The sequence below is a fragment of the Pieris brassicae genome, chromosome 8 (assembly GCF_905147105.1).
Source record: "Pieris brassicae chromosome 8, ilPieBrab1.1, whole genome shotgun sequence".
In the NCBI taxonomy this organism is placed as follows: domain Eukaryota; kingdom Metazoa; phylum Arthropoda; class Insecta; order Lepidoptera; family Pieridae; genus Pieris; species Pieris brassicae.
The window spans coordinates 20145384-20289562 of NC_059672.1; the positions used below are offsets into that span (position 1 = coordinate 20145384).

General features: G+C 34.3%; 11 protein-coding genes across 14 annotated transcripts; 6 read left to right on the forward strand and 5 right to left on the reverse strand.

Moving 5' to 3' along the window:
- The first annotated feature begins 2062 nt into the window (after positions 1-2062).
- Positions 2063-3714, forward strand: LOC123713429 (collagenase-like). Its single transcript, XM_045667087.1, has 5 exons — positions 2063-2299; positions 2392-2659; positions 2908-3006; positions 3135-3322; positions 3507-3714. Exons 1-5 carry the CDS (start codon positions 2099-2101, stop codon positions 3609-3611), a joined length of 861 nt encoding a protein of 286 aa, XP_045523043.1. The 5' UTR covers positions 2063-2098; the 3' UTR covers positions 3612-3714.
- A 6490-nt stretch (positions 3715-10204) lies between these two features.
- On the forward strand, positions 10205-10899 carry LOC123713217 (c-Myc-binding protein). The gene is made up of 2 exons (XM_045666783.1): positions 10205-10399; positions 10481-10899. Exons 1-2 carry the CDS (start codon positions 10385-10387, stop codon positions 10727-10729), a joined length of 264 nt encoding a protein of 87 aa, XP_045522739.1. The 5' UTR covers positions 10205-10384; the 3' UTR covers positions 10730-10899.
- A 449-nt stretch (positions 10900-11348) lies between these two features.
- LOC123712933 (ATP synthase subunit O, mitochondrial) lies at positions 11349-13772 on the reverse strand. The gene is made up of 4 exons (XM_045666325.1): positions 13621-13772; positions 13295-13549; positions 11859-12050; positions 11349-11587 (listed from the first exon to the last, which is right to left on the reverse strand). Exons 1-4 carry the CDS (start codon positions 13645-13647, stop codon positions 11432-11434), a joined length of 630 nt encoding a protein of 209 aa, XP_045522281.1. The 5' UTR covers positions 13648-13772; the 3' UTR covers positions 11349-11431.
- Positions 13773-13831: 59 nt separating this feature from the next.
- Positions 13832-21208, forward strand: LOC123712932 (eukaryotic translation initiation factor 2 subunit 3-like). Of its 2 annotated transcripts, XM_045666324.1 has the most exons (9): positions 13832-14094; positions 14265-14439; positions 17066-17302; positions 17442-17659; positions 17896-18081; positions 18264-18446; positions 19444-19581; positions 20549-20697; positions 21088-21208. In XM_045666324.1, the coding sequence occupies exons 1-9, from the start codon at positions 14035-14037 to the stop codon at positions 21143-21145; spliced, it is 1404 nt and encodes a 467-aa protein (XP_045522280.1). In that variant the 5' UTR covers positions 13832-14034; the 3' UTR covers positions 21146-21208. The 2 variants fall into 2 exon arrangements, with proteins under 2 accessions (XP_045522280.1, XP_045522279.1); XM_045666323.1 differs by lacking the exons at positions 17066-17302; positions 17442-17659; positions 17896-18081; ... (2 more) ...; positions 20549-20697; positions 21088-21208 and adding an exon at positions 14710-16747.
- A 301-nt stretch (positions 21209-21509) lies between these two features.
- On the reverse strand, positions 21510-24392 carry LOC123713455 (cullin-5). Its single transcript, XM_045667122.1, has 4 exons — positions 24211-24392; positions 23573-24137; positions 21862-23492; positions 21510-21691 (listed from the first exon to the last, which is right to left on the reverse strand). Exons 1-4 carry the CDS (start codon positions 24217-24219, stop codon positions 21554-21556), a joined length of 2343 nt encoding a protein of 780 aa, XP_045523078.1. The 5' UTR covers positions 24220-24392; the 3' UTR covers positions 21510-21553.
- Positions 24393-24467: 75 nt separating this feature from the next.
- LOC123713719 lies at positions 24468-25889 on the forward strand. The gene is made up of 3 exons (XM_045667538.1): positions 24468-24815; positions 24895-25322; positions 25636-25889. Exons 1-3 carry the CDS (start codon positions 24727-24729, stop codon positions 25806-25808), a joined length of 690 nt encoding a protein of 229 aa, XP_045523494.1. The 5' UTR covers positions 24468-24726; the 3' UTR covers positions 25809-25889.
- Position 25890: 1 nt separating this feature from the next.
- On the reverse strand, positions 25891-34742 carry LOC123713718 (protein CREBRF homolog). Its single transcript, XM_045667536.1, has 6 exons — positions 33562-34742; positions 31908-32091; positions 31379-31583; positions 30384-30634; positions 29921-30037; positions 25891-29245 (listed from the first exon to the last, which is right to left on the reverse strand). The coding sequence occupies exons 1-6, from the start codon at positions 34282-34284 to the stop codon at positions 29151-29153; spliced, it is 1575 nt and encodes a 524-aa protein (XP_045523492.1). The 5' UTR covers positions 34285-34742; the 3' UTR covers positions 25891-29150.
- A 253-nt stretch (positions 34743-34995) lies between these two features.
- Positions 34996-38753, forward strand: LOC123713717 (peroxisomal N(1)-acetyl-spermine/spermidine oxidase). The gene is made up of 3 exons (XM_045667535.1): positions 34996-36553; positions 36917-37037; positions 37612-38753. Exons 1-3 carry the CDS (start codon positions 35226-35228, stop codon positions 37798-37800), a joined length of 1638 nt encoding a protein of 545 aa, XP_045523491.1. The 5' UTR covers positions 34996-35225; the 3' UTR covers positions 37801-38753.
- Positions 38754-38989: 236 nt separating this feature from the next.
- Positions 38990-40871, reverse strand: LOC123713703 (8-oxo-dGDP phosphatase NUDT18). Its single transcript, XM_045667522.1, has one exon. The coding sequence runs from the start codon at positions 40674-40676 to the stop codon at positions 39675-39677; it is 1002 nt and encodes a 333-aa protein (XP_045523478.1). The 5' UTR covers positions 40677-40871; the 3' UTR covers positions 38990-39674.
- Positions 40872-46777: 5906 nt separating this feature from the next.
- LOC123713566 (protein TAPT1 homolog) lies at positions 46778-54247 on the forward strand. 2 transcript variants are annotated; one of them, XM_045667291.1, is made up of 10 exons: positions 46778-47061; positions 47164-47428; positions 47585-47898; positions 48084-48181; positions 48518-48756; positions 49331-49519; positions 51139-51288; positions 52773-52872; positions 53106-53243; positions 53506-54245. In XM_045667291.1, the coding sequence occupies exons 1-10, from the start codon at positions 46944-46946 to the stop codon at positions 53656-53658; spliced, it is 1764 nt and encodes a 587-aa protein (XP_045523247.1). In that variant the 5' UTR covers positions 46778-46943; the 3' UTR covers positions 53659-54245. The 2 variants fall into 2 exon arrangements, with proteins under 2 accessions (XP_045523247.1, XP_045523248.1); XM_045667292.1 differs by lacking the exons at positions 46778-47061; positions 47164-47428 and having other exon boundaries at positions 47853-47898; positions 48094-48181; positions 53506-54247.
- A 2538-nt stretch (positions 54248-56785) lies between these two features.
- Positions 56786-98414, reverse strand: LOC123712854 (early growth response protein 3). 2 transcript variants are annotated; one of them, XM_045666179.1, is made up of 2 exons: positions 98001-98414; positions 56786-60417 (listed from the first exon to the last, which is right to left on the reverse strand). In XM_045666179.1, exons 1-2 carry the CDS (start codon positions 98269-98271, stop codon positions 59501-59503), a joined length of 1188 nt encoding a protein of 395 aa, XP_045522135.1. In that variant the 5' UTR covers positions 98272-98414; the 3' UTR covers positions 56786-59500. The 2 variants fall into 2 exon arrangements, with proteins under 2 accessions (XP_045522135.1, XP_045522136.1); XM_045666180.1 differs by lacking the exon at positions 98001-98414 and adding an exon at positions 61851-62136 and having other exon boundaries at positions 56788-60417.
- Between the last annotated feature and the right edge of the window lie 45765 nt (positions 98415-144179).

The window sequence follows — 144179 nt, forward strand, 5'->3', positions numbered from 1 at the left end:
ATTCTATTTTTGATTTATTTTGTTGTTAGGTCTGTGGGAGATATTATCTGGCCAAGGTATGTATACTCGTTAAATAATTCCAGTTCAGTAACGTTCTTAAGTTTAATAGTTTTGATGTAAATTGTCATCACCATTGTTTTAATTGTATTCATAGATAGTCCAACCTTTTTGCTGTCATGAACAAGTTGTTCAACCATGATTTTTAGAGTCCTTGGGTCCTCGCATATGGTTTAACAATACTCCATTAACCTTTATACCATACTCGTTCCATCCGAGCTGTCGGAATACATATTCTAAAGTTGCCGAGAAAAGTTTGGGTGATAAAGGGTAACCTTGTCTGACTCTCTCTCTCTCTTCTGTCTCTGTCTGTCTTTTTTTGACGTTCATAAGTGTACATTGTGTAACCTAAATTAATAAATGATTTTTGAATTTGAATCGGGAAATATTTTCCGACCTTTTCTGCGCGTATTTTGGCTTTCATATTTTCGTAAATGTTCTTAACTATACGAATGTATTTATTATGAACCCCTTGTGAGGCAAGGGCTTCCCATATTTTTATGTTCGAAATGTCCTCTGTTTTCCCTTGTGAGGTATATATTCAGTTGTTAAAATATCGTTGAATAGGACCGTCAGTGTGTCTAAAATAATTTTAGATGCTCCGATTGATGAAAACTTCGCCTTTTAGTATGTTTGTAATAGCTTCTTCAAAAACTTTCTTGTTGCTTGTAGTTGATGCTTTTTGCTCGTCGATATAAAGTTCACGGTAGAAATCGAGTGCTATTTCTAATATTAGTTTTTTTTCAATGTAGATTTTTTAGATTTGTAATGTATGACATTGCTAATCCAAGTAGTATTTTCCTGAAGTTCTTTCCACGCATCTTTGATTCCGACTGATTTGTTTATGTGAAATTGAATTGTTTCGGTTGTTCGTTTATGACTTCACATTCTTATTTCTACATTTAGTTCCTTACTTAATTGAGTTATCTTTTGCTTATTGTTTTTTTCTGTTTTCAAATATAAGTGTCTTTTGTTTAAGTAACTCCCTTGCTTTTGATCCTAATCGTTTGTCTCTTTCTAGTTGACTGTTGATGTCTTTTATTTTTTCTAGTCTTAAGTTCGTTTAGAGGTGTTAACTCGGTATTTAAAGTTTCTAAGGCATGACTTGGCAGGGGTAGAGTAATAGGTTGCTTTGTGGTTTTTATATGATTTCTTTGGCGCTGAAATGTGTAAATGACCTCGGAGGAACGAAATGTTTTTCCAAAAATTTATTCAAAATAATTTCATTTGAAAATACTAGCGGCCAATTAAAAAAATGTTTTTTAGCAATAACCGACGAGCGAACTAATCCTGCAGTCAGATCTCGTACTACACGTCTCTATGCAACGTCAAGGGATCAAGCCGCTCGAAAATGGATCCGCGCACCTCCACCTCGTGGAACCACTGAGTATTCCCGAACCAATTCGACTTCAAGGGTCCTTCAAGAAAAGAGCATACCAATTCCGTACGCACTTGCTAGGCTTCTGGCACCGTGTGTGTCCACGGGCGGCGCTATCACTTAACATCAGGTCAGCCTTCTACCCATTCCCCCCTATTCCATAAAAATAAAAAAGACACAAATTATACAAGCCGCCTGGTGATAAGATAAAAAACAAAAATAAATCAGTGGCGCTACAACCTTTTTAGGTTAACCTCAGATTTTTGTACCTGTTTCATGATCTGGTTCATCTAATAGGCAAGTAATAAGCCTGACGCACGCCGTCGACTTTTTTTTGGGTTTAAGACAAGCCGGTTTCCTCACGATGTTTTCCTTCACCGTTCGAGCGAATGTTAAATGCGCACATACAAAGATAGTTCATTGGTGCACCGCCGGGGATCAAACCTATGACGTCAGGGACAAGAGTCGCACGCTGAAGCCACTAGGCCAGCACTGCTCTGATAATAAGGTATGCTGTTGTTAAATTATCTTTTAAAAAAAAATACTTGGAATTACCAATGAGGATAACACTTTAATCAATCAGACTTACGTATAGATATTTATAAAGTGCGTTGATAAATAAGACAATATAAATAATAGACGACGTCGCATACAGATCTAAAAATGTTGTTATTGCTAGTTTTCGGTTTAGTGAACTGTGTGGTGGGCTTCCCACGGACTTACGAGTCTATCCAAGGAGACTATCATGGACAGGTGGGCATTCCGAAGGCCACGTGGATTCGCAACGCGGAGGCAGCTTCTGATTTTGATGGTGCCAGAATTGTTGGTGGATCACCGGCTCAGCTCGGTGCGCACTCTCATTTCGTGAGTCTCAATTTAATTATCTTTTTGTTCTTTGAGATTGAAATAAAAGCAGGTATAAATGAAAAGTTTAACCTTTTTTGTGGATATTTCAGGCTGGTCTGCTAGTTCAGTTGGTATCAGGAGAAGTATCCATGTGTGGAGGTTCTCTATTATCCAACACGAAATTGGTAACAGCCGCGCGTTGTTGGCAAAGTAAAGGGTACCAAGGTCGTTCCTTTATCGTTGTGCTGGGATCCATTCGTCTCTTCTCGGGGGGCGTGCGGATCAGCACAAAAAACGTCGAGATACATGCTGACTACGACATAAATAACTTGAATAATGACATTGCTATGATAACTATACCACACACCGGGTTTACCAGTAAGGATCATACTTTCCAGAAGTCTTTTGGGGGGTTTGGGGGAAACTTAGCTTATTAAGGTACACCTCCAAATGTGTGTATCTTTAGATATCGAGGAATGAGATTTGTAACAGTGCTGTTATTTCTGTGATAAATATTAAGTCATTAACTCCTAACATAAACTTATTTAATTCGAACATGCAATCTTAAAAAAATATTTTGTTTGATTTAAAAAAATAATTAATAGAAGTACAACTTTTTTTTTTAGGCAGCATCAACTCCATTGCGCTACCTTTTGGTCTATTGGAGCGTATGTTATACGCCGGTAATCGTGCTGTCGCTGTTGGTTTCGGCAGACAAAAAGATGGTAAGGGATACGAAGTTGATATATTAGTAAAACTCGTTGTTTTTCAAGTTCTACTTTTATACTATCATGTAACAAAAAATTTTGAGATCCAAGGCCTTAGGACAAGTTAGTACATATATTTTTTGCAGGAGCCTCCAAGGATGCTCTAAACGAAATATCTCTGGATGTTATAAGTAACCAGGCATGTGCCAGCACCTACGGATCGAACGTTGTCATCAATTCCACTTTATGTACAAGCGGTGCTAACGGTTTTGGCCCCTGTCTCGGAGACACTGGGGGTCCCCTCGATTATTCCTACGAAGGAGTCAGATATTTGGTAAGTTTACAAGTTTTAAAGCTCGTTCAATAAAAATGAAGTTAGTCTAAAGATTAAGTGTACTGTCAAGTAGCAGTATAATTTTATTAAAAAAAAAGTGAGTCTTCCACAATTTATATATTTTATAGTTCTTTTTTTTTTATTTTAACCTTATACTATAATTACGTAAAATGCATTTTTACAGATCGGTGTCTCATCGTTCGTTGCAGAACGTGGTTGCGAAGCAGGCTTACCAGCCGGTTTTACTCGCGTCACGTCTTTCTCCAGCTGGATACGAGTGCGACTTTAAATATTTCCGATTTAAAAAGAATATTAAATAACATATTTTATGTATCTTTCAAGACAGACATACTAGATATAGGATATATCCAATATTAAATGTCTTTAACTATTTATTATTGTTTGCCTGTGTTGGTATTTAATAAACATTTCTGAACAACAACAAAAAAATCAAAATACGTTTTTTCAGCTTATGAATGTCAAAAACGTTTACAAAATTCGTGAAAGAGAAAGACTACGCCACCGTTTCATAAACTACCAGGAGGCCTTGTTTTTACCTCCCTCTACATTACGATTATTCATAGGAAAATGTATAAACCACCAGGAAACGTCAGTTTACATTAGTAAAAAAAAATCTCTTCTGTGATTTACCACAGTACCACCAATACACACTTCAAAGATAATACTCATTAACCTTTACACTCTAATGTTTTTTTAATATGTGTTTTGAATCTGTTTAAAAGCAGCTCTTATATTCGACTAGGAATCAAAAATGTTATAGCAGCGTATACTTAGGCCTATAAATGAAGGATTCATTTTCTGCAACCTGTAAGATGGCTGGAAAAGTTTTAACTTATTTCTTGTATTCCTATTGTGAATGTCACTGTTCTTTAAAAGAGAACTAATGTTACTACGCACAAAAATGATACAGTTGTAGATATATTGGGAAGTTACCGTCAAAATATCGATTTTCTTGAATAAATTTGTAAAGTGCCTGGTTTTAAGCAATAAATTGAATTGATTGTATATTTTTTTTTTTATGTAATAGCAGGCAAACGGGCAAGAGGCTCACCTGATGTGAAGCGATACCGCCGCCCATGGACACTCACATTGCCAGAAGGCTCGCAAGTGCGTTGCCGGCCTTTCAAGAATTGGTACGCTCTTTTCTTGAAGGACCCTAAGTCGAATTGGTTCGGAAATACTTCAGTGGGCAGCTGGTGGGCACATAGTGGTGGTGCGCGGCAAAAACTGCCTTAGAAAACGCTCAGTTGTGGAACGACGGATACGGATGGTATTTTGTATTTTGCCTTGACGTCCGATAATGAAACTCAGCTGCGGGTATTAGACCGAACATCTCTTCTGAACACTCCCCATGGTAAATGCGGTAGAAGATGCAGAGGGACCCAACATCTCTACGCAACGCCAAGGGATCAAGCCGCACGGAAAGTGATTGGTCGCCGCTCTTCGTTGAATACGGTCAAGTGGAAGGAGCTGGTACTGGGGAGCTCCCGCCCAGAGGTGAGAACAGTATTCCATGTGGGGCCGAATTTGCTTTATAGAGTTGCAAGCGGTGGCCCGGAGTGAAGTACCGTCTCGCCTTGCTGAGCACACCAAGCTTTTTGGAGGCTAATTTAGCCTTCCCTTCCAAATGACCGCGAAACTGGACGTTATTCGATATGTCAACGCCCAATATTCCGATGTTAGCTGAGGCTTTAAGGAGAGTGCCTTCAAAGAGGGGAGTAGCGACAAAGGGAGTTTTTTTAGCGGAAAACGCGCATACTTGTGTCTTCTTGGGGTTAAATTGGACTAGATTTAGTCTACCCCAGTCCGAGACTCCACGTAAAAGAGTTTCGACTTCAGACACAAGTTTGTTCCGGCACTCATGAACAACAGCCCGAGAAATACGTGCCCGGCCCGTGTAAAAGGTATCCCCAGTGCTGTCGTCCGCATGCAAGCAATGAAGGTTGCTAAGTTGCAACATATCATTAATATGCAGAATAAACAGGGTCGGGGATAGGACACAGCCTAGTGGGACACCAGCATTGACGGATTTAAGGTCGGAGCATGCTCCGTCGATGACGACCTTAATGCTCCGATCAGCGAGAAAGCTGGAAATCCAGTTGCATAATTTCTCGGGGAGCCCATAGGCTGGAAGCTTCGAGAGCAGTGCTCTGTGCCACACCCGATCGAAGGCTTTCGCTATGTCCAAACTTACCGCCAGCGCCTCCCCCTTGGACTCAATTGCCTCTGCCCACCTATGTGTAAGGTATACAAGGAGGTCACCAGCTGAGCGACCACGACGAAAGCCGTACTGAGAATCGCTAATCAGCTGGCTGCCCTCTAGATACCTCAAGAGCTGGCCGTTAATAATGGTTTCCATTATTTTGGAGAACAAGGAGGTTATTGCGATTGGGCGATAGTTGGACGGATCAGAGCGATCGCCTTTTTTAGGGATCGGATGTATCAAAGCTGTCTTCCAGCACTTCGGAACAGTGTTGAGGGAGTACAGGTACCGGAAAAGGCGCGTTAGGACCGGAGCCAACTCAGGAGCACAAGTACGTAGCACAATTGGGGGGATGCCATCAGGCCCGCTCGACTTATGGATGTCCAGGGAAAATAAATGATTACGGATAGCACGTTGCCGGAATGTAACTTCAGGCATCGTAGTATCACACCGCAATAATGTCGGTGGTTCCTTCCCCTGATCATCCAAAGTTGAGTTCGACGCAAAGAGACAGCCTAGAAGATCGGCCTTCTCTTTTGCAGTATGGGCCAGTGAGTCATCCTCCCTATGCAGTGGTGGAATAGAGGGCTGACAGAAATTCCCTTGGACAGCTTTGGCAAGAGACCAGAAGGCTCGAGTTCCCGAAGGAAGGTGGGCCAATTTCTCACCAAACCTGGCAATATGCTCTGACTTTGCCTTAGCGATTTCCCGTTTGAAGGACCTAGAGGCTGAATTGTATGCTTTTTTACGTTCGCCGATAGCCGCATCACAGGATGTCGCCGCTTCTGCCCAGGCTTTATAGCATTCACGCTTACGGCGCAAAGTCTCTTTGCACGAACGCCTAAACCAAGGCTGGGACTTGCCACCGACCGGCACCGCAGAGAATGGAATAAAAAGTTCCATGCCCTGCAGGACCACATCAGCGACAGAGTCAGCGACGGCATCCGGAGTACTCAACGAAAAGCAAATGGGCCCCCAAGGGTAGGACGCAAAAAAAGACCGCATCCCGTCCCAATCTGCTGACTTATAGTGCCACACACGGCGACAACCCGCAAAGCTAGGCCGTAAAGGGCGCGTGAGCGGCACAATGCTCCGTACCACACAATGATCTGATGAACCCAATGGCGGGTCAACAGAGACTGGGTAGGTCTCCGGATGTGAAGTCAGCAGAAGGTCCAACAAAGAAGGTTTATGACCATCCACATCTGGTATTCGCGTAATCGCAGGGACCATTTGCGTCAAGTCGTAGGCTAAAGCAAAGTCGTGAAAGGATCTTCCCGCGTGATCGGTGGTTTCAGAGCCAAGCCAATCGGCATGGTGGGCGTTAAAATCGCCAAGTATGACGATTTCAGCGGTAGGAATCCTTTCGAGCAGGGAATCTGTAGCCATTTGGATGTGCTCAATGAGTCGGTCAGTTTCGGTATTTCCGCTATGGGACCTATACAGGCATGCGTAGAATCGCGGATGGTCATCGCAGTCTACGCGCAGCCAGAGGTTAGATAGGTCCCTTCCTTCAAGCGTCCCGAGGCGACGAGAACAGATATCCTCTCTGACGTACGCGCAAACTCCAGCCCGCGGCACAAATGAATGTTCCAATTTGTACCCCGGGTAGGAGAGGTAAGAAGTATCAGCCGGGGAGGAAATCTGAGTCTCGGTAAGAAAGAGCAAGGCCGGCTTCGCAGTCTCTAAATAATAGTGGACAGCGTGGATGTTGGAGTTGAGCCCCCTAATATTTGTGAAATCCACGGTGAGTGTGGATGGGGGTGCCTTTGTTGGATTGCTCCGTTTGCCCCGAGACCGATATTATTTTTTTTTAAAGAGCGCAGAATTGCCCCCCCCAGAATACGAAGGGCAGCCTGTGCGTCCACCACCGGGTGCTGAGTGTCCCGGTGGTGGACGCCCAGAGGGGGATTCTCCACCGCAAGCGCGTGTGGTACCCCTCTGGGGTAGATTCTGATTCTTCTGCACCTTCATATTTCTTGTAGAGGGGGGGGGGGCTCCGGGAATCTTTCTCACCGCACGAAACGCGAGTACAAGAAGGCGAACCTTTTGTATCACTTTACGCCGGTTTTCTGAAAGACAGTGGTACTACCCCGGTCGTGCCTGCCCGTTTGGCTGAAGCCAGGAGGCAACAGCATGGCACTCCCACTAGGAAGGGATTGACTGATTGCGCTGGTGAAATAACCTCTGACACAGGTTATTTCACCAGTGGGCGATGGGGTCGTCACGTCCCGACGCCAAAAAAATCTGCTGCTGTATATCAGCTGATTTGCCCCATAAAAGAATTACATACGACATAACGCAGTGATATTAACTAAAATATACTATTCTGGCAGTTGCCTCATCTGTGAGTTGCCTAATTTTTCTAATAGCGTATGCCACAGAACTGAGCTTGTCATAAAGTTTAGTGATATGCTGACTCTGAAAATTTTGATATTCTCAATGAAGTTATTAGTACCACACATAAATTCCTCAGACACAAAAAGTAGGAAGGCGGGAAAAAATGTTGTACTTCTTTATCTCCTTCTTCTTGCACTTCAGAAGTTTGGAGCACTATTAAACGTTTTTGATCTGCTTTCAAAGAATCTTAACCATCGTCTTCACTTCCCTCTTTTTTAATAAATGCCCTTTTTTAGACAGATTAGCTCCCATCAGCTGTTGAATCGATCTACATTCCTTTGGAATCGTTTTTGACGGATGACTCTTCCTCTTTAAGCTCTCCTTTTTCATTACATGAATTGAAAGGTTAAAGATTCATCTCCAGGTCAAGATGGTATTATTTATTCATTTTTATCTCATCTTGGGGATAGTGTAATTTATTTTTTAAATTTAATAAACTCACACATGGTCACATGGTAATATTCCTGAAACATGGAAGTCTCAAGAAGTTATAGCGATGAAAAAACCTAACAAACCTACCAATGATGTTGCCTCATATAGGCTTACTGCGCTGTCTTATGTTTTAACTAAAATTGCTGAACATCTTGTGAAGAATCGTTTGGAATGGCTTATAGAAAACAATAATTTAGTAGCCAATAGATAATACGGTTTTCGGAAGTCAAAATCTACAACGGACAATTTAGCTATATTAACCGCAGATATTTGCTAATAAAGATAAAGATATTGTAGTTGCCATTTTTCCATTCTGCCGCCTATGCTATTGTGAACATTTCTATTCTACAATGCAAATTATTACAGCTACAGGTTCCTACGTTATTAAAACATTGTATCATCAATTTACTATATACTGCAGAAACATATCATTAATTGTTCAGAAAGATGGTAATAGGCCTTCCCCAAGGTTCGGTACTTAGCCCATTTTTATAAAATGTTTTACACATATGATTTGGATTTATCTATAAATTCCCATACAATTGTGCTACAATATGCAGATGATCTTCTTGTTTAAACTGTAGATAAATCTATGGATAATGCTTCAAATTCCATGTCAAGTTCACTTAATGGTCTTAATATCTGGTTGGTTAAAAATGACTTAAATATCAATTAGTGTCCAAAACTTCAATAGTCGTATTTCCCAAAAATCGTACAACGCCTGTCAGAAATGTGACCTTCAGTGGTCAACCTTTGCCACTTCAAACAAAACTTAATTTTTTAGAAGTTATATTAGATTCAAAGTTGACTTGACTTGCCCATTAACATGTTGTTATGAAATGTGCACAGCTGCTTAATATTATGAAATGCCTCTCAGGTGTATGGTGGGGTGCTCATCCCGTTTTTTATGAAACTTGCGTATAGCGCTCTTGTAAAATCTGTTCTAGATTTGACATTACTATTAGATGTTGGAAGTGTCTTGGGTAGTAAAAAACTTGATTTCATTTAGTCAAAAGCTTTGAGAATTGTGACAGGAGTGATGAAATCTAGCCCTGCCAATGCTGCGATCCTCCTTTAAAATTAAGAAGGCAATTTCTAAGTAATCGATTCTTGTTCAAATCTGTGCAGTTTTCTGCTTGAATTGAAGAATATTATTCATACATCCCGTTACTGGCGACACAAATTACCAATTTTGTAACAATACACAGCCGTATTCATCGATCTTCATCATTACCCATATTTATGACACAATCCTAGATCCGGATATAAGATATGATATCGGCGTCAATAAGCAAGATATTCTAGAGACAAATATTCGTTTCATGTGAAATTCATGTCATATGAAATAATACGAATAAAGTTCTAAAATTGTCACTACTATCATTTCTAGAATGCGTTTAGAACATGTATGTACACCTCATCATTTAGCAAGGCTTCGTATTGTTGATAATAATATTTGTGAGTGTAGAGAAGACTTTGATGACCACGACCATATTTTCTTTTCTTATTCCCAATATGACCGCACCTCCTTTCTTACAATGACTGCATGTTCCATTTCCGACTAAAATCTCCTGGTTTGTTTGTACTGTTAAAGGAGCTGGAGACGGACATTTCATCATCAGTTAATCGCTTAACGTATACACAGAGATGACATGGTAATCACCTATTATTTGTTAACAAATATGAGATACATAATAATAACTCACCTGTCCAATAATTAATTAATTTAAGTTACAAACTTTTTTTAGTTATTTAGAATTAACAGTCTATAATTATTATAGTCTTTGAATAAACGAACAATTAACAACAAGTGGTCTGTTGTACAGTACTAGTCTGTGCAAGAAGCTGAAAAAATTATCAACAAGCAAACTATCTTCATTTTTTTGAAATATCTGTAAATAGTGCATACTATATACTAATAAAAGCAAAGCTAAAACACTACATATTTTTTTGTTTAAACACACACATTCTTCATTCCTAATAAATAGATATTGTGAAAAGTGAAAATGTCGTCGTACAAGGTAAATATTTTTTAAACTGTCTAATATAACGAAAGGTAACCAATTCCTCGTCAACCAATTAAATATTTTTAATGTTTGTAGCCAATAGATTCGAAGCGGGAAGAATTTCGCCGATATTTAGAAAGAGCTGGTGTTATGGATGCTTTGACGAAGGTTCTAGTAAGCCTTTATGAAGAACCAGATAAACCAGAGGATGCATTGGAATATGTGAGAAAGCATTTAGGCACAGATGGTGGAGATGACGAATTAGAGGCTGCCAGAGCTCGCATTGCAGAGTTAGAAGCAGAGAATGCACTTCTTAAAGGTGAAGCTGCTCCAACAGAAGGCTGAGAGAGCTAGGCAAAGATATATTATAATAAGTTTTTGATCTCAATAATTATTGATCTCGAATTGTTAATATTGCAAATATTGTTTCAAGTTACCATGAGTATGTTATGTTGATTGCGTGCAATGGGCACCTTTTTGTTTCAAAGGATTTAATTAATAAATAAGTTAAATTATATTGGGTTTTATTTCTTACTAAAATTACAATAAATAATTTGAAGAAATCTGGATCTTAGCAATTGATTCATAAAATGCAGGGCTCATTCCTATTACAACCTTAAAGTAAAATTACTTGAATTTATAAGAATGAATAGAGCTTTTATTCCAGTGTATTCAAATGACGTAAACATAATATCCTGAGCAGGCCTAAGTACCTGAGGTGTCATAGGGATTGGCGACAATAACAGTAAGTCAATCCCCACCGGTATTCAAAGCCGCGCCAAGGAACTTTGGTTACTGCATGGGTGTTGTCAAACAAACACTTGAAACACATTATCCCGTGCAGGCTTGAGTCTCTGATGTGTCGTGGAGGTTTGCATCAATAGTTAGTGTTATCAGTTATGTGCAGCTGTTTTTATACTAACAAGCTACTTGCTTGTATATTTTAAGAAAGAAACAAACAATATACATTTTATTTAGTTTACTTTCATGTATGATTTTTTACAGGAATAAATTATTTCTACATTGATTTCTTAGTTGTCTATAGTTTTAAGCAACAGTACTGATGAGTTCGGAGTACTTCTTCACTTTGCTAGCAACACTCATGTCCACATATCTGTCACCAATGGACACAACCATACCTCCAATCAAAGAGGGGTCAACAGATGCAGTTAGATGCAGAGACTCATTTCCTTTGAGGAATTTCTAAAACAATAATTAGAACATATAGTTTGAGTACTTAGAGAAAATTTTGCATGTTATTTTACAAAAAGAGCTACATAAAATATAGAATGTGTTATTATGACAAGACGAGAAATAATTTAATTCTTAATACAAGACAAGTAAATAGGTCATCCTTAAATAAATTAATGATCATATTTTTTTAATAATCAATAAAAAGAATGCTATTCCAATATATATTTAAGTGAAATGGAGAATGGTGCAGAAAAATTATAAACTAAGTGAAATGGCTTACCTTAAGTGCAGCTTCCAAGTTCTGTTTCTGACCAGCATCCAATGGTTTGGCAGTTATCACTTTGCAGGTGACCTCACCACGATGAGCGGCCATAATTACCTTAAAGGCATTGATAATAGCATCAAGTTTTCCAAGACGTCCATTCTCGGCCAGTAAACTAAGTAGGTTACCGGTGTTTGTTGACATGTTTGTCTGTAACAGAAATATAAATTTAAAAATGTAACTATCTTTTAATGGTTCTGTAATCCAGTAGAAATGTTGATGAGTTTAGGTTCCTAAATTCAATAGCATTTTTTATACCGTGTTCTAACAAAAATGTATTGGAATCGCAAGACCAAACAAAGTAATGATAACTTTGTCTGTGGTTTATATGATAGGTTCAAAATTGAACTATCAAACTTACTTCACAATAGAGGATTCTATAAAAATAAATAAAATGTAAAAAACTTTATATTTTAGATACAAGTTTTCTGATGTTATGATAGTTGACTCTACATTTTTAAATGTTATCAACAAATTTTGATAGGAGCTATCAATCAATCTTGGTGTTCACTAAGTTTCATTTTGAAATAGCTTATTATTTACTTATTATAAAAATACCTAAGTTAGTATAGAATCAAAAAAAGCAAAGTAGAATAATACAATTCATGAACATAATAAGGAAAGGTTTAATTATTATAAATACTAGTGATATAGCATTCTGATTTATTGTAAAATGAAGAACCAAGTGGTGGCTATTTTTGTAGTTTTTACCTATAATACAGAATCCTAAAGGTTTAGGTATGCTATTCATATTTTAATACATGGAATTATCACTGAAGAAGCAAGCAAGAGATTTTGGTAAAATACACAAAATCAGAATGGGGGGAAGATGGTTTAAAATAATATATGATATTGAATGGAAGTCATCTATAGCAAATTAAAAACTCAACATCTTCAAACTTGTTAGAAGGGGCTTTTCATCTTGTTTCTTAACTCAGTAGATTTTAAATAATTTATTTATTCCTAGATATTATAGATTTCCTAAACTAAAAATAACCCAAAATAAAACTCCTCAATTTACAAAATATACAAATTATAAAGTTTTTACTATATTCCACATAGTAGTTCTACACTATTATTATTTCTTTTTGATACATAAAGTAACTTTTTTTAGAATCACATACTGTCATAGTTTGAAGGGGAAACTTAAAATAGGAATAATTATTGTTGTATAATTAAGCACTGTTCAGTTTAATTATTGGTAATATTATTTATTAATAAATTTTAAAGATATTTGTTTTAAAAGTGAGTTATAAGAAGAATTAATGCAAATTTCAAATAAATCTTGACTTTAGGTAAGTACTTTATAAATAACTACATGTAGAAATTTTTAAACAGTTCAGATTTCATTGTTCACTGATTACCAGCTTACCACATAGAGGTTTTAAATTTACCTTAGAGGCCAAATGCGTAAGAGCTTCCGACTTAATACTTCTCTTTAGAACTGGGTTCAAAAGAAATTCCTTCAGTTTCGGGTCCGTCTTAATCGATTTCTGGAAATGTACAAGTTCTTTTTCGACGGTGTCCAAAGATTTGCTTTTGGAAGCGGCAGAATATAATGCTGTAGCGTATCGGCCATCAATGCCGAATACTTGTACTGGGGCCTTCACTAGCTGAGCTGCGGCCGACGATGTGCTCAGCGAGCGCACCTGATAAGATTACGTAATGTATTTTTTTAAGAATACATGAAAATTAAACAATAAAGGATCATATGATTTACCAGCATATTGGTCTTCATAAGAGACATGATAACTGTTTCCTTTTTGTGAGGAAATTTATTAAAATATAACTTCAAGAACCAATCACACTACCACAGCCAATGACACTAAAAATAAATTACACATCGACAATTGACGTTTTGTCGGTAAGACGACGTTATGACTTATGAGGTTAATTCTTTGACAATAACGTTGAAGTTTCCAATTTCCAAACGTGCCGGCGCCACGAATTCTTGTGACATTAAAGCTGGCTTAGTTTCCAATAAAAAAATATAACTGACAACGGAGTAGGGCCACGCTATATATTTTACCAGGTTATGGTTAAAAATTTAAAATTATTTATAGGATTCTTGTGTATTCTTATACAATTCTAACGAGCAATTTCAACTTTTAAAAAGTAATAAGTAAAACCTAAAATGGCTTCAAACGAAGGCCGTGTTCAATCTAACTTGCATCAGCAGGATCTATCTAAATTGGTATGTTGAGGGTCATAATATAATTAGGGCTGAAATTAATAAACAATACATTATATATTATCTTTTTATTATAAACAATAACATTGACTTAAACCGTATTTAGATATTGCATCATGTTTTGGAATTGTAACGATATCTATATGTTTTATGAATTATTCTCCCGATTTCAGGATGTCACAAAATTATCAGCATTGTCTCCTGAAGTTATATCAAGACAGGCTACAATCAATATTGGAACAATTGGGCATGTAGCTCATGGGAAGTCAACAGTTGTGAAAGCTATATCAGGAGTACAAACTGTCAGATTTAAGAATGAGCTTGAAAGAAACATTACTATTAAGTTGGGTAAGTTCGTCAATCATAAAAATTATGTTATTATAAATTAAAATATATATACTGATAAGCACACTAAACATATTCATATTTAATTATGTACTTTTAAGTAGTCTTTTAAGGAAGTAGTAGTAAATACACTTATATATCTTTCATTTTTAAGAGCAGCTTGTTTTGCAAAATACCATGTGAATTGCTTAATTTTGAATTGAATTTTCTTAATTAAAATTTCTCAATATACTTACTACAATCTTATTAATCGATACACATGGTATGTTGCAGAACGTGTATCTGACTCACTCATAAGAATGTTTTGTGAAAGAAGTGAAGAAATGGCTGAAGATATATTTCAAAGAAAATTAACTAAAGGAAAACAGAATCAGCCCATGCTTTCTGAGCCCAAAGAACCTCCTGCAAAAAAAATGAAAAAGAAAAATCAAGATCTAATAGAGTTTAACATTGAAAATATACTTGACTTTAAGTTTGAAAATGGAGTAGAATACTTCTTTATAAAATGGAGAGGCTGGCCAGATAGTGATAATACTTGGGAGCCAATTGAGAACTTAGACAAATGTCCTGATATCCTACGTTCATTTTTATTTCATCAAGAAGAAAAACATTGTAAGGTATTTGAAAAACTCAAAACTGAATTGTCATTTGACAACTTACTCAGTGAAGAGAATCTTGTTAAAAGATTAGTAGATTTTAAAGAATTTCCCTTGTTATCTTTAAAAGATAAACTTTTAATAAAACTATTAAGCTTGACAACTCTCACCCTAAAGGAAGAATGCCATGTAGCTAACTTAGTGCAAGAAACAAGAGATATCTTACAAATGTATGTTTTGGCTAGAAAAAGATGTAGACAACTTATGGGTTTAAAGGAATGGGAGGAGTTTTTGAATCAAGTGGATAAATGTGAGAGGTTAGTTGTTGAAAATGAATTTGATCTGTGTGGCCCTCCAGAGAATTTTACATACATCAATGAATGCATTCCAGGGGTGGGAGTTGTTATACCAACAGAGCCACCCATCGGTTGCGATTGTACTGCTTGCAATTGTCGATCAAAAGCCTGCTGTGGAATGCAAGCTGGTCTATTTGCCTATACAATCAAGAAAAGGTTAAGAGTGGCATCTGGCACGCCTATCTTTGAGTGTAACAAAGCATGTAAATGTTCAGATAATTGTAACAATCGTGTAGTGCAGAAAGGTAGAAATATAAAGCTCACAATATTCAGGACAAATAATGGCTGTGGTTGGGGGGTTAAAACTAGTCAAAAAATCTATCAAGGTCAGTTTATCTGTCAATATGTTGGTGAAGTCATTACTTTTGAAGAAGCAGAAAAGCGCGGTAGGGAGTATGATGCCAATGGCCTTACCTATCTATTTGATTTGGACTTTAACTCGGCTGAGAATCCTTATACCATTGATGCATGCAATCTAGGTAATGTATCACATTTTATAAATCACTCTTGTGAGCCAAATCTCGGAGTTTGGGCAGTGTGGGCAGATTGTCTTGATCCAAATTTACCCATGTTAGCACTATTTGCAACAAGAGATATCGAAGCTGGGGAAGAAATTTGCTTTGACTATCTGCATAGGTCTAATGAAGAAGAACCAACATCCCCACATAAAGTACCACAAGAAGTGAGTGATCCAGACACAAATCTGCCATCTCCTTCAGAAGGTAACACAGCCAGTTCTCCAGTATCACCAGTTAAATTGAGATATGAAGTACATCAAGAGAATAAGAGTTTGAGAAAACAAACAGAGTGTAAATGCGGAGCTGTTAAGTGTAGAAAGTATATATTTTAAGAGTGATTTACGTTTTTTTTTAGCGATTACCACAAAAATTATGACTCCAACTGTCTAACCTAGATTTTAGCGTTGATTATAATAGTATTATAAAAAGTATTTGAGTATTTTTTGGTAACTATTTTGTTTGCAAAAATATACACAAACGAATGCATATTGGGTTTAAATTTTATTGATCTAAAATTATGATGTCATAATTTTTTGTCTTCTCAGTTGAATAAGTTTAGAAAATTAATATTATATTACTTTATAATATCGGAACTTATTATGTTAATGTTATCACATAAGATTGTTCTCCGCTAGATTAAGGCTAAAAATATTGTTAGACATAAACTTTATAGTAAGTTAACTTGTAAGATGTCTGATTATATGTACATTACACATACAATTATGAAAATATCAGCTTAGCACTATTGGACCAATTGGGCGATATACTAGATATTGAACTGTTTGTCATTGTTATACAATTCTGTAAAATTGTTTTTTTTATGTAAGTTACAGTTTATAATGAAAACGATAGCAGTATAATTTTATATATTCTTTAATAAATTTACATTTATTTTACATGCTTATGCGATTTTATTTGACGTTTAATAATAAAGTTTTTTTGAATAATAAAATTTCGTAATAGTCATTTCTATTGTGCTAAACAAGTTATGGGTTCGAACAATAAAATTTGATAGAATTAATAAAAAAAATTAGCTGCTAATATTACGATGTCATTCCAGAAATAGACAAATTTGTAAAGACTAATGTTCAATCTTTTTATCCAAACACAGATTAAAAAGTAAGCCTTTGCTGAAATTTACCCAGAGATTATATTATAGGTTACGCGAACGCGAAAATCTACAAATGTGACAACCCAAAATGTCCTCGGCCCACAAGTTTTATATCGGGCGGATCCTCTAAGGACGATAGCTTTCCCTGTTTGAGGCCATCATGTTCTGGCCGTTTTCAACTCATAAGGCACGTCAGTTTCGTGGACTGTCCCGGGCACGACATTCTCATGGCCACTATGCTTAACGGAGCCGCCGTTATGGACGCCGCCTTACTTTTAATCGCTGGTAGGTAACGGGCTGATATTACATTCTTGTTCAACTTCGACGGGCTGTTCGGTGTAATTTTTTTAAAATTATTATACTTCACACACATTTTGTACGTTCGGTTGTGTTGTTGGTAGGTAAAGTAGATATATATTTCTAGGTAACGAATCCTGCCCTCAACCACAAACAAGTGAGCACTTAGCTGCCATTGAAATCATGAAGCTGAAACATATTCTCATCCTCCAAAATAAAATAGATCTGGTCAAAGAAGGCCAGGCCAAGGAACAGCATGAGCAAATCGTCAAGTTCGTTCAAGGCACAGTGGCTGATGGTGCTCCTATTATACCCATATCTGCCCAACTTAAATATAATATTGAGGTAGGTTATTGAATTATGCCGGTTCTATAATAATAATTCCAAAAGTCGAATTTAAATCTAGTTTAATAGCCCCCATCAATACGTAAAGTTTGATATTAATTATCCAGACGAAATCCAGTTAGGCAGCAGTTCTGCCTTAATAAACAGAAGATTATCACACGTCATGGGTCCATGATTTGTCTCGATCCATATTAATTAATTAATAACAGAAGTGAACATGACCAAAAATGTTTTAGGTCCTCTGTGAATATATAACGAAAAAGATCCCAGTGCCGATGCGTGATTTTACCTCTCCGCCACGTATGATTGTGATTCGGTCCTTCGATGTGAACAAGCCGGGTTGTGAGGTCGACGACCTTAGGGGCGGAGTCGCCGGTGGCTCTATTCTTCAGGGTGTTCTGACTGTCGGTATGGAGATAGAGGTGAGGCTTTTAATTTATTTTAATTAATTCCAAAAAAAAAAATATTTTATATATTGAAGTAATAAAATTTGTTGTCAATATTAAATTCCTGTTATAAAAATCATTTTTGAAGCAATCTCCTTATATTATGTGAGGTTTAATTGATTTGTATGAATTATTGTTATTAGAATGAATTTTTCCAGGTCCGTCCGGGTCTCGTAAGCAAAGACGCGGAAGGAAAGTTGACGTGTCGTCCGATATTTTCTCGAATCGTCTCTCTGTTCGCGGAACAAAACGAACTTCAGTTCGCGGCGCCCGGAGGTCTCATTGGGGTCGGAACTAAGATTGAACCCACGCTTTGTAGAGCTGATCGGCTGGTTGGACAGGTAAGAGAGATACACAGATACAGACAGGTATAAAGAACTGGGGTTCGAACGCACAATTGGTTGATGTGGATTGTTTAACATTTTATCATTTAAAATTGCTTTTTTTAAGCAGATTTCAGAATTTTGACTTAACTCCAAAAATAAAACTTTACACAGCACCCACTTTGGATTCCTTTTGCACAAACCAAAACCTTTTATTCAAAAGACAGAAACATTAATTTGACAAAAAAAATCGTACGAAATTCGACTTTACGTATTTCTACTTCCTGCTTCCTCTTGACAATCAGCTGAGCCCTTTAATGCCTTTATTTTTGATTTTTAAAATATGTAAATTAATCGTAATTTTTTCAAAATATTTTTGATTTCCTGCGCTTTCACGGTTATATATTTATGATGTTAAAAGGTATCCCTTTAATATTTTTCATTATTGGTATTGCTCGTAGCGTTTTATGGCCTATGACACGCTGGTAATGTAGCTTTAAAAAAAATATTAGTTGCAAAGTAACTTATATAAATTATTTCATTACTAACCGCAGACAAAGGCAGTTTAGGCTTAGTAGCTTCAACGTGTGTCTCTCATCCCTGAGGTCGTTGGTTCGATCCCCGGCTGTGCACCAATGGATTTCCTTTCTATGTGCGCATTTAACATTAGCTCGAACGGTGAAGGAAAACATCGTGACGAAACAGGCTTGCCTTAGACCCAAACATGTCGACGGCGTGTGTCAGGCACAGAAGACTGCCACCTTCTTGTTTTATTCGATTTACACATGATCATGAAACACATACAAAAATCTGAGGCCCAGATCTCTAAAAAGGTTGTAGCACCATTGATTTATTATTTTAACCACAGACAAAGAGTCAAGTCTATCATTTTATAGTACATAACAACTATCCTACAGACTAATACAATAAAAATTCCTTAAATCTTTTTCCTTAAACGGAAAGATCGGCAGAGTTTCGTTTGTAGGCCTAATATTACAAATATTTCGATTTCCAGGTATTAGGTGCAGTGGGAGCTCTGCCCGGTATCTTCGTGAAGCTGGAAGTGTCCTACTACCTCCTCAAGCGACTGCTCGGAGTTCGGACCGAGGGAGACAAGAAAGCAGCCAAGGTTCAGAAGTTGACTAAGAATGAGGTAATGTTTACATTTGTTGTGATACGCTATTTGACAATATTTAAAATTCAATTCAAACAATTAGTCACTATAGAACCTATACAACCTGTTATTTTTAGTTCAGTTAAGAATTTGCCTCAAAAATTCTAATTAAACATTCAAAAATTAAACATAAAGCAAAACGCTTCTCTAGGCAAGATGGCGTCGCACCAGTTCTTGTGACGCAACATGCTGGTAAACTTGGCACACAAACAAATGTAGTGTATTTCGATTAAAAACAATCTCCAACAAAATTTAACCCCAAGGTGCGAATACATGATTTACAAGCATAAACGTAATCATCTATTCAAATAATGAATGTTTACCTTAAACATGCATATGAAACAAATAACATAAATTATTAGGCAACGAGCGGTCTTATCGCTAATAAGCTATTTCTTCCTGGCAACCCCAGTATAGAAACGGATTACTCAATAACTGTTAAAAAAATATGTGTTTTGCCAACTCGCACTTGACCAGTTTTTTTTTCTGACTAAACACTGACTGCCTGGCCACTCCATGAACAGGTCAAATACCTTACATCAAATCTCAAATATGTTATAAAAAAAATATTTTTATCAGATTAAAATTAGTTTAAGAATTGCCATTTTGGAAAGTATGTTGAATATAGCATAAAAAACTTTTTACATTACAACGTAAAATTGTGTAACTCAGGAGTGATTTAACTTGGAAAATAGGACACAGAATGTAATTGGTTTAATGCAATAGTTAAAAAAATATTACTAAAATAATTAATTGCAAGTTATTTAATTGAATTACTCTATGACAATTATCTATGGTATATACAATACAGTTACATAAGATCCTCAGAGGTAATTGAACTATTAAAACTCCTTGATCTTAGCACATCTTGTCTATGCCAAAAAAGAACAGATTTTGATTCAGGTTCAGCCAATGGCATATTAATTTAACATTATTAATATTTCAGGCCCTACTAGTTAACATCGGATCTCTAAGTACGGGTGGTCGTGTGATCGCTACAAAAGCTGATTTGGCCAAAATAGCCCTAACCAGCCCTGTCTGTACCGAGGTCGGAGAAAAGGTGGCTCTCAGTCGTAGAGTGGAGAACCATTGGAGGTAACATTTCATTAATAAAAACAATTCTCTATATTCTACTTATGACAATACTAAAATATAAAAAAATAACAATTACAACAAACTATTTTATATATAATATATTAAAATAAAATTTAGGAGAGGTAAACTCAATTTATTAATATAGATACTCAGATCATCCATGATAAAATTAAATTGGAAATTTTTTGCATAATGATCTTAAAAGTTTTATAATGGCAACATTATCACGCTAAAGTCATTCTCATGTAAATTCGTTTGACGTTAGTGGGTCACGCCCGTCGTTTCAACAACCCTCTTTCGAATTGGTTTAACGCACATTACGAAGATTTTAAATATATTACAGCGCCATCTAGCGGGTCACCTACGAACCTAATTCTATTTATTTTTCAGGTTGATTGGCTGGGGACAAATTCAAGGTGGTGAGACGATCGAGCCTCTGAAGAATTAAATCCAACTCGCCACTTTTATATTGTATTTTAAATATTTAATAAAATATATTATATAGTACAAACAGGTCTTATTTTTATACCTCAAGTGTAAGAAAATTATTAATCATTTTATTTTAAAATTATATTTATATAATATGTAAGGAGAGGAAAGTACTCATCACTACAAAAATCTGTGTACTCACTTGAACTGAACCATAAAGATATATTTTTATTTCTCAAATTATCAGTAGAAATTACAGAAGATAATCATGACACTAAAATGCTAATGTTTTGAGAGAAGGAAAGAAGTTTACACATCTAAAGGAGAAGTCCTTGATAACCTGACTTACTTTAACTTAACTAAATACAGTGAAAAAACTCATAGAACAGATTAATAATTTATTCCACATTATTTTATTACACAAGGTCTAGGCCATATATATAAATGTGTTGATATCATCATCATCCCGACGCATGTACTTATGCTCAATCAACCATTCCAGCTGTTCTTTAATCATTTTCTTTGAAGGTAAGAACATATTCTTTAGAATTTCCACTAATTCACTCTGAAAAAATAGAACAAGTTAATAGTTTCTGAAGCAATTATTGTTTATTAAATTCGAAAGCGATATAGGTTTACCAGAGCTTATTTAAGTATTATCATCGCATTTATTTTGATACTGCAATAGAATATGTTAAGGGAAAGCAAATATTGTGTTAAGAAAAATAATTCTACCTGCAAAGCTGTATTTGTAATGCGCTTTCGCATTTTTAATATCTTTATTATAGCTTCTTGGGTCCTTAATATTCTGAGCTGAACAATAGAGTGGTTATCTTCAATTTGAGATCTTTCTGTGCTCAACTGAAGTCGTCCAATAAGATTAATTTTGCCTCTTCTTTGAGGCTTGCCATTTTTAACCAGAGCAAATTCTTGGTTGATCCAGAATGCTGTGTTCTCTGTAAAATCTTTAGGATTCTGCACAGAAGGTTCATAGGATAATAATTGTCTTTTCAACTTGGGAAATGCAGCCAAGGACCAAAGTGTTCTTCGTAATTCGGGATCAGGTAATTCGGTAGCTAGTCTTAAGTTTTCATAGGTTACTTTGTCTGTTGGCCTTTGATTCCATGCAAAGAGCACAGCCATTTGGAATGTTGTTACATCCAGATCAAATCTTCCCACAGAATTTGCAAATGTAATCGTTCCATTACTCATATGATGGTACCATTGCAATTTCCTTCCAGAATGCTTCTTTTTGTAAAACTCTTCAACTTCAGGAATGTAGTCCTCTAACTCAAGAGGGAGACTCACTGTAACTCTCTCAGAGCCTCTGGCCCAAGCTCCAGCATTAAGTATTTTGATATTGATTGCATCATGACGAGTTGTTTCACCACGAAACTGAGTGTTTAGATCTTCACTCACTTTAATATCTTGGAACATTCGAGCTAGCTTATTAACATAATCTGCAGGCATACCCACCTCACGTAGCCACTCAACCATATCTTCTTCTTTCTCAGAATCTGCACTAGAGTCTAATATCAACCTTCGAGTCAAATGAGCCTTATGATACCTCATAAAAACATCTTTGTTCTCAATGTACTTCAGCACTAAGAGAACATCTTTCAGTCTTGACTCTATTTGTTCACTAGTTAAGCGTTTACTTAGGGGAGTTTTTCTTAATAACATATCACAGTAATTTGCAAGCAATTCAGGGCATTTACTTTCTGGAGCTGTGCCTTTAGTTCCACGTAAGAGAGCAGATGATGGTAATTCTAATTTAAAGACTGTAGTATCATTAACAACACATTTGTATGATTTGTCTCTAGCTGTCAAAAATCTGGGGTCATCAAGAAATGCATCTCTGACTAATGAACTAAAACGCTTAAAGAGATCAAGCAATCTTTCAACATACTTTTCAGAATCAGATGTAATAATATCTGCAGATGCAACCATATCTGCTAAGCCAGCAGATACAATGTGAGCTTCCAAATCTCTTAAAATAGGAATTACACCTTCAGGTATCCTGTCTAGGAGTCGGAACATCAATTGCAGTTTTTCAGTTTCTCCAGCTTTTATTAGTGGTGCACTTTCTGCAAGAAGTGTGGGCATATGTTCACCTATCAGAACTCTTTCACAACACTGTGTTAAAGCAGCAACACTCCCACTTCCTGGCTCTAAATATCTATGGGCTCTGGCTTCTTCTTCTTTGAGTCGTAAATCTGCATATTTCATATAAGCTTGAACACCATTTGTAAGGAGATATTCATTAGCCTTTAGCTTGTAAAACTCTTCTGTTGCCTGCATATATGCAGCTTCAAAGTTTTCTCTATATATTTGAAGCTTATCAGTTGAATTTGAACATAGATTCACTAAAAAAAGTTATGCTTTTGTATAAAAAGGACAATTAAAAATAATAAAACTATATTTTTCTGTGGATAAAAGTTCTTACCGTATGATTCTCGAACTCCAATAACAAGTTGAGAATCGAATGATTCACCATTTCGTTCTGCCTGGACTAGTTTCATAGCTGAGTCTTGTAGTCTTTGCTTGATATCCATAAATATGCTTTGATTCCATGAATCTAGCATAAGTTTTCTAACCAAACTATCCTCCACATTATTGTTATTATTTTTCTTTTGAGAATTAGAAGCATTTGAGCTGGTTACCTTGCTGCTCACATTAGTTATGGCATTCTCTAATTGACGAAATGGTGTTGGTAAATAATTACACTGGGTGAAAAATTTTCCCCATTCAGCTATATATGCCTTAAGAAGTGCTTGATCTTCGCGTTGGGCAAGAACACGAGCTTGGGCTTGCTTTATATACATCATTATGTCTTGCTGCAGCGCATCTCTTAATTTATACGAACCCCTCTCATCCCAAAGGCACACGGAATGTACAGCCCCAAACAAATCTTGCCATTCTATCTGTGTTACTGCTTCTTGTTTGAGCAGCTTCAGGACAATCGGACGCATAGCGGGCCATTTGTCTTCAAAGGTGACTTGACCCTTATCCTGTAAGACATTGAACCGTAAAATGTACACAAATGTAAAATCTATAAATAAATTAATTCGCGGTAAAACTCACTTTTAACATGATTCAAATTCAGAATTCACACAATTTATACTTATGGACTATGTGCTTTTATCATAACTTAACTAGGATGTATTTTGTATTTACAATTATCGTTATGCTTTATAAAAAAATAATCAAGATTTAATAATGAAGAGATCGAAAGAAAACTTTGATTGTTCAATGACTTTCATCGACCGTTGACGTACTAATACTTTCATTTTTCTTAGTGTCAAACGTAATAAACTGACATTCGAGTTTCTACAGAGTACAGAGCACTTGATACTACTCCGACGAACTAGAATGAATCAACAGATTTTAATTATAATTACAAATTTACAAACCAAATTCAAAAATTCATGTCAGAACTCAGAGTGAGACCATCTTAATTCTATTTTGAATTCTTAAATTTATATTAATATATATATATTTATATCAATTCACTTGAGTTTTAAAGAGGTGAAGTATAAATTGAAACAAACAATTGAAATCGTATGAATTTAAACAAGTCAATCCAATAGCAAGTTTAATATGAGTGTATTTGGAGAAATTGTGGAGCCAGGGACGAGAGTTGCATGGGAAGACTGGGACGACGTGTCTCAAGGAACTGAAAATACCGAGTAATTATTCTTCGTACCTTTTAGTCTGTTTGCAAAACTTCAAAAAATTTTGACTAAATAATTCTTAAATCACTTTCAGACTTAAATGGACAAATATATTTGAAGTTCCTGATACAGTTGATCTCTTATTAATACTTGATGGTAAACATATATCAGACACAGTAAGGCTGCAGGAACAAGATTCTATAGAATTAATAAATACTGTAAAGGAGGCTAGCTTAAGTCTTTACAAAATAAAATTAAGAAATGCTTACATTTGCATTTTGAAGGATTACAACTTACTCTTGAGTAGTGAGATAGTAGAGTTACTTCGCGATTTTATAGAGAAAAGTAAAGATATAATAGTATTCTTAAATAAGCCTCTGGCGGAATATCAAACCAGTAACCTAACTTATCAGCCTTGTGTTATCAGGTGTTTAAAAACAACAAAAAACTTAACAAACCTTCATGGGCTTAACTTTCCAAAATTAGAACAGCCCAATATAATTTCTGGTGTTGCAGCAGGAGGTATGAATTAATTATTTTATTTTTTATTATTATAACATCACACATTAGAATTTACACTGCTAAATTAGGAAGTGAGGATTAGTAAATAATTGATAATTACTTATTTTGAATTAAAACTGTTCTGATCTCCTCATATATTTTGTTTTACTTCATTTTTTTTTAGTTTTAATGCACTATGAATATTTATTTTACATTTATATTATTTTAACTTAAGTAACTACACAAAGAATTCTCGAAATAAATTCAATCTTGTGTCATCTTGTTATAATTGTTTACCAACTTTAATGACTTATGTATTTCATATTTGTTTTAGTTATTACTCTAAGGGAACACTATAATTTAGGAGCAATGGCGGTTGTAATATACATGGAATATTTAGAAAATTCCCAATTGGAGGAAGTATACAGCTTATTACAAAACCTGGACATTTCTGTTTCAACAAACCAAATACCAAACAGTGTAGCTAACTCAAACCTCTATATTTAGTATAGAGTTTATTATATTATATTATTATATGAAATATTTCAAAATGTGTAATGGTATTATGATGGAATAAAAATAATAATTGTAAAATAGTTTATTTTATTTCTTAAAATTACATCAATTAACATAAATTTATTAGGAAAAACAATGAATGAAACTTAATAAAAACTATACAAATAAGCACAGCCTATTAAATCGCAGACCACTCGTGTTTGGTTTAAGATAAAAATATGTTTTGTTTAAAAACTCTTAAGTGCAAAGAAATTTAATATTTGATTTTGACCACTTACAAGGTCAACTTTGGTGTTAATAATTATCTATTAGTCTGTGCAAAAATAATGATCTTGATTATATGACAATTTTAATGTATATTATTTAAATACTATTGGACTTGTAGCAAATAAGAATTATATTATTTAACACACTCCCATGCCAGTTCTCTTCATGCACAGACTTTGACAGTGGTTACAACACAAACTAAGATTTTATATATCCTGTATTGTATATATTTATGATCCTGTTTGTGTAACAAAAAAAATGAAATCTTTTTAAAATGAATAAATTTTAATATCAAACATAACATATTGCAAGCATATTTTAAAATTAGAATATTTTGCATAAGGCAACTTAAGATTGACATATGAATACAATTTATACCACAAGCTTATCAGATCAAGTAAAAATAGCTTTATAAACATTTCAACTGTACTTTTAACTTCAGATGACTTTGAGGCCCTATAAAGTTTTAAAATTTTAATAACATGTAAATATTATCTTTTTGAACAATTGGCTGAGGGAATATATAATATATATGATATTATTAAAAAACTTAACGAATAAAAAACATTACAAACTAAACAATCATAAAGTGTTAATAGAAAAATTCGATTTTTTTAGCATTTTCCGCTTTCTAATAAACTACAAAAACATTTTATATGTTTGTATATATGACTTTATAAATAATGCAATTCAAAATATTGAAACTCTTTTACACAGTGTACACTCATATTACAAAACTAGGCCTTATATTTCAATATTATTTTTATTTCTACGCACTACACATGACAAAATAGTACATATTTTTAATATATACACATTTATTTAAACAAAAATATCATTAAACATGTAAATTATCACACACAGTAAAATTCTGTTTAAAATCCTTAATCTATATTTTACCAATTTAAATATAAAATATACTTTTTACGAGCTAAGATCTTATTCAAATGAGTGATCATTAGTATGAGATATGTATGCAGGCTAAATTAATTTAATTATTTACTAAAGGTTTTGATATGAACCCTGTTATTACAAAACAATGCAACAAAATGGTTTAATCAAATTTAAGATCAGTTGCCTATATAAATGCACTTCTTTTAAACGAAAATATATTTTGAGCCCAATTGTAACGCTTGCTAAAAAAGGGTGAAGTTTATGATAACCCATCGTCTAATTTGATTAGCACCAGAATATAAACAGCTTATCGAAATAGTCAATTGATTGAATTCGTACAGTTTTTTCGTAGACTAAATGGATACTGTTCGATGAAAATTTAGATCCAAATACGCTCACGGAACGCTGCCCATGTTAGGTTTACAAAAGTCGAGCTACGTTTCTGTTATTTTACTCATCGTTTAAGGGAAATGTCATACAACTGTCAAAACTAAATATATCCTATTTTATAAATGCAAGTATGTTTTACTTTTGTCCATTATGACTTATTAACGAAACTTAAGTCACTAGATGGCGCTACATGAGTTTAAAACTTGATAATACGGTTCATTTTTAATAATTATTGGTTGAATACCTATTTTGTTACTACCCACATAGTAGCCGCGGGTAGACAATAATATGAAGGTGAAAGTGACATAAATATACTTCTAACCCACAACACTACTATATATTTATAGGGTTACCAGACCTAGATGTACCTTAAAGTGTTACTGCAAAAAAACCTTATCTTATTTTAATCAAATAAACCTGTAAAGACATGTGATTATGAAATCTTTAGAAAATTTATAATTTTTCTTATTTTATCCTATAAAATTATTAATAATTTCCTTAACCTTTCCAGTTTTAAAATATACTTTAACCATTATAATAAGTTTTTAATTTATTTTATTTTCGTAAACAACTACATATTAGCGCCATAACGGCATTGGTTTATTGACGATCATGCAGATATCTGTGGGGATTGAGTAAGAAAATGTAGATTAAACTTGCTATTTTTCTTTTAAGAAAAAATCAAGCTCAAATTAGTGTTGAAACATCCCTACGCCTCGAGTGAGCACGTAAGATGTACTTGGGGATATAGTAACCGTATAATGCATGTAGGAATTCCTTCATACAATTTCACGAACATTTAATTTTTTGTGTAAATGTTATTATATGAAATTAAATTACGCGTATAGGTTGGACATTTATATGGGTATATGCAGTTTTATTAGCAATGAAGAAAATATATTTTACTCATAAAATAACAATAAATAAAGTTCCATATTAGTATAAAAATAAATTATATATAAATCTCAAACCTCATATCGAAAAATATATTTTGGTCTGCAAAATAATTCATTTTGGCACTTATTAGCATTTTGAAAGTAAAAGGCTGAGTTCGCCCGTTAAAAGGCCACTCACAAGAACTAGCCAAACTTTTTTTTTTGGAGTTTATGACTTGGTATCTAGACCTTTAGGCCATGCCAAACTTTTTCATCACAGTTTCTCACAGAAGATCCAAAATGTGTATTTTTATGAGTAAAATAAGCTATGCAATAAAATGTATAAACATAACTAATTTTAACCACTATTTGGTATAACAATACGCTTATATCTATATCAATACCTAGATTATGGCAAAATTGGGTCGATTGTAATAACTATATTTAAAAATTTGGTAAATATATGTCGGAGCAATGGCGCCATTTTCAAGTCAAATTAGTTCTAAACCGTTAATAGGCATGTTTTTTTTTAAGTTGTCAGTGTTGCTAGATCTATAAATTATCGACCATTAAATAGTCGTTGATTGATAATTGACTTTGATATTATTAAATTATAATTGAAATTTCAGCCGATACAACCATTTGCTCCGACATATATATATTTTTATGTACACCTCGGAGTGGAGTTTACAATAATCACACTATAACGGCCCTAAGACACAGTTTTAATTTATTTTAAGAGAATTCAGAAAAGAAATGTGATAAAAGTTGTATATTACTACAATGGACCCTTCCTAAATCGCTAGTTGCCGTTCGAAACTAATGACTAATACAAAATGTCTTGGACAAGGTTTTAGAGATAACTTTGGAGGTACATAAACAGCCTTACGTTCGTGTGTGAGGCGCCTTAAATATCGTAAAGGCCGCCATTGTTCTGTCCCGCTCGAACTTTATCGAGGATTTCGTTCACGAATTCCGACGTTTTGCCAGCAATTTTCACCTCTGTTAACAAACATAATATGAACTATGAGGAAAGTAAAGGTTTTAATAACAGCAAACATTTCAATTAAAGTATCATTTGTCTCTTTCTATCACATCGTAAACACAATTTGACAGAAAGAGAGAGAGGTTACTTTAGTTATTGTGTGCAATTCTTGATTTATTCTTTAGAAAAATTATGTAATCTGTCCGAAATAAGAATGTGATATTGTTGGAATTGGATAATTCAGCTTCGTTGTGTGTTTGTCAACAAATTTCTGCTTAACTGAAAAGTTTATCCTGATTTGAATTAGGTATGTTAAGGAATACTCAAATTTTCAAAATCAGTCGTTTATAAGATATGTATATTGTTCTGGATTGAGACCTAGGTTAACAAATGACATGTATTTGAAATACTTTCAGTTAAATCTTTAATATGATTACATAAAATCGTAGATATTAATTAATCCAGTTACAGTCCGGTAAAATTGTATTTTATACTAACTATTACATGTGTACTTAAAAGTATGATAACCTCTGATATGACAGATACGTTTTAGGTAAGATCGTCTCTATGTACTTCCAGGCATAGAACTCGAGTCTTCCGTTACTGACTTGTTTGCAAATAAAATCCTCCAAAACGCCTATTTGTGTAGTGGATTCGAGAATTGTTTAGATATTTTATTATTAGTTACTTACCAGTTGCTTTGGTGACAATATTATTAAGGTGCGAGCTCCATTCAACATTGTTCTCCGGGTTTGTCACACGGTTCCCAATCACTTGTTTCATTTGGTGAATACCATTTATTAAACGTTCTGGAAATATATTTTTAATAAACACTTATTCATATATATGGCAATTAAAATAAATTAATTTGATTTTATCGACACTTAGGGTAAAATAAAATTAAAGAAATTACGACACATAATCGCGCGAACTGAATTTAACCCTAAGTTATTTTACAAAATCAATCACATATAAACGTCTGAGCAATTTTAGAATACAAACTGAATAACGAATACTAAAGTTTATAATAAATTTTTTCCCGCCGTTTCTATAGTCAATGACATACCAGCCAGAGATTATTAATTTTAACCACAGATTATTTCATGATTGCTAACCTGTTGCTTTTAATTTATTAAATTTATGATTATAACTTACTATGCTCCTGTTGCAGTCCATACAATTTCAGTTTATTGGCTTCGTGTTGCGCCTTCTTCTTTAGCCGGCAAGCGCGTGAGGCCAATTTATTTTTCTCCTTTCTGGTTTTTGGCCGGACATTGAACGGCAACTCGCTGACCGGTATCATGTCATTAATTACTTTGCCTAAGTTGTCCAATTCTAAACCAATGAGATATAGTTTCCTTGGATTCGGTGTAAGGTCGTTCCCGTCCCCTTTTCTCGCTTTACCACTGAAATTATTTTTAGGGTTAGGTTATGGCATACATAAAATACAGCATTCTTTATCTATCTTTTGGTCATTGTAAAGTATACCCTCACACAAAGCAATAAAGACAGAATTACAATGCTCGGGTACTGAAACATTCTCCTACACCAAATATAGCAAGGAAAGTTATTTAACATTCATTCTTCTATTTTTATATAAGGAATTCGGAATTACAGATTATAAATGTTTATATTGTTATTGGTCCACTTTTTAGCAAGCATGGTCACGCTGACAAATGTCAAGGGCGTTTTATAATTTTATACAAATTCTGATAAATAATACATATGTAACATGGAGATGACATTGTACCAAACAGAATTAAGTTCCGATTTTGTCAAATAAAAGTAATTTACAGAAAACACAAAACAGGCATTCGCGTAATATTTACCAAGTTAAAATCGTCGATTACTTTCAATGAAAGAATAGATATTATAGTTGATTGAATTAAGCTAAAAAGTTTAACTGTCTTGTCTTATAAAGTCGCATGATTAGTTGACAATTGACCAATGGCCAATGGCTTGTAACTTGTCAATTTTATAAAAATAAGAATACATACTTGACTCTTATGACTTGGCACCTAGATTCATACACGAATATAAATCAATACGAATAAGTAATAATGTTATTTTTTTAAATAATTTATTTTAGAACCAGCAACCGATAGTTTAAAGTAATTTTAAAACACTAATTTATTAATATGGGCAAGTACCTGTGTTTAATTCCTTTGACATTACAGTTGGGGCTGAAAACTGGATCGGTGACTAAGTTCAGTATGTGTGGGTCTTCTGACTTCTTCTTCAGCACCAGTCTCTGTCCCTTTGGGCCTTTCGCTTGGACGTTGTACTGCCAGAAGTACCTTTCCTTTTTAGCAGCCTGACGAGCCTCTCTCTTCTCTGTACTCTCGTCATTTGATTCTGAAATATAAAAGAGTTATTTAACTCATCCCCAAAAAAAAACTTGTTTTCCCACATCCATTTTTCATCCAGCATTCAGCGCCATCACTTTTAGGTTATGTGACTTCCGTATGCAAAATCCGATACATTTATTGTTATGAACGTGATAGTTTCTCTCGGTTTTCCCTTCATAAAACAAGCAGTTTAATTAAAAAATAAGCAACCCCATCGCGTTGATTCGCTTACCGTTAACTGTTACTTTAAAGTGGTAAACAACAATCTTTCTTGTAGTGGTGTACCCATGATACCATTGTTTTATCATGTTTATACTCAAAGGAAACATACCATCAGAAGATAGATCCTCGTATCTGTCACTATCTTCATCGGATTCATCTCTATCGTCTTCGTCTTGTGAAAACTCCCCAGCCCCTGGACTCAGGATACCACCAGATAAAGAAGACATAGACCCAGCCTCAGCCACAGAACTGGTGGATAATAGATGCTTGCGCGGTTCCCGACGCTGCCATATCTGCAATGGCATTGATTAGAAATTTGAAAAATATATTCAGTTAGAAATAATGTAGTGGCGCTACACTCTCTAACAAGTTTGGCCTTTGATTTCTGCATCTGTGTCATTGATAATTCAGTGAATATAGACACTTAGGAAAATTCAACGACAACAACTAAAAATTTCGCAAATAAGGCTTTAAGGGTAAGATTCATAGTCAAGACTAATCACAAACTGGTTTTTTATGTAATAATAGAAGGCAATCGGACATGGGGCTCATCTGATGTGATGGCCAATGGTCCATACATTGCCAAAAGGCTCGTAAGTGCTTTGTCGGCATTTCAATAATTGGCCTAAGCCACATTGGTTTGGAAATACTTCAGTGGGCAGCTGGTTCCACATAGTGGTGGTGCGCGGCAAAAGCTGCCTTAAGAAACGCTCAGTTGTGGGACGACGGACGTCGAGGTGATACGGATGGTATTTTGTATTCTGCCTTGACGTCCGATAATGAAGCTCGGGTGCAGGTATTAGTACGAACAACTACTCTGAACCCTCTCCATGGTCAATGCGGTAAAAGAATTCGTTTAATTCGGTCAACCGGAAGGAACTCTAATTCCCGTATTTTATATTTACGATTCATGCCTAGCGCTAAGTCTCGACTTGGAATCTTACCATTATTGTAAGTTATCCACATGTATATGTATTATATATTACGAGAAATATTTTGCATTTGGATTATAAAGTGTACAAAAAAACATGTTTTCCTGTTAGAAGTAGTGGATGTCTATCATATCTCATCTTGTCTTGTAAAGGAAGAATAAAAGTGTGTTTTTGTAGTTAGAGGAATAATATGCAGTATTTTTTACTTAATTAAAATCTTTTAATTGTCATATGTAAGAAAGGTCATCGCAATTCCAATTATATAAATAAAAAATTAAAAAAACATTATTATAAAGAAAGTTATTAAGTAAGATAGTAAAATTCCTATTGTAGTCTTAGTTCCCAGTTCAAAATTGCATAAACAGATTTATAATAACATACAAATATCCAATAAAATTTCCCAACAATAATATTTTGATGAATATGTATTGATAAAATACCAACATGCTGCTAGTAATTAATAAAATGATGTAAGATGGCCGTTATATTGCTAATCACAACTTATACATAAATTTATATATTAATCTGTTATTGAATTAAATAAACATTTTGATTATATTAAAACAAGTTCCATCATCAAAATTTTCTCAGTTTCTTTATAAAATAAAAACATATATCTGATTAATAAATGCTTGACGTAACTCACTTGAAAAAATGATCATAAAATGAAATAGGTCATTAAAATCACATAAGCATGAAGTATTATGTTTAAAAAAAAGATAATTAAGACGCAGATTACCAATTATATAAATAGAAATATTTATTTTCCATGTCAATATTTCAATAATGATAATCTTTTAATTAGGGATATCCAAAAATACTATATATTACCTGTTCCATAGTTAAATGTGTTGGTGCTGATGAAGAGAGTGTTGACTGTTGGGTTTTTACACTGGTTGGGAAGGGTGGCAAAACTGAAGACGCTGGAACTGACTGTCCCAATGAAATTTCTCCACTGTAACCATCCATACGCAGTAGCAGTTCTGGCAACTGATTCATTGGCTGTGCAAAACTTGATGAAGCAGAACTGTGCTGACTTGATGGAGAAAATGCCAGCTGAGCTCGACTATATGGACTACATGGACTTTCAGAGGTCATTGGAGCTGTCTGTAATGAGTTTAATGCATTTCTAGAACCGCTCATTGCACCGCCTATTTGTATACAGTATTCTTCAGGCATTAGCAAATCTGCAAAGTCTAAATCATCAAGGGATGTGTCAGGATTTGCATTTAACTCTGCTAGTGTTGGCCCAGATATTAAATCTGCTTTGTCTACTTGGAAAATATCATCATCCTCCATCTTATATGGTTCAAGTTTAGTGCTATTATCATCAAATGCAAACTTGTTGAACTGCAGTGAGGGTACACTGTGAAATGAACCCCCTTGAGTATCTTGTAAACAAAGATCAAATTCTGAATTCAAGTCCCCAAAATCTGAACGTCTATTTGGAATGGGCACGGAAGCAGACATCGTACCCAGCTCGAAGGGCGACTCCTGTTTAATCTCAAAATTTGAATCTAAAAGAAAGTCATGATTGTAAATAGAATCCGACATTGCACGTGTTTATATAGATTGACCTTGGACGTAGAATCGCCTCTTAGTACACAGGCGCGCGCTTACGTCTTTATCGATTTTAATTCACTGAGGCCCACGTGTCGCTTACAATGTTTATTATTTTGTTTGTGTATAAGTAATACTACACACCACCACTATTACACATTGTTATGAAATTAATTAACTAGGTCAATTTCATCTTCCAATTACATAATGGAAAACACACCACAGAATTCAAATCCACTGATCCAGTTGATAATTATTATTCACGATGACTTTCGATATTATATTAACTATTCAGAGCACTAGAATAAGGACATATAATATATTAGAATCATTGATATCACTTAAAGTCAAAATACAAAACTGTATATCAAGCCAATCTATGCATCACAATTTAACACTCTTTCTGATAAATTTTAAGACACAATAACAAAAACACTTCCACGAGATTAGACCAGTCGAGAAGTAAACAAAGATTTTATGTTATTCAGTTTTCAAAGGTCATTAGAAAGCGATGGATATACAAAATCAAATATGATAAAAAGAGATAAAGGATTTGCCAATCTTGCTAAAATCACAATGTTTGAGGGGACCGAGACGGGAGGGTGACAGGTCAAGCAGGATGTTTGTCTAGGGAAGTACTTATCGGATAATTAAAAAAATTATATTAACAATGTAAATAAATATAAGATATCGTTTTGAATTACAAGTTTTTAAACATATATGAATAAAAATTATATCACCATGAAATAAAAAACACATCAAAGTCAATACATCACTAAATAGTAGATTTTTTAAATTCACGTTGGCAGCTGTAGAAAATGACATTGTTGACACTGACGTTTGAATTTTGACAATCAATATAATTTACAGATTTACCAGCTGAGCTTCAAATGCTAGCCTCAGTGTAAAATTGCTGAGTTTAATTAATTTTTATTATGGGCGACGAAGAATTAAATTCTAGTAAAACATGTGATAAAAAGAAACATAATGTTGTTATAATTGGGGCCGGTATGGCCGGCTTAGCCGCCGCCAATTACCTTATCAACAATGGTATGGAAGATTTTATCATAATAGAAGCAAGAAAACGCATAGGTGGTCGAATTATTTCAATACCAATGAAGAATCATAGAGTAGAATTAGGAGCAAATTGGATACATGGCGTTCTTGGTAATCCCATATATGAACTGGCCACAGCAAATGGACTTGTCAATATCATTAATGTACCGAAACCGCATAAGGTTATAGCGGCGACAGAAGATGGCAAGCAGGCACCATTCAATGTTCTGCAGGAGATTCATGAGGCATATGTTTGTTTTTTGCGCAGATGCGAAGAATACTTCTTGTGTCAGTATTTGCCACCACCAGACATAAACAGTGTGGGTGAGCATATAAATCTAGAAGCTACAATATACTTAGAACGCTTGCCGTCGTCTGAAGAAAAGAAACTCCGTCGATTGATCTTCGACTGTCTTTTAAGAAGGGAAACATGTATATCTGGATGTAATTCTATGGACGAAATTGATCTCTCAGAACTTGGTAGTTATACAGAATTACAGGGTGGTAATATATTAATACCCTCTGGGTACAGTAGTATTTTACAATTGATGACAAAAAATATTCCTTCTGAGAAAATAATATCAAATTGCCCAGTGAAAAAAATTAACTGGAACTCTAATGGTAATTCTGATGATTTAGGAGAAGAATCAGAAGATTCAGATCAAACTGTGATAGAGGATGTTTCTAAGGCATCAAATAATGATAAGATACCTAAGTTGCATGTTAATGTGGAAGAAAAACCAAAGAAGAGATCAAACTATGTAGAAGTACAATGTGACAATGGAGAAAATTATTATGCTAATCATGTTATATGCACAATACCATTGGGAGTGCTTAAAGATCATGCAGCAACATTATTTGATCCTCAATTACCACAGTACAAAAACGAGTCAATAGAACGACTATTATTTACCCCTGTTGATAAAATTTTTTTAGAGTATGATAGACCTTTTCTTAATCCTGACATAACTGAAATTATGTTGTTATGGGATAACTCAGGTGCCCAGGAAAGTATGGCTGATTCATGGTACAAAAAAATGTATTCTTTTACTAAAGTAAGTGAGACCCTATTGCTGGGTTGGGTTTCAGGTAAAGAGGCTGAATATATGGAAACTCTATCCATGGAAGAAGTAGGAATAACTTGTACTAAAATTTTGAGGAAATTTTTAAATGATCCCTTTGTCCCTGAACCAATATTGTGTGTGTGGTAAGTTTTATTTTACACATCATATCTTGAATTTCTTACTAGTCTTACTTAAATAGTTTTGTGTTTTTTTATTATCTTACGAACTTACTATTAATAATCTTAAGATAACACTAATTCGCTTATCAATAGTATCTGTTTTGTTAAATAATATAGTCATGCAAAATCCTGTAACTCACAATCAGGCATGAAGTAGATGTATTTTTATTGAATTAAGAATTGGTATTAGATTAGGAAGGTATGTGATCAGCCTTGTGCATTTCATTATAAAACTATGTTTTACCGGAATTTAATGACCTTCAGGTTTAGGTTAAGTTTGGTTTGATGGTTGTTAAGAGTAATATAGGCATCAAATAATAATTTCAGCACAAGTTGGAATAAACAGGCTTACACACGAGGTGCATATACTGCCATAGCAGTAGGAGCAAGTCAAAGCGATATTGAGAGCTTAGCACAACCTTTGTTTAGAAATGCAAGAGATAAAAAGGTAAAAATTATTTGAAAGCTAAACCTCTGGAAGGTAAACTTAATGTTGAATCATCATGAAGTAATTTAATAGTCAAAACTGATATATTACCTCATGACAGACTTACATGATTATAAATTTAAACAATGATTATGGGTGATTACGATATTATTGAGTGTGAACCCAAAAAATTGATGAGGGTGTAAAACTTCAACAGGCAAAGTCGTGGGCAACAACTTGTATGAAAATAAAGTTTTATCAATAAAAAACAAATCTGATAAACCAGCTAGCTACACCAATATGTGTCATATTATGAATCATTTATCTGAATTTATAATATAATTTTAAAAACCTAAAAATGTCACTTATTTTCAGCAAAATATTCTAAAACTAAAAATAAATGAAGAAAATATTTATCTTTGTTAGTTTTTCACCAATTTTTATGAAACTTTATGGTCATAAACTGTTATATTTACATTTGTTAACTATTTAGTTCTGGATGTATTTTTGATACACTTTATTTTAAACTCTTACTCATTTATTTCATATAAATATAATTAAGTGTTAAATCATGTTGACATTTCCCATATTACAGCCAGTATTACTGTTTGCGGGTGAACATACACATAGCAGCTTCTATTCTACTGTGCATGGAGCTTTTTTGTCTGGTCAAACTGCAGCAAAAAGGGTATTGAGCCCAGATGTGTCTGGTGAGAATGAATTGGAATGTCCTGGCTCAGCAGATTTGCAAGCATGGATACAAGGCATTCAGATAAACGGGTAATATCGCTTTTAGAGAAAGCCATTTACAATTTACATAACCTGTGACTCAATTTTAAATGCAGTCAATCAGAAAAATTATTTGTATTTTGCAATTTAAAACTCGCACAAATATTACAATTTATTGGCAGATGTAATTAAGAGACTGGCAAGGTAATAAGTACATAAGCTTTTGTTGGGCAAAAGCACCTACATGACAATGGCAGCAGGCCTGTTATAATTTATATAGACTCTGTAGAATGTGATAGTAATTAATATTTATTTAGGTTAATAGAAGTCTGGGTGATAGTTTGTAGATGACCATTTGAGAACACAATACTTATTTACTTTTTTTTAAATATGAGAAATGAATTAGAATACAACAATGAAACGATTGTGTGATTTTTTTAATGAACTGCTTAAATTTTTTTTGCTTATGCATTGAAGATGTTTTTACTTTAATGATGCTTTGCAATTTGTTATTGGGTTGTGATAAATGATTTGATAGATTACATGCTAAATTTATTTATTGTTGTTTTTTGATGAAGTGTTGACATTGCTTTTCAAATATAAATGTATTTCTTACCATAATTGTAGTGGAAATTTACAGTTTTATATCAGTGCAATAATGTTTTGTATAGTCTTATTATTCATAGCTTTCCTATGATTAAACTATTGTTGATAATTACAATAGATGACGGTACATATTGAAAGTATCTAATTGATTATTTCAAGACAACATATAGAAAGGGGTGTTTATGATTTTTTTGACTTAATGTTAATAACTAAAGTCTTGCAGATACATCAGATAATGTTTAAATTTTCCATCTTATATAAAGAAGTATTATACTCACCCAAAGTTACAGACTGTACAGTGCATACCAAAGTTTCTTACCATAATAGCATAGCAAGTTTTTGGAATCAATGTAGTATTATATTCTTTTTTGGCATTGTAAATAAATGAAATTGTAAAAATGATGTTCTGAATTTTTTCAAGTAACCCTGCAATTTGTTGTTCTAGTCAGGTGCAGGTTTTTTATTGCTTAAATAAAATCATTGAAACATTTTTTTTGTTTAATTCCTGCTGTTTAAACAAGTAATAGTATATACTTAATATTAAGAGAGTACAGTATTTAAAGAATTTATATAAAAATATTCCTTTATTTTAAAAATAACATAAGGATTATAATAATGTAAAAAAAAAACAACCACAATAAACAGATTTTAGCACCATAAAAATAATACCTTTTCAGTACAAAAACAGTAATTTGAAATAAATATATTGTATTAAGAAAAATTTCATAAAAAAATTATAATTACAAATATTCAATTTGTATAAAGAGTTTGGGGCCTCCACTTAAAAGACAGTATATGGAAATATAATTAAAAGACATATGTATTATGTTTTACCACATACTGCCATAATGTACATACATTATATATTTGAACCTTTCTGCTTACATGCTTTGACATTCAAAGTACTTGTTATATAATCATGGCAAGCATAGTAATTAATGTTAGTAAATTCACATGTAGGTTTACCTTCACCAAAAAAAACATGTTAATTCTGTTAAATAAGCTACATAATACATTTTGTACCTTAATATATTATAATTGAGATTATATGTGATAAGACAAAATATTTAAAATCAGATCATAGCTAAGCTGGCAAATTTACCAGGCTTGCATATTAATAAAATAAATGCAGTTTTCTTTCAACTCACGGGAATGTTAATGGAATTAGTTGATATTACAACAAATTATTAAAAATCTAAACGAAAATTTAAAGCTACCATAAAATACACATCTTCTTCTACAAGTAAATTTTAGAAGATAAATAATTATAACAATTGAGTATTCTTGTAGCACCTGTTATTTTTAACAGTGAATAATGCAGATTTAGCGTACAACATGTAATTCTATTGTAGAATTTTTCTTTGAAACAAGTGGTGAAATTTTTTTCTCCATTTCTTGACTTAATTCATGCCATGCACATTTTCCAATTAAAGGTACTTCCTCCAGTGGTGGTCTAAATACAACTAACAAGGTTAGACAACAACCATGTGCTGAAGGGTCAGCCTCTACATTGAAAAGACCTAGAGGTCTATGTTGCGCTACATCTGCACCAAACATTTCAACCATAAACCTACGTAATGTAGAATGAACACTTTTTGCTGGATTTACTTCGCATGTAGGAAAGTGTAAGGCGCTTTTCTCACTCAATAACACATGCATTCTATTTGTACTTCGTTTTTTTATTAAGACAATAAGTCTCAACAAATCTTTTGTGTGTGGTATAGGGGCAGGTAAAATGTTTTTATGCCAGGACTCACCAGGCAAACTATCTTTATACATTTTAGCTCTTTCAATTAAATGCAATACATCATTTGCTCGCAATGTTATCTCATCTAGATTTGCAATCCATTTAGCCTGTAAAGATTCCTTATCTGCTCTGGCAGGAGTTTTAAGCTCCCCTCCAATTACTTTTCCTGTCAAAACAAATCTATACCAAGTACCACCAGCAGTTTCTACTACAAGTAGTGTTTCCGGTTTGCAATGGAGCCCAGTCTCTTCCAATACTTCTCTAGCTGCAGCTTGTATTATTGTTTCATCTTTTTCCATACGTCCTGCAGGTAGATACCACTTACCTGCGCAGCTTTCTTTGGCCTCTTGCATCATCAAAATCTCGTTTTTCTCATTTAATATAACACAGGCGACAACGTAAGTAACATTGCCTCCGAGAATGGGTTTAAAATTTGATGGAGTCGTCGGAGTTATACCTTGAGACTCAGCAACAGAATTTTGATCAGCTATGGTAAAGTCGCAAAAGTCGTTCTCTTCGCCCTCAAGGCCTAAACCTTCTAAGAGTTTATTAATATTCAAGTCGACTTGGCGCGACATAGTTACCCACTTAGGTAATTCGTAACAAAGTTTTGATTAAAATATACAGTTAGCCTCGACGCATTTTAGGAGTACAAAACAATTATTTATGAAATTGTTTACTATTTTGTTTCTGTTATTGAATATTAATTTATTTATTTATTAAAATTCAAAATAGCTTCGTTGTGACGTTAAGTGTACACTACGGCAAGCACAGACAAGTGATTAGTGAATAGTGATGCCAACTCCTACAAAATATTCCTCTTAGAACCAATTTCAAATACCCCTTAATATCGATGAAAAAATCCCTAAAGTTATTGTTGTACACTCAGTTTCAAATATGTATACTAAATGATACCAATCCTGTAGTAGAAAATTTAGATCCTGGAGTATAATAGTTTTTTAATATTTTAGTTGTAGCGCTTGGAGTTTATATTTGGTCTAATTTGTTGGTTAGCTTAATATAAATAGTATAGAATCCTGAGCTTTTTAAGGAAAAAAATTGATATACAAAGTATTCCCCAAATTAAAGTATCTCCTAAAGCCTCCCAGATACATCAATATTCTCTTTAAATTTAGGAGGAAAACCTCCAAGTTGGCATCACTAGCGCAAGAAGTAGCAAATCTATTTGTATTTGGAAACGAACAGCTTCTAATGTCAGACATAACATGTTTAGCCTTTAGGGTAGTTTTACTTTAGGTTGATTGGTCCTTATTTGGTTAAAATAAAACTTCCTAATAATTCGTTGAGAAGAGGTGAAGATGGAATGTGGAATGTGTTTAATTTTTAAAAACTGTAGATTTATATACAAAAATTATCCTACCTGGCCACTAGTGGTAACATGTGGTACCAAGATGCGAAGGGTGCGTAGACAATAAAATCGAGGCGCGGCAAAAAGTTGTCCTAACGGTAACGCAATTAACTGTTCTTTTCAGAACAAATTATTGTTTCATGACGACACGTACTAATCACCTACAGGATTCCCCCTCTAGCGAAGCGTACCGGCAGGCGTATAACGCGGCCTCGGCGAGTTGTTCTTGTAGGTATTGAGGTGTTCCCAGTGTCTTGTTGTTTCAGGTTGTTGTCATTTTGATGTTTCAGGCTATTTGATGGTTCATGTAGTTCGCTCGCACTTGATGTGTTTTGCTTGTTGCAGGTACTCGTTGTTGTATCAGTAGGCACATCTTGCTCGGTGATAGTGTAGGCAGGTTTGAGTCTGTCGATAGAGATATTCATTTCATGGTTAGGTAACTGCAGCGTGAATATCTTGCTGTCTCGTTTCAGCACGCGATAGGGTCCGTCGTAAGGTGCTTGTAATGGCTTCTTTACGGCGTCTATGCGTACAAATACGTATTCACATGATTGCAGGTCGCGGTGAACGAATATGGGTTTTGTGTTACTGTGTGGTTGACTCGGCATTGGTTGCAAGTTACGTATTGCGTCGCGCAGCTGATCGATGTAGCCAGAGTCCATGATGACGTCATTGCAGGTCGTTGATAAGAAATCACCGGGTAAGCGTATGTTGCATCCGTAGGTAAGTTGGGCAGCGCTTACGCCGGTGTCACTTCGCATAGCGGCGCGTAATCCGAGTAGGACGGTTGGTAGCTCGTTGATCCAGCTTCTTGCGGTCTGTAGTCTTGCCTTTAATGCGGCTTTAAGGACACGGTGCCATCGTTCGATGATACCGTTACACTGTGCGTGGTATGAAGTTGTACGCGTTTTTTCGATTCCTAGTAAGCGAGAAAGAGATGCAAATACTCTGCTTTCAAATTGGCGTCCTTGGTCCGTTGTTATTGTTACAGGACAACCGAAACGGGAAATCCAACCTTCGTATACCGCTTTGGCGACGTCTTCAGCTGATATTTCGCATAATGGGTATGCTTCGGGCCATCTTGTTGCTCTGTCGATCATTGTCACGAGGTATCGATGACCGCTGGCCGCGGTAGGTAGCGGACCAACGATATCAATGTGAACGTGTTCGAATCGTTCGGTTGGTGAAAAAAATGATAATTGACTTGATGTGTGGCGTTGTATTTTGGCGCGCTGACACTGTAGGCATACTTTTGCCCACTTGCCGACGTCTGCGTTCATTGAGGGCCAAAAGTAACGTTGCGTAATTAATTTTCTCGTAGTCTTGATTCCAGGGTGGCTAACGTTATGTACTGCGTTGAATGCGGTACGTCGGTATTCTTCTGGTAGGTACGGACGTAACTGTGAGGTAGAAGTTTCGCAGAGTAATTTGATGTTTGAGACGGGCAGGTTGACTTTCTTGAAACATAAGTTGCTCTGTAGACTGAGTGCTTTAATGGTATCGCTATCGCGCTCTTGAGCTTCTGCAAGTAGATTGTAGTCGATCGGCGATGGACAGGTGATTGCTTCGACACGTGATAATGCATCTGCGGCTGCATTTTGAGATCCACTGACGTGTCGTATATCAGTGGTAAATTCGCTGATATAAAGTAGCTGTCGGGTGCGTCTCGGTGATTCGCTGTTTGTATTTGTTTTTGTGTAAGCGAAAGTTAGCGGCTTGTGGTCGGTGAATATTATTATTTCTCGTCCCTCGAACATTTTGCGGAAATGTTTGACAGCCATGTAGATGGCGAGTAGCTCTCGATCGTAGGTACTGTAGCGAGTCTGTGCGTCGGTGAATTTCTTCGGGAAATAGCCGAGTGGTTGCCATGAGTTGTTGATAAATTGATTGAGTGCGGCACCAGCTGTTCTGTCGCTAGCGTCGCTGAATATAGCAAGTGTCGCCTGGTGAGACGGATGAGCAAGTAAAGCGGCGTTTTTTATGCTCTCTTTACATGCTTCATAAGCTTGCGTTGATTCAGTGGTCCAGTCGATCTTAGTTTTGTCACGCTTTTTGACGTTGTGCAGGTAGGTATTTAACGGCGCTTGTATGGTGGCGGCATCTCTGATATTTTCACGGTAAAAGTTTATCATACCGAGAAAACGTCGTAGTTCTTCTACGGTTTGTGGTTTTGGAAAATCTGTAATAACTTGTACCTTCTCTTGGGGTGGCTGTATTCCTTCCGCTGTGACTTGGTGACCGAGGAATTTCACAGTTGGCTGGCCGAAAACACATTTTGATGGGTTGATGGTGATGCCGTATTCTTCTAGTCGCTGTAATACGATGCGTAGATGTTTTCGGTGCTCTTCCTCGTCGATTGATGCTATGAGTAGATCATCAACGAAAGGAAATACGAAGTCGAGTTCGCGCAGTACTTCGTGAATAAAGCGTTGGAAAGTCTGTCCGGCGTTCTTTAGACCAGGACACATGCGCGGAAACTCGAAAAGACCAAAAGGTGTGATGATGGCGGTTTTCTCCACATCTTGCTCGCTGACTGGCAGTTGTTGGTACGCGCGATTGAGGTCGAGTGTAGAGAAAATTTTCTTCCCTGCGAGTTGGTATGTGAAGTCACGTATGCGTGGTATGGGATACCGATCGGGCTTGGTTATGGCGTTGAGTCTTCGGTAATCGCCACACACGCGTAGGTCTCCATTCTTCTTTGGCACGACGTGAAGAGGTGATGCCCAAGGGCTTTTGCTTGGTCTGCATAACCCTTGATCGATCATGTTTTGGAATTCTTTCCTGACCATTTCGTAACGATGCGGTGCAATGGGGCGTGGCTTGCAGTGAAGGGGCGGTCCATTTGTTTCAATGAAGTGTTCAACGGAATGTTTGGGACTAAGCTTCATTGAAGTGATTCTGGTTGTGCCTGGGAAATCTGCTAGTATGCTGTGGTAATTTTGCTCAATGTCTATACTACGAACTGTAGGTATGTCTGCAGTACTGAGTTGAGCGTTTGTTACTAGCTTTGTTTTCCCGTCGATCAATCTTCGGTTTTTGACATCGACAATGAGGTGGTGGTACTGCAAGAAATCTGCTCCCAGGATTGCCTTAGACACATCTGCTACGACGAATTTCCATGTGTATGGTCTTCGGAGGTTAAGATCAAGTTGGAGTGACTTCTCTCCGTATGTTGGAATGACCGTGTTGTTGGCGGCGTAGAGTTGAAACGGCAGTGGTTTTTCGCGTGAGCCTTTTGCCTTTGGTAGCACGGAGATATTGGCTCCTGTGTCGACCAAAAAGGTAAGTTTCGTTACCCTGTCGGTGACGAAAAGGCGGTGTGATGATTCGGTAACGCCGGTTCCCGCCGCGGCCAGCGTTACTTTTAGTTTTCCGACTGATTTATGGGCTTGAAACATGGGCATGGTGGTGTGCATTTCTTCGCGTCCATACCGTAGCGATGATGGTAATAGCAGTACGGCATTGGAGATTTTTTCCGGCTTCGATCTTCCATCTGCGACTCTCGTCGGTTTTCGTTGCGCTTTGTTGATGCGTTCCACGAGCGTGATTGTAAATGGTAGCGAGAACGACTGTTGCGGTAGTTGTCGCGCGGTTGTACTTATATACAAAAATTATCCTACCTGGCCACTAGTGGTAACATGTGGTACCAAGATGCGAAGGGTGCGTAGACAATAAAATCGAGGCGCGGCAAAAAGTTGTCCTAACGGTAACGCAATTAACTGTTCTTTTCAGAACAAATTATTGTTTCATGACGACACGTACTAATCACCTACAAGCCCTTTTCTCTTCTTTCAGTGTCTTCTTCTCACTACATAGTGTACCTACATGTAATTTTCTTTAATTAAGAATGTTAATAGGTATGCCAAATCGGTTGAAAGATTTAGTTTTTAGTCAAAAACACCTAGTTTTGATTTTATATGCATTACCGGAGTCCCACTAACTACACGTCAATTTACAGCTTAGTACCAAGTCGCAGGGGTGGTGGTGCGGGGTGGCGTGATGTGTCCATCGCGTGATTGGTAAATCAGTTGACGTTTGTGTCTAACGCTGTGTACACGTTCCTTTGCCTCCTAGGTACACTGGCATGCATGAATAGTGATCATGTTGTAGATTTAGTAACCAACCAATTCGTTATTTATTCTGACGATAATGAGTCCGAGGATGATAATGATGATGAATAGGATAGTGATATCATCATGATAACTCAATCTCCTCTGAACCTAGGTCCTAGACCAAGCACTAGCTCTGCTAATGACCTAATGTACGGAATATCTATTTTAGATGATGATTAAATTATTTAAATATTTTTTCCACAATCATTATTAATAACATTTGAAATTTATCACGAGCTTTGCGATGAAGGTAAACATCGTAAAGAAACCTACACCAACCAGCGAAGCAATTCAATGGTGCGTGTGAAGTTCACAATCTGCACTGAGTGAAAACTCGCGTGAGAACTATCAAGCCCTCTTGTTCTGAGAGGAGGCTTGTGAAAAAAATATTAAAAAAGAAAATTATTACGTGTACGATGCGCAAACTTTTCCTTGTTTAATGTTCAAGAGGTTTGCCGGTATCTGTACTGATTTCGTTGCCACCGAACTACGAGGAAGAAAAATGCTATCACGTCATGCACCCGGCCAGGAAGGAAAATTTTATTTTGGTATGGTAGCATTAAAACTTTGAGAGCTTCAAATACTTGCTTTCTCTCACATTATTTATGTGAAAAAAAAAGATGCTGAAATGATGTCTATTCATTATTTAATTAATCATTTCCAAAAATCTTTCGTCGATTTTGTCGTCGAAAGTTTTATGACATTTTGGACGTCCTTAGGAACGATTAAAAACAATTTGTCAGGCGCATTGGTTATTGTATTTGAACATTTTGACACTACACATGATTTACTAGTATTTGGATTGGAAAATTTTGAAAGTACGTATTTATAATTTCTAATGAAACGTAAGACGACATCGTGCTGAGAGCGCGAGCGGACTGTCGGACTAGTCTCACTGTTGTGAGATGACGTCACACCGTCACATCGAATACGAGTCCGCATCGCATGTTTACTTTATATAATCGGAAACTAATTGACGTGTGGTAGTAATTCTTTCATTTGAAAATATGGAGAGCTAATATTCAAAATTAGTTTACATTCTTAATTATGCAGACATGTCACATTAAACAGGTGAATAAAATGGCTTATCGTCAAGTGTCAACTATGATCATCTTGTTATCGTAGGTATAGTATTCTGTTGAGTTGAAAGGTTTTGACAGTGACTGCTATCAATTCTGTTACTATTTTGTATTGTGCATTGGATTGGGTACATACTATATAGTAACTTTATTGTTCAATGTTCATCAAAATTGTTCATGTTTTCATATTTTTGTCGGTGTGACATAATTTATTATTTTTGGATATACAATTTTTGTAATTTGTTTTTTTAGATATGATACATAGCTAAACATTATTTGTCTACCATGACATTAAAGGATGAAGATTTAAAGGAGCAAACCAAAAGGTTACGTTTCAAAAATGTTAGCCAAACATTTTCGGCAGAACTTGGAGATAGGCCCATCAAGGAGACTAGACATATAGGTAAAGATAATAATTTCATGATATATATTCTTACTTTAGATCATAATAAGGTTATTAAGCACCTTTACCAGATTTATCTTACGATAACTAATCATTTTTCAGATGACGAAAAGAGAGCTTCACTATTCACATTTTTGCATGTAGAACTTACAAGAGGCTATTTCTTAGAACATGATGAAGAAAGGTTCTCAGCACGACGTGAAAAAGTCTATTCTTTCATTAAAATACCGCAAGAGCTTGAGAAGTTTATGGCATATGGGTTCTTTCAATGTGCTGACTCTCTACTCTTTATTTATACATTTCTTCCGTTACGATTTATTTTGGCCTTTTGGTCATTTTTGGATAGATTATTTAGGAGATGTTTTGGGTAAGATTTGAACTTCTTTGTTACATAATAAGAATATTTTATTATATCAAATTATACAAGCATAAAATATATTTTTATGTATTTTTTGTGAAAGATAGAAGAATATGTTTGTATCCTAAAGTTAACAGCAGCTAATCTAGAATTAATTAATTTTAGGTTCTATTCAAATTCACGATCCAGCATTCTCAAGCCAGCTGAAACATGCGATGTACTTAAAGGATTTATTTTATTAGTATGTAGTATAATCATGTGTTATATAGACACAAATATGATGTATCACCTTGTGAAGAGTCAAAGTGTAATGAAATTGTATATTTTCTACAATATGTTAGAAGTTGGTGACAGATTATTCTCAGCATTCGGTCAAGATACAATAGATGCACTGTTTTGGACTGCAACGGAACCAAGAGATAGAAAAAGAGAGCATTTAGGTGTAATCCCACATCTAATATTTGCTATGATCTATGTGTGTATCCTTTTAAGAATTCCTATTATATATAGGTTGCATTAGTATAAGGTTTTCCAATAAGGATTGCAGTGCTTTAACTGTCTACAATTTAAATTTGATAAGATATAAAATATTACAAGTCATGGCGATTAAGCAATGAATATTTTAATTTTTTTTATAAGCATGTATCTCCTTAATTTGTATCAGTTCTTCACAGTTTGTTAGTGCTGTTTCAAGCAACAACACTAAATGTCGCCTTTAATTCAAACAATAAGAGCCTTCTCATCATAATGATGTCTAACAATGTAAGTTGATGTCATGAATTAGATCATAATGGGAAATGCTGATGTCAATGTTAATTTGCTAATTATGCGTGATAATCAGTGTATTTTGTGATTATTTAGATTATTAGCGCATACATATTTATGTATTTTGCGTTTCAAGAATTAACATGTTTAGTAAATGTGTCAATATATTCAGAAATATGTTTCGTAGAGATAATTAGACGCAAAAAAATAATTGAATAGTCTAAATACAAATTCAGTATTTCCCATATTATATTATTATGAAAATAAAATCTACTTAACTATTAAATATTATTTATTTTTCTAAAATAAATTATATATATTTAAAAATTTCAGTTTGTGGAACTAAAAGGTAGCGTATTCAAGAAATTTGACAAAAACAACTTATTCCAAGTGTCTTGTAGTGACGTGAGAGAGAGGCTACACCTCTCCGTCTTGTTGTTTATTGTTGTGCTTCAAACAATGAAGGAATATGTGTGGAAGGAAGATCGTTTTTGGATCCTAGCACCGGACTGCGTCCTGGTTTTGACTTTTGAAGTGATTATTGACTGGGTGAAGCATGCTTTTATTACAAGGTATGATTTTGAATTAACATTATTATTATTATTTTTTACATCTATACACAATGAACAATGTTCAATCATATTATATATCTAGTATATGTTATATAAACTGTTTAGTACACGCAGATGTATCAATGTATATTGTTATGGAATTTTATTATAAAATATTTTGACTTTAAAATAAACCCCTGTCATTAGAAAATAATGTTCTACTGTTGAAAGAATTGATTTCATATAATTTTCTTAAAACTGTCACTCAAACTGGTGAAGACCGTGGGTTCAAATACCAATCAGGGTTTGTAAGCAAAGAACACTTCTTCAAATAAATTACATATAATTAAAAGCTTATATTTAGATCAGGCAACACAATAAGTTAGAATAGCATAATTAAGTCTTCGGCTCCATGAACCCTCACCGTCTTTGGCCAGGTTTTGCACGCGACCTTCGGGAATCCATCTTTTCATTGGCCTCGCCGTTTCCTATTTTCTCGAGCACCAGTTTTGCTATTTGTCTTGACTCCGCGCTGTATCTAGTCCAGCTCCATTAGTGACAGCCTAAATCATCAGATTGAATTTGCTAATTTCAGATTTAATGAGATACCGTTTGGTGTATACCGCGAGTATACGGTGAGTTTGGCGTACGATGTCGCCCAGACACGGCAAAAATATGCGTTTAGCGATCACTCGGATCTGGTGGCACGAAGGATGGGGTTCATACCACTGCCTTTGGGGGTCGTTATTACGAGGGTACTGGTGCATGCCGTGAAGGTTGATGGGTGAGTGATTGGTCTTTAGAAAAATCTAATCTAAATCTAACACTAGAGGAGTCGCTGCAAAACCTTTTTATTTGTTGAAAAGACTGTAACGTTATAGTTATGTCGCAGTAAAGTAATTAAATCAGAGAGTTAATTGAATCTTTAGACAGTTAATTAAAAATCGATATTCAATCAAGTCGCTAAAGTTCCGTCAGACAAGTGAGTGAACGAAACGTTTAACGAGTTAAACGTTGCGTTCACTCCTAAACGTTCCTAGGCAACAACACTAACATAACCTAACCTAACCATTTACAATGAAGCAAAACACGGAATAACCAAGTTATTCTTCACAACCAACAAGTTCTTCACGATCACAACGAAATAACAAATGAAGTAATCGTGGCGGAGTCTTGTTTTACATTGTTAATCAACACGCTGGCTTTCGGTCAGACAGTTAGTTAAACGTTTTCGACGCTGCTTTATTTGAATCAAAATGCTAGCGACTTGATTGAATATCGACATTTAATTAACTGTCTAGAGATTCAATTAACTCTCTGATTTAACTACTTTACTGCGCCAGTTAGACAGTAATCTTGATACTTGAGATAAAAAGTGTATTAGTAAAAAATGTGGATACATAACGCCAAGCCCGTTCCGCCGCACAGACTTTAGTATTATAATAATAATAACTTAATTCCATACTAAGAAAAACACTTTTTGAACGGATTAAAGCTATGTATTACTTTTAAAAATTATAGTTATTTACATAATTCTAAATTTTAATTTTTTTTTCCGACGTTTCGCGTACTTTTTCAAAATACTTATCAAATGGGTGTGAGTTTTGTTATAATACTCTTAATTTACCTTATTTATTGTTATTTCCATAACTTCGTGTTCTGCAGTAAGACTCCTTTTGACTAAAGGCCTCCACCTGATTTGGGTCTATTCTCAGATTCCTCCATCCATTTCTCCAGTCATGTCGTCAGTCCATCACTTTTGTGGTCGTCCTACGTTTCCTTTTTATGATTCGTATGATATACGCACTAAAATAATAATAGCAAATGAGAAATTATTATAAAGAAAAGCATAAGCCCGCCTTTTCAGAGCGTATCAATTCTTAACAGGCCGGCAACGCATTCGCGAACCCTCTGGCATTGAGTATCCATGGGCGGAGGTATCGCTTAACATCAGATGAGCCACCGGCCCGTTTGCCCCCTGTTCTATAAAAAAAACTCTGGTACAACAATGATTGGTTTTGAAAAATACCATACAGAATAACAGTAATAACAAATTGAAAGAAAACAATTTTTTAACCGGATTAAAGCTATTTGTATTATTATAAACTTATAATTATTTACATAATTTCTAAAAGTAAAATTTTCCAACGTTTCACGTGCTTCACATAGGCGTGGTCACGGTGACTGAAGACAAAAGGTGTTGAATGTCAAAAGTATCACAGCTGTAGAGAAAGTTGTGTTATCTGTATTTATTTCCCCGGAGTTGATATCGACTAAAAGATGACAGGTCGAAGCTGTAAAATCTATGTTAACCAAAGACAATACTAAGTAATAAAAAAAAATGATGGTTTTAAAAATATGCCATGGTTTGATATCGACTTTAGGAATTTGTGTACTTTTTAGGTTCGCAGCAATTTTCCTAATATTTGTGGCGTATTTGTGCCTCATAACGGTCAGAGTTTTAATATCTATTGTCATATTGGGGAAAGCGTGTGATTTGATCACCTTACACCAGAGCGACCGAGGTGACAGCCAGCAGTCAACACCTAAACGGTAATATTTGAAAAATCATTACACATTATTCCTCAATTTATATTTATATATATTTTGTTCTTATCAACGAGCTGCCCCCGCGATCTTTATTTCGACTCAATATGTTTTTTTTTATTTAGCCTAACTTTTTAGTAGCTTACCAATATAATGAACATATTGTTATGTTAACCAATAGAGTGTTTACTTTTCGGATTTTTTTTTCTCCAATTTTATTCTACATTAAATTCAAAATACGAGCGTACTCCACATTTTCCGACATGAATATTTGATAACATTACTATATTTTATGAACTATCAAAGAACATTTTTAATTTAATTAAAGTTTTTTCTTTAAATCCTTATTGGTGTTTTGAAATTTGGCTTTTATTTTGATAGTCATTAAGTATACATCCTACTAATTATAAAGTTCAAATAAGAAAAGACGAATTTAATTTTGGCTGAAGAATGACCAATGGGCTATCTCTATTGACATCGAGCTGTCAGGTGGCATCGGATACGCGACAAATTTTAACACAATGAAAACGACACATTTAATTTATTGGCCGGTTTCCCCCCCCCCCCCCCCTATTATAAAAAACAAAAATGTGTGTGTGTCAGCTACGACGCACGATTGGAGTTTACTCCTTACGAACGATAATTATGATATATATCGAATAGAAAAAAAGGGAAATGAACGCATCTGCTAAAATGATAAGAGAAACAAACATATATCTGTAATTATTCGGATTATTTATATTACTTCAATAAAGCGTATTACATACAGTAAGTTTAAAAACAATATAAATAATAATAACAATAATAATTGTGTTCAATTTATACAAATCCAATTTTAGAGAGAGAATGAGTTCAATCCTACAGATATATATGTTTGTCTCTTTCTACGTAACGCCTCAACTTTTCGTGTTACACGCATCTGCTAAAATGATAAGAGAAACAAACATATATTTGGAATTATTCGGATTATTTATATTACTTCAATAAAGCGTATTACATAAAGTATGTTACAAAACAATATAAATAATAATAACAATAATAATTGTGTTCAATTTATACAAATCCAATTTTAGAGAGAGAATGAGTTCAATCCTACAGATATATATGTTTGTCTCTTTCTACGTAACGCCTCAACTTTTCGTGTTACACTTGATTTTACTCCTCATAACATTTCCGTACCGGGCCTTATAACTCAAATCGTTTCTTAAGGAGTAAACTCCAAAAACCTTCCTCAGAATTCAAAGAATACTCTAAATGGTCCAGCCGTTTTATACGAGATGCTGAGGTGTGTACGAATCACTGCTGTGCGTCAATTGTTTTGTATATGTGTTTTTTTTAAAACAATAACAGTTCTTTGCCTACCGTTCGAACAATTATGCGTCGAAATCGAATCCTGAGAGGCTAAGACGACTGATGAACCGCATTCGAGACATTATACGTTACAAAAAAATTAATGATTTTTTTTTTGTCTTATGTAAATGAAATTTCAGTGAGTTCAAAGATTTCAAAGAGGTGTACACACACAAAGCGACAGACAACGAACCCCCAGACCGGAAACGACTTAAGTTTATAGTTCCTGCTGGTGATATTGTGAGTATTCGTTGTATAAAAGTTGATGATAAAAGCCCGCGTAAAAACCACTAAACCGATTTTGATGTTCCAGTCAATTGGTATAATTAAATCGAATCCTCTCGATATAACTTAGTTTCTGGTAAATTTGTGGACAAACAAACTTTCACACCCTTGGAAACCCTAGATCGTTGTAAAGTATACATTTCCAATGTTAGCTGTCGTGTAGGTTAGTACTGTAAATAATGTTTTAGAAAAGCGAGCCTCGGGTAGACTCAACGGGGGCAGCGGCCATTTTCTCAAACAGCGCGATCGATTTGAACGGAGTTTGTTATCTGAACGATAGTCTAAACGATAACGTCAAGCTCGAGCCCGAATACGATAACGAATTGGTAAGTTAAACGGTTTGATTTTTTTTTAAATATAAATTTTTGTAAAAAAAAAAACTTTTTTTAATATTATTACACGTAAAGTCGAAATTTCGTTTAATAAGTGTATTTATAACTAAATTTAAAAGCATCAAATAATCTAAAACTGATATAAAAAGGTCTTGCCTTCAAACAGACTCATGTCGACATATAAAAGATCATACGATCATACGTCTCTTTTATTTATATGCAAAGCGATAGAGACAAAACATACGGACGTTTGCAGGTGGAAGTGAGCCGTAGCGCGCCAGATATAAATAAATCTTCGCCAAATGAGGTGGAGGTGGAAAGGGATACCTCTCCTGATGCAGAGGGACTCAGGAGAAGAGCCGAGTCGGAGCCAAATCTGACCACGACGGATGATGATGACAAGTCATAGGTAATGGAGATACAGGGAGTCGGCTATATTGATTTTATTTATTTTTTTGCGGAAACCAATTTTGTTATTATTATTATAAATAACAGACGCAATTTGATTTAATGCTAATTGTCAATTTTGACAGATTATTAAACGTTACGACAATTTTTGTATGCTTGTAAATAGGTCTCTAAGACCTGACTATAGACAATAAAATACGAAATGTGAACCACAGACTATCACAAACAATTGTGCTGATTTTAATCTGCTCTATTATCTTTTGCTATTCTATAATGAATTCGAAATCTATAGTTTTCTTTTTTGTTTTTTGTTAGTTTAAATGTCATTCAGATTTGTTGTCAGCGCCATTGTTTTATTGGTGAAGAATGTGAGTTTAACATCTTTTGACAGTATTCTATTGACAATTCTATGAACTTTATTGTGTTATGTATGTGTATGTGTATGAAAATTATATGAACTGAGAAAAATTATGCCCTTTTAGTGCCATACATATTTTACAAATATATTGTAAAATGTGCATTTTTAAGAAAACAATTTTTTAAACGGGTTGAAGCTATTTGTATTTTTATAAACTTATAATTATTTTGCATAATTTAAAATTTAAAATTTTCCGACGTTTCACGTGCTTCACATTGGCGTGGTCACGGTGACTGAAGACGAAAGGTGTTGAATGTCAAAAGTATCACAGCTGCAGAGAAAGTTGTTTTATCTGTATTTATTGCCCCGAAGTTGATATCGACTAAAAGATGACGGGTTTCTGCAAAAATGACTCACGGTGTCCTCTGTTATAAGTTTATAATAATAATACATAGCTTCAATCCGTTTAAAAAGTGTTTTCTTAATGTATAAAAGACATGTGTGCATTTTAATGTAAAAAAATCACAATTTCTGTTATTATACACCAGTATTCATAATTTTTTCCACATTCTCTTCAGAAGATATTTATTCTATGATAATAAAAAAAACATTTTTCACAATTAGCGAGAGAAGCGCAACGGTGCTCCTTGGCACTAAAAGGGTTAAAATAACTAAACGAACAATCGCAAGGTGCTTGCTTCAGCGTTATAATAGGCTATTTGACTGTATTAAGAAGTATTTTTGAGAGTTTAAAACTTATAATAAACATTCATTTATCTATATATTCATAAACGGTGACAGATGAATCGACGATTTCTAAAAAGCCGGCAACGCACTTGCGACGCCTTTGGCAATGTGAGTGTCATATAACATTAGGTGAGCTTCTTGGCCGTTTGCCTCCTGATTTATAAAAAAAAATAATGTCTTCACTTGTCTAATTATAAGACTGTCTTGGAGTTGGAGACGGTTTTATTCGTAATATATTGTGAAATTTAATAATAATAGACACGTTTGTTTACGTGTTTACAAGCATTGCACGTCACAGCGTTCGACGCCATCTTGCCTAGACAGCCTAAGGGTTCTTCAAATTACGAATGTTTAATTTGATTTTTTTATTCCTAGCTTAACAGAATAAAAAAAAACAATTACGTTATTCTACAGTTACTAATTATCTGAAATTGTTTTGAAAATCTCGTATTAGAAGTTCAATTCTTTTTCAATAAATCTTCTGATAATGTCGGCCATATTAAAAAAGGAAAACTGTGGAATTTGTTACCATGGTAACCATTTTAAAGTCTTGTCAAATAGCCTATCAGGTGCCTAGAATAAATTCCGAATTTATGATTGGTCTAAAGAAGTCGGGTTTAATTTATAGTCGAGGCCGTCCTCTCTGTTGCTTGGTTAGTTAATTTATTTAAATACAATTTTAGTCGTGATTATCAGCCTGAATTTTTTATGTTCCTCATATGAATATTACTCAGACCTCCCATTTGGCTGATGTCTTTCTGTGTGATTTGTTCGTCAGAAGTCCAGTCAATATACTATTGATTATTTTCGTATTGAATTTCACGAATGTTGACACATTTCTCCTTTCGGTCAATGATTTGTAAGAGATTCCATCTGTGACTGCACTTTTCTTTCGGTGCCTCTCCTTTACTGGAGGTTAGCCGTCAGTCTCTTGAAGCGTGTCCTGTCCTGTGCCAGGTGCAGGTGCCTCTTCCGCAGTCTCAATTCTCGTCTCCCTAACGTTACGAAGCCAGCGTTTCTTCCTTCTACCATCACGCCGTTAACTCTGGACTTTGCCCGTTAAAATTAATTGAAGGAGGTGGTAACGGATATAGCGCAACTCGTGGCCCAGGTACGCTCCGGTTGTTTGATGTGATGGTTTAACAGGTTGACCACATACGTCTTATTAATATGTATAATGAAAGTACACACATATACATATATGCGCTATGTCTGACGTTATTTAAGGATCGGTAAACACAGACTGATTACCGATGTGATGAACAAAATGACGTAAAAATTTGTCAGTCCTGCATGTAATCTTCGGGAACTAACGAAGGTTTCGCTGTAAAAGTTAATAAAAAATCAGTTGAAATAAACGTGTTATGAAAGTATTTTAGCTCCGTCAACTTGACAAAGTATAAAATAAAAACGTCAATTTTATTTTTTTAATCATGGTCGCTGTATTACTTTGTCGAATCTATTTTACCTATCGTTGTCTCTTTTCCTCACATAGTAAATACAATATGATAGAATGAGACAACTCTATAAAGTTTCTATACTACTTATCCTAAAGGCGGATTTATGAAATGTCTAGAAATAATTTGTGTTTTTAATTACTGTGGGAGAATTAGCCATTTACAATATATGAAATGTATGTAAGTAGGTTTGTCTTGAAAGATGTAAATTTCCCTAGTCGAATAGTTTAATTGGTGCGAGATTTAATATATTGGTTGTATACAATTGAAGTTTTATATTTTTAAGTAATAAGGGTTTACATTTATTCACGGAATTCGATGACATTTATTAAGTATAATTGGCCTGGTAATTTAGTACAAAAATCCTTTTGGTATAATTTTTTTTAACGTTTAGTCGATATAATTAAATCATGTTGCAGAATTCCTTTATTCCTCCTGTTTTTTTTCTTTTAGTTAAAAGAGTTTAGTCCTTTTAGTTTGGTAAATTGAAAACAGCGTGTTTGCATTTTTGAAAATAAGTATTTATTAAATTGAATTATTGTAAATACAAATATACATACGTTTATAGTTCTGTGTTTTATTTTCAAACATTGTTTTTTTTTGATGTGCTCTATAAAAAATGTATTGCAGTGCCATCTAGTGGGTCTTTTGCTATACTATTATAATGTTTTATACAATAATTTATTTTTAAGATTAGCGCCATCTATTGTAGATAAACAACAAAAAATGTAATAAGACGTATGACCAATAGATGTCGGTATTAGTGTCAAGAGTGAATATATAAATAATTATTTTTAACGATTATATTTTATTTATGATACATTTCATTAATTCATAATAAGGCGTAATACAGTTTTAATTAACCTTAAATTCGTCTAATTTCGAACATGTTCAGTCAGTACGAGTTTTCTAGATTGGATTTTCGTGCCAATATAAAAAAATTCTTTACCTTAAATTTACTCAGTAATTTGTTGTTGGCATCTGCAATAGATATTTAAGAGAATTTCTTGGTTTTGACATACTTTTGTTTTCAAGAAATAAGATGAGGAGTGTTTAATTTTCCACCGCAAATAAATGAAAAGCATGTTACAAGTTTTCAACAATTTGTATTTTTTGCACCTTAGGTGATTTTTATATTAAATAAAAATTTCTTTTTCCTCTTATATACACATTAAATCAAAACTTAGTCAGTGTATTTACAAATATATTAAATAGAATTTAGTAAAAATTAGAGAAATTTAACAATACCTACATTTATACTTATCACTATCTATAATAGAACATCAACAACATTGTTCACTCTGGCGTACGCACAAGATAAGACTAATGTGTAATAACAGTATAGGAAATTCGTACAAATTCACAAAAGTGTGAACACCGTAAAGCATTAAAATATCGCCAAAGGCTAGAGAGACGAGACGTATATTGCCTTCACTTTACGAACTAATTTCTCCCAAACATTTCGTAGAATGAAAGCAGCTCCTCAGTTCCGCAGCACCGCAAGACACAATATTTAACAATGCTAAATTCTGTCACCTTAACTCCACAGACAGTGGTTCATAATCTGTATAAAGTAGATTGCAAGAGCCAATTCAACTCGTACATCGATAACTTTAACGCGATGTAACAATACATAAAATGTTAGAATTTAGTCTTTTCCGTTTCAATAGTCACACGTTTAATTTGTTTACATGTTTAAAAATACCTACCTACGCTAGCCTTGTCTAAGAGACTTCGTCTCATCTAAAATAGTAAAAACAGTATAAACTTTAGAGCCACACTTAACAAAAGCTAACAAAAGGTGAATCGCGAACTATTTGCGGTAGCCTTACCCCAAACGAAGAAAACAGCTTGTTCTATTGTTCTATTAGCGTTGGCATAGTTAGTAATATTATTGTCAGTTGTTTTTAATCCGAATCGCCCACACTCGATTCTAAAAGGCCCACCCTGTTTGATCTTCAGAATTACGATTTTTATATGTATGTGATGCATATATATAATTTAGAACACTCTTAAACAACCATTAAGAAAACGCAATTATTTGTGCTCGTTCAACACTTATGTAGAGTCGAAGTTTGTGTCGTAAGTTCCACGTGCAAACACGTGATAGCTATGATCCAGTGTAAACTTCAACACCAAATATTTTATGTATAGCTACGTATTAAGAATCTTATGAGTATTATAAATAAGGGCCTTTTAATGTAAATAATTAATAATGTTTAAGAGATCATAATTTAAATCCTACTCTATTAACTTTGCTAGATTAGTCTAATTACTTTAATAACACATGCCACTGGGAATAATACGGTAAGTTGAAACATACGAAATGACAAAGGGTATTGAGCAAATTTAGTTAAATTAAATCTTGAGCAAAGAAAGATTGACAGATTGTCGAAAACAAATCTATTCGAAAAAGTTAAGTCCAAGTGTCGGAAAGTCTACAGTTCCGCAGTTAGGATACAGGATACTCTCACACCCATAACTACGACTAGAAAATCGAAACGAACTTTACGTAAAATTATCTTAACAACAGTCATGTTACACTTAGTACTAAAAATCAGCCGTGGCACGGAGTAAAGTTAATGAATGGCACTGTTTCACGTTAGTTTCAAGTACAAGAACATTATAAAATCACTTACATCTAAACATATAACGCACGAATAGGTAGTGTTACAAAATGTTTGACCGGAAAACAGTACAACATCAATATGTGCTAGTTAAATGATCCGAACGGAGCGGCAAACACTGCACCGTACACTACCGTATAGTCATCACTGAACACGTTTCGATGCGCGAGACAACCTCAGTTATGTTAATCTTATCTACTGAAGTTAAAACAAGAGAAGGATATGTGTTCGCACTGCACCGGCCGCAGTCTCCTCCGGTGCGCATACGTCACATTAGGCCATACCTTTCAATTTGTTCCCAGTCTATTTCATTCAATTATCCTATCTAATCCAAATAAATACATCGAGTTGATCATCACCTATCGCAATAATTACAAATATGTATAAAAAGATATATAAATTTCAATGAATTTACAAATGTTAATAAAGCTTCGTTAAAGACGATTTTACACCTAGGCGATGAAATTATTTGATAACTTCAACGTGAAAAATATGAATAGTTCAATTTTGTGGCGAGGGGGGCTCGGGCATATCACCTGCGCCGTAGGGCGAAGGCGCGGCGCTCGCTTGCGCCGTCGTCGCCGCGGTCACTGTCGCCGTGGTCACGGTCGCTGTGGTCACAGTCGCAGTCGCCGGAGTGGCGACGGCGCGGGGCTAGAGCGGCGCGTGAGAGTGGTCATGCGGTCCGCCGCGCTCGCGCTTCAACCGCTGCTTGAGGTGAACCTTTGCGTGCCGCTTTTTCTCGTCTGAACGTGCGAACTTGCGGCCGCACACGTCACATGCGAACGGTTTCTCGCCCGTGTGTGTGCGGACGTGGGTCGTGAGATGGTCCGACCGGCTGAATGATCTCATGCAGATGCGGCACTGGAACGGCTTCTGACCCGTGTGTATCCGAATGTGCCGCGTCAACTCATCCGAGCGGGAGAAGCGGCGGTCGCAGCCCTCGACGGGGCAGGCGTAGGGCCGTTCGTGGACCGGGGTCTTGCTCGGCCTGTTGGGATACTTGCGGGGTTTAACGGGCATCAGGCGCAGCGGCTGCGCGCTCTGCTGGTACACCTGGGAGAGAATCTCGTGACCCTTGCTCGTGGAAGGATTGTACTCGGCGAGTTGGACTGGCCTATCGGAAACGGGACTCGGATAGGGCTCGCGTTTTGGAAGTCCCGATGGCCCCGGCGTAGGCTGCGGCACGCTAGCGTACTCTTGTGTTTCCCAGGTGTGCTGCTGCTGTGGTTGCGGCTGAGGTGGTGGTCGATACTCGCAATGTTGTGGAGGGCACGGCTGTGGCGGGCAATAGGCTTGCGGCTGGCATTCAGGGGGAAGGAGCTCGACGCGCTCCTCGTACTCCTGCTGGAAGTACTTGTCGACGCTGCCGGGCCCCGGGCCAGAAGGCAGCAGCCACTGTAGTGGCGGCGACGGGGCGCGTTTGGCACCCATGGGAGGCCCATATAATGAGGCACTAGCACTTGACGCATTGCTGGCGTCTTCTGCGCGTGTGCCAGGAGATAGAGACGACTCATGCTTGTGTCGTCGTGGTGAACATCCTAGTGATAACTCATCGCCTGGTAATGTACCTGCAACAACAGATACACTTCCTTAGTTAAAACACTAAATATACTACATTATCTTAATTTTTTTTGTTGGGATTTGACATTTATGCCAACAAAAAAGAAGTGAGCATTTTTAGTTCAGAAGCAAAACTTAATTTGGTTGAAACAAATACTGAATTAATATAAATATTTATGACAAAAATCCAGACAATATTTTATCACAATGATATTAAGAACTCTAATTGAAACTAATGTAGAAAAAAATCTTAAATTGTTGTTATTTTTTCAAAAAACAAAAGAAAAGGTTTATACGTATTTCAAAAAAATATAGATAAATATGGATGTATTAAAAAACAATAAAAACATCTTGACGAAGATCTGAAGTAGTCATGATATAGATTTATCGTGGAGATTTTATAATGTCTTGTGATATTTTTATTATATTGTAAAACTATTATTATTAATGATTTTTCAATATTTATTTACAAATCTTTAAATAGTAAATATAGCAAATACATCGTATAGTCATTGCTTTTGATTAAAATGTTGTCTTTGTTATAAAATGATATACAAGTTTAATTTTTGCAATTCTATAAAAATATCACTTAAAAAAGTTTCAAATTCACCTTCGGGTTCAAGTCGTTTCAAAGCATACTTCTATGATTTAAAATAATTCTTGTCAAAAAGAAAAATACTTTAAATGAGTTTTTTTACATGTATTTGAAATTATCAGAAAAATTTAACTTTGTTAACAAAACAATTTTATTGTATAATAATTTTTTAAACTGCTACGTTTCTCTTTATTCGTAATTTGTTAATTAATTGACGAAACAATTAAGCTCTCTCGTGTTCATTATGAAACTGACAAAGTCGCGCAACGGAAGGCAAGCTCAGATAAAGACGGAAATTGATATCGTTTATCACAATTTTTTTTGTAACCAGCCATTGTTATTATTACCTTAAACAAAAATCCTTTTACCACTTAAAAAAATACAATACAAATCCCAGAAAGATTAATATTTTTAACTGCGTCGATATTTAATGCTTAAAACGTTATGAAGAAGTTATAATAATTTGTATCGTTATCTGCAATAAAATGTCAATATTATCTGTAATTCGAACCTTTACGAAAGATTTTGACAGAGTGAAATAAAACAAGCGCTTTATCGCTTACGAAATTGAAAGCTTTATTATTATTATGTGCTTATAGTAATTGTGTAATTTGATTTAGGGAATGTTGAAATTATTAACGTTTTTTTTTCTCATTTGGAATCCAAAAAGCAAACCTCATAGAATTGATTGATCCGTCGGTCATAGACGCGACGTTACCGTATCGAATATTCCTGCAAACAACTGATCCAACTTTCCATTTCACACACAACACATTAACACTGCACTCAACGGCGTTGTTTATTTACAACGTTATCGGGATATTCCGTCCTACGACCCGTACACACCTGATATAAGCGGGGGCTCGAGCAGACTCGGGAAGAACGCGGGCAAGTCAGACGTCGCTACGGGAGTGTTGAGATCGCCTTGTGAGCCCGATGTCGAGGTGGACACGGGCTTAAGGGCGCAGTCGAAGCCTAGGGCTCCTACGTCCGCGAGGGACAGGAGATGAGCGCCGGCTGGAGGCTCGCAGTCGGTGCCCATCCCGTCCGGGACCACCTGCTCCTCGGCCCAAGGGCCCAATGGGATTACGAACAGCGCCAGCGTGAATACGTCGTTTCACGCGGCCTCTGCGAAAGGGACTGGCGCCGCGCGACCCCGCACCGCGGTTTTATCAATGGACCACCGGTCCTCTCGTGCCAAATCAGCGCTTGCTACGCTTTATCCAGCGGTAATTCGATAAAACAGCGCTGTTTACAGCTATGTCAAGCGCTTTTTTGGGCGCAAAAAAGTTATTTTTGCTATTCTATTGCATTAAAAAAATTAGAAATAAAAAACGTAATAAAAAATCTGTACTACAATACACGTAGGTATGTACATATAGCATGAAGTTGGGTATTTGTTAATAGAATTGTTTTAAAAGATATTCCTCCAATCTGATATAAACTTAAAAACATTTTTATTAAAATATTCAGCGCTACGACGATATAATCGTATAAGATGAAGCGCGTTTAGCACTGAAAGCGTTGCTCGGAGTGCACCGGTCCCATATTCGGTAGCGGCGCGCGCAGCCTAACCAATGGCGAGGCGGCGGTCTGACGTCACCACCCGTCCCGCCCATCCTCGCCCGACTCCCACCGCCCAGTGAAGCCTTCTATGAATCGCGTGCCTTCGTTGCCCGACATTGACAATGAATGCTGCACGTTTAGTTCAATACCGTCCGTCTGTTTATTTACACATTTGAAAATGTACCGTTTTATTCACAGTTTCAACGAATGAAGATAACTGAACAATACTATATTTAAATTACCATACATAGGTATAATGTTTATATATATCAATACCCTAAAATATAACTAGTTTAATAAATATAAAAATCATATATACACAAGAACAGTGTCTTTCCCCTAAAAGAGACTGTAAAAAATGTTATTGTACACTTCCTTGAATAAAAATACTTTTTAAATGATTTATTAGTCTTAAGATAGGCTAGATCGTAATGTTAAATAATTACATTAAAAAACGACTCGTTAATAATGAGCGTACGTAACTTTTTAAATAATGTTGTCATTAATTCTAATCAAATATTAAATTCGTTTATAATGCCAACAAATTCTAGTCCCTTATTGAGAACAATATCAAAGTTTTCCTGGACCCCAAGTTTATAACTATCTTGAATTATTTGACTAGACGTCCGTCTAGTCTGTATCAGTTACATTTTATTTTATTTTGGATAGCTATTTTTAAACTGGAGCTATATTTTGTTTGAAATTCTGAGGATGGGTTTTTTTTTACATTGAGCGTTTTGTTTCTGATAAAGTAATTCGAGACGTAATTCCAATGCACTATGATATTTACTATAAATTTTATTAAGACTTTATATTATAACCAATAAGTTTATTACTTTACGGGCATTAATATTTATTGTGAATCACACTAAGAATAAATATTACACAAAATACTAGAATATTGCTGTTTCCCTATTTATTTGAATGAAATTTTACAAGACTAATACGGAGGGATATTATCAAAGTAGAAATTTACAATGAATCAAATTAAAAAATATATTATTATTATAATGTAGTTTCTATAAGTGCTGAAATTACGGCTACAAACGCCACAGAAAAGACGACAAATCTATTAATAAGTATTACACAGATAACTATGTATGTATCTAGATTTAAAAAATAGTTTTTTTACTTTTCTTTAGTCTGTGCCTCAGCGTGTCTATGTATAATATAAGTAATCTGAAAATATACTCTCAAGTATATAAAGTAAACTGTATGTTAAGGAAGTACTTCTGAAGGTCTTTTTATCTTTCATTCACGCGCTGACCACGATTGCCATACAGCATTAAAAACAGAGAGTTATATAATAAATTGAAGTATATATCGTACATAAAGGTAATTGATTAAAATAATTGCACACCTTTATAGTTAATAGACTTCTTCAAATAATTTGTACGCGGCTTCGGCAAGATAAGCGAATTTGCTCGACGAATATTGCGTGTTTGATTTTTTTTAATGATAAGCTACTATCGAGAGGGTTATTTTTTTACAGGTGCTATAAACATATAGTTGCTTAATCGTCATAATTTTCTTTTCTTGGTAGAGGTTATTTGTCTCTGTTAATTTTTTTTTATCTAAATAGTGGTTTTATTAATTTATTGTGTAGTGTTTGTAAGTTGGAAATTTTGTTTTTGCATGCTGCCCCATATTTCAATTAGATAAATGAATTGATTTTTTTCATGTAATCGGGGACGGTGCGCGAAAAAGCTTCCATTTGGCTTGGACATGCCATCTCTATTTAATAGTTCTGATAAGAAACTTATTAAATTAAAAAATCTTACTTCTAATAATTTTCTATTATGTATTTTATTGAAACACTTTAAGTGATACCTACATTTTATATGTTTGTTGGGAATTTATTTCTCCGATTTTACGCAGTCACAGGCTCTACAACGTTTAAAATCCGGACCTTAGATTTCTGTATCTGGTTTCTGATCATTTGTTTTTTCTAATGTGCAAGTAGGTGATCAACTTTCTCTCATCAATCATACACACCGGCGACTATTTGGGTTTAAGGCATGTCGGATTCCTCTGGATGCCTTCCTTCACCGTTCTAGCGAGTGCTTAGAGCACAAAGACAAAGTCTATTGGTGCACAGGCGGCGTTCGACCTACGACCCCAGGGATGAGAGTCGCTCGCTGAAGCTATTATTACTTGATATAGTTTTCTTATTTCTTTAATGCTCGTGACAGCTACGTAATTGCCTGATTAGTTAACGCCAAATTTAAGTTCGGATAGATAGGTGAAAAGGTTTTTTTAAGAACAGCAATCTTAAAAAGCTGAGGTTAAAAAAAAAACCTCAGAGTACAGCCTTGGCTCGTACACATTTCTTGCGGTAAACAAGTTGAAATTGATTTAATGAAAACTGCTAATAAAAAAGCGTTTAGCATGCAAATAACTCATTATATGGAAGTGTGACTGACGCCTACGAACAATCACGTCTTAGGGTGACCATATAAGGGAGCTGGGCTGGCTTATAGGCCGTATATACACTACTAAATACGATACAAATTAGTTAAGGTTGTTTGGAGAAATGGACACGGACATATACTGCAGAACACAAAGATACGAAAATAACAACAACTAACGTAGATTAACAAAACGAAAAATAACTAGATTTAACTTATTCACAGTTTTATATATGGTACATCGCATTACGTATTAATGTTAACTAAACCATATTAGTAGAGGCTGTTTCAGCCAGAGGAATAAGTCACCCACGAAGGTCTTCGTGGAAGGAACACGTGGCTGTGGCTAACCAACGTACAGAAATCCTCGGCCAGTAACGTCGTTCCGTGAAGCCTGTGAAGTGGGCAGATTTATGCGCTTCTGGAGGGTTCTAGGCTGGCTTAGTTCGCCAGGACATTACGCACAACGGATCTAACGAGAGTCTAAGTACGGAAACTAGATCCACCAACCAATCATTATATATTAATATTTCTGGAAAAACAAGATTGAAAATCTCAGTTCACTCAAAACATGTAGTGTATGTTACGTTGTCAAAAACGTAGTCATTCCAACTTGATCGAAATTGATGTCTGAATTCGTTATATATTGAAAATAAGAAACATAGTTATATTCGTAAAAGGTATCTTTAGACTAGAAGATTCCCTTGTTTCGCTTGATTCGCTGAGATCTTCATCAAATTCTTTTGTCGTATGAGCAATGAACCAATTTAAGCTTACTTAAGCTATCAAAACACATCCCATGTATGTCTATGGCCTTAACAGTGGGTCTATTACTAATTGGTTGGCTCTGTCAATATGTGCTCGATGCATAATTATTATAAACTTAAGTACCAGTGTGGGCGTGGCGAGCGATAACTAATAAATTGTGTTTATCGAGAATTACTCGTGAGGTATTCATGGCCTAGTGCGGAAATGGTTTTAAATCTTATAAGAATCTAGTGACCACTTGTACGAATCTGGTTAATAGCATATGGATCTGATCCATTAAGATCCTTAAGGAGATAACGCCGCGTTTCGGAGCTGAATGCCCTTTTTTCCCCTCATCTTTTGCATTGACTCTAATAGCCTGGCGAAACCTTGATCCTTCTGCACGGTACGGACTTTATACGTACGATTTCAAAGATAATCTCTCAGACCCAATGTCTAACATATAGGTATATGGTAAGGTATACTCGGTAAAGGATACTTATGTAGTGTTTTTAATAACCATTGATAGGCCTTTCGATATTGAAACGAATTCGATGCACAAGAATGGTGGTGTTAAAAAACCATTTATTATAATATCAGTATAAATACATACAACAATAAACACTTTGAAAATTGATACGAAAGGGAAATTTTGTAAAATTCAAGTCAAAAACCTACCATGGTTTATTTTTAAGTTATTTTCTTTGCCAGTGTAATATTTTTGGTGCTATTAAATTTCAGTTAAAATGCAGCAGCAAAGCGCCACAATTAATCGTAATTCGATCAGAAATTTAATATTATATTGTACAGTTAAAACCGTTTTAAAAAAATATACTTAGAAGGTATTATAAACTGTGAAAATCTGATTACGAATCTCATCAATCGCCATCAACATCATAACATTCTTATCCGCCTGTTTTGCACACGTACTCTTTAGGACTATCCAATATAAAGTGACTAGTCAGCCTAATACCCTTAATAAAGATGATAATTTTTAAACGCAGTTTGACCCACATAAAACGCGCTTACGATACGGAATAGCCCACAATAAGGACGTGGGCCCGCGGCCACTGCACCCAGCTCCGGAGACACGCCGACGCCCTAACCCACATGCACCTAACCCAATTATCGCAGCGAAGAAAAATAACAAACCCACGATTTCACCGCGTCTAATTTTAGCGTGCTATTTGCGGTGCGCGGGCGCATAGCGTGGCCGGCTATGTCAGGGCTATTCCCGGCCGTCAGCTGACGATCCAGTCGTAAACATGCGCGATTGACGTAAAAACAATCGAAACAGGTGAATCACGGGCTGAAAACGTCCCTCAAGCTGCTCTATTATTAACTTGACTGTTTTTGGTTCGAGGCGGTAACTATTTTAGCTCGCGAATCACTCCTCTATTTTCATCACGAATGTTCGAAGGACGTCATGGATCGGCTATTGATGTCAGCGTGCTTGAGAATGTGGAGGCTGGTATTAGATATTTGGATTGTGGGTTAATGAACTGCAAAGGCCTTAACTAAAAGGTAAACGTTAATATTTTAACGAAGTAGCACTTTATCTAACCAACCCTCTACAAGAACTTGTTTTTTTTGTACCTAGAAGATAAGTACAGCGATGGTCAAGGTTGTTTGCGAAACCAAGGGCTAGAACCAGTCTGTTGCAAAGATCCCCGTTAAAGACGTTGCCTCCACAATGTTGTCTTCGACTATTGACATCGTTATTTGTTCGAAGACTGAATTCACAGTAGCAATATTGGGTATATTATGTATTTAATAGTATATACTTCTCTTTATAAATAAATGTAAGCATAACATATAGGTCATAGAAATTAAGATTTAATACTTTTACCAACCAAATTAATAAAACAACAGTTGCTTAGTAGCGCTATTTACTCAGTGGCATATTATCTATGGCTAAGCAAATGTTATATGACAATTGACAATGAGCACCCTCAAGTATAGACAAACATTGCATTAGTTCCCACGAACGGCGCCAAAGGTGGGTGGTGGGAATCATTTACACACACAACCGTTTTATTTTGTTTGCTAAGACGTTTTACCAAAACTTCAATTTGGGTTATGTAAATAATCAGTTAAATATGAAAGTGTCGATAGTTACTACGGTTATTATGAAGGAACTATAACTAAGAGTATCTCAAGAGGTTATAATCTGTATCTCTGTTATTTGACAGTTAATCTATAAAGTTTTTATTAAATATGATCTGCTTTGGGCGTTTGAACCCTGGCTGTATTAGATTTTTCTTAATCACATTACGTGAAGGTTAAAAAAATAAAAAAACAGAAGAGCAGCACAGTATTATATCAACCTATTTAAGGTACAACGGGAGCAGAATTAGGTTTCGAGGCAGATTACGTAAATCGTCGTACGTCGATGTACGTCGTTCTACAACTGAGGGTTCTTTAAGCCACTTTTTACCGCGTACCACAACCAGCTGCCCACTGAAGGAATTCCGCACCAATTCGACAACGACACTTGCGGGCCTTAAAGTAGTGTCCATGGGCACTATTACTTGACATCAGAAGAACCTATAAAAAAACTATTAGTATTATAAAAAAAGTTATTAGAGATGCTGAAAACCAATCACACATGAAACACGCCTTTCAACTCTCGTTTTGTATCTCACCCCTTGATTACCTACTTATTGTAAAGTCAAAAATTATACACAGGTGTGTGCACAGGAGGCTGATCACTTGCCAATTATATTGACAAATTATCATGAAAGTCATACATAAATCTGAGGCCAGACTTTTTTAATTTTACTTTTCATAGTACCTTGTAACGTTCACTGATACTATTTGTAAAAACAAATTCATTATACAGTTATTGGAAAACATTTTGATTGATCTAAGTGGTTTCAATTGCGATTCTACTTAGTTAGTGGAATTGCGTTGTTAGCATCACAGTGATTGGTGACACTTGGTAAACAAAAAAGATCTAGAGAAAGCAATACGACAGAGCACTGGCTCTCAAATTGTAGCGAATAAATAATATAATGGTTCAAATACTGTATAATAAACTAATGAATAACGTTAATATAGATTATAGTATTTACTTAATAATATTGTCTTTGATTAATGTCAGCACTACTCATAAGAATAAATATTGTTTCGTTTTAAACCTCAAATAGTATCAGAAACGGCAGTTTAAGGATGGATAAGAATCTTTTCTTTCAAGAGTTAAAAAACGTAAATACTTAATGAATGAACCTGCTGTCATTTGACAGTCTCAGTTGTCATTTGATATCTCATTCTCCAAAACCCAAAATTCATACCAAAAAGTTTTTAATATCAATATGCACAGAATAGAAAAAATCTCAATGAATAGCTTTAAATAACGAACTTCCAGGATTGGCAAATTTTTACAAGCACTCAAATTGCCAACCTACTGTGATATGGCAGTCGCAGTTGTCATTTAAGATTTCATATGCATATATAGCAAAATGTAGTATCTCATTCACTAGAAACCAAAATACATACCAAAAAGTTTTTATTTCAAATATGCACAGAATATAAAACACTTATTGACCCTAATAATATACTGCTTTATATAACGAATACGCAGGAGTGGGTAACTTTTTAGAACCACTCAAATTCTCGACCTACTGTCATTTGGCAGTCTCAGTTGGCTATTAATAAGTGTCGCGAATTCATTTCTAGGTGACGAAACCCCTTCTATTCTGAATAGATGCATCAGTTACCTGTTCTGTTATAAATTGCTTCATGAATCATATATATGCGCTTTGGCTGATGAATACATTTCTCTCCGAATAACACCTAATAAATATCATTTTATGTTTGTTTTCAGCAGTTTTATGATCTATTACCGCACATTGGACCGTTGTTTTGTATTGCCCCTTAACGATGACTAACAAATAAATAAAATTCAAAAGTCTGACTTGCGCAAGACTTAGGGTAACATCACACGGATGACGTTGGTTATCACGTAAATGATAAGATAATAAATAATAGTCAGATGAATAAATAATTAAATATTCCTGAAGTGACTCTTATAATAATTTCTATGTATCCCTCCTTTCCGGAGACTCTTTTCCCTTATTTCCAGTATATATGATAGTTTTTATAATATATCTCCTTATGTACGTTATGTTTGCCTATAAATGCTTGTCAGTTTAAAATTTGTATTTTATTTTTATTGTACCCACGTATCAGTGTACCTTACGTTGCCAAGCTTTTATAAATAAATAAATAATAAAGGAATGTGGTTTTATCATAACTATAACGAGTTATCAAATTACCAATTTATTCATTCAGCTCTATTAAATCTATTAGATTGCCATCTATGTATGGACTCAGTTTAAGCACATACACGCCCATTTGCTCCTGGCTAATTAAGCCAGCCTAACTACTTCCAAAAGCTCAGAAGTTTCCTGGCCCCTTCGCTTAGTGACCTCACTTGAAAGCCACAGCTTGGCGCGACAGACCGTCTCTTATCGCATCTCGCAGAGGCTGTTTTAGCATGAGGGACTGTCTATCGCGCCTAGGACTAAAAGTTAAGTAAAGTTAAGTGATACCGCCGCCCTTGGATGAGAGTGTCCATGGCAAAAGGCTCACGAGTGTGTTGCCTTTTAAGCATTCGTACGCTCTTTTCTTCAAGGACTCTAAGTCGACTTGGTTCGGAAAACAGTGGGCAACAGTCCTGGCTGTTGGGGCTTAGAAATGGTTATGTCAGTAGCGTTTTAACAGCTGGCATTGCCATTTTGCGTTTGACCGATAAGCTTTGGGGAAAATAACATAAGCTCATCGTGAAACAATGTCGGATCTTGCCAATCGCGTCACAGGACCGTCACTTTTATAATTACAGCGACGAAAACTACATCCATCAGCGCTGACGCGTTTCACGGCTGAGAGCTTTGTTAAATATAGAATAATAAATTCACTACGTAGATGGCCGTATCTCCTTTGACGTTTGACTAAATCGTTAGAAATATATATTGCTCACGCTGTTTTCATACATTTGCCTAAATTGAAAAATATAATTGGTTTACATTCGTCCGGGAATAGTTTCTTAAAATGTAACAAGTGTTCATAAAATCTGAATTCAATGTCAAGTTAGATTAAAGTTCTTGATTGCGCAGGTTTACATACACCGTGAGTCCCGGTCAAAATAACCAACGCATAAGAGATTTTTTTGAGAAAATTCTTTTAATAAATTAAAAGACATTACCAGTGATTGAGTCTGTGGGTCCTTGGCCTGATTTTTGCCTAATCAGATCTTGTGAAATCTACCCCATTTGACAATTAAGGAATACTCTGTATACCTGTATACTAACACACATTTACGCAGTTCACTCCTGCGTAAATATCTACTACATATCAGCTCCTGTGGTGAACGTATTTCAAGCCCTTTTGATATTGTTATTCTAATAAATTACGCAAAGATAGCTGTATCTTTATGGCGTAGATGGCGTGTGAGCTGAAAGTTTAAACGTCATACGACTTATGTAGTAACAGATATAGTGACGCGTGCAACATATATAACCGTACGTAATTGAAAAATCAATAGTTGTGAGAGCATCATCGTGTGTTGGAAAATCGATATTACATATTTTATATTCGTATAATTTGTCTACCTGATAGGCAAGTAGGTGGTCAGCCTCCTGTGCCTAACACACGCCGTTAATGTGGGTTTAAGGCAAGCCGGTTTCCTCACGTTGTTTTCCTTCACCGTCCAAGCGAATTTTAAACGCGCACATAGAAAGAAAGTCCATTGGTGTACAGCCAATTATTCAAACTACGACCTCAGGTATTAGTTGCACGCTGAAGCCACTAACACTGCCCATATTTACACAGACTGTGCAACAAAAAGATTTCTTGTACACTATAAGTATGGTATTCTACAAATCTTTCTGTAAGTGCTGAATTTATGCATGACACAGACTATATTTTGTTACAAATAGTATTACCGTTATTTTTCTATCCTTGGATAAGTTCCCAGAAATGATGGGGTGTTAGGGGGTAAAATTACGTCAGAAGGGGGGGGGGGGGGGGGGCAAAGCGCGAGGTGGTTTTGAGGTGACGCAAGTTAATACATTGCTGATTTTTAAGTCCATCTATTGGTTTAAAGCCTTAATAACGTTACATTAATATGAACCAACTGTTCTACGGCTTATATATGTATTTCTTATTTAACAGATTCCCCGACTATATTGTCGTCGGAGGTATTAAGTTATAAGCGTACAGATGTTATTACTAGCATTTGTAATTAGTATGATTAAGTATTAAGAAAACACTTTTTAAACGGATTGAAGCTATGTATTATTATTAAAAACTTTTAATTAATAGCATAATTAAAAAATAAAACGACGTTTCGCGTGCTTTACAGCGTAGTCACGGATACATAGCTTCAATCCGTTTAAAAGGTGTTTTCTTAATATGTAAACGCTATGTTAATAAAGACAATACTATGATTAAGTATTATTTATTTTGATAACACAGATAATTACAGCAAATTTTTGAAATTCTCTTAAGTTTCTTTGAAGTTTGTCTCTTATAGGCTCATTACAATTTGTTTAGTGTTGTACGTTATAGATATTCATTGGACAGTCAGTAAGGACATGTAATACCGACCCTTCAGCTGTTTTCTTACAAGCATGTAGCTTAACTTTGTATCTGTGAAGATACCATGAGAATCCACCGTGACCTGTCAGCGTCAGTGTGATCCTGTGGGTTTTATTGTTGTTGTTAAATAGAGTGAAACCTCATTTGTAAGCAATGTTTAGGTATTGCAGTATCGCCGTTGTAATATCTGATGAGCGTAAGATCTGTGCTTTCATTTTTCTATCTAGTTTGCACGTAGACAGTTCTTCGGATTCGATAACAAAATGACTAAGAAACATTTGTACACAAAGTATTCTAAATACCTGGCATTTGAAATATATTTATATATCTAAACACCTATAATTGAATTTTTTTTTGACTTTAAAGGAACTTAAGTACTTCGTGATTTCGTGCTTAGCAAGAGGAACAGAAAAGTGTAGCAAGGGAGTACACAACTGGTGACTAATACACAATAGACAATATAGATGCTGGATCTATTCTTAATTGTCTTGGGGCAGTGCAGACAAAAAGGGAAAACAGATACATAAAAAGAATGAGATACAAATATAAATCTGTTAAAGTATCAGTAATAAAACGGTATTATTAATATTATCCGTGATTAATACAGAACAATAAAACAGTCTAGTTATATAACATTTGTCCGAATACTATAGGTATGAATCTTAATGCTATGAAAAGTCTCAAACAATGATAATTTACGTGAGACAAGTGAAACCGAATTCTTTGCGGCACACATTAATTGCTGCTATAAAATGTAACGTTGAAATACACTGAAAGTATTTACAGTGAGAGTATTTCTGTGTTAAAATATCTAGACCTATACTATAAAGATATCTATTATTTTCGTCGTTCACACGCACGTCGTTCACGCGTCGTTCACGCTCACAACGAGAAGTTTTGGTGAACGGAGCAGCCCCACTTCTCCATAAACATATTTAAATAATTGACTTCATTATTGTTAGTGGCATTGGCCCTCAGATAAAACCCTATAGAGTTTGTTAGACGTCCGTCGTTTGACCACTGAGCGTTTTTAAGGCAGTTTTTGCCTCACACCACTATGTGAAATTATCTCCCCTCTGAAGTCTTTCAAAAGCAATTCGACTTTAGGTACTAATTTTAAAAGGCCCGAACGCACTTGCGAACCCTCTCGCAGTGTAAGTGTCAATGGGCGAAATGTCTATTATCACATAACATCAGATGAGTCTCCAGCTAGTATGCCGTTTTTTTGTTCATATATTCGGTAAAAGTCTTTTGATAAATTAATAACGATATTAAAGATAACAGGAAAATTGTATTTTTATTTTACGTAAATAACGTAAACGTAACGTAATAACTTTGGAAGAAAATTTTACAATTATCTCATTAACCAATAACTGGAAGTGGTGGATTTAATCTCAGGGCAAAAAGTTCCTTCGATGAACGATTCTTCACAAAAGCATTGTTTTGTTTCGTTATGAGAGATTATAATAATTTTCCTTTCGTTGTATTTTACCACCGAAGTTTGATCCATTCATAAAATTCTTCCAGTATTTGTATTATATACAACGCGTTGTTTTGTCTAAATATTGTTTAGACTGAGAGGAGAATGAATTATAATATTAACAGGAAAGAACTTTGGGAGGTTGTCATTATTCAAATAAAATTAGTCGAAATGACCTCACATTTATAAAGTTAACTATAAACGCAATATTTAATGTACGTCTTCAAACGAACTGCTAGTATTTGTCAGATTTTATTTATTTATGCCAAATAGTAATTATACTACCAACTTACATACAACATTATTTTTACTTAAAAAAGACCAACTTCAGTCCAAACCTGTCACAAATCCACTTCTAGTGCTGAGGAAACGCTTAGCAAGGCTGTGCTATATATAGATAGCTTATAAATTCTTAGCTGATCAAACCCTCGTTCAAGATGTGTCATCCAATTTTCGCTGTTGTCAAGTAGAAAAACATATCAGCATGATTAAGCTATGACGTGATAGAATACTTGACGGAAAAATGTTAGCAGTTTTGCGTCAGATAGTCACCTGTTGCTTTGCCCTTGTGTAGCGCCGATCGATACCAATGACGTATGCCCTCATTCATGAACACCACCCTACACCCACCCTCCCTAAACCCCCATACCTCCCCCCGGGGAACTTATGAATGGCCGCACTCTCACGTTTCATGGAAATTTGCTTCGTGACATTTATGGTTGATAGCCTCGATAAATATTTTGAATTTTGATGGTCTGTGTTCAGGCCTCCGAGATTGCAACGTGTGATGCAATAAATATAAAATAAAAATGTCCATACAGCCACTTTTAAACTAAATTAAAAAAAAGAAGTCTTTTATCAAGTGTTGAACGTTGTCAGACATTGCGACTCGCCCGTGGGCGATACGATTGTCCACGCGCACGCAATACCAACTCGAATGCGGGTGTGGAAGAAATCAAGTGATATATAATCTCGGATTGGAGTAGAGATGAATATTAAAAGGTTATTCGAACTACGTGTAACTAGGCAAAATGGAATGCCCTTTCAGCAATCTACATTTTAAAGAGGACTTTGTTTGCATAGGATTTCTCTCGAATTTGCTTTCCCTAGAATTATAATTTAACATTTATATTCTCGAATCATTCTGCTGCCAACTTTTTTTACCTCTGTCCTTTGCGGGGAAATCTAAACAGAAAGATGAGGTATAAAATACAACGTTTAACATAAATTATAACTATTTGGTAAATATTTTTCTATGTATAACGCCTCGTAATTCTTCATTCATTCTTAAAACTCTGTTTAATGTTGAGAATGAGAGTGAATACATACGATCTTAGACTTTGTTTTATGACAACAATATTATTATTATTTTTTTGCGAATTTTGCTGCACTTTAAATATCACAGGTTTTTCCAAATCATCCTGCGTCTAAACTGGTACAATAAATATATATTTAAATTTGTAATAAAAACAGAATAATACACTTTTAATATATTATAACTTTGCTCTGTATTTATTTAGAGACCCATTAATCTTTGTGAAATAGCACAAGAATTTAGAGTCATTAATTACATAAATTAAAATGTTAATCGCTGAGATGACGGTTCGGACGCTTTAATATTATATATGAGTGTTGTTTTAAAGAAATTTGAAATATAGGCGATATACGTCATATACAAATTTAAATTTCAGCCGCAAAAACCTCATTTAAGTTTTAGCTCTTAAGAAAATAAATGGAAAATGAAATTTTATAGTTATTTTAGACATAATTTAACTATAACGCGGTTTTTCCCCAAAAACGCGGTGCTTTTATATGTTATATGTCGATAGTGTGCAATTTCTAATCATTTGTACAAAATTAATTTTGCGTACATTTGTACCTTTTAATTGCTGTTATAATATTTAACTAAATAACTTTATACTACTAAAAACGGTTTTATGGTCCTACAACGCGATTTCCTGTATTTGATATATACAAAAATATAATTATATCGTAAATAATCATTCATTAATCCAAAAGATATAAACTCTTGTTAAAATAAAAGTTAATGTTTAATAAAAGAAATACAGCTCCATGCATTACTGTCCGCGCGTGCAATCAGCGATGGGCACGCGCCTCTTATTTATGTCGGATTACGGCCGCAATCAAGTGACGTTTAATAAAAATCTATACGACATAATAAAATGTGACAAGGCGACAATATTTTTTCTATATGATGCAACCAAGTGAATTCAATGTTTGAGTTAAAACTGTGATCTATAATAATTCCTATTTACATTCTATATTTCACAGAGTATGCTAAAAAGAAGTTTTAAGAAAATCCATAGAGAATAACCCGTATCATTAGCACACCATAACACCACACAACAAATGTATTTAATTTTTTTTATTGATTGTTTCCTTTCGTAAATGTTTGAATTTTCTTCTTTATATTTGTCTGTAGATTTAGTATAATTATTTTTTGTTATACATGTACAATTTATTTTAGATACGAAATAAATAGATTGTTATATGGATTATATTAGGTCTCCCCAGAAAGTTACGGATTTATTGTTAAGAGGGAAGTCTATTTTTTAGCGTGATTTTGGCCCTGGTAGAATGCAAAGCGAAGCACCCGAGGAGTGTTTAATCAGGGTATTCTCTTTGAGTAGCAAAGTGGATGCCTTTGAGTTGCGGGAAAAGGCAAATAGCATTCACTGATTAAATTTTTTTATAACATTTTAATTGGGTAACATTTCTCAGCCTGTTTCATACACAAGTGGTCATATATATTAGTATATATATTAGTTCATAAAATTAGGCTACGTCTAGAATCTAAACCCACATGTCGCACCATACGCATTGCTATAAAGGCCATGAATTCGGCACACAATTGTATGATTTAGTAATATAAAAGTGGCCAAAGTGTTGGCTTTCGTAAAGAAATATCAATATTAAAGGATAACCTGCCTATTGGAATCTATGCAACAAATACGGGAAAGAAGTGCATTCAACTGATAAGAGAAATCAGCCCTGGCATTGCCATTGAGGAAACGAAGCTACAGGTCGATCGATGCGCCCCTGAACCTTTCCATACCGCGCATGCGCCTCAAAACACGTCATAGCGTGGCCATGGCCCCTAAACCCCTTCCCATCCCCAGTGCCGGCTCGGGGATGAGTATAGGGGCAAAGTGGGACGAGAAAAGGGGTGTTTGTGGGGGGTTCATTCATCTTTGTTGGCCCTCAACTTTGCCATTTCTCTATCGATCCCGACCTTAATATGATCCCTGATCATTAGACCGGAATTTGGTTTGACATTTCGAGGTCTCTTAACCTTTGACTCAGGGGTATTGAATAATCAGTGTTGTTTCAACTGTGAGCTAATTTTTGGGGGAGTGTTTCTATTCTTTCTGCGTTGTATGGCGGTGTTTTTAATGAAAACGATATTTCACAAAAAGAATATTAATTTCACGTTCCTATAAAGGCAAATAAACAACAAATATCTAGGACACTGTAGCAAGATAATTCCATTGACAACTCGCTGTATCTTGACATATAACGTCGTTGGTATGGCAACCAACGATTCGTTTCGAACATTAATACATTTGTATTAATGTTAAGAGTTGTTTTGTTTTCTAATTGACTAATTAGAAAATGAGATTCATTTTGACAATGATAGTGTAACTAACTTAAATAAATTATATTTTCTTCTTATTACACTAAATATCAGTTTTGTTATATAAATAAATCACTACTACCTTTTTAGGTCTGGGCCTCAGGTTTCTGTATGTTTTCCTTCCGTTCGTGGGAATGTTAAATGTGCAAATAGAAAGAAAGTCTATTGGCGCACAGCAGCGAATCGAACTTACGATCTCAGGGATGGGAGTCGCACGTTGAAGCTCAAAAATGCTCTTTTAGCTATATATCTAATAATGGATTCAAGGATCCCTGGGTTGCTATGTCACGTTGACTATTGTGTTTGTACATACGTAATATAGATTTCTAAACAATACACGAATCAAAAGGCGTTTCAAAATGTTTCGCGAGATCTGATTCATTTAGATTTTGCGGAATATTTATAGAAATGACGCCATCCATGCCTCCTAATAAGATTACATTTACTATACACCGTTTAAAGTGCTATTTACCATAATCGGTGACTTTGAACTCTACCCTTTGGACACTTGGACAACCTTTCACATTTGTGGAGAAAACTCAAAAAGTAACCAATAAATTTGTGGATTTTCTCGTCATATATAATAACCTCTACTTATGCAAACTGTTTTCATAATTACGTCATTCAAATGCTAAATCTCTGTTAGTACCGTTAAACGTACGAATTACAGACATTTAACGGATACGGAAAAAAGTTTATAAACCTATATAAACGGTTGGATTAATGTTAAAAATAGCTGAGTATGAGGTCAATGTATAGTAAATAAAAATAATCTTTTACCTATATTAATATTCCATGGTTGTACACCTGATATGACGTTGTGGCTTCAAATAAATGTGTAATAATTTTTTCATTAAAGTGGTACTGACAGACTAATTATAAAATATAATTAATCAGTATTTAAACCAATAAAAATAATTGAATTGAACATTTTAATTGTCTTATTTAATTACCACCGTCTTACAGAAAACCGGCGTGAGGTGATGCAATAGGGAATTTTGTGTGAGACTCCCGGAGTCCATTCCCGCTAAAACATAAAGCTTGCAGAGATTAACCCAGGCTACTTTTGTACTTTCGTTACGCTACATGATTTTAAAGCCAATTCCCAAAAGGCTAGCATCTCGCAAGCCCTCTGGCATTGAGATTGTCCACGGGCGGCGGATGTTAAAAAAAACATTAAATAGATGAATAGTTTTTAGACGCGAATATCAAAATATAACATTTGCATACATTCATTACGTGAAAAAGAATAAAAAGAGTGTATGAATCACCTCGGGCCTTTATCCATACACTTTGTTGTGGAGCGCATCTTTTTATTTTTTATTAAGACTTGACGCTATTCACTAAAAGATTTTATGAATAAAGGATTTGGATTATTCTTAAAAGAGTTTCATGGAAAAGTTATAAGTTTATTTATTTTTTCTTTTCTTAAGCAAAAAAGCTTAAAAGAAGCAAGCAGAAAATAATAAACAACATTTGGAGGAAAGACTCTTAAGTCTTTCTTCTCTTGTTTTCTTTTAAGTTTTAACATTTTTCGAGTAAGGAAAGTTACTTAGTTGGTGTGGCTCAAATACTTATACATTTAGATTTGGAGGAAAGACTCTTAAGTCTTTCTTCTCTTGTCTTCTTCTAAGTTTTAACGCCTTTCGAGTAAGGAAAGTTACTTAGTTGGTGTTTGTGGGGAATGACTCCGAGGTTCAGTACGCTGATACATGATTTGTCTTTGAATTTATTGCTGATCCACAGCATAGATTTTCAAAGAAAATATAGAAAATTCCTATTATACCTATCGTATATTGTTACCAACTTTAATATATTTATTGTCATATATATAAAACAAGTATATTAACACCTACATATAAATCCATATATGTATCTATATGTAAGGTTACACAGGGCATATGAATGAGTGAGTGGGCGGCGCTTGCCTCCATTCATAACAAGCCTTCATACACTAATTATACCAGATTTTAATCACGTCGTTTGTTTCACTAATTTAGTATTAAATCAATTGTATATTGGCAGGTGCAAGGGATGGTATAAATAACAAATTATATAAAAAATAATTGCTGATATGTACCTACGTCCCACAGGGATAATTTTAAATTAAAAAAAAAACATTTTATAGGATATTTTATATGAATCAAAATTGAAGAAAACAGTGTGTTAAAATCTGCTAATATGAAAAGTGAGTGAAACCGACAAAATTATGAGGGAACTACAAAATATTAACAAAATAGTGCATTGTATGACACTCGTGATAGGATTAAACTAAGGCGAGTGAAAGCGCAGTACGCAGCTTTTGAGAAGTTGTCGGTGTTTAAAACCACGGATGAGCAAGTAAAACTGTGTGTTCTGACCCTGTTCACGCGATACTACATCAGTATCATTTATATATAACCATATATTATATACATTTAGTAATTCCTTTATTTAGTTTAAGATATCTTTTACGTTTAAAATCCCCGCGGCACAGTGTTTATAACCAAAGACAAGATGGATGATGATATTTTCTATGAGTATTCGATAGCGTTGAAAAAAGGACGTAATTTGTTTTAATTAGGAGTAACCACACTCTAAAAATATTTATTGTGAAAAAAATTGAATATCCCACTGCGAATTTTTAAAGATATTAGTACTGTAATATCTTCTACTATCAGTGATTTATAACAGTTTGCTGGGTCAGTAAAAATGTTTTCATGTATTCTATTTAGATACACACATACGAACGAAGCATACAAATTCACTAACCTCGTGTTGGCGTATAACATGAAAGTGGTTGGTGAATAAACTTTAATTTTCTTACCAATTATTTATTTGTTTTTAACGGTCAGGTAATAAAGGGTTTATTTAATTTATTTGCACATCATTATTATATCTTAACAGCTTCTACCAATGCTATAGAACGCTACAATAACACTTATTATCCTACAATTGTAGATCTTATAACTAAGATAGCAAGCAATTCTTGTAGAAAGAAAAACTAATAGTTATCTGATCTACCTCGATACAAAATCCTATTTACTATATGTATCGCTCGCGTGAGTGGCGCTTTGCTTTTTATATAAACTACTTGTGATATATAAAATTCAAGGTTCGTGTCAAAATGTCTCTAAAGTTCTAAGCTACACTAAAGCTTCACGCGTAGGCTTGCTATTGCATCACATGTTCCATTCATTAAATTTCAATACTACAGTGCCCTAAGCATAATAGAGCAAAGTTTCACTAGCGTAGGTGCCAAGGTAAGGTCTGCAAGTTCTACTTACCTAAGACGTCTCCGCCAACACACTGTATCATTGCCATCTGCTGTCTTCCTTACATTATTATACAGGGTGTCTAAACCAATTGATTTTGTTTGGATGATGGTAATGAAGAAGAATGTGTTTGACTATTGAAACAGATATTTCATAATACATTCACGTTTATATTCGTAAAATAAGTGTTTTTCATTGTAATTGCCAGACTTTTACTGAAATAAACTCATTAGTAATAGTTTATTTGTACGGTATAATTAATGCAGATTCATACTATTCTTTATTTTAAAAAAAAGCAAATTTCGTGTGCAAATCATAACATATACATATTTAGCCTGCCCACCCACTGTTTTACATAAATATAGAATTATTTGTCTTTGAAGTTAGCTAGTGAATGTTACGTTTTCACCAAATATTGTTTGTCTCAAAAACGGTTATTTTTAGCTTATTCGGGGAAAAAGAATTAGGATATATTGAATCGAACTTAGATTTGTTATTGCCGCTATGAAACGTTCTCCACATAGTGTTCTGTATAAAGAAATTTAGAGTTTTCTTTAATGTTGGCATGTTTGAACGATCGATCTTATCATAATAATTGTGGATACATTTTATATTCATAAACGGGCGGCAACGCACTCGCAAGCCTTCTGACATTGAAAGTCCACGGGTCACTTAACATCAGATTTTAGATTTTTAAACATTACTACGAGAAAAGATATTACGATTGTTTGTTTAAAATTATAAATGTCGTTTCGAGGACATGATTATTGGTTGATCATTCATTATATTTATCCACTGAAAATGAATTAAAAAATGAGCTATTTTGACTGAAGGACTTTTGCATATAAAAATAAATTTACACCAAAACCGTACTTTGGGTTTCTAAATAATAGAACGTATGAACGTAGAAATATCTGCGTCACACACACTGGTACAAGGCCGGGATACATAACTAATGTACGTTTCATTATCCATACATTGCATCTGTTATATGTATACTTGTAAAATATCGCTGTTAAATGCGTAATTTATTAAATAATATAGCACATGTAGTAGCAATTAACTGAAAACTACGTTTGACACTATAGAATACAGTGTGTTTAATAAACAGAGAGAAAATACCGATGAGTGGTCATAAAATAATCGAATTCTTGCATAGGGTGACATATGAAATTGTTAACAGCTTCGAGGGTGCAAATAATATTCTTCTTCCTAAACACATTGATGTGGCAGAGGACGACCACAGTGGGTCTCTATCGCGTTCGTTCTTGAAGCTCGTATTTCACCTCGCTCCAGGTCTATACGACTCCCTTCGCCTCATCAATGTACGACTCCATGTTTGCTTGGGACGGCCACGCTACCGCTTCCTTGCGGGTTTTTTCTTTCAAAGTTGCTCGTTAGAGATCTTTTCAGGCGAGGACAACGGTTGACGAAGACTTGAAGTCAAATTAATATTTAGGATTATTCATATTCTCTATCTCTATATATATTATGTCATGAAAAAGCGAAAAAGAGTCGGACCTTGGGATTATTATTATTTTTATCAATTTACTTATAACTGTGTAGAGACACAGAAGAGACATTATTACAGCCATGTTTCTGGGAACCTTAATTTGTGGGGACTATATTTCATCTGATGAACCACCTGGTCTCGTAGGCTGCAAAACCGTTCCATCTTTCTTTTCTTACTTGAAGTTGCTGAACTTGCCGTTCATATAGATTTACCAGATACATTCTGTGTTCGAGGTGTGTCATTAACTGGGGCATTGAACCTTGGTCAAAACCACGCTTGATTTGACTCTGCCCTAGTTCGCACCTGGATGCTGGATGGCCCTTACGCCGGCATTTGGTAACCTTGCCCATTTTAGCTTGTTGTATGACTCCCCCCACTTTTCTATTGTTTTAATCTTTGTGATGGATCCCCTTCACCTTCCCCTTAGGATTATTATCGACATCATCAAAAATGATGGCGCGTTTCGTTTAATTGTGATTGGTCAACAGCATCATCTAGTTCAATACGCGACCTGTTTAATTCTTTCCGTCAGCCAGTATGGTAAAATAAATTTTAGCATTTATCTGAGTAAGATACATTTCTTTAACATAATACAAAAAAAAAAAACATTAAAAATGAATGTAGAATCTCCTTTTATCTGTCCAATAACAACAAAAGTAACGTAGAAAACTCATAAATGAGTTACGCAAGTACTTCAGCTAATTGTAATTAATTGGCTCGTAATTTGGCTTGTCCGATATTTATAGACTTAATGACAAAAGTAATTGATCTAATATCTGAAAAAAAGAAAACTTAACTAATTCTAAGAATTAACTTAAATAAAACATTTTGAGATGGATTATCTCTATCGTAATGTTACTCAAAATTCGTAAACAGAAAATTTATTTAAACATTCTGATTTGGTCTATCAATAATTTATGTATTGATTTATCTTCACGCGTTTGTGGTTTGTCTATAAGTGCTTGTCACATTAAATCTTGTATTTTATTTTTCTTGTACATTGTATCAGTGTGTCGAGCGTTGACAAGCTTTTGTAAATAAATAAATATGCGCACAAAATTCTTAACACTACATTCATTGCCATACATATACACATACTACATAATAAAGTTTTTAACGTTAAATTAACTGTAATCTAGGCTAAGTGGTACAACACTCAGATTTCTGTATCTGTTTCATAATCATTATTTTGTCAAACTAATAGGCAAATAGGTGATCAGCCCCTTGTGCCTGCTACACGCCGTCAACGTTTTTGGTTTAGGTAAGCCGGTTTCCTCACGATGTCTTATTTCACCGTTCGATCGAATGTTAAATGCGGCCATAGAATGAAAAAGCGTTGGTTAACAGCCGGGAATCGAATCTTTGACCTCAGGAATGAGAGTCGCACGCTGAAACCACTAGGCCAACACTGCAATAAATAGTTATTGTCCAAAATAAAATAGTTATCTATAGTATTATTAATTTAGCATTTATGTTCACGTGTGAACTAGCTCTGAACTACTGAATGAATTCGTACGAAGGACTGTGGAATTATTAAGTGCATAGACTAATAACATAAATTAATTGCAGATGTTATGTGCGCAATATTATTTAGAATGTAGAGTTAAGATCTTCCATAGATTAAACTGCTTTGGCCTGAATGTGTTTGGGTAATGTAACCTGTGCATTAATTTTACTAACGTAATCAGTTTTTAGATGAAATTTATAACATTATGAGTATTTGTTAATTACTATTTGAAGTATAATTAACAGGCGTTAATAGGGTGTATATAATATGATCGGGAATTATCTAGAACAATAATATTATTTGATTTTCAATAACAATAAGATTATTCACTAGCAAACAAAATGTTTTTTAGTCCAGCAGTAAAATATTAAAACGTTCGATACATTTTGTCACAACTACATTTCTGTCATGAATAAAGTTGATAATTATTATTCAAAGATTCAATTTAATAAGAAATTAACGTCAAAATATCACTCCTCTCACATATGCACTAATTTTAATATTTATTTATTAAATTAATATTAAGTATTAAGTTTGTTGACTGATAATTTCTTCCTTATAGGCAAGTGGGTGATCCGCCATCAGTACCTGACACTCACTCTCGATTTCTTCGTGTCCTTTTAATTAAGTATTATTTGTCATAGAAATACCCCTACTGCACAGCCGAGACTCGAACGAACAATATGCAGATACATATTAGCAATTTACAAATAAAAACTAACATATAAATACAGAAGTGTGTTTGCTCTTTGTGCTAAATTGTGTATTATTATAATAATCTGTGTTGGTGTAGTTAGTTATCATAAATATGCCATCTAAAAGACCATAACAAATATCAGTTATAACAATTCATTCATACAGCTTTAGTTACATTAGACGCGTGCGCAGACGCCACTAATTAGATGAACGAGCGGTCACAGGGTCCTGACCGCAATTGCACCGAGCACCATAAATAACATATGGGACGACTCATTCCATATCTCGGTCAGTTTATGGTTATTTGTCACACTTATAAACAAATTCTATGAATTGTTATTATTATTCATATTTTTTTAAACAAACGTTACATAGAGATGTGCTGTCTCTTTCCTACTTGCAGTGTTCAGAGCATTAATACCTGCAGCAGAGTTTCATCATCAGACGTAGAGGCAGAATACAATATTACACCTGTATCACCTTGGCGTCCATCATTCCACAAGTGAGCATTTTTAAGGCGTTTCTTCCGCGCACCAACATAATTTGGAACCAGCTGCCCACTTAAGTATTTCCGAACCAATTCGACTTAGGATCCTTTAAAAAAAGAGGTTATAATTCTAAAAAAAACTGATGAGGTCCTTTCGAGCCTTTTGGAAATGTGAGTCTTCAGGGTATCACTTAAAATCAGATGAGCGTCCTGCGCTACAACCGTTTTAGGTCTGAGCCTCAGATTGACAAATTGTCGTGAAACAGTCATGGCCATTTGTTAATCTAATAGGCAAGTAGGTGATAAGCCTCCTGTGCCTGACATATGCCGTCACCTTTTTTGTCTAAGGATTCATCACGACATTTTCCATCACCGTTCAAGAGAATGTTAAATGCTCATAAATAGTATGTTGGTGCACAGCCGGGGATAGACCTGATACCTCCTGATATTGATATTGATTTACAAAATACTTCCCACCTTTATCACTTTGCATATACCATACAAATTTGATTTGACAACGACAAAGAAAAGCATGTTCACGGAAGCCTTTTTTGAACAAGTGTTTTGATCTCTTCTGAAATTGCAACAGGAGACTGACATTCTTCAATGTTACGAGTAATTTACTAACTGTCGTAGCTATCTTTACAGACCAATAAAACTGTTTTAAGCACAGCTTAGCTATTGGACATTTAGATCTCAATTAAAGTAACAGAATTCCTGTAAACGTAAACGTCCCGTTTTAAATTTTGAGTACAAGTTTAATTAGTTCCATGACGGAAGGATTTTTTTATTAGTATAATCGTAATTATGATTTCTGTTTTCGTATAACATTATGAACTCAGGACTCTACACTACAGTACCTTAACACTTAATACGCTTAATAGTTTAATTAATAAATAGAAGCCAAACTAAACGTACAGTGATCTGATAATCTCAAGAAAACTGATCATATTGACGAATACAATTACGAGAAGATCAAGCTGCTGAGATCTCACGAATAAATAAATTTTAAACTCGATACGTATGGTCCGAGTCTCCAATTAACGTATCCGTTTTTTTCTATTAGACTGTATATTACATTAGCGATGATTCAAGGAGGGCACGCGACACATAATTAGTTAATGAACACTCGTGCGACATCTTTGTCTGATCGGTATTAAAATAAATGCTTCAATCAAAACGATATTCAAGTGAATTTCAAATGATTGTTACATCAAAATTATTACATGAATTTCTCGGTTTAGGGAGACAAAAACGTGTTTTTACGCGTTTAAACAGATTCATTATAGAAGGCGTTTTCAAAAGATTATTTGAAGGTATGTTATAATTACGTAATATTTTGAATGAATGACACTTAGACGAAAATCTCTCATTTTTAATCGACTAAAACAGAGACTAACAGGCCTATCATTGACCCGATCCCAATAATCAGATTTAGTCCGTGCTGTCCCATGTAATTTTTTATTTACTAATTCCCACAAGATTATTATATCTTAACAGTTACTACTTATGCGATATGACGACACAATAATACCTACACCGGTTATACTACAGTTAAAAAACATTAATATATATATATGTTTACTACCTAGACCTTATGACTAATAATATAGCAAACAACTCTTGTGAAGTTAGGGTACAAACAAATAATTTTACAATCAGATAGTTTATAGCTAGATGTGTAAAAATTAGGTACTACTTAAAAATAAACAAAATGGATTAATTAGTAGGTATATACAGTTTATTAACTGACATATGTCAGTAAAGTTTAAATTAAAGCATGTTTCCACCTTGTTAAGTAAATACATGTGCATGATTCACAATTAGATACGAAAGTAAAATAATGTATACATTATATAACTAAAATTCAGTGAACAAGTCTGAAAAATAACTGAAATAATCTTCAGCCACTTACAGTGAAGTATTTATTTAATTTGTCGTCTAAATTTAATAGCTTCGTATCTGGAAGTGGGCCAAATCTCATTTCACCAGGTTTTGTGCAATCGTCCTATTTTTTAAACTAAAACTGTCCCGACGCTCCACGAAATCCAGTTCGAGTCGAATTAATTGTCATCACCTGTTGCGAAATGTACTGGGATAATGGTCTACATCGAATAGCTAAAGTCTATTGATAAATCAATTGTTTAGAGGTAGAAATAAAAAAAAATCAGTGGCCCTATAACCTTTTTAGGTGTGAGTCTAAGATTTTTGTATCTGTTTCATGATAATTTGTCAATCTTTTAGCCAAGTAGGTAATCAGCTTCCTGTGCTTGAAACACACTGTTAACTTTTTGTTTCCTCACGATGTTTTCCTTCAGCGTTTGATCGAATGTTACATGCGCACATAAAAAGAAAGTCCATTGGCGGACAGCCGAGAATCGAACCTACGACCTCAGGGATGAGAGTCGCACGCTGAAGTCACTAGTCCAACACTGCACTGTAGAGTACGAATACAAGATGTTTATTTAATTCAAATAATATTAATTTATTCTGTGACATCAATAACTTTCAAGGGAATCAAAAGCTATTAATAAAAATAATAATTACTGTTTTCTTACTTAAACATTATGATTTAATTATGTTTAAAAAAGGTAGAAGAAAAAGAAGTGTTAGCAGGAAGTGAATGAAAAAAGAATGTTATGGGTAAAGATATTTGTAAAAAGCTGGTGAAGGTCTTTACCTATGAAGGGGTTCCGATCAAAGGTACTGAAGGAAGTTAGGATATTGGGATAAAAAGAAAAATGAAGATCTATATAACAGATCTAAAAACTAAACGTTGTATTCTTCATTGGAATTAACCGGGTTTAATTATTATTATTATAAAATAGTGGTAATTAATGTCGTTTTAAAAAAACTATTGTTAACTCTCATAACTTTTATATTTAGTTTGATGTGTATTTATGTAGTATTTAGGATGGTCACAAAGACGGTAGCCGTTTAGCTAAAGTCACGTAGACTTAAGAATGTTCCGTTGATACATATCGCAGCTTACAGTCGTTATATAAAGCGCTGGTAAAAATTCGTTGCCCACGAGAATATAAATATTAATTTAAACTGAATTGTCATTTAAAATCCGGTCAAAAGTTCCATAGGTTAAATTAATTGCAAATATTACGACAACATACTTACATTATTATATTAATTCTAAATTCTAAGTCACCTCAAAAAAATCATTGTGCGACAGAGTGTATCTCTCGTATCCCTGGAATCCCCGCCTGGACCAATAGACTTTCCTTCTAAGTACATATTTTACACTCTTTTTTTCCTAATAAAATTGATGTGCATGTGTGTAAAATTTGTAACGTCATATTTTCTTGTATAATTTTATGCATACGCAGTTCTTTTAGAACTTATAATTAAAAATCAATATATCAATATTAATAATACAGAGCCGGTGGTAAGGAGCCATAAAATTGTTGTATTCTTTTAATATTTAAGGAAATAAATATTTGCATTTCTCTGTGGCTGTACCCGATTTAGAACTAAACGTTATACCGTCGGCTTCCGGTCCAGAGATAAGCAGATTGCAGTTGTGAATACTTTATGTACAATTTGCACAACTTCGTACGTTACTTGAATAAAATGCGTGACTCACTTGTGCTTAAGGTTAATGTTTTGTCCAAAGTGAATTTAAAAACGATTGCAAAGATGGTTAAGTATGTCGTTCTGTAAAACGTAGCGATTTAATACTTTCTGTTTTAAATTTTCCGCCTGATTCATTTACATCTGGTTTCTGAACATACTTCCAAACAACTACTGTTACGCTATGATTTTAATGTCTGGCCATTGGTTGCGATGACTGCCTTTTTGCTCGCCTCGTAGGCTCGTTGTCAGTGTCAGTATTGTTAACTTCTTGGGTTTTTTTTCGATATATTCTATCGAAAATATAGTATTCGGCGACTCTCGTAGTCAGGTATCTTCATTATTTTTCATTTAATAAACGCATATTTAATCCTTTTAACCAACATTGTATTACATATTAAATTCGCATGAAATCATACACAGAACAAATGCAGATAATAATTTACTCCGTAGAAACTGTAATAAATCATTCGCAATTTTAGTCTGCACAATGACAGCTTTACAATTATCTGCGTTGTGTCAAAATTATGTAGGACATGTCATTCCTCATTTCATCTGTAATTGTGGAAGTCAATTGTCATAGTGTCAAATGTAATATTACTAAAACATTTAAATTGATTTATTATTTTTAATATAAAATTTATCGTTATTTTTCTTTTTATTATCGTCTTTAATGTCAAAGTCGATGCCGACTTAATTAAGCCCACTCACAAAAAAATGATAAAAGTAAATTTTAATTTGAAAAAAAAATTGACGCCATTTTTATTATTTCACGTAATGGAAGTTTTATTTTTCTGTCAGACAAATCAGTGACTAGAAGAGGCTTTTGGACAGGAGACTTAAAAACCCAAAAGTGACGGAATTTATTTTAAACAATTAAAATAAAACAAATTTTAGTAAGCATGTTGCTAACACTTCGTTATCCGCTAAATCGTTCAGCTTAAGCTTCCGCTTTCCGCTGTAAGTGATACTCGAGTGATCGTAATTGCATTTGTATCGAGTAAGACAATAAGCCAGAGATTGTATCAGGACATGCGTTTAAGTAATTGCGGGAACTGCTATTGTTAACCGTTCGACGCAAATTGGGCATTAGCAATAATTTATCGAGTTTTAAATTAACTTGCTTTGGTCATTTCGACATTCGCAGTGGTTTTCAAAGTGTATAGATATTTTACATTGGTGTATTCTATTTAGTTGTGTCAGACTTAGCACTCAAAGTTTCATCTAAGGAGTGGAAATTTCAATGTTTAAAGGCATAACACGATATAGAGACGGAGCTAATACTTGTTGGCTTATTTAACTTTATTAACTAAAAAGTCTATCTTGTGGGTGGAGTTAGCAAATTATTTGTAGTATAGTTAAGTTGTTGGTTCTTCCATGGGGCAGAAACATGACTGCCTTTCTTTCTGACTATCTTTTAAGGTAAGATCAAAGCCTTGTCTGCCTTGGGCAACAACTATCCTTTCGCAGAGACTCATACGTACGGGAATAATTAAGATTTACGAATAACAATATTATCTACTGTACGAGCCAAGGCTATACATTTTTCTCAGTAAGGTTTTCTTAGTTTTATTAACCCGATATTTCCTAAATCATCGGAGTTATGCCCCGAGAGTATTGCCAGACACAGGCAATTTCTTCAGCATTTTATCTCATACTTTAAACAAAATTTATTTATTTAGCATTAATTCATTATAAGTAAATAATAAATATAAACTGAATATAATATAGACTATTGTGAAAAGCATTTGACCCAGGAACCGTACATTTCTTATTTCTAAAGATACATCAGTACATGGCTCTCTTTCTGTCAAATGATGATTATGCTGAGATGAAAAGTGACAGAAAATGGCGATGTTTGTCAATATATTTCAAGAGGTTTGAGATCTTGTGTGAGTGGACAAGACGAATGTCAATGATTGCTAATGATAACTATTGTTCTGTGTCATTGGGCGCAGGTGCGGCCGTAATCTCCATAAACAATGCTTGTACTATACAGAACGACAATTTCAAGGAATATTTTCATGCTTGAAAAAACGCAAATTGAATTGAAATTCGTCAGCACTGAGGTCACGCGTGGAAACCTGGCTGTGCGGGGATTTTCTTTCTATGTGCGCAATTAAAACCTGTACAGATGGTCTTGTTCGGAATCCAATACGATTTTGACATACGATAGTCACACTTAGCACTGTGCACTAAGCCTCATTTTTATTTTTTTAAAACGGGCAAGAGCCTCTTAGGATGTTTAGTGATACCGCCTCCCAGGGATATTCTCAATGACAGAGTGATCGCGACTACGTTGCCGGCCTTTTAGGAATTGGTACGCTAATTTCTTGAAGGACCCTAAGTCAAATGGGTTTGAAAATACTTCAGTGGACAGCTGGTTCCACATAGTTTTAGTGCGCAGCAGAAACAGTTAAAAAAACGCTCATTTGTAGTATCCAATTGCCGCTATCACACCACATTACCTTGACTTGCTTACAAAAGCAAAATTACCATAGTATTGCAATAAGCCGAGACTATTATAACTCTTCCAAAAAAATACAGAAGTAAAACCATCACTGATATACCGGTTAAAAATGAACCATTCCAATTTTTAAAAGAAACAATTGATAGTCAACTGTCACGCACACTAGTTTGGTACGAGTCAATTTGTCGGAACTTCAAACGCACGTAGCGGCTTGTCAAAAGCGCTATCGGACATCTCGGTCTAGGTGTAATGGTATGTGCCTTCTCAAGTGACGTGTAGGTAGTTATTTTGACGCGGTTACGTGACACATTGCTGCCCTTCTTTGGGTGCCACTGATTGACGATATGTTAGTCACCAGTTTTACAAAATCCCTTTGACCTGCGGTAAGATGTAAAAGAATTTAAAACGGCTCGTTTGACGGTTTTTCACACGCTTAAAAGCAGTGGGTTTTCTCAATTTTACATCTCTTTTAACGTTTATAACCGCAAACAGAAGTGGCAATGGGCGAGGTATTAAACAAAATGCACAGATAAAAGGGAAACACAAGAGGGTGCCCTAGAAATGTGGGTGGATGTTGCTATAGAATTATTATTAGGAAGCGAATGGAGAAAGAAAGAAAAAGCTGGCGGAGGCCGTGAAGAGGTTCCAATCAATGGTACTGAAGGAAGTTAGGATAACAAGAAAAAAATAGTCATAATTTGTGACAAGACATAAACGGTCTTTATTATTATTATATAACGCAACTTAAATGCACTGTTTTTATGGCTTATGCAATCTTTAACTAAGCATCAAGCCACTAGTTTAAGCAACTTGATAGCGTCTTTAAGCGAGTTTAATAATGTTAATCATATGATCAACCAGCTATTTCTTGTAGTTCTTACTTTGCTTATCGATTTTTAGCATGTAGGTTGTCAAAAGTGTTATTCAGATAGCCCATTTTTTTGTGACAGGAGGCAAACGGGCAGGAGGCTCACCTGATGTTGCGACCGCCGCCCATGGCTACTTACATTGCCAGAAGGCTCGCATGGTCATTGCCAGACTTTTAAGAATTGGTGGAATTGGACTTGAAGGACCCTAAGTCGTATTTGTTCGGAACTACTTCAGTGGGCAGCTGCTTCCACATAGTGGTGTTTTGTTGTGGAACGACGGACAACGACGTGATACGGAAGGATGGTATTTTTTTATAGCGTTTTATGAACAAGAATAAAAGCTAGACAAAGCGATATTTTCCACAAACAAGATGTCGTGAGTTTTTAAATAATTCACTAATGACTCGACCTAAATTTATATTTCACTCATCTAGTGTCTTACAGGATTAGCTACGTGCGAAATTCAAAACATAGCCGGGCCAAGCGATATAAGAACGTTTGAATTACAAAATCTGGGGCATAATATGACTGGGAATACGTAATATCAATATGTATTGCAATCTTGTACCACAAAAGAATGATAAAAAATAGTTAAAATTAATTTAAGGCGAAAGTATTTTCGATTTTTATGGTCGCATAGCATGTAAATAAGGATGGAATCTTGAATTAAAACTGGGGTAAGCCTGAAGAAGTGAATATAAACTTAGTTTCTACACTATCAAGGTCCCAATTAAGAAATAGTATTTATTTCGTAATACTTCAGCTAACATACATAATATATATAATAAACAATTACACTAAAAATATAGACAATGATAGAATACATAAAATTTGCAAATAGGTTCCAAACATTTACAAAAGGGAAAAAACACTAAAATTATTCGAAACATTTAACAAAGTTATACGCAATTTTGGCTGTGCTGTGAGATGCTGTAAAAGTGATGGTATTTAAGTGAAAGTGGAGTATGGTCATGATGCAGATGAATTTACTCTATGGATATTGTTAATACTCCTTTTAACCATATGCCGCAATAGCATAAACAAGTCAAAGCTTAAATATTGGTCGTTATATGTCCGGGCTGCTTGATACAAAACTGAGTATTTTGTATAGTTAGTGTTGATGTGAGGAACATGAAACAAAGCACGTCTACTAGTATTGTAGGCAGGAACATGGTGTATGAATGTGTTTTGTAACATTTATGTTCACCGTAATTGTCATGTATTTTAGGAAATAGCTTGTAACATATACTGTTGATATACCATTATATATAATGTAGTGAACTAATAAATTAATAAATTTGAATAATACGTATGTTAGAGTAACTGTCCCATTAATTTCTAAACTTTAAGGATTTAATGTCAATTATAAATAAAAGTATAAATGTTTATGAAATTAAAAGTTTCTTTTCAGGGCAAAAAAATATTTTTTATAGAAAATGCTACAATATACAGCATTCTAATTCTATATTTGTAAAGTTAATTATCGTCTTGACATGCCGACAGACTAGCTGTCTCGCCGATTGTGAGATAGCGTTTTATTTTTAAAATAAAAACGTACTCTTACTAAAACATAAACATATATTTTTACTTTTAATACTAGTTATTAGTTAAATCAAGGTAAAAGAAGTCGTAGTAGATTTCATCAGAACCATTCCATAGTGTTTACTTTCTTTTTTATACAGAATAGAGAAGTAAACAAGCGGGACGGGAGTGCCGAAAAGAGCAGTCATTGTAGCCCATCAGCACCTATCTTAGTGGATGAGTGGGAAGATTTAATGCTCTTTTTAAAACAATTGCAGGTCCTAGGAAAGACTGATTCCACAATCGCTAGTTCGCAAAGAAAATGTGTTATCAAGCCATTGTGGAAGACTTGTAGTACTTGAGGTTATGCGATTAAAACGAGCCCGGAGGGATCAACCCAAACATTTCTTCAGAAGACTCTCCATAGTACACTTTGCAGAATACGTATAGAGGCGCAATGTCTTTGCATAGAGAGAGAATGAAGCCGATCAGCCCTACATTGAATATCGACAATTCGACAACCCCTTTGCTGAGTGTGGTCAAAAGGAAGATGCTGGAAGTATTTGGAACAACCGGCTCAAAGATGTCATCAGTATTCCATATAAGGGAGTACATGAGTCTTGTAGAGCTGCATCCGTTGTACCTCAGTGAAATACTACTTAACCAAAACAACCAGCTTTTTCGAAGTTTGGATTTTTCTTCCACTTCCTCTTTCCTCTCCCTTAATTTTGCACAGCGTGGGCCAGGTACTTTTCTTGCACCGATTTCTTTAGAGTTTATAGACTTTGCTAGCAAATAAAGATCTCCGGGCAGTCACACCAGCGTGTGAATCTCACCTTTGAGGTAATCGGTTCGATCCTCGGCTGTGCACGGAAAGACTTTTATATTTGTGCTATCTAACACTCGTCGGAATGCTTCGGTATATGAATAGTAAGTTCTACTTGATTATTGTTCCACAAAAAATTTTGATATTGCTTCTGTGATGTATTTGAAGTCTGTGTACCCGTTATGTCTATTAATAGGAAACAAATACTTCGTAAATCGTTTATTGAATGATAAAGAGTAAAAGTAACGTTGGGTATATGCTAAAATTCGACTATTAAATCAACAATATTAATAAAAACTAGTTAAACAATATCATCAATTCATTAAAAATAATTAAGATACCGAAACAGGCTTACATTGTATCTAGAATGTGTATTACAATTGATGACTCTAAATAGTTCGAAAAATCTTTAAAAGAATTGGCGAGGCTAGAACAAGATGAACAGAATGGGAGCTGCTGATTGGTAGATATATTCGTATTCTCCTGCATGAAAGAGAAAATGTTTTATCGCTTTTTCATATGAACCAATCATATTGTAGGTGTTTGAAGACTCCGCCTATTTTCATAGTCTATCTCCATTCGGGTATGCTGCGAGAAAAATATTTTACAAGCTTGTTTGATTCTAGAATCTATGATTCACAAGATTGAAAGCGGTGAGGTGCAATTACTATTTTTTACCGTACTACGATAAGTGCTGTGATGACTTTGTTCTAATATGCCAAATGTATTCAACAATAAGCATGTCAATGGTAATGGCATGGCAATTTCCTTATAAACTAAAAACTTGACGATTAAAAAGACCGACGGTCCTTGCTAGTTCTAAATGCTAAATGCCCAATTAGTTGTAAAAAGTTGTCTAAAGTGGTATTCAGTTAGAATCATTTTGGTTTAAGACTACCTTCAGATACAGAAATGAGTCTTTTGCCCTGCCGATTGACATGAATTCAATATTATGAGTTATTTTTATTAGTACAACAATTTTGTTGTTTTAACTGTCCATCTTTTATCGCGCTCTCTAAATAAGACCAGCCAAATTGAATATATGACAAAAAGGAACTTATTAGATGAATGTTGGCTCAGGACAAAAAGAAATGAACAATATATGTAGAAGGCTTTTACCCTTAAAAGGGCACTCCAAATACTAGAACACTAACAAAGATAACCTTAATTATTTTAACTTATTACACAACTAATATTTATTTATTTATTAACACTTCGTTACACTACAATATAAAAAAATTTGAATATAAATCAAAAGGAGGGCAACTGGCGGCCTTATCGTTTTCGAAGGATTTCGTCCAGGCAACCGCTGTGATTAAAAAAAATGTATTAAATTACATAAGATAGGCAAGTATTGCAAAACTACATGTTATACACAGTTATTAAGATAAAACTAAACAGAAACAAAAAAAAAACTCAACTAAAAAGATGATACATTAAAAATAAAAAGTGCACATAAATCACGATAATTTAAGATAAGTCTCACGTGAGTTAGTAGTTGGAAAGAAAGTTAGGGATGCGATGTGGACAGGTAATGTTTGTACAGAAGAATGTTAAAGGAAGACAGAGAAGGAGCTAAGCGAATAGGGACGGGAAGTGAATTCCATAGCCTAACTGCGGAGACCTTAAAGGAATCGCCAAGAAAGGTGGAGTTATGAGATGGAATTTATTTATTAAGAAATTACTAATTACGTAAGAACTAATTGTGGTATTGATTTATGAATCAAGCTTTAATAATGGTAATGTATTAATTGGCGTTGGACCACGTGTTGCGCCATGCTACCAACTCCTTCAACTAATTATAATGGTTAAAATCCAGTGTAAATGGTGTAGTGGTAGAAGGCAAATATCATGGCTTCATAACGTAAGGGAGTGAACGGAAGAGTTGTTGCATGTGGAACAGGACAAGACACGATTCACGGGACTGGCGGCCAACCTCCAAGTAATGGAGAGACACCAGACGAAGAACTTCAGTGGGGATTGAATTAGGCTGATGCAGTTTTATACATGGCATATAGGGCATAAACATTGCATTACAGCCGTAATCCTAGTATATAATATGTTTCATTAATAATTATTAATACAGAAAACAGCTATTTTCCTATAGTGAACTAAGTGTTATAAAACACAGTTTGAAGAATACGTGAACCTCAATAGCAAAAATCATATATTTTGGTTAGTAGTATTGTTAATAAGCATCTTTTGTCTAGATTACAGTATTGATGTCGCTGTCGGCTGATATCATTTTGCAAACACAGTTTAGTTCATCCGGTATTCATATCAAATGCTGATCCGAAATACTTGTGTCGCGTGTACTTTAAATACATGATAAGCATTTCAATGATTTAGATATTAAACTAAACCATTGGTATTCTATAATTTTATTTTGATTATTCGCTTGTTCAATTAACGCGTGACTATCGAAAAAGTATATTTACTTCCGACCAGTACTTCTTAAGATTAGAACAAACAAGCTCTTTAGCAGTATAATATTAGTATAGAGTTCCGAGTTTATTGACTTCACAATCCGAGAATATGGGGATGTTACTTAAAATTGGCGAATAAATTGAATTGGGAATTTATGTAGTTAAAAGTTCCTTGACCGTAATTGAAGATATTCAAACTTCTAATCTGTAAATTTCTGTATTATGTAGAAAGGAAGTGTTTGTTTGAATAATTTGGATATGAAAAGTGTTATCGTAAATATAAGCTATTTAGAAAAAACATGGTTTTACCACGCGTCTTACCTCGTTATTATTTTATTGATATATTTATTTTATTTATTTATTGTATAAATGATCTTAATAGAAATGAAGTTGGTGTGGCGGAAACACAAACTGTACACAGTTTTTCTGTCCACCAGTACGCCGAAAATATTTAAATCATTAACATATATACTAAGGCCAGTGACATATAAAGTATAAACTATAACATCATAACAATCATACCATTAAAATTGCACGTAAAACGTATGATTTACGTTTCTGATTGATTAAATTGACCAAAGCACCCCAAATGTAACAAATAAAAAAAAATATAATAAACGCATATTCATCCCCGCTCCGCGTTATTTTTATGAAAGACGTATATTATATGTATTGTTAAATAAAATATATTCGACATAATTATTTATCAGAAATCAAGTCCTATATAATAATGCTAAGCATAGTTATACTTTATCACTCTATAATTTTAGGTTATTTTAACAATGCACAAAAAGTGCGTAGGCGAGAAACCTGTTGCATGGTATAATCTGTGGTACGATCTGCGTTGCCATATGTATTAATTCATAAAACTAGTCTATGGGCCATTCATATTTAAATGACATAATATTGTTAATTTATGGCTCTTTCATTGTCTATTAATATCGATATTCGATATAATCCTTTATTAGTTTTAGACTAAGTCCACAATATTACCAAATCACGACGCAAATATTTAACGAAAATACATTTTAATTTTCTCACATGTGTGTTAATTACGAATTCCTAGAATAGACAAGACATTTCAAAGAATATTTGTAGCTTGTGCTGTGCTTTACTTTTTTGCGGGAAACTGTAACCATTCCCAAATGTCAAATATTTTCCTTGTCACTGATATCAAAACTGTGTATAAAATTAAATTTACAACCAGCGGTTGACCTCAGTAATTAACACAAATTGCCGGCTAAATCAGTGCCATGAAGTAAGTACATAATATTTTGCCCACGTGCTTAACCAAAGTAGGATCATTGAATCTTTTGATTATTTAAGTAATACACCATCTTAGAAGGATTTTTACTTGAAGCAGCATAAGCGTCTGTAACGAGTTCTCACCGTGTGTAGTCGGCGTAAAGTAAAGTGCGAAGAAGTCGTCAACCGACGTTGTTGCCGGCGAGTGGTAGGGCTGGGGCTGCGCGAGCGGCGGTGGCGGGCCGGCGTAAGGCACCGCGTAGGGCCCGTGCGACGGGCCGGCCTCCAGCAGCTGCATCTGTGAGATGTCCACGAACTCGTCGTCCTCCTGGCGCGCGCTCTCGTCCTCCGCGCGCCGCATCGCTGTCGCACAGAGCATCGCACGCGCGCATCCCCGTAAACCAAACGCCACCATATACACTTAACTACGCGATCACAGAACATGAACACATTCGCACCTCGTGCCGCGCGCACCTCGCAAGGAACTGAGCGACGCGAACGGGCGGCCGCCCCCGTCACTCTCGTCTTATCAATGGACGGCAGCCTCCCGCGGTCGTTCATTCACGACGGCCGCGTTAATGGCGCGCGAGGCCCTCGCTTCGCCCACGTGCGCGAGAAAATGGCGCGTCCTCCGAAAAGCGCGGGACGCCCGATGCTTAGGAGTCGGCGGCGTGGGCCCGGAGGCTCGCCGAGCTCGTCATTTACCACTTTCTCCGCTGATTCACTCTGCTCAGCGCTAGACCGTTTTGGTCGTTCCGCAATTAGCCACGCGCCCGTGACGTCACGACCCGTGCCCGGATACCTGACCGGTTACGTCAGATCGCTTTGGATAAAAATAAAATTGATCATATTCAAAACAACGTAACGGCTATGCAGTATATCGTAATGCTATTTTTATAAGGTCATATTGACGTATGTGTTTACGTAGGCAACGACTCATCAATTAATTCTGTAGCGGCTTATTTCCATTTCGAATGAATAAATGCTATTTTAACTATCTCTTCGGGAAATATCTTTCTTACAAAAACATCTGTAAAGAAAATCTCAAAGAGCATTTTATGTTATCGTGCAATTCAAGAATTTCCAAAGAAATTAATTAGAGATTTCAAGTTGTACGAAGAAAATATTTTACCCACGTATTCTTAGACATTACTTCGATAAAGGAGACGAAATAAGGAAAGGTCGCGTGGCTCCAATGCCGTAACTATGGCAACAACCTGTTGGTCTCCGAACCTTGTAAATGTCAAAGTGCGAGAGAGTAGGCGCCGACGAAAGTTGAGACATTTGTAGATTGATAATGTGATGTGCAACTTGTGACAACGATCATTATAACGACAACCAGGTCTACGTAATTTTACATTTCAAGAAAAAAATAACTGGAAAAAATAGTTACTTTTTTGTAAATATTTAAATCTATTACTGTATAAGTAGAATTAGTGTAATCTGTAATGGTAGCTAATTTTTTGTTACGTAAAAAACGGAATTGCATGATGGAAAATAATATTTAGTCATCTTAAGTTTTGACGTCACAAAAATGCTAACGTAATATTGTTACTGTTTCAATATTTGACATTGTCATACCTACATGTGATTGATTAAAATTCATATGCCCACTCAGCAATCGCACTGCTTTGGCTACACAGTTTACGCGTCAATATTGTGAAAATCGTGGAAATGGCTTTACCGCCTACGCACATCCGGTCCGGCGCCTACGAGTTCTACAGGGTGCTACATAATTAATGCACATTACAAAAGTCCTCAGTCACGTACTCGTCTTATGATTCATTAGTTGTAATTAAATTTCGTTTAAGCATAATTTAAAACGAAACGAAAAACGCATACTTGCTGGGAGAGATTATGAGGCTGTACGTTTAGGAAAATTATTACCACTGCCGAATTAAAACATAACCTTTTTGCTATGCATTCGGCTCGCTCTGTCAATTTTGTTAAATAACTTAATTATGTAATATTTCGTTTTATATTATTTTTAGTTAGAATTTGGCTGTAAATAAAAAAAATTAACTAAGCTGGGTTCCTTGGGTTCGAGCCACTGTAATTAAAAATATACACAGACTGCTGATCAGCTTATCTAAAGATCTTTTAGCCTATGTGAAGAGATAATAATTTATTTAACTAGATTAGGTAAAGTATAAATTTTGTAATAAAGTTTAAAATAATTATCAAAAGTCGAAATTTTCCTAAAAACATCTTATCGTAGGATAAACAGTCTATTCATCCTTGGAAAGACTTGGTTGCGTACAGTAATGTGTTTTTTTTCTATAACAGTAAACCGGCAGAAATAGATGGCTTTGAAGAAAACTTTGAATAAAACAGTATAATAAGATATATTTATGATGGGACACCTGCTACACCAGGAGGCTTTCAAGTACGGGCTGGCCTTTGAGGTAGAGGTATGCTCTGCTTTTAGAATTCTGAAATACCTAATGCCAGCTCCTATGAATAGATTAACCGTCAAAATAGTAGGTGCAAGACGGTATTTCACTAAGCACTCCATGCTAACATTGTAGGACTACATAGAGCCCTGTTCATAAGTCGATATCCATTTGAATTCTCTTGAAGAAACGCCCTCATTGCAAACCGGTGGGACTCGGCAAATCTTTTTTTGCGACCTTCTATCATTGCATTTACAAACACGTATTTTTTTATACATAACTGGACAGACTTTTGGCCACAATCCCATCTGATGTTGGGTGAGATGTGGCCTAATGGAGGGCACGTATGTCCAGGTGATGCATGGAACGATAGTGCGGCATCTGGGGATGTCAACAACGAAGGGGTGAAACTTCAGCGTGCTTCTAAATTACGTATTCACTTTACACTCCACAATTATAAAGAATTTTAAATTTAACTCGATTCGATGAAAATTACTTGAAACTATTGAATAATATGAATGAACCTTATTGTATTGGCTCCATTGAATGTTATAGAAATTGTTATATTTTGCTCGTAAACGTTATAAAACACGTCGTAATAAAGCGTAGGTGTTCTTATGAATTATTAGCAAAGGTTATTTAAGAATAATTTTGTAAAATGGTATTCGTAACGAAATATTTCATAAAGAAAACAATGTTGTAATTGTAAAAGTTTATATCGCGAATTGTGTTTCCTCTGAAGTTAATTGAAGTTTTGTAAAATCGATAAATGACAAATTACAAAGTTATTTAATAATGGAATTACTGTTGTAGGTTACTACATATGGAAATTATTTCAGAATCGATAAAATAACGTTCAGTTAAACAGAATCGAGTCTCTATAGTGTTAGCTATTGAAGAACAATTTTATGTTTGCAAGGATATTTACGGTTTTTCGCTTGAAATTAACAATTCTAACACAAGACGAAATTTACGCTACTATACCTAAGCAATTGTCTAGTGTTTAAGTCTCATAATTGGTTTGTGAAAAAGTGAATATTAAAACCCGATAGGCTAGCACCGAACCCACTCGGCTAACATTGCTCATTCTTACGTTAAGCAACATAAAAGGAGAGATGAAAAACAATTTTTATATGCCCTAAACAAGACAGCTTTAGTAAAGTTAGTACAAATCACAGTGGTTTTCTAATTGCCGGCGTATCTGACAAGACCTAGCGTATACAACAAATCATTAAACAATAACTTCACACGTTCAACAAAACAAACTACAAATTTTTACAAAGTAAGAATTTGCTTCATCTCTTCCTGAACATCAGACCTAAATTTATATTTAAAGTTTGCCACTCATGGCGCTCCAAAACTACATTTTCAATCAAATTTACATACAGATAAGGCCTGGTTAAATAATTCCGATAAACATTGAGGGGGCGACTAGTAAAACTCTATAAGGCAAGGAGGCACTGGCGTCATCGTCCAAATTACATGTTGTTCATGATTAGACAAAGAACTTGACCGTGTACTTTTAAGGACATATCGAAACATTGCCCACTTTTGAAGGCAAGCGGTAATAAATTCTTTGATTGATTTATGTTATTCATGTGACCGTATTTTAGATGTTAAATTTAGCTGTGATTAACTAGAAACTCAAATTAACGTGTTTTAAAAACGGTGTAAATTTGTATATAACTTTTAGAAGTTATTTTCAATATACACACAAACACAATACTAAAATAAATCACTATTTTGTTTTTTTTTATAAACAGATCCGAAAATCTACGATTTATAAAATAAACTGGCTTCTGTGTGTTTTGGATAAGCTTTTTCCTAGGTCATTTCTCCTAGGTACAACATATGAATATCTACAAGACTCAAGTACGACCTCATATGTAAATTTGACGAATACTTAAATGATCCTAATCCTTGGGATTGATTGGCTCCAGTTCAAACAATTTGTAAGACTCAATACTTTGCGATTAAAAAGAGTGGCGGAAATTTTCTTGCCAGTTCTTCTTACCCACTGTACGCCCTTGACTTGCGAACTGGTAGTAAATGTAAATTTACAATTAATTTAACTTCTTTTTGACGTTCATAAGTATACTTTTTTACCTAAATGAATAAAGATTTTTTGAGTTTGAGTTTATGGAATACTGCTCTCATCTCTGAGCCTGTATCATCAAATGTCAGCTTCTTCCTTTAGACCGAATTCAAAGGACTTGTGGGATTATTGATTATTGCGTCACTATGTATAGTACAAAGTAAGTACTATGAGTGTTCTGAATAACTGTTACGGTAGCTGCTTTTTATGGCTTATCGTGAATTAAAAAATAATCAAATTGTGGCAGTTTCTATATATATTATTTTAGATAGTAACTAATAATAGTAGATAAACTTTTTAAATGTGTTTTAATTTTCTGTTTAATCATTTTTTTAATATTTTTTATTATTACTATTTAGGTTAAGAATTGTATATAATGTATGTTTGATTGTTAAGTTAAGGTTTTAATAAACGAAGATAGTATTAATAGATAATTTGTCTCCAACGTAATACAACAAAACTCAGGGCATATGTAATAGACGTCATTCTTCATACAATTTAATTGTCGTTGTTAGGCTGTTGCGTATAACAAGAAATACGGTCTAACATACGAAATACAACATAATGTATTCGTTACATGAGTTTGAATTGTCTGAGTAATGTTGCCGTTTAATTATATGTTGCGTTGTAATTAACAATTAGATATATATAATCATTCTTGTTACAATTTTATCTTCTAAAATAGTAAATGCGGTAAAGAGACTTTTGAGTCTTGTCATTTTTTAACTTTTAAATCAATAAATAAACGCTACAACTTTTTTAGGTCTGAGCCTTAGATTGCGTTTATCGGTCTCAGGCAAGCCGGATCCTCACAATGTTTCCCTTTACCTAAGAAATTGGTGTGCAGCCGGGGGTTGAACCTACGACCTCACGGATGTGTCACACGCTGAAGCTACTAGGCCAACACTGCTCTCAGGAACACATATAAATCCCTTACAGATAAATAGCGACTATATAGAGAAGTAAGTACGGTCTACACCAAGAGATCTAACGTAACAGACGGACCCTTACGGGTAGGATCAGAGGTTCAGGTTAGTAGAATTTTCTACTACCCTGAACAGGCAGACTCACCACGTTAATTAAGGACTTGAAGGAGGCTTCGCCACTTTAATAGGAAGCGAGACATGAATAACAGAAAGCAAAATTAAAATCTTTTTTATTGTTATAAAACAACAAAGTACTTGACTTTACCTGACGGTGTATCGCGCATCATCAGATATTAACAATTGGAACAGCCATGTGAGCTGTGTCAGCAGTTGGTGGATGTTCAAGTGAAACACTAACAGTAGAACAACAAACATTTTATCATCGTGATCTATGTAATTAAATAATAATTCCTCTTAGAATCTTATTATTTATAGAACCAAATGCATAAATGAATTTATTTTTGTATTATAATTTTATGATTATAGCCGTTTGATATTCAATCTTTTGATTTCTTTTAATGTTGGCATTGCGTAGAGATGTGGGGTCTCTCTGCATCATCGTTTACCATGAAGAGTGTTCAGAGGAGTTGTTTGGACTAATACCAGCAGCTTAGTTTCATCATCGGACGTCAAGGCAGTATAAAAATACCTTCCGTGTCACCTCAACCTTCGTCGTTCCACAAGTGAGCGATTCTTAAGGCAATTCTTGCCATGCACTACCAGTACGTGGAACCAGCTAGCAACTGAAATATTTCCAATAAAAATCGACTTAGGGCCCGTAAAGACAAGAGCGTACTAATTCTTAAAAGGCTGGCAACGCACTTGCGAGTCTTCTAGTAACGTGTCCAAGGGTATCACTTAACAAAAGAGCGAACCTCCTGCCCGTTTGCCTCCTCATTTAAAAAGAAATATCTTGGTACCAAACCTCAATTCGAAAAAATAGGTATTACTATTACATCTTATTCACAGTTGTTTAGACAATTTTTACAACAAACTCCCAAGCGAAATTAGATTACTGAATAAATTCAAAACTCTCGTTAAACGTAAATTAATCAATAAAGCTTTTTATATATTTGACGATTACTTAAATGATGCTAATCCTTGGGATAGATTTGCCCCAGTTCAAACGCTTACGGCTGCTCTGCCTTTCAGTTTTGAGTCATTCTAACAATTTGAAACAATGACTCAAAACTTTGCTATTAAAAAGAGTTGCGGAGAGTTTCTCGCCCGCTCGAAGCTGTTAATTTAGAATCAATTTAACATTTTATCTGTTAACGTTCATAAGTGGTTACCTATATAAATAAAGTTATTTTAAATTTAAACATCTTTCGTATAAACACAATCCAAATTAAGCTAAACAATCCGTGTACAACAATTTGCATTCACAACGAAGCGGGAGCAATTTAATGTCAATGCAATTGCAAGGACGGGGTTCGATTCCCGGCAAGATAAATTATCCGGCTGTCCGTTCAACGCCGTATTAGACCAGCGTATTGAATACAAATGACCAGTCATGTATCGCGTGAATAAGGCTTGTGGTAATCTTTATTTATACGTTATATTGTTGGTATTTACAATGCTTTTCACAGTCATTTCGTCAGATTGGTATTTGCGAATTATTTATTTATATTAATAACTACACAAACATCTTAACTATTATTACAATCATGATAGTTAATAGACAGTCTTTCATTAAATAAAACCTAAACATAACATAAATACCGTATTTGCAATTTTCTTAATCTACATAGTAATAATGAAAATTGCAAATACGGTATTTATGTTATGTTTAGGTTTTATTTAATGAAAGACTGTCTATTAACTATCATGATTGTAATAATAATTTCTTAAAATTTGTAATAATGATTTCTTGCAAGATAATATTACATAGTAATAATGAATATAATTGTAAGAAAAATAACACAAATTTTAAAAGTTGGTTTCCTCTGTTTTGCGAAACTTATTCGATGAGCGAGAAGAGCACCAGCTCTGGGGTCGTAATGACATTTGTATGGCGATTTTTATATGGCTGATTCAACAGTTTTTTTTATTATTAATCAATCGGAATGTACCACATCTTTGCAAATAAATGATTTATTATTATTATGATCTTAAATAGACAATGCGATAGTTGTTTGGATTTGGTATTTAAGCTAGAAGTGCATAGTTTATTTAAAACATTATTTTTAAATTTTTGTAAATTTTTTTCTTCATTTAATGGTCTAAGTGTAATTTTTTTATTTGGCGGATTTGTTTTATTTAATTTAAAACTAACAAGCTGTCCCTTGTGGTCTAACCTTACACCAGGTATTATGGAAGACTGTTCAATGCTACAGTTAATGAAAATATTATCTATACATGAACTAGAGAAAGCTATTCTGGTGGGTTCACTAAATAAATATTTTAAGTTATATGAATTAAATAATGCTAAGAGCTTTATTTTCTCAGGTGATTTAGTGAGTATATCAATGTTGAAATCACCACAAACATAAACTAACTTATTGGATTTAAGAACTTTAATTAGAATATCTTCCATATTTATTAAAAATGAGGAAAAGTTTGAAGCTGGTGGTCTGTAAACACATAGTATTATATGGCTTTCTATCTCTGCACATGCTACCTCACATAAGTGATCAACAGAGCCGGAAGTAATGTCTATTCTATCTTTAAATTTTAAGTTGTTTTTAGATAATATTATTGTACCTCCACCCTCTGCTGAAACTCTGTTGAACACACTGTGTAGCTTATTTACCGTAACATCGTATATATAACGTCATTTTTGGAAATTTTCATATAAAAATATATATAAAAACAATTGCATTTCAAACCCATCATTGAATTTTCTATTCTATCTGTGTAATATCGGTCGTTAAAAATTTGGAGTTCCTGTTGTAACCTAATACATACAGCCTATATGCAGCTGGATGTACTAGATCTATTTTCCCACTAGGTTAAGAGTTCAGCAAGAACCTTGGGCCGGTTTCGTCTGCAGTGTACATTGAACCTTTTATGAATTTCACAATGGATTTCTATCCTTGTGTACCGACAACTGAGCGTTCTTTAAGACGCTTTTAGCCGCCACTACCACTAAGCGTAACCATTTGCTCACTGAAGTATATCGGAACCAATTCAACTTAGGATCCTTCAAAAGTACGTACCAGTTCTTAAAAGGCCGGTAAAACACTTGCGAGCCCTCTGGCATTGACTGTCCATGTCGGCGGTATCACTTAACTTCAGGTGAGCCCGTTTGCTAAAAAATAATTCCTTTATTTTTAATTCCAATACAAAAATACACCATTTTAGAAAAAAAATTCTTAACCTACATAAAATTACATATTATAATTAGATTATTAATTCCTATTTATTTACTTTATAAACGTTCTAATTATATAAAAATATCTACTACAGAACAACAAACATGTTACGACCGTGGTCTATGTAATTAAATAATAATTGCTTTTCAATCAAAAAGCTGGCATTAAAATTTAAAGTATGGGGCATCACAGTTTCGATGTGTTAGAGATATGATTACGTCTAACGCCTTAATTCACTACTTCCTCTAGATAAAAGCTGGTTCCGTGGCTATATTAAGTTTTTTGTGTACCAGAACTTTATAGTACGCCAGAAAACTTTTTTAAAGCTTTTTTATACAGAACTAAACAGATGTTAGGTCACACTCCCACCTGATGTTGAGTGAGAAACGGCCTATGGGAAGGCACTGTCCAGGAGATGCCCATTCAACTGCCGCTTAAATCAACGCATATTAAACTGTCTAGGAAAAATTGAAGTTCCAGTTGATATTTATTGGCCAATTGTATTATTTTTTTAACATTTTAAAAGTTATATTGGATTATACGCCTCAAATAGAGCAGTGTTGACCTATTGTCCTCCCTGAGGTCGTAGGTTCGATCCCCAGCTGTTTACCAATGGACTTCATTTCTATTTGCGCATTTAACATTTGCTCCAACGGTGAAGGAAAACATCGTGTGAACACCGTCTTGCGTTTGATCCAAAAAGTCGATGGCGTGTGTCATACACAGGAGGCTGATCACCTACTTGCCGATTAGATTGACAAATGATGATGAAACAGATACATAAATCTGACGCCCAGACCTAACAAGGGTTTCATTTATTCATACGCCTCAAATAGCAACGGCAACGATTCTTAAAAACGTAGCGTGTAAAATATAAAGCAACCCTATACAAAAAATATTGAGGTAGTTGCTACCGGCTATTCGATTATGTTATTGATTTATTATCTAAAATTGTGTATTTTTGTACGCTACAAGCGCAGACTGGCGGCATTTAACACTTGATATAGTGTCAGTAATTTGTTCGCTTTTCTTTTTTCAATTAGTAGATGATTGGAAGTTGTAAACATGTATCCAGGCTATGGCTCCTCCAATGCATTTTTTAAACATAAAATAAGGTCGTATACATAATTACGAATAAGAAAATTGTAACTAGTGTTTAATTGTATAATAGTTTTATTATATTTTTAATTACAATAATACTTTATTCCTTCTAATGATCCTCTATTTTTACCGCCCTCCCGAAAGACTTACAGAAACACAGTACAATTGTGGTTATTAAAAAAAGGAGGACAACTCGAAGAAAAATTGATAAGGTGTAAACTAATGGAATAAATCAAATAATAATTTATTTGCAAGAAAATGGTTTAAACATGTTATGGTTGTACAATCTAAAGTTCGCATATTCTGACACACATAATGGCGTGCGAATTTGTGTTACAAGGTAGAAAAGATGTTACAATTATATTATACGTCAAAGCAAATAAAACATATGTAAACAGTGAAAGGGACAATAATAAAAAAAAGGACACATGAATGACAATTATCATGAATTCCTTAAAACTACGAGCAACCCCTATTTTTAATCTGTTAATTAAAAACTTATGACTTGAACTCTAAAGAAAATATTCACAGAAAAACCTAAAAAGTTTTTATTCTGGTAAACCGAACAGTCTCTGGGGTGGCATAGAAAAATGTTCCATGTTAGTATGTACGAAAAAGGCAGGCTAAGTAAAATCTTATTAAGCAGAAACAAAGTTCGCGGGGACAGCTAGTAAAATATAATACTTTAGTTTGAAGTAGCGTTTTGTCTTACTGTGTGACCAAATCCAATGTTCATAGAGATTCATTTAAACACCGGCTAAAATTGTATTATTTAGGTTATTGTTTCTCACAAAGGTCTTAACGAATAAGAACGATTTCAAATACATACAACGATTTCTATTTGGGTAAAAGTTTGTAAGGCCTATGTTCATTTCCATATGTACTCCTTTAATTAGGAAACGCAAAGCAGATGTCAAAGGTGAGCCGCCAGAGGGCGCCCGGTCTGAGTAGGGCGCCAAATATGGCCGCCGGCCATAGAATAATTATTGCTCGTTGCTCCATCTGCAACGCCAATATATTACCACTGCCATAAATTATATTCTGTGCCTCTCATGTATGAATTAAGTGCTAATATGGATAAGCTAAGCTTGAGTTTCTGGGTTTCACAAAAATATTTAGCGACATTCGTCTCAGGCCTTACCGAATTTTGACTTTGAGCCAACTTCCTTGTTTTTAAACGCTTCTAAATTAGTTATCTGTGAATAGAGTTTCTTTATTTAAACAGTGACAATTGACATTTTTGTTTATATGACGCGATTTTAGTTTAGAATTACGCATTGTATCGCAAAAGATACAAGTTTAAGGACATGGAGAATTTTATTAGAGGGAAAGCAATAAAATATTCAACAAGCACGTAGGCAGATAATTTGTAGGTAAGATTTAGCGTGTGAATATAACGGAGAAAGTGTATTGAAACACATTACTTATTTACTATACAAACTTGAAATTATTACCGTTTAGATTCTGTATTGTATTTGAATTAAAAGCTGGAATTAATTAAATGTATTTAAAAAGAAAACTAAAGGGTTTTTTCAAAGGATGTATATTAGTAAGTTTTTGGGTAATTATTAAGTTTCAAATCACCTTGCTTTTATTCTAAATTATGTTTTACATTAATACGTCTTCCCAAACTTTGTTTCAATAGGATTTGTGTATTAGGGGTATTCCTGTAACAGGGGCTAAGGCTTTATTTAGCAGTAACAAATTCTTTTTTCCTTAAAGTATTAAGTTGTTCTTTGTTAAATGTTTCATTTTTCTTTTCTTATATAAAAAATATTTACTGTCTGTATATGTACATGTACTGTATATGTTAAATTTTTCTGTTTCGTATATTTGTTTGGTAGTGCATTTTTTTGGCTTTGTATATTGTCTACGTGTTATCTTTTGTATAATATGTATGTAAAGAAATAATTATGTTTCATAGATTATTAATTATCTATTGTGTTAACTGACGTTTCATTTAGTTTCGTTGTTAGTCTGTGGAAAATACTCTAGTTTTGGCTTGTCATGTGATTTTTTTTGTTGGAACATTTTGGGTTATAAAATAATTGGTATTGATTGCTTTCAAGCAAACTCTAAATGTTGTTTCTTAAAATACATATTTCAGCAACACATTTGAGTTTCATTCATCATAAAAGGCCACAAAGGATATTTAAAAAGATAGATAAAGAAGAAGATGTTTAAGTGTAAAAGTATCTGAAATAAATAGCTTTTATTATAATTAATATATGTATCGTAAACGTCACACGTATAAATAATTAATTTAGGAATAGGAAATTTAAATTCCAAATGCCCTAAAAGTGTTGCATCTAAATTAAGTGGAGATATTTATTGTCACAAGACATTATCAAAGCTGTAATGAGATTTATACATCGCAGCGTGCACTCAAGTAGATTTTAGTACTAAAAACATCTTAATGTGCCTCACCGCTGGCTTATAGCAGCTTAATCATCGTGTTTAACACCAAATTGACCTCTTATTTGTTCTTCGTATTTCTCTAATCTTAATAACAACAATTTATACCGATTTTAAATGAGAATTTTGAGAGCGGTGTAAAGATGAAATGTAAATCATATCATGTAACGTTGGTCAATAAATTTTTGTTTGTGACGTTCATAGTAATTATGTATATAATATATTAAAAGGATGGAAGGTCATATTTTAGGCCTTTTATATCAGAATAAAATTAAGATGTTCCTAGGCGTGATGCATTCAACAAATTCTTCGTCTTATTATTATTTTTTAATATTATTTTATTGTTTACTTAAGCCTAGTGACGATGTACTGAAAAACAGAGAAGACTGACTAACTCTTTGCCCAAAAATAGGAAACCTTGCTACATTGTCTATGATTGTAATATTATATGCCGTTTAAAGGCACTTAGTACAACTACCATATATTAAAAAAAATTCATAACAACACAATGGTTTGAGACATTCTGTCCTTGTGGGAATTGATCATATTATAATTTTAGAAATAATAGAAGTAATCTTAGTTACCACTTTATGAATCTAAGGATTGTAATTAGCATTAAATACATAAAAATTGTAGTTTGATGATCTATATATTCTCTCAATCACCAGTACAAAACTAATGTGTATGTTCAGATTTATCTAAAACCAAAACCTTTCCTTTAAAAGCTAAAATTTAATAAAAATAACATTTATACTACATAATCAGGATACATAAAGTCCATATCATGTTTAACATTAGTTTCTCCGATGGAGCGAAGGCCTCATCCAAATTCTTCCACTTGTCTCTCATCCTCACCACCATTTTCTAATCCTTCCCCGCTTCACCTTTTTTTACATCTTCTGATATTTCAGTTAGACGTCCGTTCCTTTTTGTCCCACTGAGCCAGTCCAAGCATCTTCTTTTGGCTCATTTGTCATCACAAACGCGGGCAATGCGACCAGCCCATTTCCACTATAACCTTTTTGAATGTAATACGGCGTCTGTTGTATTTAATTCTATGAATAAAGGTGATTTCGTTAAAGTCCTTTTGGCTTTGTTTACGAACTATTGAGAGAAATAAAGAATGAATAAATCAGGGAATGTGCAAGTTCATATTGTGTAAACAGTAGATGCAGGCTCGTTGTATGGGTGCTGTTCGCGCAGCTTGACATTGTTTTTACGACACCATAACGCGCACTATTTATAGCCAGTATTTAGCATAGGTTTCAAAATACCTTCCGAAGGCTTTGACGGTTAGGTTGCGTGTAAACGAACAGTGCAATTCCGAAAACTCTTAAAGAGGATCTTATTAGAAATTCTGTATTTTAACACTTTCCTAATAGCATATGTATACTATGCTAATGATATAAAAACCTTTATCGTATGTTTTTTTTGTTGTAATAATTAGTTTTTCACTATTACAATGAGATTAAAGGTATCCTTACCACGTCTATTGCTTTTAATGTTTAAGTTATTTTCTCTTTGTCATTGTAATGTCATTTAAATGTTGTCCACACTTGTTATTGATGCACATGCATGTATCGTGTTGTTATATGTCATGTGTTTTCTGTAAGTGTTTGTATGTGTTTCGTTAGTGTGCCTTTTTAAATAAATAAATAAAATTCGTAACAATTTTGTGTTATTGCTATGGTTCCAACTAATCTTATCTAGTATATATACTAATGAGTTGGGACTAAGAGATACAAGATGGTAAAGTGGGCTTGCGACAGACGCGGCATATATTCTGTCAAATTATGTATAACTATACACGAAATTTAAATTGGCTGTTATTGGTATTATCCAATTTTATTTGTGTACAAAGTGTATAAGCAGCTTTAGAAGATCGCGCGTGTCGCGTGGGTCGCGCCTTCTGCTATCAGCTACAGTATCAATAAATTGCACTTGTATTTCTCGTTGTGGAAAAAGAACTTGGCTGTTATCGACCAAAGGGGTGAATAAATTCGTAGGACAAACGTACTCTGTTGTTTATTAGGCGCTAACATAGATATCATCATCACAGAAAGGGCTATGTTTTCTTGGAAATTTTCAACTCAAACGCAAAATATTTTGTGAATACTAAGCTGACCTACCTAAACCTAAATTTCTGTAATATTCTTTAATCAAATCTGAATGATGTAAGACTTTGGTTAAAGTTGTTATTCCTCAAATAAAGACAGGTTAACAAAAAGCTATGGATCACAAACTTGGGTACCCACTAAAGCATACAAAGCTACAGGTGTATCATGGTTCAATGGAACTAGATATGATAGGACAGAAAAGAATAGACAACATAAAAAATACAGCGTTAACAAAATAACTCAGGTAACAGATGACACAATAAAAAGAAATAAACGACTAAAGTACTAAACTGGTGCCCAAGGTACAGCAAACGAAAAAAAGGAAGACAACATAGAAGGTGAAGAAGGAAGTGGCAAAGAGCAATGAGGAATGTTAGGATTTGGAAGAGGCCTCTGCCAAAAAAGGGCACACAGATACCTTAAAGAAGATTAAAATAGAACCGTGTTTAAATGTATCTGAATGAAAAGGCTATTATTATTAATATACCTAGTCCAGCCATAAGTTCTCTTGCCAAACAAAAAAAAAATGATTTTAATGAAGTGATGTTATATTTTCCTACATATTTATTAAAGTCTCAGCAAAAAATAAAATAAAATATTCTATTCGAAATTAGAAAAAATCTGTTTGGCCACGAATCTATGGGGTTACGCACATAAGAAAGTTTAGCCACTGCTGGTTCCAGAAATGTTTAAGAGAATCAATGTCACCGTGTCGTTTAGTGCAGGCTCTCTAAAATTGACCAAATTCGGAAAAAAGTTTGGTTTCAAGCCAGGCTTGGGTAGTTCGTGCCTTGCCTTCGCACCAGGTGCAGATTCCTGCTGGAATCCCCGGTGAAACAATTGGTGGACACAGATAGGTAAACTTTTAAAATTATATAACAATTATGGATTCGGGTTTGTCAGGGCCAGCTTTTTTATGTTACAGGAGGCGCATCTCATATCAACTGATACCGCTGCCCATGCACTGTCGCACTGCCAGAAATCTCACAAGAGCGCTGCCAGCCTTTTAAGAATTGGTACGCTCTTTTCTGGACGAACGTTAAGTCGAATTGGTTCGCCAATACTTTAGTGGATAGCGGGTTCAGCATGAGGTAGTGAGCGGTAGAAATTGCCTTAAGAAACGCTCAGTTGTGGAACGACAGACGTCAAGGAGATGCGGATGGTATTTGTTTGCCTCGACATCGGATGATGAAACCCAGCTGCAGGTATTATTCCAAACAACTCCTCTGAACACTCTCCATGGCAAATGCGGTAGAAGAAGAAGAGAGATCCCTCAAGCTCAAGGTAATGTAACTCTGTTAGAAACATGCCTGTTTCATGTGCCATAACTTATAAACTGCAAATTAAATCAAATCCCGTGTTTTAAAACATTCTTGAGCATTGCATGGGAAAATGTACCTTTAAGTACGGCATTATTGCGGAGTTTATGTAAAATTGAATAACGACGCATTCTTACACGGGCCGTCTCTGGGATATTTATTGGGGTATAATGGATTCTAATGGGACCATTCAATCCAGCAAGACATCTTAAAGGCTCCGAGTGCGAATTATATTGATTTAGCGCGCAATGAGAAAATAGAAAATCAAAATAACCCGCTTTAAGAGATGTTAAATGAAGCAAAGTGAAGAAATTGTTTGGAATTAGACACACTTTTAGCGTAAAGTTGGTAAACTCGTATTAGATGGTATGGGAGCGTTTAAGTCACGTCACGCAATTTTTGGAGATTCTTGACGATCCCTCCCCCGCCCCCCATGAAACGCACCGCAACGTTTTCTGTATCCAATAGTAAAACGTTTCGTGACCACCCACAACCAGTGACTCTTTATACCTAAAATTTTGTGTTGCAAAGTACTGGAAAGTCGAAAATAACATTATCAATAATGCGGACCCCGCCCCGCATCGTAACGTTTTACAAGAAGACCACCACCCAAAATTAGTTACGTAATACTTGAACGCTTCCTTGAAAGTCAAAAATTTTATTAATTATATCTGGTGAATATTTATATTGTCATGGCAATACTTTATGGGCAGTACTGAGGTCGTTTATTAGCAAAAGGTATGTGTGTTAATCTGCAGAAGCAATATTGCCTGACTCCCCTTAGAGATCCACTTTTTAGGCCAAAAGAAGAGACAATCCGCCATAGTTCCTATATCATAGGTTAAGGTCCTGACAAATACTTTTATATTTTTTAAATTTATTTTGACATCAATAAGGAAACATGACACATCACGAATGAAAATCATATATAAGTAATAATTATAGAAGGGGCCAAACTTTTTGATTAATACTGTAGGTAAGGAATATTGTAAATACTGTATTATAGAAGTATCCCATTGTTTCACATATAAGATTTTTTTAAATAAAATGAGTACAAAACTAAAATAAAAAGAAATAGGTACGAAAATGTAAACAGCTATTTAATTGAAGATTTTGTTTAAATGATAACTCGTAAATTGCAGTGTTAGTATAGTAGTTTAGCGAGCGACTCCGATTCCGTGAACCCGAAATAACTATTTTGATTTAACTTCACGCCTTTTTCCCGAAGGCTTGCAGGTATGTACGACAAGGCATGTGGTTTGCAGGTATGTACCCAATCCGACTTCATCCACGATTTCCTTGTACGTCTTTTTATAGCATAAAATAAGCCGACGGGACGCCCAAAAAGAGCGTCGTTGCAGCCTATGGTCACACATTTTATCCTTTGCTAGCCTTTGAAGGGGGAGTATGCTTTTTTTAAGCGGTTGAAGTCTTTGGTAGTGTAAAAGTTAAAGTAATCTAACATAGCAGTAAGTAAGATTCAGAGACGACACAGTGCTGTGATAGCTTTATGTCAAAATCAAAATACGTTTTTGACAGTCGTACAAACGTCATGTATAAATTTAATTTAGATTGACAGCTTTGTTTATGGCTTACTTATTGACACATGTGCATGTAACCTTAAGGTATAAAACTAAAAAAAACTGCTTGTTGTCAGTACAGAATGATTCACCAAGCATAACATTGAACTATTTGGATCGATTTAATTGATACTCAGGTTGAATCGAAGACGCACGGGCTATAATTGCTCGTTATACTCGAAGTTCGATTGTTTCTCGATTATAGAAATAAAAAGACCGCGAACGAATATTGAATTCATGACAGATAAACGTTATTGCTTTATAACAAATGGTTGTAAGACAACGTGTAAGCGATTGCTAAATGAAGTATTGTTTATATATAAATTATTTCTAGTATTGTAGCTAAAGGTCAAATGTGTCAATAAGATAAACAAAGATATTTCGATAAAATTTATAAATGACACCTTTACGACTGTCAAAAACGTATTTTGATTTTGACATAAAAGGACCTTCCTTACTGCTAGGTTAGATTACTTTAACAATAGTTATGTCGGTTAACAATTCAAAAAGATCTACAACTGTTTAAAAAATGTACCCAATAAAATGGATGCCCATGGGTTGCGACGACTGCCTTTTCTGCTATAAAAAAACAACATACATAGAATATACAAGGAAGACGTGGATGAAGTCGGATTGAGTACGCCTTGTCGTACATGTCGGGTACCAAACCCGGGAGACTAGATTAATAAAACAGTTATTTCGGGTTGTAATAGTCTATTTGTGCTCAACCAAAATTTGAACAACAATATGATAACATATACAACAAATTTTATAAAATTAACAGAAATCGATCATAACGATAATAATCTTTTCAAAGTTCAATTTTATAACAGGTATATCGAATTAGACTCTTCATTTAATTTTGCAATGAATCTCTTCATACAAATTATAATATCTGAGAGAATTCAAGAAACTATCTAGCAATTAGTAGATTCGGAGTTCCATGCCCAATACAAATTTAAAGGTCTTCTGAAAAAAGCTTATTGTAGACGCAAAAACATTTATGTACTGTATTTTTACATCTAACGTAATCTGTGCCGACTTTGTGAAGAATTTGAATAAAAATCTTTTTGAACAAAATTGTTTGAAACAGACTCCCATTTGATTTTATGTTATTAGGATTTGTTTTGCGTAATGGTAGCAGACGTGAATGTAATAATAGTTCGTAATGTGTACCAACATTCCTGCGGTCTCGTTTACTTAAATGTGTACATTTCAATATTCACAGAGTACAAATATCTTCAATATCATTCGTAGTTTCTGCAAATTAATTAAGTCTTGAAACTTTGTCAAATTAAAGTTGTATTTTGTGAAATGTGGTAAGGTAACAATAAAGTCGTAAAATTAGTAAATTAATAACAAATGCTTTGTTAAAAATTAATTGTTGTGTCAGTTGCATTCATAATCTATGTATAATTTAAGATATAATCAATGTTCCTGAGAGAATTTATGTAGTTATTCAAGGTATTTTAGTTTTCTCGAAAAAAAATCCAACGCAAATCGATACATATATTTATATTTCCAAGGACTTTTTTAATAAAATATTATGGCAATAGTTTTAACTTTATGGCAGTAAAATTTCCAAGGACTATTTCACAATTTGAATTTAGAACACTGTTAAATTAATATTTTTTAATGGCCAGTTCGATAACAGACATAGACTAAAAACTTACAAGCCAAGCAACAGTTTATTACACGAGCGGTTTGATTTCCAGCCACTGTCATTTTTGTTATATTATTTGTCATAGCGCTGGGTTTGTAATATATGGAGCGCACTCCGAGATATTGTGTTTCATGTCCGGTTTGGACAAGCGAGGATATTTGTGCTAAAACATAGCAAAGCTGTTAGTTATATTTGAAATAATAGATTCAAAATCAAGGCTAAATCGCTTATAAAATTACTATATGTTTGAGTTTGGGAATTAGATTTTAATTCCATAAATGTAGTCGCTTTTTCTCTCTTATCTCTTTCAGTTGCTGAAACGCCTAGACTGGAAGCCTGCATTTTTTACAGAGGAGAAAGGCGCGACTCTCATCCATGAGGTCCTTTAAGATCTGGTTGTAGATGAAAATATTTATTATCTGTAAGTGCGATTAATATTTGGTTAAATTCAAAGGGTGACCGGCACCTTACAAGCCATCACCCACCTACTAACAACAACAAGGAAATATCTAGTAGCGTGATCACTAGCCAATGCCGTGTGGAGCCACTACTGGTTTTTTAAAAGAAGGCCGAGTAAAACGTATCTGCTTGTTTTTTTAATTACTTCTAACAAGGCATAAGCTACACTACATAATTTTACACTGACAAAGAGGACGAAATATAGCAGAAATTTCATTGGGACAGGACATTCGATTCGTCTAGGTGTTGAATTTCATTGAGCCATATTCCAGATAGTACAAGTATTTTTGCCGGCATATATTACAAGACGACATTTATTATTGTCTCTGGAGAGATTTCAATGGTAACCAAATTTATATAAAAACTAAATTGTGTTCAGTATTCCTATTTAAGGCTCAAGACATAACTTAATTACTATTAAAAAATGTATGAATCAGCCACTTCCTACTCTGCCACTTCTAATGGTGACATGGATTCTGATATTCTTAATGTTAAAGCCCGGATAGACACTTTGTGTCAGACTGCAAATAAATATCTGTATGCAATTTTCTAGCTAATTCTTCAACAACAACAGTTATCTCTGCTTCTATGTCATGTTCTTTTACTGTCGTGTATTCTTTAACTAATTAACAAGCAATGTTCTGATTGCACCCGTTAAGGAGGAACAATCACGAGATACCAGGCTTGTTCAGCATGCATTGTTGATACCAAATCGTTTATCTAACGTGGACGTAATTAAAAATACCGTTATTGTATTGCTACTAGGAGAATGTATTCCTTTATGATATATTGTTAGTGTTAGTATACAAATTCAATGGAAAATCAGAGAAAATTAACTATATCAAACATTTTAATCAACCAAATAACATTAAAATTTCTAAAGTCGCTTCAAAACTCCGTGGATATATGTTTATGTGAAAGAAAATATGATTCATGTCATAATCATCATCAACCGCAGCTTTTGAAAAACTAGAAATACATAATAAATTGGATTTTTTGTTTTTTTTGGCACTTAAAAAAATTGAGAACGAAACAATTATTTTTTCATTTGAGAATTCCTTTAGAAAATAAAAAAAAATCCCTGTTATACGCAATTAATTATTTTTTAAGGGAACAGTGTAAAGTTTTGGAACGAACAAATTCTACTATGATAAAACCACCTAATAATAAATATTCCAAAAGCGTAAAATCTTTTGTTACTTCTAATTCTGTTCAAAATATCCTTTATGATCCCAATTTACGATCAGTTATACAGTTGTCCTGATTTTTTAAAATTAAATACAAAAGAACGAAAAAAACGGAATTATTGCGTAAAATGTTTAAGCGTAAAACATAAAACCACAAATTGTAATTCTGTTATAAGTTGTAAAACGTGCAATTCCAATACGCACTGCCGCTGCATTTTTCGTCAAATCCCAGTTTATTTGAAAAACAGGTGAAACCGTTTGAACCTGATATCGATGGACTGCGATCAAAAGCTCGAGCCATTGAGTCACAGCGTGAGTCATTGCTAGTTGATAGTTCTCCGTGTGTCGCATCTGGCTCCTTAGACGAACCTAATAACATTCACGCGCCGATTTCTCTATGTTCATGTTATGATAGTTATCATTGCCTAAAATGTAGTAGTACGTACTTACTGAGTTGGTAATTTTATTATTTGTTTTATATATGTCATTATTATATTTTATAGGTGACATTCTTCAGAGTATAATCTATCAAGCTTATGCTAACATAACAATACTGAAGTATATTGTTGATAAAAGTAAATAATATGTTTAATTGAAGTAATGAGTAAGTAAGAATCTGAGCATAATAAAAAATCTGTATATTGCTAAGGGAAATAAATGCAGTTTTCACGAAATTAATATCTGATGTTAATAACAAAACCACAATATAATTGACGTTTACTAACAAAACCAGAGACAACAGTTGGACCGCTGTGACCGTGTGATTACCAATTTGCTAACAATAACGACAAAGTAGAATCAATATGGATGTTTGTCATTTGTCATTTGTCAAGTTGAAACACTAAATACATTCAGGAAGCAGTAATTAATTTATTAATTCGAGAAGGATAAATGACAGAAAAAGGATCCCAAAAACAGGATAATAAAAAAGAAATACAAGTTATAATTAGGGAAGTGTCCTTAAATTGGTTCACAGGTAAGAAAACATCTTAGTATAATAAGGGCAGTGTTGGCCCAGAGGTTTCAGCGTGCGACTCTCATCCCTGAGAGGTTCCTAACGGAACCTACGACAGGTTCGATCCCCGGCTGTGCACCAATGGATTATCTTTCTATGTGCGCATTTAACATTAGCTCGAACGGTGAAGGAAAACATCGTGGGGAAACTGACTTGCCTTACACCCAAAAAGTCGATGGTGTGCGTCAGGCACAGAAGACTGATCACCTACTTGCCTATTCGATAAAAAAAATCAGGAACAGATACAGAAATCTGAGGCCCAGACTTAAAAAGGTTGTAGCGGCATTGATTTATTTTTTATAACACAAATAAAACAAACAAAAATTATTTGTAAATAAATGTAAAAAAACACATCCTACATAAATTCTATATTTCAGTTTGATAATACATTTTATCGATGCATAAATCCACAGACTATTGATATAGTGCTTATTACGATGACACTGTATTGTTGTGTGTCAACAATGACCAATGTACAGCGGGCATGCACACCAAATTGCGATCATGCGATACAATTTATGCTTTGAAAACGAGGTGATTATTGTGTGCATGCTTAAAATAGGTATTGGAAATATAAACACAGTTGTGCTTGATTTTTTTTATAAACTTTCGTGAAGGCTCTTGTTGTTTTAATATTTTGGTATACAATTACAATTAGTCTTAATTTAGGCTAGATTGTAATGTTCCATAATGTTTCAGTAAAGGCTATTTTATTTTAAAAGTGAATAATGTTTTATATTAAATTATTTCGTGAGTGTTTTGTGAGCTTTTTGTATCGGCTTTCTGCCAGTTATTCCACTTTTAATGTTTAAACTTTGGAACCCCAAATCTGTTTCTCTATTCTCTAAATGATACCTCGTTAGAAGAAGACAGCGTTTGAACAATCACATACACTATGAATACCTAAAACCACAACCTTTGTGATTACACAATGGCTTTGTCGAGTATTAGTCCCATATAGGCAGTATAAACTTATATGTCCGCGCTTTCAATATAATTCCTTCTATAATAAATCAAACCACTAAACGTTATATTAGAAAATGAAACTCAAAAGAAAACGGTAAAAATCAGTTAAACAATATTTCATAACCTATTTATGAAATCCTATAGCGATAATTATAATAATTTAATGTTATAAGCGAACACGTAAAGAAATTTAAATAGATTAGATGATATTTGTAATAGGTAACATACCACTAATACGATTTGGTTTCATCAAGATCGTATAGTGATGAGCTACCAACATTTTAAGGCTTATAGATGGATATACACTAGCGACTTTTAGTGTGAATAAGATTTCAATATATTTTTAAGTTAATGTACATTTTTTATATAGATTGTGATGATGGTGGGCGCAATGTGGCTGGAGAGAGTAAAACATAGCCAATTCTGGAATGCCTTAGAGGAGGTTTTGACCTATGGGAGAGCCATTAGTAAGTTTTTCTTTGTCTTCTGTCATATATTTATATTTGTAAGGAATTAATTTTTATTATTACAAAAAAAAAGGTTGGCCTGAGTTTTCTGTATTTGTTTCATGATTATTTTTCTATTGTGCCCCGACTTTGTAGCAAAGGCAAGCCGGTTTCCATACGATGTTTTCCTTCACCGTTCGTGCGAATGTTAAATGCGCACATAGACAGAAATTCCATTGTCAGCCGGGGATCGAACATCAAGGATGAGAGCACACTCAAGCCACTAGACTGTGTTTTTACAATTTAAAAAAAAAATAGCATTAGATTTCTTTCTAGAGATATAATTGATATGCTTTTACTCAATTACGCCTCTAATTTTTTTTAGAAAAAATACTAATCGACTAATAACTTTAACGGCGAGTGTACATTTTATTTATCTTGCGTGCAATACCGTTAATAGTCGAACCTGTATCAGTGTCCTACCTGGCAACATTTCCCGTTGAAATCAGAGATGAGGGGTCCAATGTTGCCATATTTCAACACGATAAGACTAGTGCTCTCGCCCGTACACGACAAATAACGTAGATAAGAAGCAGCCACCTAAACGGCCATATCTGACGTCCGATAATATTTAATAATTATTTATTTATATTTATCAGATGACACGTGCGTATAAAACATTACTTTTAAATTATTACTCCTGACCTTCACCTGATGAAATGGATTTTAGTTAAAAGCGATAGATACAAGATTTTAACTGCAGCGGTCTGTTTTGTCTATTTTTACACCTTATTAATAAATATAAGCAGAAGTATCTTGTCGCTAAAAGCTATCATGGTAAACAAGCGTAGAAAGTACTGAAATATTTGCCAGTAAGTAGAAAAAGCTTTAGTACTGTTAGGCTACGTGTCTTCTTAACCGAAGACAGAGAGAAAATATTAAATTATAATTTTTCGTTTGCCCCTATCTGACCACCCTCCCCCCTAGCGACGCCCTTGCGAAAAACCTCAAGGTCTACTCGACCAGTATGTTACAAAGTAACCTACCCAATATGTGGAACCAGTTACCCACTGAAGTGTTTCGGAACCAATTCGACTTCGGTTCCTTCACGAATTCTCAAAAGGCCGCCAATATGAAACTTCTTTATGACCTTATTTTTCGTAATATCAACTACTATATGCAACTTTACAGAAATTGGTTAAATAAACTTAAATTAGATAAAGTTTAACAAAAGGCTTTTATTATCATAGACATGAATACAAATAAGACAATTATTTCATTGTACCTTATAAGTTATAACTACCAAGATTATTACAGAATTTCATTAATTGTAATAGAATTATTACAATCATTGTTATTGTTATTATATATTTTTTGTTATTAATGGCTTCGAATCTCTTCGAATCAACCATAGTAGGGACAAGAAAAAGATGTCGCGTTACGGAAAAATGTGACGCGTAACGGAATAATGTGACGGTAAACTCTTTTTAACGCACTTCAAAAAAAAAAAAAAAAAAGGAAGAGTTATTGGAAAGACAAAATCATCGAGTGTTCTAAATGTGTGTCACTACTTCATTGTTAAGTTGATCCACAAAAAATTTACTAGCTGACGTACTCCGGCGTATATTTTACATAAAAATGCGTTGTAAACATTAATCAAATATTAATTTAATCCAATTAACAATTTAATTCAATAAATGTCCGCAATTTTATCTCTCTAATTAATAATATATCGCTTTATTAATAGTATCTTTCATTAAATCGTACGCTGCATATTGCAATAAATACAAATCATGTCGGCGTATGAAGCGAGACACCTGTTTTATTTCGATTTGTCATGACGTCTACTTGCAGTGTTATTAGTTAGCCCCAGGGTCCCTTAATCTGGTTCGTTCTATAAGAATAAACGGTAATTGCGTGGCATAGCTTGCGAAGTATTTTGATTTGATTTTGATTGCAAAATGCTATTGCGACGCAGAAAGTTTCAGGTCTGATTTTTCTGTCTAACAAATGTACAACTTTTGAGTTAAATAATCTTTGTATCTGAGTATCGTGGTCAGCTGAAATAGTAAGATGTGATGCGGCAATCACATCGGTGTATAACTATGAGGAACACGAGTCTTTGACTTGATTAGACCATCTCGTTGGCGAACGTCCACGCGATCTTTTTGCCTTCGGTGCTGATGAGCTAGTACGAAAGTACGAAATTTTGAAATTAATATTAATACATGTCTTAATAATGGTTTTCCATATCAAAGTCCATTTGGCAACTCTGATTCACGCTTCTATTTATGTAGTGTATGACGATTCTACTTCTTCTTCATACTTTCTATTTTGGTGCTTTAGTTGTGTGAGTTAGATGTATGGATTTTCATCCATAGAAGTATGTATACTTTTAACTAAAAACAAGTAGATACATACTTTAATTCATATAAAATTAAATTTGTCAATAAAACCAAGGTATTTCTTTCCCTTCCCATTTTACCTAAATGAATAAATAATTCTAATTAAGGTATTTCGATTTCATCTAGAACAGGGAGCGAAAAGCTAGTAGGTTTACCTTTATGTGATATGGACATGGATGCCAGTGGGCTTGCAGTCGCCGGTCTATTAATGGTGGAATTGCTTCTCAAATATTTCAGTGGGTAGCTGGTTCCACATAGTGTTGGTGCGTGGCATGAACAGCCCCAAATAAAGTTTTGGAAAGATTACATGATAAAGCAATTCTTACGTTTTTACTTACTCTTGTTTCTCTAAGGTTTTATTTAAACTCACACACTCTTTTTTTAACACAGCGCCTACTGTCACAAAATTATCACCCGTCCGATATGAGCGGTACAAATGAAGCAATTGCATTAAAACTAGACTGTATCTCTGTATAATTAATAGCTAGTGATATGGGAAGCCTGTGTAAGGAAGGCTAATCGTCGCTTCTATATTTATTATGGATATCTTTCAAATGGGAAATTAAGTGGCTTTCACATTCTAATGACCAAATAGATACAATAGTAAGCTAGTAAGCAAGTGGATTATTCGTCTACGTTTTTAGTTATAGATAGGTATCAAAAAGCGGTTTGGGAAATCACGTTTATAGATTTTGAAAATTTGTTTAGAATAAAATTTTATTTTTAAAACTTTACAGATTCGTTCTTTGATAATGACAGTGTAGAAATTTAAATCATTTTTTTTTACTTCTATATAATATATGGCAACAATTGTGTAATATACAGAATCAGTTAGAAATAATTTCTTGGAACGATTGCAGTTTTTGGGCAATATAGTGATTACATATAAACTACATTTTGTTTAATGTATCAAATTCAATATTTATTTATTTATTAAAGTCATACATAATGATTTATACAATTATACATTTTTACAGTGTATACAAGCTACCTTTTCTAAAATAATAAGTTTGGACACATAAATGTTACAAAAAATACAAATTTTCATTTAAAATATCTTTGGGTAATTAAATTAAATTAAATTTGGTTTAACGTGCGTATAGGTGATAATAGCATTTATTTCATTGATTTTCGCATACCATCGTGTTTTATTAATCACGGTTTTAGTTTGGAGATCTTGATGCCATTGTATACTTTAAAATTTAGTCTAAACTTTCGCTGGTTCGGAAATGGGAAATGCATAACACTCAGGTACAAATAAATAATATATAACTTAATTGACCCAAGCGTATCCTTAGATACCCTTATCTTAACAGCCGGGAAAGTTCTGCCATACGATTGTCATATATATCATTAAAATATAGAACAGTGCATTACTGCGCGTCAAGCTGGCCAGCAGGAGCGGATATTTCCGAAGTATTTGTCGTCTTGGCTTTTAAGTATATGTTTTTGTCACTTGGCCACAGATGTTCCTAATCGCGTGCCTGATAAGCTATCAATGCAATCTTCTTAATAGAACATAAATAATATAGTTCCACTATACACTTCAAATACAATATTGTTAAATATACTTTATAATTTAATAAAAATATAAGACAGCTTTAATAAAGCTTTCGATTAATAAAGATATAAGTATGCGATCTTAAACCATTTTTGGTTTGGTTCTTGTTGTACATTCTGGATTAATGTTTTGCCAAGTTGGACAAATTAAACATGGCATCTCATTTAATGATTATTATAAATATTTTAATTAAAACCTTCTTGAGGTACATAGTGGTGGGTATACCAGTGTTTCCTAACGGGGTCCATGCTATACACGGGAGCAGTTTGGATTGCTAAGGGTTTTGAAAAATAACATTGTTTTAAATTTAAATTTCAGTTTTCATTATAATTTAAAAAGGTACTCATATTCATTAAGTTTCTTAAGTGAGTAATTAATTTTTTAATATTAAAAATTATGTATGTACATAGTTGGGTAGAATAGTACATAGAATTTTAGAAAGGCTAAGTGTGGCACAAGAATGTTGGAAAGTCGTAAACATTGCTAGCAAATCAAGACTGACGATCTGTGAACTATGGCACAGGCTGATACAACGAAGTGATTAAATAAAAAAATGTAGGTAATTTATACGCTTTTTAAGCATAATGAAAAAAAATAGTTGCCAAAACATACAGCCTGGTTGCAGTTTAGTTTAGAGTTAGGTTTTGCTTCTGGGGAATTATGCGAGGTACGAAGATAATTATTTTTCTTGAGGTCCCCAAACGCACTCGCCCTCCGGCTCGCCCGCCCTCCGCCCGCCGCACTTTACAACAAATGAACCTCCTGCCCGTTAATGAATTCGACATACGGGAGCAATACTTATCACGTCACATGCAAGTTTCGACTTTGTATCTTGATGATGATTGCCTCTTGTGAAATGCCTCACTACCTTGCCCCATCTCTAAACAGAAAATAGAGCAGTTAAGCATGATATTATTTACAGTACTTCCGTCAAAGCGGTCAGCCGTAATCGCGCAATTTGTGCCATCATTGTTCTAAGTAGCGTACGGCCAATCGGACCAATTGATACAAACGAGCGCGTGTCACGTCTAAATATAATATTAGGAATCTCGGCGCGAGCCAGGATATATTAATTTGGAGTGGTTACTGGATAAATTATTGTGGTTTGCGCCTGGTTATTGCCGGGAAATTGGTATTACTTTTTGTGTGTCATTGCTGAGTCGGACGGATATTTTATCGGTTCCAATTTGTTATGAAACGCTCTGTTAACGCTCAGCTAAAGAATTTATGTTGCGGATATCGAATGCGTCGCAATATCAATTAGCAATAGCAAGCAAGCTTTTTGAAGGCAAAATTAGCTTCCAAAAAGCTTGGTGTACTCAGGCAAGACGGTACTTCATTCCACCGCTTGCAACGGTATAAAGCGCATATTCGGCCTCATGTGGAGTACTGTTCTCACCTCTGGGTGGGGTCTCCCCAGTACCAGCTCCTTCAACTTGACCGTATTGAACAAACAGCGGTTCGAATCTTTGACGACCGGATTGATCGTTTGGCGTTGCGTAGAGATCAGGGGTCACTCTGCATTTTCTACCGCATTTACCATGGAGAGTGTTCAGAGGAGTAGTTCGGATTAATACCTGGAGCTCATCATCGGACGTCGACTCAGAATACAAAATTCCACCCGTATCACCCCGACATCCGTTGTTGGACAAGACAGCATATTTTTAAGGCAATTTTTGCCAGGCTCCACCACTATGTGAAACCAGATGCCCACTGAAGTATTTCTAATAAAATATCGTACCCATTCATAGAAACCTGACTACGCACTTTGGCATTGAGAGTTCCCATGGGCGGCGGTATCACTTAACATCAGGTGAGCCATTTGGCCCGTTCTATAAAAAAAGGATATATAGGATACTTAAATTGGTAAGTATACAAGTAATAAGGTGTAATACTAACTCATGGATCTCAAACTTGCGCGCCCACTAAAGCGCACTATACAAAGCTGCAGGTGAGTCAAAGATCGTACGATGTTTTGGGAAGAAAATAATAGATAAAATAAAGAATATATCATTAATAACAATTTAGGTTGCAGATGTTATGTAAATAAACCTAAGTAGAAATGGGCGGGGATCATGGCAAGAGGAACAAGAAAGTGCTAGACTGGTGCCCAAAGTACGATAAATGCAAAAGAGGAAGATGGCACGTGGCAGAGAGTGAAAAAGCACAGACAGGAATTGGGGAATTCGGCACACAGTCACCTACAAATAGGCTATGAATATATAAAAACAAAAAGGCTATGATTATTATAATAAGCTGAAATAGATCGTTTTCTATTTTAATAACTTTAATAAAAACTTTTCCAAAATGTAGAATAATCTACAAACTTTCACAACATCATCAAATCTAATTGAAGAAAAACAAATAAGTTTCCTCGCACGATAACGTTAATTAACATCGGCTCGATAAATCACAATATCTTCGGGAAGTTTTTACGGTGGGGTCTGTATGAGATTAAATGATTTACGAATGAGGTCATATTAAGTGGCCGTCGGAAGGTCAGGGAGTGGCACGTGCGAGACACGCTTATTATGTGCCTTATCGGAAAGTTTGAGGAAAATTAGGGTCATTGACTTGAACTTTTTGTACTTTGTAATTAATAATAGCAGAAGCAACTAATTTTATTATTGTATATATTGGATCTCTAATGTAGGCGATTAAACGCGACGTGCGTTGAGATCTCATTATTTTTATAGATAGGTATATACCGTGGTGAATTTTCACACCTCCGAGCGGGAAGTTCTATTACTGTTTTGGGCACAAAACTGATTCAAAGGAAACTTACATAATAAAACCAAACAAAAAGCAATCATGTTTATGTAACATAGTAAATATAAACTAGTATATATAAATGTTTTGAAGAGAAAGCAAGGTTTCGAATGTAAATTTATAATCGATTGACAATAATTTATGTTAAAACAAATGTAAACTTCAAAACATCTTTAAAATTAATAAATCAATTGAAGCGGTCTCCGTGGTGCTAATATCGAGAGCAATAAAGGTGACACGAAACAGCAAACCGCTCGTAAATATTGCAAATATCACAGAACATAGATCATTGTGAATATCAACTTATAATAAATTATAATAACCTACATTTACACCTTGTATAGGCCTGGCCTATAACAACCAGGAATGGATACTATGTTCATTTAAATTATCCAAAGTTTGTGTTTTTAATTAATATTCAGGTAATAAACTCCATCCGCAGCAACTTGATGGCTACAAGTCTTTCGAACTAGCAAACTGTGGAATCGACTCCTGGTGGGGTCTTCCCAGGGAGAAACGACCTCCTGTTTAAATCCCGTAAATTCGTTTTTTCAATGTGCTATAAAATAAGAAGCACCAAGTCGGCAAAAAAGAAAAAAAAATGTGTAACTGCTTTGTCATCTTATTAGTTAAACCTACATAAGTTTAACAGATTTAATTAAAACACTAATCTGTCTTCAGAGCGCAAATAAATCGACACAGATGCATGGCAATTTTATTTCAGTATAATATGACCAAAGTAAAATAATTTAATCGCAATGTTGCGCTTTAAATTAGACCTCCTTTTAAATATATCTTCGGCTTACGCCAACTTGTCTTTACTTACCGGTATTATTCTAGATATTGTAACGGATTATAGCCGCAGGCACTCGTTACAATAATGCCGGTAGCTGACAAAACTGAATAAACTTGCTCTATGGCTTGCTTAATAAAAAAGGAAAGAACTAAATATAGAGCATTATCTACATTGTTCATAGTTATAACTTTATTACGTTCAATTGAATAATCCGATAGGAATACCGCGTCTCGCGCGCTCCGCAAGATTGCTCGAATTTCCTCCTCTCACAAAGATATGGTGAATTTCTAATTGGATAAACGTGTCGTTTCCTATTTAAAAGCGGCGGGTAACGTGCCAGCGTAATGAGAGCTCTTGAAATCCCATACGGCGTTCTCGTCTCGACTGGTTGTTTGTGGAATGCGAGGCGTGTGGGGGTTTTCGTTGGACTGGTTAAAGACACGCGTCATGCTAAGTAATGGGTATAAGATCCGAGGCGCGTGCCACTCAATGACCGACTAATGATGTAATATAGTTGGGGCTACATTTTTGTGGGTTTGTTTCGTTGATAGGGAGATGTTTCACTTGATAACTTTGTTTGGGCCTTTGCTTTGCGCACGTGTACGAATTAATGAAAAGGTCTTTCGGGTTGACAAATGCGCATTATATTAAGCAATTTTATTGGTAGTCGGGAGAGTTGCTTATTCTCATCCAATGTCATAAGACATTAAAAACAAAACACGTACTTCAGTTGGGAGGTCTATCACTTTATCGCGTCCATATATTATGTAAGTTGGAGACAAAACCTTGTCAAAGTAATAAATACGAAGCAGATAGCTACACTTTAAATAGCTGGCGTATCTCTCTTTTACTTACAATTTTTATTGAAGTGTTGGGAGGCAATAAATCAGGCCGCGATGGCCGATATGGCTCCTGTACCGAACGGTAGGCTCAAGGATTATAAATAATAAAACAAAGCAAGCGTTTGGACGCATATGCGCTGATCAATGTTTCATATATGACCCTTGCATTCAGGTATAACGTTCTACAGTAATATTTTGTCTTAAATATATTCTAATAAGTTCATGTAAAATCGTTATTCAAATTAAATTAAATAATAATATAGACTTTTATTCTGATCGACTTAGGTACACACATAAACATAGGTCTACATAAACTAGATTTTATTAAAAAAAACTATAACTATAACTAATCTGTTTGCACGACAGCAAAGGCCTCCTCCATCTTTGTCCATCCATATCTTTCTTGGGCCACTCTGTTCCACATCACTCCTACCACTTGTCTGATGTCATCTTCCCATCTTTTTTGTGGACTTCCTCTACTCCTTTTGCCTTCCCTAGGGTACCATCGTGTCACAATCTTACTCCATTTGACTTTTCCACTTATATGTCCAGCCCATCGCAATTTAAGTCTTCTTATTTTGGTCTATGACTTTTGTTTTGTCCCTTATGTCGCTGTTTTTCAATCTGTCTGATTTTTTAACGTTAAGTATTCAAATTAAATTAGCAGCATTAATAACCATTGCCGTGGTTAGGTGCTTTAACCGAATTCAAGAAAACCGAAGGAGAACCAACACTATTGTTGAATTTGCTTGTGGATATCATCGATATCTCTTAATTATGATAAATACAATTCTCTTAAAGTGCGTTTAATAATCGAATATGCCACCCAGACCACCATGATCGGAAGCAGGTCGGTGCCTTACTATTTATTGTAACAAAAATAATGTATCATCTCTATACAATGATCTTAACAAGCCACGCGCTCTAACGGGACATACTGTACGTTAAGCTGGTAGTTTTGTTAAAGCTATACTATTTCACTAACATCAAATGAATGAGGTCTATATTTAAAAAAAAACAAAAGCGTACTATCTATCTGATTTACGAGTGACAATATATATATTGCTGTTCGTTTGTCTCGCTAGAACTCGATATTGGCGGGACCGAATTGGTTAATAATGATGTTGAAATATTTGTGGAAGTTCTGGGAAGGTTAAAACGGTGGAAAACATAAAACAATAAGTAAAAACATACGCTAATAACGACAAGTGAATTTTCCAATAAAAACTATTCCTAGCTGGGATATAAGTGGTCATTTGTCTGATTAGAAATAAAAATTGTGACTTGGTAGTCATATTATGCATTTGTTGTCATATAAATTTGTCTATCATAGCTGTGTGGTCCGATCTCTTTGGTCTGTTTTAAAAAAAAGTATATGAGAATATTTTAAGAATAGGTGAACTTTGTATCACAAACATATACTTATATGGCAACATAGTTTTTGAAAAGAAGACACAGCTATGTTACAATATAAAAGATCCTAAAATGATAAATGACGTCAAATATTTCCCAACTCGGAAAAGTTTTTTTGGAACATTCAATTGTAATTTTTAGTATATTGCTTTGTTTTTTTTTTTAAATATTTCCCACCATTTTAACCTTTTTAATTTAAAATTATAAATTCTGTTTCGCGGTAGCGTTTGGCGGTAGTTTTTTTAGATATCAACTGGTTTTTATAGCTTATCAATATGTGTTTAACAACATTGATTTTATTAAGTTTCGATCTGTTTGATCGATGATGTAAGTCAGCAGTTTTCGATCTCGGTAGCTCTGGTGATTTGTATCAATGCTCACATTTGCTCTTTTGTGTTTTAATGGTAGTTCCATGTATTATTAATTAAGCCTATAAATTTAAGATCATCTTTATTTTACAACGTTTGCAAGAAGTATAATATTCAGATATAGGCAGATCATGAATTACTTGACTTAAAATTTAATGACTTGGAAAGCGCATATTTGCTGGGACTGTTCGTTCCGGACAATAAATATTGTTACGAGCTAGGGGATCGGATAGAAAATGCCGTAGATTTCTTCAAGGGTTTATTTCTTGATAAATCAATGAGGAATTTATGGGCACAAAATTAATTGCAGAGATTCACTAATAGCACACAAAAACACAGTCACTAAATACTTCACTTATGCACACTTCACACAGTACTTTATCACTTATATTCACTTTATTCGCACTTTATCGCTTCGGTGTTTCTCTCGTGTAATCGCATTCAAAACTAAGTGACTAGTCGCGTTTCGGCTCGCTTATATATCCCTGGGAATAATTCTAAACAATATTCGAGAACTTTCTAGGCGGGCTTGCTACTGAGTAGCGATTGCACAATTCTAGAACGTTCGCACTCTTTGTCTCTTTCGCACGTTGCTCCGTCCTTGTCGTACGGCGTTCTAGAGTGCTCGTCTAGTTTCGAGAAAGTTCTGATCTTCTCTCTCTCTCTCTCGTATCATTTCGTCCTTGTCTCACACCTAGAAAGTTCGGTCTAGAATATTCCTTCATCAAAGGGGTATAACTAGGCCTGAAAACGCCTGAAAACGGGTCTCCTGAAAACTGCACCACTCGACACATGTTCTGAAACCGACTGAAAAAATGTTTCAGCTTCCTGAAAACTAGGGTAACATTATGGAAATTACAATTAACTAATATGTGATTGAGCCTCTCCTGAAACGGTCAGAAATCACTTTTCAGCCTGCTAAAAAAGTTCTCTAACTAGTGGAAAAATCTAGAAACATTGTAGATGACCCGTCTTCGTAACAATATTATTATGAACGCTGATTTTTTGCTGAGTTCGACTCGAACTGTCCAGCGTCAACAAGCTCCCATTACCGGATTACTCTTGCAGCTTATTTTCTCGACTTTTTGCCGCCCTTTTTGTGAAACGTATGAGGGTTATAATTATCAAAAAATTACTTGGAATTGATTAGTAAAAGGTTTTCTGGTAGTTTTATAGAAATGAAATTTAAAATAAAATAAAACATACATAATCCAAAAATTAATAAATGCAACAGAGTCAACAATGCTTCCACCACATTCCGATACTGTATAATTATATAATTGTATATACAAAGCGATATTTCCTTTATTATGTCTAAGTCTTCGGTTTAATTCGATTAAATTAAATTTGAGTGTAAGACCAACCAGGCTCCAGAAGATAAACCACTCCATATGTGGAGATTGTATTCGTTTTTACAACAAACTCCCAAGCGAAATTTGAGAGTAATCACTGAATAAATTTTAAACTCTCGATAAACGTAAATTAATCAATGAAGCTTTTTATAAATTTTATGAATATTTAAATGATCCTAATCCTTGGGGTTGATTTTCTCCACTTCAAACAATTTGTATGACTCAAAACGTAACGATTAAAAAGAGTGGCAGAAAGTTTCTTACTAGTTCTTCTTGCCCACTCTACATCCTTGACTGCAAACTGGCAGTAATGTAAATGTCCAATTAATTTAACTTCTTTTCTGAAATTCATAGTATACTTGTTTACCTATATGAATAAAGTTATATTGAGTTTGAGTTTGAGTCAGTTCCTTCCAAAGTTTACCCTTTTAATTTTCTCTGTTCGGGTCATCAATATCATCGGTTATCAGTCTGTCTACCATTACCGAATAAAATGTTACTGGTGGCTTGTTATGTACTAATTATTTTGTTTAAAATAAATAAAACCATCAGAAATACACATCTAAAATTCTTATCGTATCAAATTTTCTACATGTAAGTACATTTTAATTCGTTAAACACAAAACAATAATAATCATAAATTTGACAAGACCGCTTATAGTAAGAATTGAATTCTATTAGCCACGCGTATAATTAAACTAGAACAAATTGAAATTTATATTATTTTGAGGAAGCCGGCTTCGGTGTGGTTATGAAAGTTTTGTTGCAATAATTATATAGCGCAAATAGCTGATAAGTGGTCGAGCCGGGAGCGAAACGATGGCTAGGAGATGCTGAATTAATAAAAGCCTCTAATGCAATACTTTAAACTGCAACAATTAAAATAAAATATTAGTAGTTATGCATACATCATGCAGTATTGGTCTAAGCTTCACCGACGACTGAGATCATGGGTTCGATCCCCCCAGCTGTGCACCAATGAACTTTATTTCTATGTGCGTATTGAACATTCGCTCAAACGGTGAATGAAAACATTTGTGAGGAAACTGGGTTGACTTAGATCCAAAAAGTCCACGGTGTGTGTCAGGCACAGGAGGCTGATCACTTACTTAGACTTGACAAATGATCATGAAAAAAACCCATAAATCTGAGACGCCACTGATTGTTTCATATATCGTATCGCAAAAGGCTTCATCCATCCTTTGCTGTCACATGCCTTCCTCCATCATTTTTCGTATATTCATGGTATATCATGATGTCAGTCCTCAATAAGAATATCAACCCATTTGTTAAAGCCAAGCTTCCTCTCTTCGGTAACCACTACCAGTGGTTAAAAAAACCACTGTTTCCGCTCAAGATATATATGCTGGCTTAGTTTACTTAATCCTGTATATATCATTGCCATTATATTTACCAAATTATAATATTAACAATCTCTATTGACCTTATGTCTGAATCTTTATAATTTTTAATAGGAAAGTCAGTCTTCGGTGGCAGATACACGCCTTGCTAATGTATTTTGCTGGTTTACACACCATGTTTTCTGTCATGCAACTTTTTAAAGCAGGTCTATAATGGCGCTCATACAGCAGGACATCAGCGCATCAGGAGACTAGATTATCACGGCTCGGTCAAAATTATGAATGAAATTTTAGTAGATTTTATGCGAATAGAGAAAGAAAGCCATGGAAAGATAGTTAGAAAAAGCTGGAGGACGCTTTTACTCGTGAAGGGGTTCCGATTAACGTTACTGAAGGAAGTTAGGACAATAGGAGAACAAATATATATATATAAGAATTCTAAGCTGTATATTCTACTTTATATAAATATTGGAAATTAAACGGGCTTTTATTATTATTATTATTTATACCACTCACACAACTCAACAGAACTTATCTCAAAACAAAAGGCGCGTGTATCTTAAAACATTTGCAGGGGCTGTTTCAGCGCAGAGGAATCAGTCACTCACGTAGTCTTGGAATGCGTGGCTGTGGCACCACGTCAGAAATCCTCAGGTCAGTGTTCAGGAGACTTCTGTGCTTCTTTTGTTATCCATCTTTCATATTCTTCCCACCCACTCTTTCCTATTCGTTTAAGGCCTGGTAAAGTAAAATTAAGAATGTTTGAAGATAATAATTTAAGACTAAGTTTGCTCTTAGAGTACGAGTACCAAGATCGAGTTTGTTATCAGATAGTGCAGCGCGACACTATTATATCGTCGCAAATGACGTCTGATTGCAGGTGCTACTCTTTATAATTATTTTTATAATGTTATCTTTTGTATCTACCAAAGAAATGTTACTTTTTAAAATGTCTGTCTAGTTTGCAATATTCTCATCCAATTTCACTGATCTTTTGAATATTATTGATCATTTAAAGCGATATCGATTTTAAAAAAAGGAAAATACAATCTTTGACCTTTGACCTTTACAATCTTTTATAAAGCATCTCTAAATTTATACGAATTTATTTCTTCCTTGATTAAATGTTTTAATGAATCTTGCGAATTATTATAAACAAAACAATTATTTGATTAAAGCACAAATATATAACAAAATAAATACATACACAATTACATTAATAAAAAATCGGCTCATGTCAGATTTTCAGTGGAGCCATACTATCTTGAAAACGAAAATTTTAAAAATGGTAAATATAAAATAATTTCAAATTAGAATAAAAAATGAAATTATAAACATATTATGAAAATAAAACAAGAGATGAGACAATGCAACTAAATTCGCAACCCAGCGGACAAACGGTCAGGTGGATACCGCCGCCCATTCAATACAGACACTCTCAATACTAGAGGGCTCACGAGTGCGTTGCCGGCCTTATAATATATTAATAAATAAAGAGCCTTATATATATTTTTAAACAAAATGAATAACACTAAGTTTTTTTTTATAAATTTTTCGAATAGTATCTAATTTCTTATTACTTTGCAAGAACCACTCTAAGGATCTCCAGGTATCTCTGGCAAACTGCATCCAGCTCTAGTGGTATTGATGATGTCATCCACTCATCTCGTGAGCGCTCTTCCTCTGTATCGTTTCCCAATAGGGCCTCCCCACCGGGTCGCCCTTATGGTCCTTCGCTCGTCTTGCTCCATGCCCTGTTCATCTTATTATTATGATGTCTTAATCCAACAAAATAATTTTAGGTAATTTAAGACCTATTATATTATCCTGTACATATTATGTCTTAGGCACTTACCAATACAGTGACATAATCATGTCGATTTGCACTTTATCATACTTTTATAACACGATTTTAATTAGCGTAGATTATCGGTGGATATTTAAAGAAACAAGATCGTAATTATGCAAAGTGTCAACTTTGATTGATCTCAGATACGTGTAACGGCCAGTTCAGGGTGACCAAGCTAGTTAATACTTTATAAGGACTGCATTAATATTTAAATTATAGCAAAATTAAAACTTTTGACTTGCTAATGACTGTTATAGGCTAGCTCGCCTTTTGTTAAGTTTTTTATTCAAATTAATAAATTTGTTTTACTATGTGTTAGTTATTTTACATAAAATAAATAAATCCGTGGACATTTAGGTCTAGTCATTAGATTTTTGTATCTGTTCCATATTCATTTGTCAATCTAATAGGCAAGTAGGCAGCTTCCTGTGCCTGACACACGCCGTCAACTTTTTGGATCTAAGGATAGCCGGTTTCCTTACGAGTTATTTAGTTATTAATTATAAGTAATCTTACAGCTAAGATACATATTGTAAAAAACACACTTAGACAATACAGAAAGCCAAAACAGATTAAATAGATAAATAATATATATGAAACAGAAAACAAGTATGTATATTAATGGACAAAAATACTTTTTTTTTTAAACTAATGAAAATTTAAATAAAACTACTGCTTAAACACAATCAAAGTCTCCCCACCTCATCAAATACTTCCTCACATCTTCTTTGGTGAGGTGGAAAATATTAAAAATATCTTCATAGTTAGATAAAATTCGAAACATTGGCGAATTCTGCAGGTAATTCGAGGTAGTACGAGGCACATGGAACCAATTGTGTATCTTGTTGCATAAGGAGGAGGGATTTTAAGAGAAATATTGTTTCCTGCACCGTTTGAGCGAATTTTAAATGCTGACATAGAAAGAAAGTCTGTTGGTCCACAACCGGGGATCCAAACTACGATTTTAGGGTTGAGAATCGCACGCTGAAGCCATTAAGCCAATGTATGTGTGTACTACTCTGAAAAAAAAAATTCATATATATATTATATCACATATATATTCAGATTAGACGGATCTTGAGTTGCTTGAAATATTTATTTCAATAAATATTGTAAATTATTAGAAAATACTGAAATACATTGTAAAATCTGTCAACATTACGTCGTTGTTTTTCCCGAATCGAACCCAGGACGTTGGATCTATACGTACTATCACCGGCTTACTAACCTGATATTTGAGTGAATTATGGCTACACTAAGGCTGTTAACTTTAATTATAACAAGATACGAATCGTGATAAAATAAGGTTTATTATTTTCGTAATTAGTGCGGACTTGGTGTAAATTAGGTGCAAAATTATTTAGCTGATAAGCAATCGCGCAAAAGTGGTTGTTAAATTCAATTGAATTTTATTTTAATAGTTTTGAGAGATAGAAGACGTGTTAGCTGAATAGACTCACGACTCTGAACCCTGAGATTGTGTGTTCAATCTTGCTGTTCCTTCGCATGCCGATGGCTGGCCATGCATCATACTCGTGAACGGGTGCTACTTGTGGTGACTGGTCGTATTTGAATTCATGTTGTTCACACGAAAATGTAAGCGCTTTCTCCTACTTCACCATGTCTTCTGCTGATAGAGGACAAATCTTCGTTTTAGATTTATTTTATTATTATTAATTTCTTAAGATGTCATTAGGAACATGGTGTAATGGTTGTGCTCCTTACAAACATTGTGAAAAACAAAAACTTCGCTATTAAAAAGAGTGGCGGTGAGTTTATTGCCAGTTCTTCTATTCCGTTCCATGATTTGAGAACTGGCAGTAAATTTAAAATTAGAAGCATTTAATGTATATTCTTTTTATTTAACGCCGGCTTCATCATTCGGCCTACACCCTCTGTTTTCTTTGCCGATGAGTAGGGATCTACCTATTCAAATTTAATGACGTGGAATAAGTGATACCTGCATCTTATGTTCCATAATAAACAAATTTTATTTTTATTTCTTTTTTATGTTTATGAGTGTACATTGTGTTACCAAATGAATAAATGAATTTGAATTTGTGCGCAATTAATAAAATCTCACGAGAAGCGACATTAAATTTTCTAACCCCTTTTTTTGGGCCGTCTGTCTCTTAATCGTATTGCATATTTTTTGTGTATATGAAATAGTAAGACACAAAAACCTCACTTTAAATAGTTACTAGTAAAGTATTTATAATAATTAATTTAAAAGTTATAGCAAGTAAAACGTATTTAAACATTTAAAAACAGTGAAGGAAATTATTCAAAGGTAATTCTCAGCAAATCCAATTTTGTATTTTATGAGATTGGCTTGCCCTATAGATCAGTTGATGCTGTTCATATTTATAAACGGATGTATGTTAGCATCATGTTCGCAGTCTCCTCCGATAGGAGAAGCGTTTAATCAAGCTACCGCAGGACTTGATTGCGAATGATGAATTGCTCGCAATACAGCTTTCATATAAGCTTAACCATTCGTGCTCACACGGAGTAGACTTTATTGTAATAATAATTCGTTATAACCTTCATAGATAGTAAGACTTATTTTTTATATTACATAGGAAATTAGGTATCTGTTCCTGATACACGTCGTGAAATTTGATCTTAGTACCAACAAGGAATTAACATTTTTAAAAAATTTTATTATTACCTTTGCTTAGTACCGAATAGAAAGGTTAACGGACCTTTTTCATTGTCCGTTGAGTGAAGTGTCAAAAGTTCTATTATATGTTAGGGCCCATAGTAGTTAGTTATTTTTTTATTATGTAATTTTGTTTTTCTTAACTATTTTCGTATGTTTGTTTTTTGTTTCGTGTGTAATATTTTTTCATTCGTTATACATTCTTGTCGTTTTTACACCCTACATAAATCGACTTAATGTACAACTCTCGTAAAAATATACTACTCTGTAAATGATTGTTGATCTGTCAAATAATAATAAAAAAATTACTTATTGATATGACTCAAAATGTGTATACACTCATATGTAAAATTACTTTTACGACAAATTTTCACGCCATTATGTGTGGCAGAATATACGAACCTTTGATTATACCACCATAACATTTTTGTACTATATTCTAAATTATTGTTATATATTAATTTATTTTTAATAGAAAACTTAAGCTTACCTAACATCATTGTTAGTCACTTGGATGTCTTTCAAATGATGAATTTGTACGATTTAATTCATTATTTTCGATTTGTGGAATTGCAAATGATGTTTGCGTGACTTCACTGTCTAGGTGTTGTCATATATCAAATTTACCAAGGTTTGTATATCGAGAATTTTGATTGAAATATTTATCACTATACAGACTACATTCGATTTTTCACTCGAAGATACCTTTCAAGATTTGTCTATGGTTAACATATCCAGAGACAAATTTGAGTAGTGTTTGATTAAGCAAGGTTTTGTTGCGATCCAGCGTCCAAGGGGTTCAGTCAAGATGCCTTAACAGTAGTGTATGTAGAATTATTTTCTATTACATTATTTATATTAAATTTTTTACATACACTGCTGTTAAAGTATCTTGACTAAGCCCCCAGTAGGGCACACTTGCTCAGTGCTCGGTGCTCGGTGAAGGAAAATATCGCAAGAAAGATTGATAACAACAGTGACAAATAAGATTTAGATAACGTTTGTACCATAGCGTTATTATTTAGCAAAACTACAAATTATAGTTTTTAATTACTATAAAACATTGATTTAGTAAAATATCTAGCCCATGTTGGAGCGACGGGACACCAGGATCAGTAGGGTTGTCCATTATTAATTTTAACTAAAAAAATATACTTTTATAAAGGTTTTAGATCGAAAGTAAATTTAGATTTTACTAAACATTTCTTTAAATATTAGAGACTGTTTTATAAAGGCTTTAGATTTTTCTTTGAGCAGTACTTATAGTTGCGAAGGAAACATGGCAACATTGTGAACTAAAATTAGCTCAAATCTAGTATTTGGTCGAACATTTATTAATGTAACAAGTTCATTATGAATAATTTATGTATAACGTGCAACAATAATGGTAATAATTTAAGAAGTACATTATATGATTTAAGTGAGATTAATATAAGTTATTTCTACTTTTTGACAATTGACAACCCTATTACAATTGGTTTAAAAAAACATAGTTCGTGATCGTCGGTACTTTTGATGTGGCTTATTAATTGGTGAACACAAGTGAGTGCGCTGGTATTGATTTATTGCTAAAGAAATATACATGGAGTTATTAGGAATGCGCGTCATTAATAATATGTATTAATTTTACACGGAAAAATATCTAGTAGTAACGTTCCTTTATCATTAGTAACACATTTTTCACAGATTACAAAGCGTTTATTAAAAAATGTTTGCAAATTCTAAAAGCTCGCAAAATTTTTGTTTAAGATTTTTTTGGAATTTGTTGCTTGAAAAATGGTATTTAACCTTTAGCCTATTGTAGTAGAGTGTTTTTGACAAATACTGTATTTTACATAATACTTATTTAATGTTGTAAATAGCGTGTTGAGCCTTTAAAATTCTAGGATACTTTTTTTTCTTTATAATATCGAGTTACGACGCGGTAAGGTTGATAGTCTTTAGGGAAGAGCATGTTACAACAGGTACTATTATAACAGAAGAATTAAAATGTACAAAAATCGATAAAAAATTACAAACAAAAGACTACTTTTCATCATAAAAACTCGCATTTAAATTATATCATATAAATGTCAAGCTATCCGTTTAAAAACGAATCCTAATTTAAAACAAGAAAATATGTTTTTTACTAAAATGGTTGTCTGTAAAGTCGGTTTACGAACGATAGTTTAATGTGACAACGTCAGAAGCAGACATTGTTGAAATTATGTATGTTGTTAAGTATGCAAATAAAGTGTTCGTGTGGAAGAGAGATAGATGCGGTGCAAGCGTACAATGAGCGTAATGGGACATTGAGCGTAACGGGACACGGTTTCATGCATTTTTGTGCATGAATTTTGCGTTTTTATAAGAAAACTGACTTTTTTTAACTTATTCTTATTAAAATTCGATAAAATATTTTCATATTTTTCACTAGATTGGTACTGATGAGTCCTTTAACATGCTATTTATGGTTGTTTATTGGGTGTATAAAAGATAATTGTAAGTTTAACGAAAAATAATTGACTCAAATCATAACTTTTGTTTACTTCAGACCACACCGTGAAAAAAAAATACCGAAAAGTGACCCTGTATTATAAGTTGGCACCTTTAATAAGGATTCTGGAAAGGCCAAAGTGGCTCTAATATCTTTCTAGGACGAAAAAACAAAACAACGATTGTGAATAATAATAATAGAAAATTAATATGATAGGCCTTTAAATTCTGATCAGTCATCTCTCTTCTCTCAGCTTCATTAATGGGGCCCACCAAAAACCTTAGAATTATCTATATTTTATCAAATAAAATTTTTCCTGAAATTTTGTCAATATAATATTTAAATGTTAAGATAAATTATAAAAATTACTTGGTATATAAATTATTTATACACTAATCCAGTAGTTTGGTAGAATTATCAATGGTGTAAGTGAGTTTCTCCAGATATTCACTTCTGTAAAATGAGTCACTCCACCAGATGATGCATTTACTATAAAATTTTCATCAACGATATATGTGTTTTGCTCGTACGAAAAAACGTCCTCTTAAAAGTTTAACATCCAAATGTATTTTGGGATAACACATATCCTTAATGCTAATCCACGTGTCAGCACTGGAAGCAGGAAAAAATATGTTAATAATTGGTCTATTAATATAGTCTTACCGGAAGTGGATGGATTATTAGGAATGCGCGTCATTAATAATATGTATTAATTTTACACGGAAAAATATCTAGTAGTAACGCTCCTTTATCATTAGTAACACATTTTTCACAGATTACAAAGCGTTTATTAAAAAATGTTTGCAAATTCTAAAAGCTCGCAAAATTTTTGTTTAAGATTTTTTTGGAATTCGTTGCTTGAAAAATGGTATTGAACCTTTAGCCTATTGTAGTAGAGTGTTTTTGACAAATACTGTATTTTACATAATACTTATCCATATTACTTATCCAAATGTATTTTGGGATAACACATACCCTTAATACTAATCCACGTGTCAGCACTGGAAGCAGGAAAAAATATGTTAATAATTGGTCTATTAATATAGTCTTACCGGAAGTGGATGCTTATTAATTAGAAAATATTTCAGATTTAGGTTTAATCTATGAATCTTTTACGAGAAAACTATCAGCAATAATCTAGTGCAATACAACCCCCACTAAATTCCACAGATCGTATCTGTACGTTTATTTTATTATATCTCTGCATTATTATATTCTTAGCGCACTAGCTGGTCGCAAACTCCGTATTACGTAGTTCACAAAGCGTAGCTCACAGTGTTTAATACACACTATACGCTTGTATATTACAATAATGTATCGTAACAATATAATATTCAGGTGTTTATTTAATTCGAATGGATATTATCTAAATAAACATAGAACAAGAACATTATCTATGGATTATTGTGAAACATTACAATGGTCCGTTAGGTAATGGCCATATGGAGAATTTAAATAAAAAATGTTTTCTTTATATCAGAGAGCATTGTTGTGCGACGTTAACGCTGGCCACACGCGCGCTCTACCGCCACTTACTTTATGACTTGCATCAAACGCATATTTTAATATGTACGTCTCCGATTTGACATTTATCGGATACGACTAACAGATAACATGTAAAAATAAAAATAAAAAATATGTATAGGTAGGTAAAAAAATATGGTAGGTATATTTTTATGGTAAATTATTAAATAAAGAAAATAAACAACTTTATTATACATAATATTAAGGATATTAATAAGAGTACATTTTTATTAAATCTAAATAATTATTGTACATATACCCCAATGGCTTAATATATTAAAAGAACCAAAAACGTGAGAGTAACTTATTCATTTCACTCCAATATAAAAAATTGCGATTAATCAATATCAACTATGTGTTGTATTTATATTATTTTGAATAAATCTATATATTAAGTCTTTCCGTCTGTGTGCTTCATATACAGTTGTTATCAAAAGAGTGATTCCAAACAAATATTTGTATAACAATGTGAGCTATTCCGCTGTAGTCTAGATCTAGATCTTTTAAATTTGTTAACAGGCGTATTAAATTGAGCGGGGATGCTAAAACAATTATGACAAAATATAGTAGCCGTAAATTCTACATACACTTTACAGGTTGTAAACAAGATCCGATATCGTAGCCCACACGTATAGCATAACGATACCAACACCGCGTCATTGTTCATTTGAATTTGTTTTGTTTGATAAGAGTTACTTCAACTTACTACCGAAATGTATGAATTGTATCATATTATCATTCCTTTCTTTGCACGCGACGCGACGCCTCCGCTTTGTTAAAGATTGAATTGTTTGGAAATGCATTTATCATATATTTTATCGTTTAAGTGCATTGTTGTTACAAAATAAGAATTAGGGCAGACGTGTACTTTAATGGAAGACTTTAATAAACGTAGATATGAAGGTGATATACATAATGCACGTTTTTAGATACCAGATAATGTTATAATTAAAGTGTTATGTGAAAGAGGTATAAATATATTTGTTATTTGGTATGTATACTACCTACTCCCGGCGTGACAACCCTATTTCGCAGCAGTGGGTTAAACAATTACAACAAAATTTATTTGTTTATTAAATTAAGATTTACCAAGTATATATTTCCTCCAATACTTAAACCAAGAGAATTTCTAAGCTTGAATAATAATTCAAATCATGGAATTGATTATGACAATCGATATAGATGCAAAATATTTAATATCTAGGAATATTCTAAAACGTTTAAGGCCATAGTTCGATGACGTCAGGTCTAAATCGCTTGGCGTCATTACTGGAACCTATTATGGCGCTAAATAATGATACTTGGAATATAATAAAGGACAACTCGTGAGCTAGAAATGGTTAAATATGGTAAATAGTATTTTTTTATTGTATTTTGTATCGTCAAGCTTATGTAGATGTAAATTTTTATATGTTACGAAGCTTTGTTTAGAAATTGCTTTAAAATTAAGTAATTTAAAAGTTAACTATTTGTGACATTGTATATCTGTTTAATATTTTTTTCGGATTTCGAAATTGGAACGGTTTTATTTTTATTTGTAATTCATTGTAAATTTTAAACAAATTATAAGTGGCTATTGTTTTCTTAATGGAATCTTTTTTTAATAAAAATCTATTGTATATTTTAGACAAATAGAATTCTCTTGAAGTCTAAAGTTTAATTAGTTAATTGCAAAATAATTCAATATCAGATACAATTAATGGTTTTAATTGGTTAAGGAGATATACAAAACATTGTAATTAATAATTATTACCGAAAACCAAAAATATTAATTTACGCAGTACAATACAATAATCGTATAATTGCTCGCTGACAGATTGACCCCCTCCTGTGCGCACGCTTCGCGAACACGATCCACACAGTAGGGTTACCATGCTACCATGAAGGTTTGAGAAGAATAAAGAATTATTTTAATCCAAACATATTCACCGACAACTAAAATTTTTACA

Bases quoted from the DNA above. Each gene is read 5' to 3' on its own strand.
- LOC123712854 (XM_045666179.1), bottom strand. From the start codon at position 98,271: ATGGTGGCGTTTGGTTTACGGGGATGCGCGCGTGCGATGCTCTGTGCG. The intron at 60,418-98,000 runs GTGAGAACTCGT...CTGTTGTTGCAG, and splicing joins CTTTACGCCGACTACACACG to GTACATTACCAGGCGATGAG.
- LOC123713717 (XM_045667535.1), top strand. From the start codon at position 35,226: ATGGGCGACGAAGAATTAAATTCTAGTAAAACATGTGATAAAAAGAAA. The intron at 36,554-36,916 runs GTAAGTTTTATT...TAATAATTTCAG, and splicing joins GAACCAATATTGTGTGTGTG to CACAAGTTGGAATAAACAGG. The intron at 37,038-37,611 runs GTAAAAATTATT...CCCATATTACAG, and splicing joins GAAATGCAAGAGATAAAAAG to CCAGTATTACTGTTTGCGGG.
- LOC123713455 (XM_045667122.1), bottom strand. The intron at 23,493-23,572 runs GTAAGAACTTTT...AACTTTTTTTAG, and splicing joins TGGAGTTCGAGAATCATACG to TGAATCTATGTTCAAATTCA. The intron at 21,692-21,861 runs GTAGAATTATTT...CTATTTTTTCAG, and splicing joins TTACAAATACAGCTTTGCAG to AGTGAATTAGTGGAAATTCT.
- LOC123713719 (XM_045667538.1), top strand. From the start codon at position 24,727: ATGAGTGTATTTGGAGAAATTGTGGAGCCAGGGACGAGAGTTGCATGG. The intron at 24,816-24,894 runs GTAATTATTCTT...AATCACTTTCAG, and splicing joins CAAGGAACTGAAAATACCGA to ACTTAAATGGACAAATATAT. The intron at 25,323-25,635 runs GTATGAATTAAT...TATTTGTTTTAG, and splicing joins TTCTGGTGTTGCAGCAGGAG to TTATTACTCTAAGGGAACAC.
- LOC123712933 (XM_045666325.1), bottom strand. From the start codon at position 13,647: ATGTCTCTTATGAAGACCAATATGCTG. The intron at 12,051-13,294 runs GTAAATTTAAAA...TTTCTGTTACAG, and splicing joins TTACGCATTTGGCCTCTAAG to ACAAACATGTCAACAAACAC. The intron at 11,588-11,858 runs GTAAGCCATTTC...TTATTGTTTTAG, and splicing joins ACTTGGAAGCTGCACTTAAG to AAATTCCTCAAAGGAAATGA.
- LOC123713566 (XM_045667291.1), top strand. From the start codon at position 46,944: ATGACATTAAAGGATGAAGATTTAAAGGAGCAAACCAAAAGGTTACGT. The intron at 49,520-51,138 runs GTGAGTGATTGG...TGTACTTTTTAG, and splicing joins CATGCCGTGAAGGTTGATGG to GTTCGCAGCAATTTTCCTAA. The intron at 52,873-53,105 runs GTGAGTATTCGT...ATAATGTTTTAG, and splicing joins TAGTTCCTGCTGGTGATATT to AAAAGCGAGCCTCGGGTAGA.
- LOC123712932 (XM_045666323.1), top strand. From the start codon at position 14,035: ATGGCTTCAAACGAAGGCCGTGTTCAATCTAACTTGCATCAGCAGGAT. The intron at 14,095-14,264 runs GTATGTTGAGGG...TCCCGATTTCAG, and splicing joins AGCAGGATCTATCTAAATTG to GATGTCACAAAATTATCAGC. The intron at 14,440-14,709 runs GTAAGTTCGTCA...GGTATGTTGCAG, and splicing joins AAACATTACTATTAAGTTGG to AACGTGTATCTGACTCACTC.
- LOC123713429 (XM_045667087.1), top strand. From the start codon at position 2,099: ATGTTGTTATTGCTAGTTTTCGGTTTAGTGAACTGTGTGGTGGGCTTC. The intron at 3,007-3,134 runs GTAAGGGATACG...TATTTTTTGCAG, and splicing joins TTTCGGCAGACAAAAAGATG to GAGCCTCCAAGGATGCTCTA. The intron at 3,323-3,506 runs GTAAGTTTACAA...GCATTTTTACAG, and splicing joins ACGAAGGAGTCAGATATTTG to ATCGGTGTCTCATCGTTCGT.
- LOC123713703 (XM_045667522.1), bottom strand. From the start codon at position 40,676: ATGTCGCGCCAAGTCGACTTGAATATTAATAAACTCTTAGAAGGTTTA.
- LOC123713718 (XM_045667536.1), bottom strand. From the start codon at position 34,284: ATGTCGGATTCTATTTACAATCATGACTTTCTTTTAGATTCAAATTTT. The intron at 30,038-30,383 runs GTAAGTTATAAT...ATATATTTCCAG, and splicing joins TGGACTGCAACAGGAGCATA to AACGTTTAATAAATGGTATT. The intron at 29,246-29,920 runs GTAAGTAACTAA...GTTTGTTAACAG, and splicing joins TATTGTCACCAAAGCAACTG to AGGTGAAAATTGCTGGCAAA.